Below are 144,179 nucleotides of genomic sequence, written 5' to 3' on the forward strand. Positions count from 1 at the left end.
AAGATGTTACCGTATCTATTTGCAGTCTGCTTGCTGGCGAGTTTAACAGTTTCCTTGGACCACACAGGAAAAGATCTGGTGTGATGCTTCTGTAACCACTTTGTACAGCTTCAAAGCATGCTATATTTAAAAAAAAAAAAAAAATCACTGCTTCAGGACTGGGCTGAAGTGGCTGTGTTTGCCAGGCAGGCTCCAGGGGTGACCGCCAGCCCTGTCTAAGAGCAGTGTGAATCCATGGGCTTTGGGGAGAATGGCTGCTTTCTGCTCAACACTGAGTCTTTTTGGAAGCAGAGAAGTTGAGGTGTAAGGTGGATGCTCTGATCACGGAAGGCTAACCTTAAGAAGGGTGATGGGCTGAGTACTCCTGTGGTAGATGCCTAGTCCCTACACACACAGACACACACAGACACACACACACACACACACAGACACACACACACACACACACACACCAGGGTACAGCAGCAGCTCCATCTGGTATGTTGCAGGCCTGCCATGACATAGAACTGTTTGTTCTAAAGCAACTCATTTTAAAGCTGCAATATGTTAAATGGGCAGCCCTTCATTGAAGGCCCTGGGTATGTTGGCAGTTTATCAGCAGCAGGGTTGTGATCCTGTCACTTCTTGTTAATGAAAGCTTTTATTTAGCTTAGCAAATCATATCTCCTGTTAACATCCACTCTTTCAAATGGTAAACCTGAAAGGGATGTTTGTGACTTTTTATTAATTAGTAGCCATCAGGGTGCTTTGGTCCTCGCTGGTGATAGCCATTTAGCTGTATTTCTTCTACTGAGATGCAGCTTGTCTTATGCTAGGAAAACCCCCAGATGACTAAAGTGATCCTTTCTTTGTTATTTTTGTAATGGGTTTTTATCTTTCCTCTTAGGTGGCCATTTCTTCTACTCTCAATTTCGCTTCCATTTTTAAATTCCTAGCAGGGGTTTTATCAGAGCATTTACTTTCCCAGTGCAGCAGTTTGACTTTCCCAGCATTTGTTTATTTCTGGGCAGCCCAAGAGAATAAGTATTTTGTCTTCAGATTTAATGTGTGTTTCTTATATACACAGCAAATTCAAGGACATCAGAGAATGTCAGAGCTGGAGGGGCCCTTATCCACAGTGTTGACTACCACCTTCATTTTATACAGGTGGATCTGTGGTAAAGGTGGTGCCTAATGTCTTATACATAGGGACGGACATTGGCTGCTGTCATGAGACCCATGGCTGGTTCCTGACTTACTTTTCCTTCTCCCAATACCCGCACCTCTTACTACTGTATTATTTCTATTTCATTTTTTAAAATGCAGGCTATGTCTTGGTGGGATTATAAATAGGTTTTTAGAGGGCTTTTGGCAGCAACTAACATAATTAAAAATGTAAATTGACTATGAATCAAAAATTTCTATCTTTAAATGTCTATTTTTGCTTTCTTGTATAAGGTATTTATTGCAAACATTATTAGAAATAGTAAAACCTTAGATATTTATCACTAGGGGTTCAGTTTTATTAATTTGGGCATATCTCTATTATAGTCAGCCCTCTGTCTGTGAAGGGGTTCTGCATCTGTGCATTCAGCCAACCTCGGACCGAATACCGTGTTTACAATCCGTGGAATCCACCAAACCTGTGGATACCAAGGGCTGATTTAAGGCCTTAAGAATCCTTGGGATTTTGGTATCTGTGGGGTCCCTAGAGCCAGTCCCCCATGGATACCAAGGGACGATGGTGTAGCCATCTATAGAGAAAGAATTCTCTATGTGCTGATATTTAAATGTAAAAAGCAAGGTGCAGAGATCATCACAGAAAGATCTCTGTGTGTATACTGAAGTATTTGCTTTCCTCACCTGTGTTTGTACATGTTTGTACTGCCTTTGAAAATGTTCGCATTGTTTATGAAACTGTTAACCTCTGGTGTGTGCATTGGAAGAATCAGACTTCTCTCTCATTTTACAGTGTTCAGTAGTTATGATCTTTTTGCATCACATGTATTTTTTAATTTGCAAAAACATTAACATATAGTTACTAATTACTTCAAAAGATAATAGAATTCCAGTATTCTCCCCATCTAAACTGTTGAGTAGTGTTCAGTGCCTTTGTAAAGTCCAGCATTGTGCCAGGTCTTTGGGAATTCAGAAGCAGGAGGATCTGGATGCTGTCCTTAAGTTGTTCAAGTCCAGTTGACAGCTGATAGACAGGAAGTGCAGTGAGTTAATGGTGGGACAGGGGTTTTGGTGAGGGCTGCTGCTTAGTTGGGAAAAGGTTCATGGAACTAGGTAGATATGGGTGGCACTTTGGGAGAGGTTTTATAGAGGTAGAAGGAGATTTTTTAAATTACTTCAACTTCCTTTGACATAGAATTTTTATAAAACCACGATGGGCATAAGAAGTAGTTTACACAGTCCCAGGGCTGGAGAACCTTCTCTTTGAAGGTAAGGAAAACCATAGGAAGCCATTCTAAGTTTTATCCCTTTGTGTTAAAGGAATTCATGAAAGAAAAGTTACTTAGCACTGAGTTAGACCAGCATTTCTTAAAATTTTTCTTAAGACCCCTTTTTACACTTAAATTACTGAAGATTCAAAAGACCTTTTGTTTATATGTTTATCAACATTTTATTTAATCAGCGATTAAGATAAGAAAGTTAAAAATATATTTAGCTCAAAAGTAATCCCATAGCATTAACAAAAATAACATTTTAAAAATGAAGGATGAGGGGGAGGGTATAGCTCAAGTGGTAGAGTGCATGCTGAGTGTGTATGAGATCCTGGGTTCAATCCCCAGTACCTCCTCTAAAAAAACAAACCTAATTACTTTGATCCCTCTGCCAAAATAAAATAATTAAATAATACAAAAATAAATAAAATATTAAAAAATGAAGGATATGTATGATTTTCTAAAACAAAAATAATGGTAAGAGTGGCACACTCTTACATTTTTTCGTGTCTTTAATGTACAACTTAAAGTTTGCTGTATTCCCGTATTACACCAGACTGAATGCAGAAGTAGATAGCACACATCATAAAACCTTTGGAAAGCTCTACATTTATGAAAGAAAAAAGAGAAAAAGGTGGTGGTTTGACCTCTGGATCTATGAAAAGGTCTCAGGGACCTACAGCAGTTCCCAGATCACACTTGAGAACTGCTGAATTGGACTAATGGCTTCCTGAAAGAAAGAGAGCGAGGCTCATTTGAACCTTAAAAGAAAATTTAGAATCTGTATTATAAGGAGGAGTGGACAGTCACGTTTCCAGTGAAAGTGCAAATTTAAGAATAAACACATGGAATTAGAATTATTGAAGGTGAGGTTGTGCTGGGAGTTGAAGACTCGAATGTTGTGACGAGGTTGCATCACTGGCAAGTTTTACCTTGGTCCAAATCTTGGTTCTTAAATTTCCTTACCTAAAAATTGAAGCTGTGATTAGCTCTCAGAAGTCCCTTATAGGACTAACTTTCTGTGATTTATTCATTTTTTTTTATAGTGCTCTCAACACTTTCTATAAATACACCCGTGCCCACACATCTACGCACACACACTTGGAGCTCTTTGGAAGGTCACATGAGCTAAAAATGCACCTTGGAGTAGTTCACCTAAGCGCTTTTTTTCCTACATTGGTTTCATTGTCCTAGTTTGTTTCTTAAATAGAAGTTGACTAAATGATACTGTGGGTGTATATAGAATCTTAACCTTTTTTGTCAGCTGTTGAACACACCTGCACTTTTTTTTTTTCAAAGCCTTTCACTGCGTTTATTTACCCCTGCACCCCTCACCCTTCAGTCATAGAATTGGGTGGATAAGGAGGAAGAAAGTGAGATGTTATTCAAACCACTTTGTCGCAGGACTTTGCTTGTCCATTCCAGGGTGCTGAGGTCCTTGGGAGAAGAAAATGGCACAGCAGTCCCTTCCTTTGAAATGCAAAACGAGGTTGTTGGTGGTAAGGGGGTGTCCATTTATTTTTCTTTGTGTGATTCACGTTTCTTTAATATTCTAATAGAATTAATTTCTTTCGAGTTTCAAATTTGCTCATTTAGACAGTTCCTGGATTTTAATTTGGATAACAAATTCCTGAACACTGTGTTGTCCTATATTGAGACCTTCATATGTTCTGGCCTGATCAAAAAATATCCATACCAGCAGTGTCGAGCATTCTTTAAAAAAAAACAAAAAACAAAAAACTTGTGGTCAAGGAGACATTTTTATATTCTGATATATCCATATATACAGAGCTTAATATTTATTGAATGAATGACAGTGAAGCTTTTATTTCCTTTCAAACACAAAATTCAAAGTAAGAAACATTAATCAATTTTTTATTTGGAGATCCCTGTAGCTGTAAAGATACCTCCAACCTGAGAAAATTCCTGCCTAGTTCAAAAGATACAAGGCAGCAGTTTTAAAAAATGTGTATATTAAATATGAGAATGTTTCCAACAGTGCTGCTTTTTGTGTGTCTTCTGGGCTTTTATATTTCGTAACTGGAGGTGTCTTGGGGTAAGAGTGTCTCTAAAGGTAAAGAGCTGTTTTGAGAAAAAGTCTGGAGGTCAACTGTGTCTGTGTTACACAGCTGCAAATGGACATGATGAAAAGTAAAATTGGAAGGAAAAGATTGCCATACTATTCACAATATTTGGGGTTGAAGCTAGGTCCGACTGCAAGGTTTATTGGTATATAATGTGTTCTTGATCTGAAAAGCCTAAGTGAGGTACTCTGTCTTTGGAAGAGCAGGAAGAGGATGTTAAGGCCAGTTTTCCTGTAGTCTCTATTTAATAAATGAGAGTGAGATCCTCTGAGGAGATTTAAAAAGCATGTTCATGGCCCTTGAAAGCATCCATATCGAACGAAGCTAGGTCTGAATTAGTGTTGGAATAAGAATTTCAAACATCATGTGCTTCCCCAAACTAAATTTAAAAAATAGTTTTCAACTTTTACTGTGACATTATTTGAAATAAGTAGCTTTTCATTCTCACACTACATAGATCACAACGAGTTACTGTTAGTGAAGATGGGAACCTCGGTTCTTTGAAAGGTGATTGAAATTTTTTTTTCTTTTTTTTTTTAAGAAAGCAGATGGCGGCTGCAGTCCATTTCAAGTTACCCTTGAATGAGAGGAGCAGGGCCGGGGAGAAGGTGCCCTGCAGGTTGCCGAGGGGCTTTTGGTGTGGAAGCATGCTGCCATTTTTGCTCATGCTGGTTTAGCAGAGATGCTCTCTGTCTGCAACTTATGGGGTGTGAGGTGACCCTGGTATGAGCTGACAACCTGGTTACTTCTGCCAGTGTTAGGTAAACTTGAGAGTAAAGAATAGGAACCCTTCCATTTTAGGGCTTGATTATTAAACCTGAGGTTAAGAATTCAGGGTCCTTACCCAAGTCACCCAGCCTCTCCAAGCCTTATAAAGTTCTTGACCTACAAAAATGGGTACAGTCATCATACCTAGGATGAAAGGTTAATTGGGATGCTGTAGTAAAGCTCTCAAAAACAGTAGCTGTTTTCTTTTCTCATTCTTGAGTTGGAATTCTTTTTAAGACTGAAGGTAATGAGATTGTTGTAGGAGAAATGATTTGACTCTAAGGCTTTATTTCGACAATACTTAGAATCCCTCGAATCCTGCATGAAGATCAGACCTGCCCTCTCCACTACAGAGCTCTTGGACAGCGCTAAATTAAAAGGTGTGGTCTTGGTTTAGATATGCTCTCAGAGCTTTTGAGAAAGGAAGAATCATGGAAAATGGAGACGATTATAGATTTCTCTTTTCAGTGATAAATAAAGCCCTTTCAGGATTTTCTAATTCTTAATAGATTTTTTGCCCAAGTGTGTTTATCTCTTGTATTAGGTTTGTAAAGAAGCTTAGTCTAGCCAGAAGGGACTTGGGTGTGGTAAGGCAATTACAGGCTCTCAATAGATGATGCACTAATTAGTGATCTGCATCCCTTTCAAACTAGGGTGTTGGCTGCTGGGAGTAGCAGGAGTTACTATTAACCATCAGTGACTAAGAATTAATCTTATTTAGCTGGAAATGGGGATAGATATTGTAATTAGATGTGAGAGAGACAGTGATCAGACGTGAAAATGTAGGCCCTCAGAATTATTTCCGTTCTCCCCACTCACATGGTGGAGCAGAGGTGGAGTACAAAATCTTGTGTTTTACTGGAGGAGACCTGGCTTCTAGTCCGGATGTGACTCTGAGTGTCTTAGAAGAGCACGTCACTTCACAGGGTCCCTGTTTCTTATGTCTAAAATGTGGGATGGGAAACAAGCATAGGGTTGCTTTTCTCCTTTAAATATCTGGTTTGCTGATGTCAGAACTAGGGAAGGGTTGGATGCTGATAGCAATGACTGTGTTTTCTTGTTTAGAAGTAGTAGGTCAGACTTAAATAGTACTTTGTGTTTTGGGCTTTCTGTGGGCAGTTGTTTAGAGATGGAAGTGAAAAAATTAAAAAAAAACTGCTATGAGATTGCATTACGTTGTGTTAGACTCTCTACTCTAAGATTATGTCTGTCATAATTGGGTAATAATTAACACTTTAGAAGGCCATTATGATAAGGGTTTTAATAGTTCTTCCGCCCTTCACTTTACATGACCACCACCTGAGAGAAAATTTTGTACACCTATCAAGGAAGAAAATGATCAAATTTTGGATTCAAGAACCTAATTGTTACATCTTGATTAAATGATGCCTATTAGGTTGTAATTATATCTACCCATAAAAAAGGATGATAGCAGATTTGATTGCTGGGTTTCCTAAAGCACTCTTTTAAGATAATGAATTTTAATTACATATGTGTGCCTGGGAACCATTTTAAGCCATTGAGAGAGGGAAAATGGACAAGGCATATTGAAAAAGAGCAGTGTTCACCTAGGTATATAGCTTTGTGTTTGTGGTTTTGGAAGGATAGGAAGAGAAAAACCTGACTCCTCCCTTTGTGCCCACGCACAAACACCTCTACAAAGGCTCCTGAATCAACATTCCTTCTGTAGGAAATGTTGCATAATGTCGATCAGGTATCAGAGGGATGTGACATAGTCGAAGTGGTCATCTCAGCATTACTCGGAATCTTTTTCTCTGTGCCAGGCACTGTTGTAAGTAGTCTGCGTTCTTTCACGCAAGTTCTCAGAACTCTCAGGTGTACATAGTGAAATTTTGCCAGTTTTACGTGTGAGAAACAACAGCACAGAGAGGCTTAAGTTCTTGGCCTGAGGACGCAGTAAGTGGCAGAGCTGGAATTAGAACTCACGCCATCTGGCTCCGGAGTTGCATGATTGAAATCACACTAGAATTCCCGGGGCCCAGGTATTGGACCTACATTGTGGATCAATTGGAGTACTGTTTGTCCTTTGTAACCTTTTTAGCACTGATTTTTATGAACCATTTGCTTGGATAAAAATAGCCTTGTTGGATTTAGACACATTTGAGTTTGAACCTCGTAAAAGACGGGTAGAGAAGAGCTCTGGTCCTGGCACTCCTGCCTGAAACCTTCATTGGCTCCTTATGGCTTTCAGAACAGATTTCAAGTACTTTAAGGCATTCAGAGTTCTCCAGTCTTTCCCAGATGCAATGTTCACTTTATGAACTAGCTGAATATTTTTTCCCCTTGAACATGGTCGATGAATTCTTAGCCCATGCGTCTTATTCATTCACATATCTTATTATGGCAACTCTAAATCCTACACATGATGCCTTTTTTCATCTCTTTTCAGCCCCTTTTATTCTGTCATTATCTATCGCCCCTTCCCTGTCCCCTACCCCCAGCACCTTAACTTTCAGTTTTCAATCCCCCAATGCCTGGCATCCATGTCTCATTTAAGTGTGTATTACATGGAATTTACCTTATAACACGAAGATGACTTACAGATTCCTTCACTCAGCTTATGTTTATATTTACACTGCCCCTGTGATGTATGAGGGACTTACTCAGGGATCACACATTTAGTTTGGGCTGCTTGTATTTTAAAATCCAATTAATGATTTTTAGAAAATAGTTGTCTTTTTGAAATGCTTTTGTTGGTTTGCATTTTGGGAAAACTTTTTTTTTTTTTTTAAGTAGAATGAAGATTCACTTTTGGTTTTAAAGTAGGATTCATTCTGGATTTTGGTTCATTTTTGTCTCAAATCTTAATGCATTTAAATCTTACTGTTAGCAGCTCAGGGCCCAGGTGGGCAGATAGTATCCATTGTATCAATTAGGAAATTGAAGCATAAAAGTCAGGTTAATTCAGCCTGTGTCCACTTACCTAAATGGGCTAACATGTCACACTTATGGGTTGGACTCCACATCAACCAGCTTTGCTTTCCATCATCCCATTCCTCATCCTTTATGGGTTCTTATCCATCAGATGCATCCTTGTTATCGGCCACTAGGGGAATGGGGTTAAAGTGAGTGGATAAGCACACCTAAATTTAGTCTCCTTTGTATTCCATGATCGTGAAACTGAATCAGTAGGGTGATCTGTACAAAGGACATAGGCAAGTGTAGTTGTTCTCAGAATACCTCTTGCATTATTTGGGATATTCCTCTTTGTTTTGAAGAGGCTTAATTATAGACTAAACACCTTTTGTTCAGGGAACCAAATCTGTACATAGATTTGTCAGTGGTAGTGTCAAGGCTCCCTGCAAGGATAGTAAACCCTGAATGCCTTACTTACGGAAAATCATTGCCCCAGTGAGATAAGTCACAGATCTTTGGACCGTGATGACTGTATAGCAGAATTATCATCTAGCAACTTTGTGGGTTTACCGTTAGCGTGTGAAGCTGTTTGCCTTTTGGCAGTATTTTGCTTTCATCAAGATGATCTCAGCTTTCATTAAGTTTTCATCTAATTGAAAAGATTGATTTCTGAGTAGGTGAGAGTCCTTTTATGTGATGTCTCAAAGGACAGAGTATGGGTCAAATCACTCTTCAAATGGATGGTAATTGTGAAGAAGAGGCTTTTAAAATGGAGATAGCAAGTTATCCAGAGTTTATTGGAACTAAGAGCTTTTATGTGTAATAAGCTTCCACATTTGTAAATAACTGGAACCTTAATAACCCACTGAAAACCCTGAGACCAAGGCTTGAACCAGAGTTATGCTTTCCCTTTTACCACCCTTCCAACACTTGCATTTTGTATTAGGTACTCCTGTAGTAGGACCTGGAAAGTTCGTCATTGTTCCTTGGATTGCTGAAGTATTTTACTCTTTGTACTTTTGCTTCTTGTAAAATTAAGACTTCAGTAGAAAAATCCGAGGACCAAAATGAATACACTTCCCTTTGTATGATATGCCACAGCCTTGTGGGATAAAATATTGAGAGCAAGTAAGTCATCTAAGCATCCATTTAAGCCTTTTCCCTGATCTGAAAGGAGGTGGTGGTGCCACAGAGCAGGTTGTGAAGAGGAGTCAGTATTAAAAACTATTGCTTAGCTCTTGGAAATACTTCCCTAGAAATGGTAAATAGCAGTAAATCGGCTTTCAGGGAGGAGACATGTTGCCATTAAATGTCTTGATTTTGTGTCAGCTTTGTAATGAACAAAGGAGCGTTCTTTCTTACACACGTGGAATCTTGTGCTTTTAAATTTCTTCCAAATACTGGCAATTAAAAACTTCCCGGTGTAAGTAAGGTGTTCTGTATTTTATAAGCGCCCCTTTCTCTTTGGGGTAATTTTATATGCTATTAATGACTATGAACATACTATTACTGTTGCATGCTTAAAATTCTATCTTCTCAGGGTCTTAAATAGTCACTGGTAGGATCTTGAACTCTTTGGGGATCTCTATATAAAATGTGAATAAATAAATTACCCACTTAATCATGAGCATATTACTCTTACGGTCTATGAAGGTAGGGGCTTAATTTGATTTTCAAGGTTGTTGGCTTTGGAAATATTGCTTAGAAATGTGTTCTAATGTCTAAAGAGCAATAATGTTATTTTACTCTTGTAGTTTGATAGGTATTGATACATAAGATGTGTATGTGTGTTATATATATATGTTTTATATATAATACACACATACATATATTTATATAAATGTGTGTATATGTGTGTGTGTATAAGACAAGAAGGAAAATTTTACTAAAGAGAAGATTGGACTAAAGATTTGACTAATCTTTTTCGCTTTCTTTAAATGTTATTTTTCTAGGAGTTACCTGCACCTACCAATATGCTCCTAGCTCTCTGCTTACCACTGAGACAATAGAGGGTGGAAATATTAATGCTTACTTTGTGATATTTTATCTGTATGTCATTGGTCAATAAATCTTCCCAGATTTTAGAGAGCAATGCCAAGTGGTTGGTGTACTGGCTGTGAAAAAATTAGGTTGCATTTAACCACATGAATTTTAAAGTGATTCCCTGAACACTAGGGATTGATTGTACAAGCTTTGTGTAATTTTAATAATTCGTCTTGTTTGACTAATGTAACTATTTGATCTAAAAAGGGTTGGTATTTTGGAATTCTCAAATTGTAGGAAGTTTTAAAACTGAAGGGTATCTTATTAAGTCCTGAATTTGAGAAAGGCTGCTGTCTATCCAGTATGGTTTAGAATATATCTTTTCACCTCTTAAAAAAATTGTTGTCCTTGGAAGCTTTTAAGAACTCTGGCAGGACAGCTTGCCTTTTCTCCTTCGAGAGGCCTGCTGTACATGTGTTCAACAGTCAATCTGTCTTAGAAAGTGGGTGGTTCTTTCCCCCTTTTGATGGGAGGCTGATGGCCCAGCCCTGTTGGGCACTCAGTGTTCCAGGAAACAAGAAAACGTGAAATAGTCACTGGAGTCCCTGAATGTTACACTATCAATTTGCTTCTGATTCTGGATGCATTTTGTAGATCTGCTTGGTATCATTTCTCTGTCCTTCGACTCCTAGTTTAGAATGGGAAAGGTTAAGCTCATCAAGCAGTTTGAGTGCACTTGGTGTGCTAATCAGTGATGTTGAGGTATCTCTGGGTGCTACCGACTGCAGGGTACTTTGGTTTGGGTTGGAGCAGTAGAGCTGAGGCTCTTCTAATTTAAGTTTCTACTCTGACCAGAGTTTTACATGAAAATGACCACTTATGAGTGGAGTAATTGGTGGTGTCTTAAAAGCGTGTGATATAGTGCACAGTAAGTTAACAGGAAAAAATCTCTTGGAAGATAATTTTTAAAGGGAAGGAGGGATTTGAAGGTGGGTATGCATGAAGTTTTTATAGTGATGAGTGTGTGTGTGAATTGGAATTAGGGGAGGGAAGATGCCAAGAAGAAAAAGTAACAGTTACGAAAGTATGGAGGTGGAAAGTTCAGTGAGTGGGACAAAGGCTACTTTGGGGCATATCAAATTAAGAGCCAGGCATTCCATTTTTGGAATTCTTGGCGTGTTACTGTTTTTTTTTTTTTTTTTTTCGTCACCCACATGATAAACATCAATAAGGATATAATGTAGGTTATGAAGCTTAGGTATGTCCTCAGGAAAAGGGTTGATGAGGCTTGGGAAGTTCTTTGGAGAATCGATAGGGGAAGGGATCATGGAAAATCGGGAAAACCTGAGAGACTTCGTTAGTTTGAAGTTTTAAGTGCTGGGATATCAGTAGTGGCTTTGAGAATAAAGCAGTGGGTTTGAGAGAGGAACTGGCTGAACTCGGAGATCAAGTTCATGGGTGCTTCCTGCTCTCTCTAGACTTTATTAGATGCTTAGGATGGTAAGATTTAGGAAGAGGTAAGAGTCTCTGGAAACTTTCTAAACTTTATGTATGATCCCCTGCATTTCCTGTTCACACGGAGCTGAAATTTTCTGTATTGGGGAACTTAAACATCATAAGTAGAGCATCTAGTCTGTCTTCAAGTGGTTGTTCTCAGGGACCCTTTGAAACTTCATGAATTTTCTCCTCCCCACTCCCAAAACAGAAATAGTTGGGACATGTTATGGGTTGCATGGATGTGATTTGAGGTTTCAACTCTTGTTTCCCTTTTACTAGATGGTACCATGTTTTATATCTTGTGTAAGACCTTGGCAGACTGCCTTGGTGGGGCTGAAAGCCTCTTCGAATGGAGTAAATTATGTGGCAGAGCAGCATTTTGGAGTAGAAGGTTTTGACATAGACCCTAGTATGTTTTCCAATAATTTCTCTCTTCTAGCCACCATTCAGAAAGAGGAAATAGAGGAGAGAGGACATTCTATGCTGTTGTAACAGTGAGAATAAAAGCAAGGAAATAGGAAAATTTCAGAGAGATACACAGGATGGCTCTAGGTCATTTTGACCTTGTGCAGGGTTTTTGCATGAGAAGTTAGAAGAAAATGTTAGAGCGGGTAGGCGATAGAATGAGATGTTCTGGGGAGGTTGAAACTAGCCACGATGGGGTGAAATGTAGGTGATGGGGGAGAGAGACAGGAAGCAATGTATTTGGTGATAAAGGCTTGCCCTTGTGTCATGGGAATTGGAAGATAGAAGGGTGGATGTTGGTTGTAGTGAGGTGAAAATGAACGGTTGTGGACTTCAAAAGTAAGGAGGTATGGTTTAGTGGATATGTACCCAAGGTTCAGATCCCAGGTCTGAAGGTTGGGTAGCAGCATTAGGAAGAAAAAGATAATGGAGAGGAAGAGTTGGTTTGGGGGTTGTATCAGTCTCCATGGGCTGCCATAGCAGAATACCACAGACTGAGTTACTTAAACTAAAGTGATGTATTTTCTCATAGTTCCGGAGGCTAGAAGGCCAAGATTTAGGGCTGGCAGGGTTGATTTCTGGTATGGCCTTGCTTCTTAACTTGTAGGGAGCCGCCTTCTCACTGTATCCTCCTGTGGTGTTTACACCTGCATGCTCCTGGTGAATCTTCCCCCTCTAGTATGAGCACCAGTCCTGTCGATGACAGCCCACCCTTATGTTCTCATTAACCCAGTGTGCTTAAGGGCTTTGTTTCCATATCCAGTCACACTGGGGGTTGGGACCTCAACGCGTGGATTTTAGGAGAGACATTCAGTCCATGACAGGGGTAAATGTATTTAATTCCTCCAGGGGTGAAGAGAAATTAATCTCTTTTTCCTGGGTTTCTGATCTATAGTTTGCATTTTTTTTTTTCGGTGCAGAAGAGAAATGCTTTCTGATCTTTATAACTAGTCAAAGTCTTCTTTTCTTGTTCCTACCCCAGGGATTGGGCATTTCCAGTGTGGAGAGTTTCTGCCCCCTTTCACCTTGTGCAACACTTTCTGACCAACTCTACCTTTTTAAAGTTTGGTTTTGACAATTGATACACAATTGATTTTCTTGTCTCTTCAGTTTTATAGCCTGACCTCTTGTTACAAACCGCTTTTAAAGGCATGGTGCTCATGCTTTAAAAGCCACTTAAACAGAACACGTATTTAAAAGACATGATGTTTTTGCCACAGGTGTCAAGAGGGTCTTGGCAGTGTTTTTCCCTGAATGTCTGCTGAAGTGTGTGCGCAGCTCGGAGACCCTGGACCCCATTTGCTTGGAGAAAGTCAAGTGCTCATCCTGGAATTCTTGATACTTCTGTTAGAAATGCTAAGAGATGTGAACTTTGGGGTGTTTTCTGTTTCTTTTGCTTTGTGTGCTTAGGCAGAGCACACATCTACAAGTCACCAGGGCCTTCGTGAGGCCCTGGATTTCAAGTTTAAAAAGAAAATTAGCGATGGAATCCTAATATAGAAAAAATAAAATCAAAGCTGTGGGATAAATGGCTAACACCTAGTTATGTTATTAGCTAGTCAGTTTGTAGTTATTGGCCTCGACCCAGCTTAACTATTGCTTTCCTGTCTCTTCAGGGTACCTATCAGAGATGCACACCTTTAACTTTCTTTTCTTGGGGGAAGGCAGCAAGACTATGAGCTCTCTTCAGGCTGAGGTTTATAGATGTTGGTGAGGTTGAGTTGTGAGAAGGGGATGGAGCCTGAAATAGATACTATCCCATTTCCTTCGGTCAGGTTTTTAGTATGGCCTCATTTTATTTGAAAGTGAACTCCCAGGGCAGCTGATATGCTTGTAATTAATCCTAAGTAGAAAATCCTTTCCAGAGCCCAAACTCTATTTTTACTTTACCTGTCCAGGCTCAGAATGGGGAAGGGCATGTGTGGGTCTGAGAATGTGGATTCAAAGGGTTTGGTGAAAATGTCCACTGTCCTTTCATCCAAGCAGGCATTTCAGTGTATTTTTGTGCCCTTTCTCTCCTACCCTTGCCACCAGAAAAAGTTGTCAATTTCAGGATTCCCTCCCTGAACTCTCCCTGGGATTCATTTATAGCTGTTAGATCTATTTAGTTTCCAGTACAAAACAGGAGAACAGCAATAGGACACTTCACTTGTTTGAGAGTGGCTCTCTAGCCAAAGAATGATTTAGGAGAACATTTCTCACTTGCTGAAAGGCTTTTTTTCCCTTCTTACCAGCAGCTACAATTTTATGTATGTCTTAAAGCGTTATCCAGACATTGTAGTATTGCCCTGTGAAAACTAGTTTCAAGAGTTAGAAATTAATGTAATTACTTCACTCTAGGAGCATGAGTTCCTCTGAGTGCCCTACCTCTACACAGTCAAGAGAGGGTTAAAAGAAAAGAGCTTTTTGAAAAACACCTTCAAATATCTTTTTCTCATTTGTAAGCTATACTTGGTAAGGACCTGAATGATAGAAGAAGGTAATAACTTTTTGTATGTTTATACTCTATATTTTTCCCCTGATTGGCGCCCCTCCCCTGTTTTCTTGGGGAAGGAAGCCAAGTCCTTCCTAGTTACCAACTCAGGGTTCCATCATAATGGTGGGACGTGATAACTTGTATAACAGATTATTAAGGAAGCAATTGCTTGCCAGATGGTGGGTTTGAAGATGACTTAGCTAAAGGATTACCTGCTAACGGCAGAAAATCATCTTATGACAAATTAAAGGTATATGAAAAATGAAAGTTAAATGGGAAATCGTTAGGCAGGTGTCAGATTTTAAGTTGTGTAGGTTATTTTGATGAATAATTGAAAATTTAACCAATCTTATTATTAGATTTGTTTCCTAAATAGTACTTGTTCCCAAGAATTCAGTTGAGGCCATAAAGGGTATGTTTTAATATATAATTTTGTGTATAAGTTATAGAAAGTATATTGCTTAATACATAAATTCACTAACCATCTGTAAAATGACAGTTGCAGGAAGGGGGTACATTTCCTCCTAACCATTTAGGGAAAAATTACCTTTTTTGTTTTTAAATGGTTGTGTCTTAGCTCCTTGGGTACTGGCCTGGACTGATGCAGAAGGCAATTGAAAATAGAAACTAAATAGGTAGGCCAAACTTCTCTTCTTCTATACTGAGTCTTTAAAATTACCAAGGCCATTTAAGATGTATTGGTAACAAGGGAAAAATTGGGGTACTTTTTTCTTTTAGAGTATAGAAGCTCTGAGCCTGTTTTCTTTTATTTGATTTATTTTCTCATTTATTCCTTCCAGTAAGCAGGCAAGATAATGTGATCATTTTCTCCAAGTTCTCGATGAGGAAATCAAGGCTTAGAATGGTGCATGCTGGAAAGAATCTCTGCAGAGCTTGCGGTTGTAACCACCACCCTATGTCTGATTGCTCAGCAAGCCCTGCTCAGTATCTATTCCTTCCTGTATTTTGTGTCTCTGCCCATTTACTTTAGGCAACTATCATTTCTTATCTTCCTAACATTCATATCCCCTTTGTCATGCTAGTTATAAAAATCATGTTGTGCCCCCTTCTTACTATAGTCTTGTAAGCACACATTGCCTGGCCTGTACCCTGTGCTGTCAGCAGAAAGATTCCAGTTGAGTTTCGCTGCCTTTTTAGTTACTGCTCTGGTGACACTCTCCCTGGATGTGCTCTGGTCTGTTCCTGCCTCCGAAACTTCACTGATGCTCACAGTCCTGTTTCCCACCAAGAGCTGGATTCCTTTCCCTATCTGTTTACTTGACTGTTGTCTGTTCTGCACGTTCCAGCTGATACCCCACTTGTCTTATGAAGGCCTTTGCAGTGGCTCTCAACCTTGGCTGCACATTAGAATCAAATTGGGATGCTTTTAGAAATCCCAGGGTCTGGGCGCTTATGAGAGATTCTTATTTAATTGGTCTGGAGTGAAGCCAGGCATTGGTTGTTTTAACTGCTTTACTGAAGTGGTACAAAGAGCATGTGCTTTACAGCCTGTCTGATAGACCTGGATTTGCAAGTTTTATAGTTCAGGAAAGTTAATCTTCCCTAAGCCCATTTCCTCATCCAAAAAATAGGAATAAAATGACCTGTTTCCTTAGATGGTTAGGATTGCATGGGGACAGCACCCCTCAAAAGGGTATAGTGCATTTCCCAACACACCCTGAGCAGATAGCAGCTAGTGTCTTTCTCACCCCTTCCAGCCTTCCTTTTCCCAGTGCACATATTCTTTCTTACATTTGCCATTTATATATTGCCTTTTCCCCCATGCTTGAATTTGTCTTTCCACTAAAATTTGTTTACAGGTCCAAGGTCCTCAGGTGATGTTTTATTCCATTGTATGCCTAAGTAAAAGCATACCTTTTACGTCTTAAAATATATTAGACATGAAAAGCTTCCAAAGAAAAATAGATACATAGCATCAAAATTCTTTGAATAGAAAAGTAAACTGGGTCATGTGGGTGTCATCTTAAAATTTCAGCGGCTTAGATTTTTAAAAGGTTTTCTTCTTTTCCCTTGTCACTAAAGAGTGTTATTGAAGCCACTGCAAGTTTCCTGCTAATTTACTTTTTAAACACTTATGTCTTACTTTTTTGTCTTAATAGGTTCCTAGTCCTATCCTTACCCAAAGTCTATAATTTTTTTACCCCCTAAGCTCCTTATAGCTTCAGGGTGACTTTCTGAGTGGTATATTCTATCTCCAGTGATAAAGGGCAGATCAACTCCAGTTGAAAGGGATAACTGGCTTTCTATTTTTAAAAGATGGGTTTTTATTGAACTGCTTTTTTTTTTTTTTTCCCTTTTCTGAGAGTGAAAGAGTCTCCCTTTAAACTCCCATTGTTATTCTCCTGATGTCAGTAATCACCGCTGGGTTGTCACCATTTTAGTAACTAAGGATCCATGTATATTTCTAAATCATTCATGTTTTAGAAATCTTGGAATGAAATAAGCATCCATCTGAGTTCCTTGCCTAGAAAAGTCTTAGCTATATAGTTTGTCTTGATATGAATTAGATCTTTATTGCCTACATTATTTTGATACAATTAGGTATGAAGGCTTGAATTCTTTAAGTTCACCTTGACTTTTCTTATATATAATGGAAGAGTCTGTCTAAACTACCTTTCCTGTTCTATGTTACTTTTTTATTAGTGCGCATGATGTGGGCTTTCACAGCAACTCTCTGGAAGGTGACTTTTTTTTTCAGTAACAGAGAAATGCTCTGGTACAGACACAAATGTTTCTGATGTCCTTGGAAAGATTTAGAAATCTCTCAAGTTCAGCTACCTTGAGATAGTCAGTGTCCAAAATAGAGCACAGCATCAGTGAAGACCAGCCAGGCTGTTCTTCCACTAGGTCATCCACATTCTGGGAGACTTCCTCTTCAGGGTGACCTCATCTGGTGACCTTCAGGGCACAGAGATCTAGAATGCCTACTTAGGTCACTGTTTCTTCTTTGGGACTGTAAATTGAACTGAAAAGGTTGAGACAAACTTTTTTTCAAGTGGGACCTAGTATCTCGCCAGCTCTTTGCAGAGTTCCTTAAACTGATGAACTATTTTTCCAATTTCTTTCCCCTGCAGTTTTAACCTGTTGTTCTGCTCAAGCAGGCTGAACCTGGTCACACGCTTCAGATGTGCCTCTTGGCAGGTTGACCTGGACCTTGAGCAGCTGTTAACTGGCAGAATAGATCCAGGTTTCTAGCTGGCTAGTGTTGTGGTGGGAGTTTTGGGTTAACCAGACGTGACGCAATGAGGGGTGAGTTACACAGTGGTTCCCATTTGAAGGGCATTTTCCCTCTCGCTATTTTTGTTTCCACATTGTCCTTAAAGTATAACGTAAGGGTTGGAAAATATGTGATTAAAAATTTACATTGGAAGACCATCTGACTGAATCTCTATTATCACCATTTCCTGGATGCTTAGGTATCGCAAAGTGTAGGATGCATGTAACTTTAGAAGAGAACGTGAAAACATTTCACTGTACGACAAACTGGTTCCATTTTTCATTTTGTTCTGACTAGGGAAGATTATTCCATGATGTCTAGTGTATTGCTTGGTATTTAGGACTGAGTCTGCTTGTTTTCCCTACAGATATTAGATATTCCTTGTATGTGACTAATTTACTGAGCTCTGATTTTTCCAAATGAGTTTTCTGATTAAAAAACCAGTGGGCATTGTGGAGCAATAAGCTTTTGTAGGCTGGTGGCCTGACCTCTGGCCCTGCCAAGTTGAAGGATCCTGAGCCAATCTCTGGGCTTCCTTTGAAAAAACAAATGGTCGAGCTGGATGGGTTTCAAGATCTCCCTAGGTTCTTAGGGTTCCTTACTGGTAAAAATCCTGCTTACTGGGCTTCCACATTGTGCATGTGACTGCTCCCCTAGGATGAGATTCCTCAGGACACAGGTTGTATCTTACCATTTCCTCTCGTTCTCCTCCTCAATGCCTAGCATGTAGTGACGCCCCTCACTCCCTCCAGAGAGACAAGTATTACATACATCTAAACGTGGTCCTTACCTTTAGGCCTCGGTTTCAGTGTCATTGCTCTAGAGAGGCCTTTCCTGATTACCTTCCCCATTTTGTTCCCATAGATTTTTTTTTTTTTTTTTTTTGGTAGCATGGGTTGCAGTTTAAAACAATAGTTTTTGTCCTTCTGCTTGTTTAATCTCTCTCCCACCAGGTTCCCTGCGTGCCTGTCTTGTGGATTTTCATAGCAGGCATTTATTAAGTGGCTGAATCCGTGCATGTCTCATCCTTTTTGTGAACTAGGACAAAGGATGGCCTGATATATATGTCCTTTCTCTGTCCTCTGAACCTTGTTGTTGTTGTCCCCTCTGTCATCCAGGTGTAATCCCTGCACAGGTTATGTCCTGTGCTGTGGTTCTGTGTGTGTTATGTCCTTTGCTAGACATTGGGTGGGAACTCCGTACGTGAGCCATCTTGAGTGTCCAGCACAGTGTCCTGCGTGTTGCAGGATTTGCATATTAGAATGAATGTGAATGTCTTTGTGTGTTAAATAGTTGAGGCACTTCTGGTTTTTTTTCTGTGTCATTTTATTTTATTTTATTTTTATATGTATGTATGTATGTATTTATATTAAAGTACAGTCAATTATAATGTGTCAATTTCTGGTGTACAGCAAAATGTCCCAGTCATGCATACACATACATATATTCATTTTCTTTTTTTTTTACATTTTTTATAGAGTTATAGTCATTTTACAATGTGTCAGTTTCCAGTGTAGAGCACAATTTTTCAGTTATACATGAACATACATATATTCATTGTTGTATTCTTTTCCCCTGTAAGCTACCACAAGATCTTGTATATATTTCCCTGTGCTATACAGTATAATCTTGTTTATTCTACATATACCTGTCAGTGTCTACAAACTTTGAACTCCCAGTCTGTCCCTTCTCACCGCCTCCCCCTTAGCAACCACAAGTTTGTATTCTATGTCTATGAGTCTGTTTCTGTTTTGTATTTATGTTTTCTGTGTCCTTTTAGTTGTGACTTGAGCCTTATTCGAAAGCTCCATCTCAAAGGATCCCTGATGCTTTTCTTCCTAACAAAGCTCCTTATTTTCCGGCTGATGCATGGCCACTTTGTTCAGGTTTGTCATGCTACCTGAAGTGATGTGTTATTCTTCAGTTTAACATCTTTGGTTTTGCTTGCAGTCGCTCCATGTAAGTGGCTCCTGGAGTGTAAGCTGGGATCTTGCCGTCTTCCATCCATGGCCCTTTGAGCATTTCCTTTGATGTTCACTTTGGCTGTTTCCATTTGAGTAGTAAAGGTTAACAGATGAGGTAAGGGCAGTTCTGCCCAGCAAACCATCTGGGAGTGGGATGTCTCCTCTAGAGAGTAGAGGTTTGGCTGCCTTGCACAAGTATTGGAATGCTTTTCCAGGTATTTCCTGCCCTTTTGCGGTCTGAGTTTGTTGGATGCCAGAAAATGAGATGGACTCCCTCTCTCACGTCAAACATTTACCAGATAGTATGTTGGGCATCCAGCTGAGCTCTCAAATGGGAGAAGGGTTGAGGGCCCATTGAGCAGCTGAGATGGAAGCTAGGAGGGAAGTAAAGGGCTGGTAAGATACGTACCAGAGTGTCAAAGAAATTTGGCCTCCTTCCTGCTTTTCTTCCTATTACCCCCACCCCCTCTGCCTTCAGCACTCTGGGGTTTTCCTCTTCAGGTATTCTGTCCCCTTGTACCCAAGTCTGTTTGGTAGGCTTGAAAGTAGTTTCTTTACCAGCATGTTAAGGTAGGATTGCCTCATCAGCAGACTATACCAGAAAGTGTTTCTGTAAAGTGGCTTTCTTGGTGTGGTGTGGTACATACTAACCATCTTCAGGCTTAATTTTAGTTCATAACTCTAGCTCTCTAAAATGGCCTAATCTCTTGTATGTTTTTAAGAGTGCAGAGCGTTTAACATTAATTACAGGTAACTGTCAATTTGTTGACCAAAGACCCCGTATTAAGCACTATGCTAGGATCCGAGCAAATGCACACCATGTACTTTAATTATTATGTATCACAGAATATCTATAGCGCATGGTTCTTAAATCGACATCTGAACATCACCATCAGCTTTTTAGCAAGAAAGTGTTCTGACTTGGTATCTGCTTAAACATTTTCATGTTACATATTACTCAAATAATCTTGTTTTGTCTGTTGTGGTAGTTTAAATATTTGGTACTTGGAACTTAGTATATGAGAGTTCTTGATCTGCTTGCTTGTAAATTTAAGGCAGAAGCTGGCTCATTTTCTTTCTTTCTTTCTTTCCTGCACAGCCTTGTCCATATGCAGGATCTTTGTGTGTATATCTCTGTTAATTTGAATATTCTGAGTTACAGTGATTGTGACAGCTTGACCTTAGTACAAATTAGAAAAGTGCTGTTAGAAAGAACAAGAGGCTAGAAAACAATTAGAAGGTTAGTGTTTTAAGAGCAATATTCTACTTTGCATAGTGTCTTACCACAATTTTTATAAGCCATTGTTTTATCCATTAACTTACTTCTTAGGAAAGCCCTGTCTGCTAGGCAGACTGGCAAAAATCTATACTTTATAAATGAGGAAAGTCACAGAGGTTAAAAGTGTGTCGAAGATCACAAACTACCAAGAAATACAATTAAGACTCAGCAGCTGCCAACTTCTTTTCTTCATGTGGGCTTTTACTTTTATTCTCCTCTGTTTCAACATCCTCATTAGTTGTCTGTTAGACTTGGACCTGGAAGCGAGATATTTGCCTCCCAAGGTCAATTCCCAGCCCTAACTTTGGTTGATGGCGGAAGCTTAAACTCCAGATTCCCCCCTTTCCCCCCCATGCGATGTAGAACTGAAGCTTGTCTTCTCTTGACCTTGATTGACCCGGCTATCTCTTAAATAGTGAAGAACTAAATTGAAGCCTTCATTTTAATACAAATGGATGCAGTTCATTCTGATACTTTAGATAAGGAAAACAGTAGCTTTTACCTGGGAGTTGCTATGTATTATAATGATAATTTTGATTTGAATACCGACTGATCCAATGCGCTCATTTCTGTAACCTTAGCCCTTAATGAAGAATATAATAAGAATCTTGGTGTGGCCCAACATAAGGAATGTGAGCTAAGAGGTGTACTTCTTGTCTGAAAGTCATGTATTCTAGAGTTTTTTTTATAAGGTCATAGTAAATTGACCAAAAATATAATGAGAAACTGATAATACAAAGATCCATAAGGACTCAATACTGAATACTTTGTCCAATTGTGGAGGTGTTTTAGTCCTTGGAAAGCCATTCATCCAAGTTTATTAGGCTGAAAGCGTATCTTAAGAGATAGTAACAATCAGGTGTCAAGGGGAGAACACAAATACTTGTCAGCGTTTAAATAAAGTGTGAGCATTTCTGTTTAGTAAGTTATCTGTTGTTTGACTACTTTCTTGTTTTGGAATCTCATCCTAGATTAGTAAACAAATAGAAAATACTTAATGTCAAATGTTGGTCTGTTCCCAGTTCATGTTTTATAGTACAGCCCTGGAAGAGAAGAGATTGACATTGACCCAGGTTACATCTGAGGGTTACCAGAATGGGCAGTATGCTTTGTGCTTTGAGGAACTCATACCTCCCTACCTTATTATAGAGATTGGACTGGAAGTTCATGGGGATTTTTTTTTTTTTTTAAGGAAAATTACTGTGGATTCTGGGGGAAAAAAATCAATAGCATTAAAGTAATACTTTGCAACCATAAAGATTCGCAGTTGATAGAGGAAATTTAACATGTCCTATAAAGCCCTGAATTCTTAAGTTCTTCTGGCTTTTTATTTTTAGCTGTGGCTTTTAGTTAACAAGAAGAGGTGGAAAGTGTATTTTCTCTTGTCTCTGTCTTTCAGTGCTCTGCTACTGCTTTCAGTGCTGAGAGACCTCTCATCTCAGTTATGGAGATCCTTGGGAGACCATGCATTGGAAGGTGGTATCCCTTGCTCTTTTTAGACCTCTTTTTCCAGAGAATTCTTTATTTCTAGGGCATTGGAAAGAATGGTGAGTCAGTTACCTTAGGATTTTAACCAAATTCTGCTTGCTCTGATATTGCCAAATGGACCTAGGAACAGTTCTGCAGTTCTTTGAAAACTTACACCAGAAACAAAATAGCACTTTTGGGGTCATGGAAGAATGCATTCAGCCTACCCTGTAGTGGTTCCTCCCATCAGCCACCTCCCAACTGGGGCGTTTACTGCACTGGTAAAGCAGCCAGTCTTCAGGCCCAGGGGTCGCCTTGTCCTACTGCCTGCCCAGCTCTGCAGGTTTGAAACACATTTTCACGGGAATCTATTTGGATGAAGCTGAAGGCGGCAGGAAAAGTGTGAAGTAAGACCTCTTTACGCTTGTATTCTGTCCCTATTTACCCTCTGTTCTAACTCCAAAATGTAATTGGTGGTATGTCATGAGACAGTGTTAAGAGAAGACGACCTTGACAATTTTTAACACTAACTCAAGGACTTGTGGTACAATGCAAGGTAATTTTTATCTTTTTGTGTGTAGATCACCCTCTCCCCCACCCTCACCTCCCCCAAATCCTGCAGATAAAGCACTTATGTTCCCCTCCCCTTTTCTCTGGTATCAGAATATTTTCGTTAGGTCTGAATTAACTTTCTCCTCAGTCCCTAGGAGGGACAGGATGCACTTAATTCTGTATGGACAGGATGGCTTTCTAGTTAGTCCCAGTCCAGAGTAGTATAACCTTCCAAAATAGATCTCCTTTTAAGAGTGCTTTGAAGATATATGATGTCATATTAGGATGTATAGCAACACAGAATTGATGCTTTTTTGTTTTTTTTTTGGTACGCTTATTTCTTGGAATATTTCATAGACAGTTAGGTCTAACATTAAAGATCTAGAGTTTAAATGAAGATGATATGTCAAAATGAGTTAAGATTAATTCACCCCACTCCAGCCCATCCTTAGTATATCTCTGTGCTGCGTCTGCTGTGACATTTTCAAGCATTTTACACCCGGGATGCTTGTCATTTCTATCCTCCCACCCACTTGCCAATATTTTGGTCTTCTGAACCTCTCTGTCATCATGGTAGAAAAGCTGTACACCCGTCAGCGTGTTTGACCTTTATGCTGTGATGTTTTACTTGAGATCCTGCCCTTGCAGGGACCAGTACATTCAGGCCAAAGAGTAGTGCCGGTGGTGGGAGAACCGCAGAGAACACGGTCCATTTGAAGGGCAGCCTGCTGGCTAATAGCTCTGTGGGAATGTGTCCTCTGTTGCCAATCTCTGTGTTTGTTTTTTAAAAGGGAAGTCAGGAGTTTTTTTTTCATAAGTGTGAACTTGCTAAATTGGTAAGTTTTAAATGTAGAATACTACTAATTGAAAAAAAAAAAAAAAGATACCGGGTCGACCAAATAACACACATTTGCAGATTAAACCCACCCCCTGGTGTCCAGTTGTGATTCTGGCCTGGAGATCTTGAGGAGCGTTCATTGCCTGACTGCTTGTTTCCATCTATCTCTTGGCTTTCCTCCAAGAGGCATGTGCATGATCGTATGTGGTAACTAAGGACTAGTTTTTGGCACCTTTCTTTATTCCTTCTTTTAGACGTGATCCTGTAACGTCTTTTTGACTTGGTGTATGAATTAATCAAGTCTGTTGCTGTCTTTTACTTTTGGTTTTATTAACTCTGATGATCTGACTTGGCCATTTATTTGAATGCATAATACTTTAATTAGGAAGACTTTTTCACTCCCTCCCCCCAGATTTTCTTCCTGCTGCTCAGAGCCACTGTTGGGTCTTGTTCACAATGCCATTTGGTGTATGATGAACTCTATACCACAAAGTATTTCAGAAGTGGCCACCTGGCTGTTGTCACTTATGTTGGCCACATTGAGTAGGTCTTCGTTAACATGTAGCCAACCTTGACAGATAAGTTAGAGGATTCATTTGTTTGCATTTTGGTCAGTTCTTAATATAGGAAGCCAGTCGTCTTTGATCTCAGCAAGTCAAGATATGGGTCATTTTCAATTAGAAGAAGAAGTTACTTTGGCAAAATACTGCTGTCTTGGCCAGTGATGCATAGTAATTGTTCTTTCTTCATCTGATGGCAGTGAAATTTACTCCAGTAAGTGTTCTCACGCAGTGGAAGTTTTCTCCTTCCACTTAATTTGCTACTCCTGCTTCTGTCACCATGATTGCCTTCCCCCTCGTGCTTGCTCTTCTTGAAATACAGAATGAAGAATAGTATCCTGATTCCTCAACTCAGTTCCAAGGCCCGCATTCCCGCGATCTTCGTTGTGACTCCTGGGCTTAAGCCTGACACAAGATGGCTTGAAGAAGCTTGCTCCAGTGGGGCTGAGGGTATAGAAAATCACATTTTGAAGCTGTTCTACTTACAGTGATGATCTCGACCAGAGATTGGCAATCAAAATCAAGACAAGGAACTCTTTAAAATATGTCTGAGGGTATCCTTGAGTAGATCTCCACTCTCTTTACAGAAAAAGAGGGGAACATTTGGGTTTGGGGCCTTAGCTTCAAAGAATGATTTGATTCTTTTTGTTTGAATCCATCTGAGATTAAAGTAGTAGATGATGGTAAAAATTTCTTACCTTTTAGACTGATCTGAAAGAGATCGCAGTCATAAGTGCTCTGGGCTAGAATATTGCTTATTACATAGTAGGTACTTTCTGAAAGTCTTGTCAGTGGTAAAATACTGTGTATTTACTACCAAGAAAAGTACATAATAAATCTACTTTACTGGGAGGGTTCTTTAAAGAAACTTACTCTTTATGTGGGATAAAAGTAGAGCAGAAAATAGGTACCAATAAACTCTTAGCAGCCCTAAATCAGAAAAACTTTACAACTTGTGCTGCTTCTTTGTAATTTCAAATTTTCATAATCGGGCAGGAATCTATTTTAATGTTTAAACGGGAAAGCTGTGTGCAATCTCCTATTATCCTCTAGTGTTTTAAGCATTGGGAAGCAAAATGCTTCATTTCTGCTCAAATAAATATCCAAGCTCACATGTTTAAGTTAGCGGTGGTAGTTTCCATGGCAGCAGTGACTTTGCCCTTTTATCTTTATCTTAGATAGCACAATATTTAGCATAGGTCATCCGGAGAGATTATTATTCCTGGCTGTGGGTTCTTAAAGACTGCATTACGGGCCTTTGACTTCTCTGGGTGCAGGTGTGTTCCAGAGATGCTCCAAGGGGTCCGGGGTGGGAGGTGTAAGTCTTTGTGTACTCTTATGTTCCTAGCATCTAGCGCAGTGTGCCTGTCACATCCAGTGAATTATGGATGTTGCTTTTCTGGCCCTGGGAGGTTTCTTCTGGACTCCAGCTTCCTGAGACCTGGGCTGGGCTTGAAGAGAAGTATTAACTCCTGATGTGGTCTTGGTTTTTCACATTGGTGGTAAGGTTTGCTTATTTTAAACTCTGATGTGATGACAATGGACCACTCTTATCTTTGTCTCTCTTTCCCTTCCTGAGGATTGTGTTGTTCTAACAAAGGCTTACAGCTAGAAATTTTTTTTTCTGAAAAGCTGATTCAACTTGATGCTTGGGCTTGTATTATAATACATGAATTAGTAGGTGTATCTGGAAGGGGGTGGGTGGGTGTGTGGGTGTGTGTGTGTGTGTGTGGTGGGGAATGACAGCTAATATAAGTATATACCGTCCTTCCCCTTTATTAACAACCTGAGGTCACTTCGGCTCCCCTGGGTATATAGATTTGCAATGGAAGGTTTCCAACTTGGCAGGGAATGTAAAACCACATGATAAATCCCATATATATATATATATATATATATATATTTTTTTTTTTTTACTCGCCACCTTGAATTGCACTTCACGGCATTGATGCTCTTTCTTTTATGGCTTTCTGCGCATTTATTGCTGAAGAGACAAAGGTGAGTGTGGGCTAATAGAAGCTCAAAGGAGGAGTATCTGGCTCAACTCAGCGGTTCACAGAAGGCTTCCTGGAGGCGTTGTGCCTCCTTTTCATGTGCTGAGGATGTTTCCATTACCAGAAGAAAGGTAGTGAGGCTTTTTCAGGCAGAAAAGAGAGCGTGAGTAACAGTGGGAAGCAGCCTGGGTGTGGGAGGAACCGCTGGGAGATTGTTAGAGCCTCGTGCGTGTGGTGAGCAGTGGTGGGCATGCCCGTGGCAGGCAATTGGGAGCCAGGTCAAGTCCGATGATGCCTCGCTGTGGAGCTGAGATGTTACTTTGTAGGCAGTGTGGGGTCAGCAAAGGCCTGAAAAAGAGAAATGGTTGTTTTTAGGTAGATCACTATAGCAGTGGGATGGAGGCTGGATTGGACAAGGGACAAGCCTGGAAGCAGAGATCATGTGGGAGGCTTCAGATGGAGTCTCAGCACTGGTTTCAAATCCCAGTGTCTCTATTTAATAGCTGTATAGACTCCTTGAGGTTTTGAAATCCTCATTGGTAGATGGAGGATAACGTATACAAGTCATAGTGCATGAGAGGGTTAAATGTGATTTTTGTTTGTAAAATATGTAGCTTCAGGCCTTGCCCAGAATAAGGAATCCATAAGTGCTATTTTTCTTTCTCTTTTCCTTACCCTCTTGGCAGTCATAGTATTCACTGAATTCTACTCCAAGAGGCAGTCAGGTCATCCAAACCACTTTCTTGTAGCAAAAGATACCCAAGTTGTGTAGAGAATTCAGGAAGATACCGTACTTATTTTTATTTTCTTTTTATTAAATATGGTCTTAAAAGTTAGTGCAGGCTTAGAACATGCTTAAATTCAGGTCATTTTGAAAATCATAATAGGAGAAAGACAGTGGGAGTCTGTACAGTTGTGTATGGATGTATATGGATGATTTCCCTGGTCTCTGAGTTGCAGAGACTGACAGCGTGTGATACAGCTCAGTGTGCAGATTATCAGTCTAGATTGCCTTGCACAATCACAGATGAGACTTCTGCCTTCCCTTTCTGCCTTGAATTGTAAATAATAAATCTGTATGTAAGTAGAAGATGCTTGTGTTATCCTTGGAGTTCCTAGCAAAAGGAACAGTGAGGTAGCAGTTTCTTAAGAATTAAAATTCCAAGAGGCTGAGCAGGAGATCAGGAGAAGACGGAGCTGGGGAAAATGGAAGTCATGTGTGCTCTCGGGGTGGGGAGCAAGGTTCCTGTCCATGTTAAAGTAAGGTAAAGTGAAATAGACAGGGCTGCAATGCTGATATGAAACATTTAGGCTCTTGGTACCATATGTACTTAAATATGGAATATATGGAGGTCAGGGTTTGAAAATTGCAGCTTTGTAAGTAAAAATTCTAATTCTCCTTGGTCACTATTTGTGACCACGTGCTACATGTTTAATGCAGCATGTGCTTCAGAGGCCCTGCACACAATTCAGTCATGATTGGGCAGTCTGCATACTTGTCTTCCTGTCCACAGTGTTCCTTCTTCATGTTAAGAGGCTCCCAACACAGCTCTGCATCCTTGTTGCTCATTTAAATATGAAAAACAAAAACAAAAGCAACTGTGCCTTAACCTGAAAGACAGGTAAGCAAATTCTCTGTGCTAACACTTTAAGATGCATCTTCCTTTGTCCAACAGTAATGATAATAGCTCCTAATATTCACTTAGCACTTCAGATTTTGTAAAGTGCATTGAAACATTATTTGTCTAAATTATATGTATATAATTGAAGCTTTTAAAGAAAACAGACCCCACCCTCTACCCTCTCTCCTTCTTACTAGAGTGGAAATAATTCAATGGCTGGACGTGTGTATGTGTGCGTGTTCCTGTTTAAAATCTAGTCTGTGATTACACGTGTCCCCTTTCCCCACTTCAACCCATGGGAGGTGGATATTGCTTCTCTTTAACTTTTGGAGATACCTATGTACATACATAAATAGGTTCTATATACACGTAAATGCTCATGCACTTGCTTCATTGTTTACTTATTCTGTGTGTGTGGCGGGGTGGGAGTGGAGGTGGTTAGCCCCAGTGTACTTCTAGAAATCCTGAAGCATTTATTTAAAATATACTTTACTTAGTGGTAACTTGCGAAGTGGGACGTCTGAGAGAAGTTGAAGTGACAGCCCTTGGCAGGGAACACAATCACCTTGACTCCTTTTCCTTTTAGATAGGTATTCCACTGGGGGTGTGTGTCCACAGTGGATACAATAAGCAGGTTCTTAGTCGGCGGGTTAACCAGAAGTTTCCTTGCCATTCTCTTCTTTGGGTTCCCTCCCCCAAGTAGAATCACTAGAAGTAAAAATAACACTTTAATTGAATGCCAATTCTTGTTCCCTCTTGAAATGTAGTAAATAACCAGGAGCTTAATTACCATAAGAAGTCACAATTGTAGGAAGCTTGTTTTTCTAACTTTTAGAGAAAGCTGCCTTCTGGGGAGGGAGGGGAAGAGGGTGAACCAAAGGAAATAGTGTCTTTCTTAGTGTGAATCTTGTTTTTTAAGATGCTCCAACTGTCCATACTAAATAATTCACAGTCGAGTTTCTAAATCAAAAGTACATCTCTCTTGGGAGTCTTAGGACTTTAAACATCAGCTGAAAAGAAGAACACATTTTGTAGGCGAATACCAGTGAGATGTTCCACTTTTCAGAGAAGGCAGGAGCTGGCCATCTGTGTTGATCAAGGTTCACACTCTCAGCCCTACAGTGAGTGGACAGTAGGAGAGCCTCTTGTTCCAGTCTCCACACGCATTAATGAACTATAAGATTTCAAATGTCTGAGGGTAGCTTCTCTTTATTTTCAGTTTCTTTGAAGTTCAATAAAAATATCCGTAGTCTCCCAGCACTATGAAGGAAATATACCTTGCCCTATTTTTTTTTTTTTATTGAAGTACCATCAGTTACAATGTGTCAATTTCTGGTGTACAGCACAATGTCCCAGTCATGCATATACATATGTATTCATTTTCATATTTTACCTTGTTCTATTGACATTTTATTTTGTTATAACCAACTGTAGTTTTTGGTTTTCTGTATGTAGTAAATCTTGCTAGATGACAGTGAAGAGTAAAATAACCTTAGTGGTCAGATGGAGTATTGTGGCCCTTTATAACACTTGAGCATTAAAAAACAGTGTTTGTGACTCTAAACTTCCTGTGTCTTTTATATTCCCTTTAAGACAGTCACACTTTTCTGTTTTGGAGTTCGAATATGACAGTATTTTACTGTCTGTATCCTACAGAGGAGCTATGTTTTTAACCTACCTAATGAAAACGCTCAACTACTGGGATTAATTTGAGAATTTCTAATCAGCCTTTCACAATTTGTGCTACCCGGAGGGGGTTCCCGTTAGCTGTGACTTTTGTTGAAGAATGCAAAGTTAATCCAATTTCTTTGTTGATGACTATGTTAACTGTCTTAGTTTAGCAATTCAAATTTATCTGCCAATACCAAACAAGAACTCTGCTACAAAACCGTGGGGGTAGGTGATTTTATTCTTATTATATTCATATCCTTCTTTAGGTTCTGTAGCCAAATAATGGCCTGGAAATTAATAATGGTTATTATTCCTAAGGTTGGAATGATTCATCACTAGAAGGTAGTGTATTCCAGCCTGTCACCAAGATAGTTAACCCCTGATTTAACCTTCATTATTGTGGAGGTGCATAAATGTCCCCTTTGAAGAACATAGGTTTTAATGTTTAATTTTATTTAACAAAATTAATTTATTCTCATTACCTTCATCTACTTTGTTTTTCAACTTTGGCAGAGGTGGGGGGAACTTTTGAGATTTTATTTTGAATTCTGACAGCTTTAAGGGAGCTCTCATATGTTACAAATCAATTTCTGATGTACTTGTACTCTTAATAGTTGCATCTTTCCAGTTACTGATTTTTAAAAATTTTGAATTTGCTGTGAAATGAATAACTTGCTGAATTCTCTAAAGAATCCATACATAAAGTGAATAACTCTTCATTTAATATTTATAAACTCAGATTTTCATATGTGGGGTTTTCTTAAGGAGATCTTCCCTGCCCCCATAAGACAAAACTTCTCTATAGAAGCTAATCCTTCATCATCTTGTATTAGTGTCCAGAAGTTAATAATGAGTTAGTGGTTTGTTTGAATGTGAGCAGTTAGAATCTAAACCAGTTTCTTGATAATGGATTTAAATAGTTTACTGATGTAATTAAAGTTGCACATTAGTAACATGTTTACGTGGGTGTGTCGGTGTGTCTACTTTTTCCCTGATGTCACCGTGATTGGAGTCACCTGTTATCCTATACCTTGGTCGCTGCAGTTGTTTTGTGACTGATCCTCTGGTTTCCAAAGTTGCTGAGTCTTCCCACACAAATGTATCCAATTTATTTTCACAATAGCCATGTACTGTTTTCCTCAAAACCTTTCTATGGTTTCTTTTATTCTTATGGTGGCCTCTGGTGGGGTTTAGGACACACTACCCAAAATATGGCACCTTGGCATATTGAATGTCACAAGCCAAAGGAGTTTGAGAAAACAGCAGAAGCAGAATGGTCATTCTGACCTTCTCCCTCTCCCTTCTTCCCTGAAGCAGGTAGTAAAAAATCCCTTGTGAACAGTGCCTCCTCCTTATGGCCAGTACAGGGATTTGGGGCCGAGAAATCTGTACAAGCAAGCCTTGTTTAATCCTTACCTTCCTAGTTTACTTCCTCATCCCTTAATCACTTAGTACCCCCAGCCCAAACCCCTTTGTCTTGTCAATTCTTCACAATTTTATTGTTTCTTTATCTAAAAGGTATGAAAACTTACTGTTCTGGTCACTTCTTTGGGTCTTCGTTCTCTGGCGAAGGCTCCCATGTACATGTACAAATTCAATAAAATTTGAACACTTTTCTCCTGTTGATTTGTCTTTGACAGTTCAGTTTATGAACCCAGCCAGGACCCTCAAGAGGGCTGAAGAAAAAGTTTTCTCCCCTGCACCTCCCAGTTTCTGTGTGGTCTGGCCTTACTCTGCTTAGACTCATCTCCCTCTAGCTCCTCCTCGATTGACCCCGGCTGGTCTCTGCCTGGAATGCTGCTCTTCCTGATGTCCCTGTGGGGACGTATTTGTTTACTTTTAAATCTGTAACAAATAATCATAAACTTGGTGCTTATTTCATATCTTATAGTTCTGAAGGTCAGAGTCCCCTGCCGTGGCTCTCCTTGGGCTACCATCAGAGTTTTGGCAGGGCTGCATTCCTTCTGGAGGTGCTACGTGAGAATCTTGTTTCTTGCCTTCTCCAGCTCCTGGAGGCTTCTCACATTCCATGGTTGATGTCTCCCTTCCATCTTCCAAGCTGGTGACTCTGGGTCTTTCTCAGGTTGCATCATGAGGACGCTGACTCTCTAGCCTCCCCCTCTTCCATTTATATGGACTACCCTGATTACATTGGGCCCACCTGGGTAATCCAGGGTACTCTCCCCATCTCAAGGTCATCTGATGAGCAACCTTAATTCCATCTGTATCTTACTTCACTTGTCATGTAACATAACATAGTCACAGAGTTCAGGGATTAGGATGTGGACATCTCAGGTGAGCCATTATTCTACCTCCTGCAGGGATTGGCTCACATCTGCTTCAGACCTTGGCTCAGAGCCCACCTTCTTAGTAAGGCCTGCTGTTTGATACACTGGAAAGTGTCCATCCTCCATGTCCACACTCTCAACCCCCTTACTCTGCTCCACATGCTCTTTTATTTCAAGCACACTTATTTTTAGATAATACAGTGTTTTCCTGTATGTGTTCATTCTTGGTCTGCTATGCACCCCTCCCATTGCAGATGTACACTTCAGGATACTTCTTCACTGCTGTCTCTCAAGTACCTAGGACAGTCCTTCGTTGATGGGAGTTGCAGACAAATGTCTGTTGGATGACTAGATGAATGAACAATGTGTGAAACTTAAGCACATCTTTTTCACTAGATCTTTACTTTCCTGTTTCCCAGCATGGATGCCTAAAATGGACCTGTGAGGAAGGAAAGGACCCCTAGACTCAACTTGCTTTATTGTCTAACCTCAAAGCTTTTTTTCTGCCAGCTCTAGAACTACAAAACTTCAAAAAGATTGGCGTCAGGAAGACTCTGTAGTTTGTAGGAGTTGTAAAGGACCAAGAGACAGAGAAATGTTTGCATTCACTGCCAAAGAACATTCCCTGTGACTTCTGCAGCTGTTGGGCGCGTTGTCTCTGGCAGCTCTTGGACCCTTATTAGCCCCAAGGCCAAAAATCTGAGCTTCACATGGCTGAGGAGTTCATGGAGCCAGTGAGGCAGCTAAAATTGTGTAAGGGTGGTGCAGGGAGTTGACAGGAATTCCAGGAGGAGGAGATCCCTGAAGTTTAAAGCCACAAACGTTTATTACTTGAGGAACCACAAAGCAAAGTGAAGAGGTTTAAAGAAAACAGACCAATGGCTCATTCCTGTAGCCCCATGATTTTAGTTCTTGGTTGACCCTTCTGTTGCTTTCATTCAGTAAAGCCGAAGTGTATCCTGAAAATGCCATTTTAGTGACTTGAATGGGAAAGAGAAAACATTTTGTAGGAATGGTGTCTGCTAGAGAGATGACCCCATCGGCTGCTTACCCAGCTCTCATCTGTAAACTCTCATTACTCACGTCACTGATTATTTTGAGAGCTTTAGCTCCTCACCTTGAGTTCCTCAAAGGAAGGTAGATTTTAGCCAAGACTGCTGTCTTTGTCTTAGTGGGTTCTGCTCTTAAACTTAGGACAGATTACTTCAGTTCACCTCATGACTTGGCCTTCAGAGAGATCTGTTGTCATCCAAGGAAAGGCTTTGTACCAAACCATTTCTGCCCTGGTACTGTGTTACCCTAGGTATTGAGAACCCTGGAGCTGCACGTAAGTATCCAGACCAAGGTCACTTTATCCAAGCCAGGCCTTTTGAGAGGGAGAGATGCTTGCCCTTGGCCCTAGCTGTGATTTTTTTTTTTTTTTTTTAGAGATACTACCTTTTATGTTTGCTTATACTTTCTAACCTCTATCAAATTAAAACCATTTGAGATCCATAGCTTAATCATGATATGTAAACACCTTCGAGTTAAAATTTAATTTTTTCACATTTACCTATGCTTCTGCCATTTTCCTGGAGTTGGACCTTAATTCTAGATGCCACATCTCCATAACGCTGCTGGCCAGAGGCGTGGAGCATATTTGTACCATGTGTTTGGATTTATCTTGGTTTCTAGCTTTTTTATGGTTGGCAAATTGTTGTAATGGGCGCTTGAAATAAGAGTACACAACTGATCATTCAAAAGATAATTTCCTTTTTTTGTGCCATTTAACAAGAATTTGGATTTCACTGGTGAGGGTGGCTGATGGAAACTGATGGAGTGTGCCAAAAATGGAAAATATGCTTTCATAATTATTTATGGTTTGAAATAACTTGAAGTGGGAAAGGAAAACAAGCTACCAAGTTTCCATGTATTTAGAGAGGTGATTGCCCTTTCATGCACCAGGGGGTTGGTTTTTGTTTGTTTTTTGTTTTTAAAGGAACTGTTCTTGCCCTTAACTGTGTTTTTTGAATGATTAGTCTGTGCAAACCCCTGAAATGGATGTGAGGTAAAGTATGGCTGGGGGCTTTCCAGGCAGATGGAACTGCAGGAGCAAAGCCAGAACAGTGTACAACTTTGAATGTACTATGACTGAAGGGCAAGGAGCAGTTCAGATTTTTAGATGCTGAATGAGTGGGCTGGTACCAGTAGTTGTAGAGGATCTCAAATGTTTATACTCTTAATGCAAGTAGTTTGTAGTTCATTTGATAGGTAGGAGAGAGCCACTGAGAGTTTAGGACAATTTGGGCATAGTGTTAGCGTGGATTCAGATGAAGGAGCGACCTTTTGGGAGGCTGTAATTCGGTGGTCCACACGAGAGGTGAGGGCCAAAATCAGGATGGCATCTGTCACAATGGAGAGGCTGGTACAGATGGACAGGCCTCACCAAGGAATGTACAGTGGTCCTTTAGGCAGTCCTGCTGTGACTTTAAACTGCAGCAATCTGGTCCCCAGATCAGGTGTGTTCTAGGTCTTGGAAACCTGTTTTTTCCCTCTTGCAGACACTGTCCTTAATGAGAATTCTCACACTATATTTAGTATGTTTTTGGTTAGCAATGTGTCTTGTTTGGTGGCTGTCTGAAGGAGGTTTGAAAATAGGCGAGAAGCTGATTACTTTAGTTCTCAGGTTTTTTTTTTTGTTAGGAAGTTTGGAAAATAGGGACTTTTCTTTTTCCTTCATGTGACCAGAAAACCCTTAGTCCCAGGAAGGAGCAGTCAGGCAGTAGCATTAGTTTCCTAAAATCCACTATCGTAAGATACTTAAGATATTAAAGTACATAGAGGACTGTTTAACTAAAAGGGGGAAAATTTAAGTCTTCATAGAAATTTAGAAGTAAGAGTATAAAGGCCACGCCCCACTCACCTTCAAAGTTCATGCTCCCACCAAACTAACACCTCATTATTATCTTTGGAGCCCAGGGAAAGCTTAGAATATTCTAGATTGATCTATGGTAAAGTGTCTTTTTACAGATTATTTCATGGAGAACAACAGGATAAAAAGTAGTCTCAGTTGGCACAATTGATGTCTAAATTAAGAGGCAAACATATATTGAAGGATTTTTTTTAAGCCTTAAAATTAATGGTTCTATGTTGCTGGAAGATGGCCTTTTTTTTTTTTTTTTTTTTTCCCCTTCCAAAGAGTTTCAGAGCCAGTCAAATCTATAAATAGTGCACAGCCTGGTTGTCTGTGGTAGATTGAGTAGAGCAGAATCGCCTGTCCTTAAGTGAAGGGGAAGTAGCTTTACATTTTTAGTAACAATTTTTGGCCCGCATACAGGTAAGGGCCATGTGAGCAACTTATTTATAACTTCCCATAAAGGTATGTGTCTGCCTCAAGCAGAGAAACTGTCTGGGGTGCTTGAAATGTAAAAGTGCAGGAGAATCATTTTCCATACACAGCCTTCCTAGCTAGTTGGTGCCATACAGTGACTGTTCGCCTCCCTGGGGCTTTCAGAAGGAGGGGTGTCAATAGATTAGCTCATTAGTGTCCGCCTCCTATGGAATAGGAGGGATGAGGCCATTACATTTGAATCTGTGGTTTTAGGTCGCGAAGAATGTTTAGATATGAACTCCTGAGGGTGTTGAGGACATAAGTTTATCCTTGGTTTAACCTGTTGGGTGTGGTCCTCCTAACCGTAGTCTAACTGCAATTAGTTTCTTGTCAAGATACTTCATGGCTATAAAAGGACTTCATTTCTTCACAGGTTCAGTTCAACTATAAGTCGGGGTTTTTGTTTTTGTTTTTGTTTCTTGCTTTTTAAAATAAGGAACATAGAATCAGACTGAATTCTCTGGTAACAGTGGGAGAAGGGAAGAAGAGTAGAACATTTTCATGGCATCCCATAAAGAGTATGTTAAACCCTTCTGGTAGATGCCAGAAAATGGAATCCATTGTCACATGTTATAAATGTCATCACACTTGCATCAAGAGTAAATCATGTACAGCCAGGTTTAACTCTAAGCATGAAATTTTTATAATCATAAATATGCAAGTAAAAGACATTTTTAGCCCTCCTTTGCTACTCATTTATTTTCATAGACTCAAGTTTTTCCTGAATATTATATTGACCATTTAAAGCATCTGCATATATGGCTAAAATGTAAACTTTGGCTTTTGTGCCAGTATTGTGGTTCTGTTTCGTATTCGGGCAAGTTGTAATAAGTGGTAAATGGCCCATTAACTATATTGGAGGCCTCATAGCAGCACTAATTTCGAATCGTGCTGGGTTTACAATTTACATATTAAAAAATGTTCACTTGATTTCGTTCAGGGACAAAGCTGACATCCTGTATAAGCATTATTCCAAACAATCCTATTTATTGGTCCAATTATTTCAATTGAAAGATGCTGGTTTACTGCCTCTTAGTATATGCGAACAATTCTCAGTGTAACTGTTAGAGATCAGTTTGACTATAGTGGCAGAATAACCTCACAGGGTTTTGATTCACTTTTAATTTTAAGCCCCAGGATTAAGGATCATTTATAGTATAATGTAACTGTGGGCAAATACAGCATCTCTTAATGCCCTTCTGATATTTTAGGGAAAGAGTGCTTTTATGTAAAGCATTCACTTATGAATTACATGACTGCCTTTTTTCACTGTAAATATAATTTCATTCACATTTCCTCCCTTCTCCCACCTCAAGAGACAGGACAGCATGCAGTGTTTTGTTTCACTTTATTGTTTTTTTAAAAAATTCTGAGATGTGGTTAAGGTAGTCCTTTAGGATAGATGCCAAGGTAACTAGTTAATACTGTCTTAAAATCAGGCTCTTAATTAAAAATGCTTAATTTGTGCAAGAAAACTACATGTTAAAATGAATTTGGAAAGATTAGATTGGAATTGCCTCAAATTCAATTAAGCCACACTGCATGGACGTGCTGGGAATATCAATACAATCACTGTAAATTTTGTACAAACTGATTTGTTGCATTATCTTGCTCATCTAACATACGGTACTTTTTGTGTCCATATTGCAGACGGCAACTCCAAACTAACATGGCAGTCAGACTGTGTGATGTGGCTTCTCTGCTTAGAAGTGGTTCGTGGGCAGCAGAGCCTTGGACCGGGGTCTGTGGGATTTTTCTTAAATTCTGTAGGCTACTTTTTTTTAGCATGTTGCAGGAGTGCTGAGGCCATACCAAACACTTGAACTTTTCATTTGGCATACTGATTATTCTTACATTTAACCTACTGTGGTATGGCCATCATTAGGACGTAAAGCACATGGCAATTATAGTGGTATATGTAGCACCAGAACCATGCTTTTGGATGTAACTTTTTATTATCTAAATTAGGATTTAGTGCAGACTCAAAAGAGTGACAAGCTTTTTTTAAAAAAACAAAAACAAAAACAAAAACAAAAGTTTTGGTATGGTCTGAATACTAAGTTACCATAATCCTTTACATTTCTGTTTACTATGTATTTTTTTGGTTACTAAATTTTGAAGTTATTTATAATTCCTGATGCTCAAGAAAAAATGTTGAAATTGTAAATCTGGCTGAAAATTATTTGCCCAGTAACTGTTGAAAGAGTTTGCATTCTGTGAACAGTTGTGTTGAGCCTATCAATGGAATATGCATTATTTGTAAAATATAGCACATTAGTATCATTTTATTCTGAGCAGATGGTCCTATAGCTGAGAGATGCTGTAATTTTCAGCGCACACAGCCTACTGCAGCTGTTCACTTGAATGTTGGCTTAGGAGCTCATTCTTGCCACCTGAACATGGAAATAAATGTGCAATTAAGTGAGGAGTGTTTGTTGTCCTTGCTAAATCCTGCTAATTTCAGTCAGTGAACACTTTATATTTCAAATACCATCCCAATGAGCTTTAGTCCAAATCTCCTTGGGCCTCATAGTCTCTATGTATACGCCCTAACTTTTTGAATAGCGATTTGTTTTAATTGGCCTTGGCCACTCTCATCTTGTAGCTCATTGTTGTCATAACTGCTGGGCAAAAGGTTAATCCTACAAGAATTTTGCTGTGGAAAGAGTGACCCACAGCTAATACTCTGCAAACTGGAACAGTTATGCTTTATTAGGAAATCTGAAACCTCCTTTCTCCATTTAAGATAAATTGGTTAATTATAATAAAATGCATAGCTTGAATTGTTTCAGGCTTTTTTTTTATAAAGATTTCCAAAGGTTTCCTTATTTCCCTTTACCTCTTAAAGTATTCTCTGAAAACACCCAAGAGAGGTAGCTTGCAGCTTAGAGTAAATAACCCATTTCTTTGAAACGGAAATGAAGTTATGGAAGGGTTTTAGGTGATTTGATATGTCATAGGTAGCCTGGATTTTTTGTCTCCTATTGTTGATCCTGATAGCACTGATTCTCGTCCAACCTGACCAGTCTCAGTCTATCATATGCTGCCTTCTTTTATAAACATTTCTTGGCAGTAGAGATTTCTTCCTGTTTGCTTATTCACTATTGTGCCCTTTTATTTTTCTTAGGCAATGTGCTTTTTAAAAGACTTTTTTTTCTCTTTTCTTGTAACATTCTTTGCCTCTACTTTGCTTTTTTGTTTTAAATTTTACCTCAGAGTCTTTGACTTTTATATGTTAAAACCTGCCTAAAACTAGCATCCTGTCAATTCAGAATTGTCAATTTTGAGATGTAGTTCTTTGTGGAGCTGAGCGATGGATGAAATATGAAGGATAATCCTCTCAGTGTTGCTTTGATTTTTGGATTCCCCCACGGTCTTGGCTGTCCAAAGTAGATAACTATTGGAAGATGGTTTTAGAAAATTTGGGGCTGTGGTTTTGTAATTCTTTTGCTCAAAGAGTATAGGATTGATTTTTAGGAAACTAGGTCCAAATTTGTGGAATAAGTGATTTTTAGAGTAGCCTGAACAGGTTGAGGCGATTTCCCCCAAGTCAGTGACTGGACTTGACAGATACCTTATTACTTGCATTTTCAACAGGCTTATGTGCTCAGATGCAGATTTCTTGGGCTGGTCTGTTTGCAGAAGTTTATATATTTACATTGTTGTTTTGGTGGACTGGATAGGGTTTTGTTTTGTGTTGTTTTTTTCTTCAGAGTCAGAGTCAAGGCAAAAGTACCATATTGAGTTTGAGGATTTTATTTTGATGCTGTGGATCAGCTACCTTGTTGGTGATCTTTAGCTGCCAAGGTTGACAAGAATGGCTTGTTAGATGCTACACGGTACACTAAGTACTTACTCAGCTTATTTCCCAAGTTATCTTAGAAATGCTTTTCATGCCCTAACAAAACATCTGCTGTTTTCTTATTTCTTACCAATGGTAGAGGTATAAGATATTGTCAATTAAAAACATTTTCAATATGTAACCAAAACAGTACATGTTGACAAATTTACATTTTTTAAAGTACTCTTGCTCCTTGATTTTAAGTTAATGGATGGATGTCAGTTTCAGAATACTGAAACTCCTAGGCTAACTGAATATCTTTGCAAAGTTGGGTAGACCATTTTTTTTTGGTTTGTTTTTGGTAGCATGTTAAGCATTTTTATTTTCTAGTATGATTTTTAGTCAGGGTTCGATTCTGTACCCTTTTTGGTACTAAATTTCCTCATATCTGTGGACATGGCAGGTGAGTAAGGGTATGTGAGTAGATCCCAAATGCGGTTCTAGAGAATGTTAAAGATTTAAATTGTGCTTATGTGCATGTATGGAATATGTATGTGAAAGTATAATTGTAATCTTAAATTGAATAGCTTAATATGAATAAAAATTAGCATAGGTGTTGTACTTTTTGAAGCTTTGTTGTTATTTCAGCAGAACGCCTTGTGTTTAGGGACAAGTGTTGAAATTCTTGGATGGAATCTCTAATACTTTGTGAAATATGAATTCTGACATTTCTTATTTTCTCTTTTTTTAGCAGGTAATTGCTGCCATGGAAACACAACTGTCTAATGGGCCAACTTGCAATAACACAGCCAACGGTCCAACCACCATAAACAACAACTGCTCATCACCAGTTGACTCTGGGAACACAGAGGACAGCAAGACCAACTTAATAGTCAACTACCTTCCTCAGAACATGACACAGGAGGAACTAAAGAGTCTTTTTGGGAGCATTGGTGAGATAGAGTCCTGTAAGCTTGTACGAGACAAAATAACAGGTATGCAATTTTATATAAAGTTTCTCAGATGTAAAGGATTGTGTTTCAAGGTGTGAGAAGATAAATTTACTGCTTGTAAATCATTCAGTGCTGAAATTTTACACATGTAGATTTTCTATTTCTGGCTATATCAGCAATATAAAACTTAGAGAGTTTTAAGTTTTCCTTTTAAAGTATGAAATTTTTTTATGGGTGGTATATATTACAGCTACACTTCTATGTATTCTGAACTATATGATAACATTAAAAAAATGTTCTAAAAGTGTGCGTGTGCCTGAAGTAGCATGTGTCATATTAACCTGTAGTTTTCATTTCTCTAAGCTCACATGATTTAGCATTTCTACCGTGAGATACAAGGAGAATATTTCTTTAGGAAAGGAAAAAGCCTTAAAATGTCTTTTTCCTTAAGTCTCAATATCTGCTTATATATGACCAAGTTAACGGTACTGTTCACATTGTCAATGTGTAAATATTTGCACTGATATAATTTGAGTGTAGCAATGCAAGATCTTAGGTTCTGATTCTTAACAAGGAAAGAAAAATGTGATGTGTGAGTATTCCTCTTATTATATGAAAGGATGAGTAATTTGGCCTTTAATGATGGTACATTTTGAGTATTAAGTAGTGGGATACTTTGTTGATATTTTGTAAGATTTGACTAAATTTTTAGAATAAGGCAAAACCTAATAAAAGGGGCATGTTCTTGGCATAGAAGGGTTAGTGTTTCCTGAAGAAGTTGTTTTCGAACACTGAAAATGTATGAATTATAGACAGACTCTGTAGCTTTTTCATGTGATGGCTAAATTTGAGTGATGGTGTGAATCAAAAGGCCTAGAACCAAGAATATAAAACTAAGTATTTGAAATGAGTGGAGGATACCTTAAGGCAGTTTGAGGAGTCAGACCAGGAGTCTGAACTTGGATCATCTGACTTTGGACCAGTCAGCCCTTGGCTTCAGCTTCAGGTTTCCCTTGGTGTAAAATGAGGTAGAAGACGGAGGTGGGGGCGGGGGGCTGTCCCTAGCTCATTTCTGAGGCCAATTTTTACTTTTTCTGAGATAGTACCTTTAGCTATTCTTTTATCAAGACAGCAGCAGGGCTTGTCTCCAAGGGGACTTCGAGCTGTCACCTGGGCTTGGTGGTCTTACAGTCATATTTCCTTGAGGTACAGATTGAGGTTCATAGAGAGAGACTATTCATTAAAATCAAATAAATCAAGTAAAAACACCAAGTAAAACCTGGCTGTCATCAATCCATACATAATTATACTTCAGCTAATTATGTTACTTAGATGTTCAACATGATATCATCAGGAGTGTTTTTGTCTTTTGTTTTTGAATACTGATAATCAGATGGGTGAGGTTTTCCCATTTCTTTTTCCAAAATCAGTGTGAGCCGTATACGTGAAATTTATACATGACATTTATTAAAGAAACAGTTTTTGAAAATTGGGAAAAGGGAGAGAACAAAAGGCTTTTATTACATGTCTGTCCTGATACTGATAATTTTATTTTACTTTTTTAGCTAAACAGTATCCTTTTATATGTGAATTTTACAGTTTCTTTGACATAAATGTGATAAATGGAATGAAGGGTTTGACATAAATGATGTGATTTCAGGTTTGATTGCTTAGTAGTTATCTCTACCACATTAAAAAAAGAAAGGTTCTTGAACAAGGCATAAAAGTCCCATTTTTTTTGTTGGGATACTGGGAGTAGATGAAAATATCAAACAAATTATATATCCTTTGTGTTAGGCATTTTCCTGAGGAAACATCTCATAGATTTTGATCTCTCATCGCTGGTCAGTTTATTATCTTACTGTTCTGTAAACCTTTTTTATTTTTTTAACTGGACCTATTATGTGGCAAAACTGAATAAATTTGACTTCTTTATTTTTATATCCTTTGCCTCTCTGGCTTTATGTGGTAGATGGTGGTAGCAGAACCGTAGTGCATAGGTAATCTAAATGAGTACATGGCTGGGTACTTAGATACTGGCAAACTGCATTATTATTTGTTGTGTATTTCTTGACTCTCCCACTGCCACCTTTGCAGTGAGAGGGGGATAATGGAGGTTTCCACCACAGTAAAATTTCTGCTAAAACCTCTTGTAAGTAAGCAGAGTACCCAAGAAAATGCATAGTGGGCACAAGGGTTGAAAGATGTTTTCTAAAAAGCTCTGTTCCATGAGATACAGTCATGAGTATTCCTCGAAATAAGTGTTTCACTGATGGACAAGTTTAAGAATTGTTGCACTCCATAGTTTCATACTTAAGAATCATATTGCAGACCATTAACACATTAAAAACTATTAAAATCCTGCAGTAAAGAAACCAGTTTGACTTACAGTTCCTCAGTCTTATTTGATCACATAACTCACTGTGAGGGGATATCTCCCTGATGCCAGATTTCCAGTAAACGTGTTGGTATAAAAGCTCTTGTAGTCATTTGTTAACTGGTTATCAGATGGTCTGAAGTTCTTGTGTAGAACCTGTTCACATCAGTAAAATATGAGCATGTTTCATAAAATGAACGTCCATGTTAACTATAAATTAAAAAGTTGAATAGCCACATCTGAATGCTAAAGACCTCTTCTAGTTTTGATTTGGCCTACTAACATTTTATTCTTAGTATTTGGGTTAATAAGGTGTTCTGTAGTGTCTGACTCCTTTAGCTTCAAGCATAAAGTTGAGTTTTTTTTTTTTTAAATTCTGAGTTTCTTAGTAAATAAATTATATTGAACCAAGTGGTTCAATAAATAGTAGATTCCTAAAATTGGGTTTTGATTGGTTGCACTTTGCAATGTAGGCATATCTTCTGAAGAAGCTACTGCTGAAAAGGTTTTGGAAGAATTTTGGGGATTCGGACGCTGTCCTGTGGTGTTCAGCATTAGTCATCTTGAGCAGTTTCCCAGTATAGATTTTTAGGGTTGGGTCGGAGTTGCTCAGACCCTCTCTAATTACCCAACTTACTCTACCTCCTGGGGAGTTATTGGACCAGCTCTTTGTGTTCTGATTTTGTAAGAGTGTGAGCATTAATTGAGTGGGTTGTAAGAAAATTTAAACCTCTCATTTTCATTTTTCTTTAATCTTTATCTTTCTTAAATAGCGCTAAAGTTAGGAAACTAAATCTCAGGTGCAAGATAATCTACTGAGGAAAGTGTGTGCCTCTTAAAGAAAAAAAAAAAAAAAGGAAAACAACAGTCCTAAAAGAGAGTATATAATCTTTAGATCCTGTCAGTGTTAGCAAATTAATGTTACTATTTTGATAGAAGGAGGATTGGGGAAATACAGTAGGAAACATCTTTAGTTTCAAATCTTCTCTCTAGTCAAAATTAAATTTATTATGTTGTTTGTCGGACCCTCGCTTTGGGCTCGTGCCAGCTTTATGCTTCACCCTGTTCCTGTCCATAGGCATTCATCACATTCATCAGGAGAAGCTACTGCTGCTTGTACTGCTTAGCTGACGTTGGTCCATCCCTTTGAGTGCTCAGATGCACTTCAGAGTCCTTGACACCTGCTGATGCTGCATTCTGGAGGAGTGAAATGGATTTCATGATACAAGGAATGAGCAATAGAGTGTTAGAGTCAGAAAAACTCTTGAGGTGACCTTAGCCAGCTCTCTTGCTTACAGGTGATGAGAGGCCTGGATTTGTTGAAATGACTAGTCCAAGACCACGCGTCTATAAAATGGTAGAGCATGGACCCTAATTTCTGGTTTTCTGATTCTTTCCTAGCGTTTTTCCTCCTCGCCTTTCATTGGAAGGCCAGAACTCACTCTTTAAAAACTAGGCGCAGGCGAGGAGGGTGTAGCTCAGTGGTAGAGCACATGCTTAGCATGCATGAGGTCCTGGGTTCAATCCCCATTACCTCCTCTAAAAATAAATAAACCTAATTACCCCCCCCCCAAAAAAAACCCACAAAGACCAAACAAAAAAACCTAGGCCCAGGATGAGTTGATGAATTTCTAGTGAGACATACAATTTGTACAGGGTCACTAAGAGGCATCTTCTGGTGAATGTGTTTTCTACAGGAGGAGAGGGGAAGATTTCTGAGGGTCAGAGACTGAGGGATACATGAGACACCCGAGAGCATCTGTGCTTCTCTGGAAAGTTTATAATCTACGGCTGTCAATTCAGGTAGTCTGGCCCAGTGGTTCCCAAATCTGGCTACACATCCTCACCTGAGGGAGTTTTAAAAATAGATAAATTTCAGAGGCCTTGGGAATCTGTTGTCAAGAAAACTCCTCATGTGATTTGATGGGCAGGCAAGCAGTTTTGGGAATCACAATCTTTCAAGTGTGGTCAGTGGAGTCCTGCATTGGAATCACTTGGGATGACTGCCGGAAGTGCTGGTTCCTGGGCCCTGCCCAGACCTGAATCAGAGCTTCTGTAGGTAGGGTCCACAATGTACCAATTGCCTGGGAGTTCCCACTTCTTTTCCGGAACATGTTGCAGAGGGTTAGAACCAGAGATTTCCAGGTTGATCTGCATTCTGGCCGGAAGTGGGTGGAGAGGTGAATATAACTGCAGTCCCTAATTCTATGGCAAACTAAGTTTCAAGTGCTGTTCCCTCCCAGCTTTTGATTTCCTGGAGTTACGGACTAGAAATGTTGAATTTAAGAGTCACTGGGCAGTGTCTTTACTGAATGCCTGACCTGTCTGTGAAAGAGTGTGTATATGTGTGTGTGCATGTGTATCTGTAAATGTGCAATTAGCTTTTTGAATTACAGGAGAGCTTGTGCTGTAGCTGTTACTTTTCCTTCTAAAAGAGGAGATAAGAGAATTACAGTGAGTTGGAGACCTCAGATAATGAGTGTTGCTCTTTTTTATCTTGATGTGATAGCTTCAGTCTTACTTTAAGACTTATTTGAGACAGGTCCTGTGCTGACCCTATCGGCTGCGAAGCTTTCAGGCAAGAGGGAAAAACAAAGATCAAAAAGAACGTTAAAAAATACAAACTACAGGGGCCCAGAGGAGGGGCTTTGCAGTTTTAGATGATGTCCAAGCAAGCAGTGACTTGGATGGTAACACAGACCTCCCCCGCCCCCTTTTTAAGGGTCTGTGTGGTTAAATCTCATGAAATATGAGGGTTCTTGACTAGATTTAATTTATGTCTATGTTGCTTCCTGAGAACTGCTAAGTTAGTTTTGATGCTGGTTTATTTTATCAGAATAATACGATTTTAAAACTATTTTAATGGTATGGTATTCCCCCCTCTTTTTAAAAGCAGGTGCAGTCTTAGCTCTTTAGGAGTGAAGCAGTTAAGTAGTATTTTATTAGTTTAATGCATACATTCAAATTTAATAGCATTTATTTACTGTGATGAAGTCAGTCAGCCACAGTGAGCACAAGGCTGTTTTGATGAACATTAATTTGAAAATGTGATAGTGTGCATCAGTAAGGTTAGCCGTTAGATGTACCTAAACACGACATCAAGAGATTAGGAATTGTGATTCTTGCAGACAAGTAGTTGGAAAGAACAGGATGGTTGGGTGGATGAGTGAAGGTAGCTTACTTTAATAAATGCCTCATTTTGCTGACTCAGTGCTGATTAATTACAATTTGGCAGGAAAGTTGGGTGTGTATGCCCAGGTCTTGATAGAACAAGATAACTTGGTAGCATAGGGTAAATGCATTGATACCTCGTGTATTAACTGGAATATAATACATTTGAATATAGCTATCTTTAGATTTTAGTTTCTAAATTTTTATGAAATGAGATGAAACTTTTGGTGGTATTGAAGAACACTATTTGCATATTTATCAGTATATCTTTAAACCTAGTTATTTTTCCACGAACCTTTGTTTTTTCCAAAGGTCATGGCTAACCAGTCATTTCAAAAATTTGATGTTACCACTTTAGAAGCTTTTTATAAAGTTCAAGAGAAAACTTTAAAATTTATCCTTTTGGGTTTTTTTTCTCTTTATAATACTCTAACTTGAGTGTTTCATAGAACAATTTTCAAAGTGTCGGTGTTGATTAGTTTAGATGAAGGATTTTGGGCTGATGAAATTAGAAATTTATGATTGAAAAAGCCAAATAGAGTTTTGGAGTTAAAATTATATGTGTTAGTTTTAGAATTATATGAATTAATTTTATAATTACACAGTTTTACTGAACTTAACAGGACAGATTATACATTATATGGCCATTATATCTCAGTAAAACCGGGATGGGGTAGGATTTAATAGGAGAAAAGGCCCACAGTTTTTAATTAATATTTCACATGCACTGGAGTTCTCAGAAAAGAAGTGGGTAGATGCTGGGGCTTATGTACCATTTTAATGAAGCAAAGGGAGTTTGGGTTCTGAGAGTAGATAAATTGTAGGAAAGTGACCAAGAAAATGTATGGAGGCTCACAGCGAGAAAAAAAAAATGTGGCAATGAATATTTGTATGTTCATGTATAACTGAAAAATTGTACTCTACACTGGAATTTGACACAACACTGTAAAATGACTATAGCTCAATAAAAAAATTCTTAAAGAAAAATAAATGTATGGAGGAAACTAATGGAAGATGAGAGCTATTTTAGCAAGGTGTGTTTATGCAGATTCATCTTGGTGCTGACACTCCACCTCCAGTGGTAAGAGTTACTCTCCTCTCCCTGGTACACAAGAGGGGCACAGCTTTGCAAGGGAAATTTATAACCTGCTTCTAAGCAGAAGTGGGTAGGGCAGAGAACTCTTCATCTGTTGATTCCAAATTGCCTTTAACTCAAGATAATCGTTATGCCTGTAAGTGACATACTTGGAAGGAGGACGTATTCTGACCTTTTCACCATGAAGTAAGTTAACTTTCAGTTAGCAGACTTTAGACAGAAAAATTCCTCCTTCTGATGGCCTGTGGCAAAGAAAACTTGAATGGCTAGTTTTGGGGAAGAAAAACATCTATTGTGAGGATATGGAAAAGTCTGAGGCAGAACCATTCCTAATAAATCTGTAAATCACCTGGAATTTTGTTTCTCTGATTTCTTGATGTTGATCTTTGTATTACTTTACGTTTTACTTGATTAGAAGGAAATGAAGAGGAGTATTGCAACTCCCAAGATCTGGTTACACAGTTTTCCGAGAACTTTTGAAGAATATTGACTGTGAAGATGAGGTTGAATCTGTTGGTTTAAATGAGGTTTAGCAGTTTTGATTCTGTGCTTTCTTGGCCCTTGACACTGGGACCTCTAGAATGACCGTGTGTGTCATGCCGGTAGATGAGGAGCATAGTGTTTTCAGTGCCCTTGATTTTATTTCTCTATTAGTTTGATACAAAACACAAACTTAATTAATATATTCAAATTCATAGGAAATAAAATACGGTTGAACAACTTCTGTAAGGATATCCCCCCTTAAAATTTAGCAAGGTAGGAGTGCTTGTGTCCCTTCTCCTTTTCCAGACCTTTTCAGTGTTTCTGACCGAACTCGGGTCTGGCTGTTTGCCACTCAGAACTCAGTACCGAGAAGTAGTTGTTGGTAGAAAGGAAAGTTGCTTTCAATCAGAATGCCTGCTGTCTGGGGGAGAAGATGGACTCGTGTCCCCCCAAAACCAACTCCAAAGATTCTGCCTAGCCATGAAAGTTTTAAAGGAAAAAGGGAAGGAAGGAATCTCAGTTAGTAATTGAGATAGGGAATCAGATGAATAGCCTTCTCCCACCACGTGCAGGCTTGTTGTCTCCTTGTGGTCTTTCTTTAGATTCTGTCTGGTTCACACAGTCTGTTTGTGAGATTACTGATGAGGAAACTAGGGAAGAGATCTGGTCATCTGCTAATTACTTACTGTTTTTTTTTTTTTTAATTGAAGTATAGTTGAATTACAGTATTGTGTTAGTTTCTAGTGTACAGCATAGTAATTGTTATACATTAATATATTTTTCATAATCTTTCTTAATAGGTTATTACAACATATTGAATATAGTTCCCCGTGCTATACAGTAAGACCTTGTCGTTCATAATTAGTTACCCTTCTTTTCTCCTTGTTTGATTTATGGAGAGAACCAACAGGTTAGGCAAGGTATTGTGTGATTAGACATTTTGAAAGGTGTGGTAGGACCAGAGATGAGTGGAGCATGGGAGCGCCTGATTTAAAAGTTAGTTACATCTATTTGAGTTAGACTTCCCTCCGGATATATACCCAAGAGTGGGATTGCTGGATCATATGGTAAGTCTATTTTTAGTCTTTTGAGGAATCTCTGTACTGTTTTCCGTAACAGCTGCACCAAAATGCACTCACACCAGCAGTGTAGGAGGGTTCCCTTTTCTCCACACCCTCTCCAGCATTTATCGTTTGTGAACTTTTGAATGATGGCCATTCTGACTGGTGTGAGGTGATACCTCATTGTAGTTTAGATTTGCATTTCTCTGATAATTAGCGATATTGAGGATTTTGTCATGTGCCTATTGGCCATTTGTATGTCTTCGTTGGGAGAATGTTTGTTTTAGGTCTTCTGTCAATTTTTTTGATTGAGTTATTTGTTTTCATGTTACTGAGTTGTATAAGCAGTTCACCCCAATGTTCGTCGCAGCACTATTTATAATAGTCAAGACATGGAAGCAACCTAAATGTCCATCAACAGCTGATTGGATAAAGAAGTTGTGATGTATATATACACAATAGAATACAACTCAGCCATAGGAAATAATTAATGCCTTTTGCAGCAACATGGATGGACCTGGAGATTGTCATACTGAGTGAAGTAAGCCAGAAAAAGAAGGAAAAATACCATATAATATCACTTACATGTGGAATCTAGAAAAAGGACACAAATGAACTTACAAAATGGAAACAGATAGACATAGAAAACAAACTTATGGCTACCATGGGGTAAACGGGAGGGTGGAGAGATAAATTGGGAGTTTGGGACTTTCAGATGCTAACTACCATATATAAAATAGGTAAACAACTACCAACCATATATTACATGGATAAACAACAAGGTCCAGCTGTATAGCACAGGGAACTATATTCAACATCTTGTAATAGCCAATAATAAAGAGTGAAAAGGAATATGTGTGTGTGTGTGTGTATATACATGCATAACAGAATCACCATGCTGTGCACAAGAAATTAACACAACATTGTAAATAGAATGTACTTCAGTAAAGAAAAAAAATTTTTTAAAGTTAGTTACACTAGCTTTGCTAAAGTGACAAGGCCAAAGGGGTTTCCTGCTGAGGGTGGTTTCCTGCAAAGAGCTGCTTACATTTCTTCTAGTGTTGATTTATTTTTGCATCAGATTGATGGTATAAAATTGAACCATTTTTAATTTATTACTTAGTGGCTCTCATCCTAATGGTGGGAAAACATAGATGAAGAAGAAGATGGTCAATTAAATGGAAGAGCATAAAGAACAATTAAATTCTGTTCCAGGAAACCTTCCTCCTCTTGTAATCCATAGAATGTTAAAATCTGATTTCTCCTCGGGAATTCGATTAACTTACCAACCTGCTTTTCTTTTGATGGTTTTTATTCTATTTTACTACCATATCTTATAACACTACTTTAGCACCAGCTTTTTTTTTTTTTTTTTTTTTTTTTTTTTTAACTTTCTGAACTGTGAAGAGAGCAAAAGCATTTCATTTTGTACTTACAAGAGTATTTCCTTTCGAATGTTTCTTCAGCGGAATAGTTGATCATTGAAACAAAAGCTGTGCTTGAGAATTGGGCACCCTCTTTTGAGCTTGTTTTAAGTTATTTGACTTGCACTGGAGTCCACTGGTGCTACTGAATTTTGAGAGCTAGAGAAACCCTCAGTGTGCCTTTCCAGCCAAAAAGGCCAACTTTAAAAAACAGTTTCTGTCATTTTACTTGTGTCTTTTGATCTTTCAGGCCTGTGGCAGTGGCTTATTTAACATGTTTTACTTAATGTATTTGCTTTTGTTTCTTAAAGTTTCAGAATGTCAATATTTTCACACCACTGGATATCCCTATTTTTGGTGATGGTATCTGTCATTTTTTTTAAGGGCCTTTAAGCTGTAAAGCAGCATTGATGGCTCTTTAAGAATTGTGAAGAAATGGAGCCTCAGTTAAAACTATCTTTTTTGTGATCTCACTACTCAGTAATCTCTGGTGTCATACATGACTGTAGCTTATTCAGAGGTGATGGCAGAGGCCACAGTCCAGGACCTGCTGTCTTCCCTGCTGAAGGATCCCCGCTCTTCCCAGCGGCTCTTAGACACAGCCCCCTGTCCCAGCCCTGCCAGATGGCTCGGCCTAAACCAGCCCTGCGCTGCAGCACAGGGCGAGTCTGATCAACCAGAAGAACCAGGAGGACTTTCCTGTCTTCACATCAGGCCTGTGATCCACTTCTAACCTGCAGTGCCTGTGTTGTGCAGATCTTTGGAATCCAAACAGCAAAAGTTGCAGAGGGTCCCTAAAGCCTAGCGCCTTGAGGTAGGCTGAATGGCAGGAAGGGAGACACCATCTCCACCTCTTCCAGAGCCTGGGAGACTCCTGGCCATTTAAAAAGAAGAAGAAGGAAACAACAACAACAACAAAAGCAGTACTCAGTGTAGTTGATGAGGGTTCCGTCCCATCTTTCCATGTGAAATGGACTTTGAATGCAGCACTAATAGGATTTACCAAACCCCTGTGTACACTAGGGTTGTTATTAGCTTAGCTTGGAATAAGGTTCTTGGGATTAACATTGAAACGAAATGCCTGCTATCTTCTATTCCCCTGCTAGGGGGGTGGCCTAATGAGCCCTATATTTGAAGGTTTTAGCCCAGAAAGAACATGTTACACTTAAGTTCAAACCCCATCCTAGCCACTTACTTGTAATGTGGCCTTGTATGAACTGTTTGACTCTGAACTTGAGCTTCTTCCATGAAGTGCCTGGCACACAGGGAAGTCTCCCCTGGCCCCTTCTTAGCAGTTAATATTCATTCAGTTAGAAGATGGTTGCAGACATTTTTTTCCCCTTGAGTAAACTGATTTTTGAAAAACGTTTCCAAATAAATACATTGTCTTAGAATTCTTAAGGTTTCTCATATACGGGAAGTATGCAAAGCTCATTTCCTGTTTGCTTTCTCAGTGATTTGAGCCACAAAATGGATTTTCTAGGGGTGGCACAAAGTGGGAATAGGAGCTACAAGGCAGGACTTGGGAGCCGAGAAAGCTGATTGATGGTATTACGCCAGCCTCTGTAATCTAGAGCCCTGGAGTCTGGGCTTGCTGCTCTGTGTGGTATTGTGTGAATGTTACTCAGAATGAATTAGCTGGACTTAAAATATGAAGGTACTCTCAGCCCGGCTTCCCTGAAGGACTGTTACTGGCCTGGAAGGTTAGCAAGTTGTTCAATTGAGCCGTTAGTTAGGTATCAGTTAGATAAAAACTGAGTCTTGTTTTCACTGTTACTGACAACTTCTTCCTTAAGATTAATACCCCTTTAATATAAATTGTAAATGCCGTTACTAAATATTATTTCATAAAGTAAGGTTTTCAAGTAGAGAAATACAGAGATCTGTGTGTTGGGTTGTTAAGAAGCACAGTGTTCCTGTAGTGTTAGCAGATCAGAGGACTTAGGAAAGCAATTGCTGTCCCTTTGTTTTCTTTCTGTTGAAATATTCATTGAAAACATTTAAAGCGTTGCTTTATTCAGTCATCACAGGCTTCACAGATTCCAGTTTGTGTAAACGGGGGGGTGGCGATTTCCATGAGGGCATGGTTAACTTAGCAGATGCAATTTTACATCTTGTTTTCCTTTTTTTGTTAAATCCTTATGCATATTGTGAATTAGAGTTTATTTTTAGCTCTTAATGAGTTCTTTTCTCATCATTGTACTTTTTGTTGGAACTCTGTTTCCTGCATATGCTTGGATTTTGAAGGGGGATTGAAAATGGCTCACAAGTCCTGTGTCTACCCCTAGTCCCCCTCCAGCTCAACTAAACTTTGCATAACCATAATAGATCTGGTTATCTGTTACCTTGGGATGTAGATGTGGTGATGCCCTTGACTCTTTACCACCTGTTGGAGCTTCAGGCTTTAATCCTGAGGAAGTCAGATTCTCGTTTTAAAGTAAGGTTTAAAGAAGGCATAGCTGCATGAACACAGGTAAACCAGAATCATTTCATTGTACTGAAGGTCACTGGAGCCTGAGGGAACAACTTCTTTCCTCACATTTTGATGCTTTAAATTCAGTCTTAAGGAGTCACTGGGTCATTAACAAAGTGGCCTCCAAAATACTGTATTCAGAATCCTTCTTCCTAAGCCTGGTGCTAGTCCCTGAGAGCTTTTCATACCACTGAAATGAATTGCAGTTTGCTTTTAGTCCATTTTAAAATGTGTCTGAATAGCCTGGTTGTGGTGTGTCAAATCAATTGACATCTTTCCTCCTCTAAAATAAAGGAGCTTTCTTAAATGATCTGAAGTCTTACCTAGCTCTAGAATTCTACGACTTTTCTCTTTTGTGAACAAGCTCTTCCTTAAGCATGGTGCCAAGGGATTCTAATCTGTGTGGTGCAGACAGCATATTAGCTTCTCAAGCAAAATGATTTGGGTTCTAACATTTAATCTCAAGGTACTAAACCTGGCTTGTTTTTAGATCCTTATATTCTTAGTATTTCTGGGGCTTTATTTCAGGGGTAAGTTGCTTCATTCATGTTACAATCATATTAAAATACAGAACTGGCAATACTGATTTGATACTGTGTTTTTTAAGTAATGTTTTTCTTTTTGTAAGCTCTGGATATCAGAAGCTTTTGCAAAATAGCATGATAATGTTCAGTGTATTATATAGCCCAATTCCATATTCAGGGACATTAAAAACAGGCCTAATGAGCTGTTTAAAAGCAGAATGTGGAATCTTACTAGCGCTCATTACGCTAACAAATAACTAGCTTAAGGAGCAAAAACCAGTTTTGACATTGATTATACTAATTAGCGGAGAATTGGTTGTTTATATAGATGTGGATAGTAGAGAATCTTATAACTAGTGACTTTTGGAGGTTGGCCCTTGTATGATGCTAGTTTTTTACTCCTGGACTTTGTGTACATTCATGATAGTGTCCTTAGGTGACCACTCCTAGAATTAAAGCTTATCCAAGCTTCTACTGTTTGCTGCAGGGGAGAAAAAAAAAGCTTAAACAACTGGCATCACACGGATTCATAGCAATTAGAATTTTTTAAATCGTGGTAAAATATACATAACAAAGTTTACCGTTTTAACCATTTTAAGTGTGTATCTCCATGGCATTAAGTATATTCACAATGCCATGCAGCTGTCACCACTGTCCATGCCTAGAATCATTTCATCATTTCCAAACAGAAACTCTGTACCCAGTAAACAGTAACTCCCCACCCTAATAGCCACCATCTACATTCTATCTCTCAGTGCCTATCCTGGGTACTTCCGTGTAAATAAAAAGTAAAATCAGGTAATATTCATTACACCAACGTATTTTAGAAGTGAATTATTGGCAGTTGTTTCCAGAGATGGTGGGTTTCTTTCTTGCGCTGTGGGCTTTTCTGTGTATTTTACTTCTTTTTATTTCAAACTGACTTTAGGAACCATACCTCCACCCCTCCAACTGAAATAATTTGCTTGCCTTTAAACTTAGCAAGAATACTTTCCCCATAAAAGGAATATCCAAGTAAAGTAGTGAATTTGTGCAGTATTTCACAAGATTGCTGACTGCTTGCAGGGCTCCATCTCACCCCTTTGCAGTAGGTCAGCCTGCTTCTGCCTTGTTTTCTTCTTTGGGAAGTTGCCTGCAGTCTTGCACGCACAGTAGGTTCAGAAGGAACCAAAGCAGTTTAGCTCCCAGCGGTCTTCTCTGCCTCCTCTTCTCCCAGGGAGTCACGGCAACCAGAGAAGACCATCTGTGTGGGGTCCTGGGACACAGGGCAATAGCCCCAGACTTCTGCACCTCGCTTCATCCTCTCTGCTGCTGAGAACCTGATGGAAATCTTGGCAGAAAGCTGTTTGTCAATAGAAGGAGCCAAAGAGAGAGAAGTAGAAATTCTGCCCTGTAGTTCTAGCTTTTCCTTTCATTGTTTTCCTCCTTCCTCAATACTTCTTCCACCCACTCCATCCCATCCCACCTCCCTCTGCCCAGAAAACACCAAAAAATCGTTTAACCAACCAAACAAAAAACCCCCACAGGGCAGAACCTTTTTTTTTTTTTTTTTTTTAAAAAAAAAGACCACAGGAATAACTATCCTAGTAAAGGAAGACTTAAGCATCTTCCTGCAGCAACTCTAGGAGACAGATGCTGATGCAGGCTGAGTTTAGAAGCAGGTGGTTTGTGGCCTATTTCTGCCTTTCCATTTTTTTCAGTCTGTGTTACTGAGCAGAGCAGTCTCGCTTTAAGATTTTAGGTCTCATCTTGGCCTCCTGCCTTCTCTGTCAGCATCAGCCAAATGCCTGCTGGCTGCAGGAACATCATTCTACCCTTGGTGACTGTATTTGTTCTCAAACTCTGGCTGTTGACGACTGAAGGGCAGTTCCATGAGTGGACACTTAGCAGAAAGCCTCTCCTAGGTGGTCGAGACTTTAATAAAATAATAAAAAAGATAAAACGACCTGTGGTTTAAAGTCGTAGTTCAAGCTTCATACCGACTTCTCCTGCTGCCTGCTGTGCATCTGTCTTTGTGGGGAGCTTCCGAAGCCCTCTTACCGGGATAAGGAAGATCTACTTCTGGATCTTGTAAGGTCTTGTCCAGTAATAGTGGTGACGGTGACTGGGGTTGGCCAGTTGTTCAGCGGCCTTTGTCTAAGCACCTTGGCATGCTGGAGAACGTCAGCCAGTGTTGGGTACGTGATTTGAAGGTGGTGACTAGTTGTTAAAGAATCCCGGGTCCCAGCTTACTCTGATAATGTAACTTCTTACAGTGGCACCTTACTAAGGTGAAGTGGGGGTGGAGGAAACTGGTGTAGTTTGGAGAGAGGTATGCAGAATGTTCTAAACTGGCAACTTTGTTTTGTTTCTAAGCTAAAATTTAGAAGCAGTGCTTCTTGCGTGCAGGGGACGGTCTGGTCCACTGGAATTTGCTGGTTATTTTTTGATGCAGTCTTTAATTTGAACAGAAATGAGAGCTGTTTCTTTTGAGCTTGGAGAAATTCATAAGGTCCTTCATGGATCCAAGAGAAAATTGTCTCAATCTTTCATTTCATTAGGACCATTCAATATTGGGGGTTTCTTTTTCCTAGCGTGTACCTGGTGGGAGGAAATGACAGAAGCCAAAGAGGCAGGTTCTCTCTGTCCCTGCCTTAATATAGACGAGAGGCCAGTACGGGACCTAAGTAAAATCAACTAGGCATTTTCTCCCAGAACCTGGACTCGCAGGGAAGTGATGGAAGGAGATGGTGATACTGACTGACCTCATCAGACCCGCCTCTTCTAGCTCTGAGATGATGGTTGTTCTTTCCCCTGCTTTGCTCATCGGAGTCTGGTTCCCAGCCCTTCTTGATTCTGAACACTTCTGTGCCCCTTGCAGTAAATTCCTGTGTGCTAGTTAGCTATAGTCAGTTTATATTATTTATAAATTAGAACTCCAGTGAAGCATTTTTGTGTAATTCGTTTTTCTGTCTCTTTATGTCAGAGTTTACTTTTCAACATACCCAAAAGTAAGCTTATTGATTTTTTTTTCTTTTGGTTGATACCACTTTAACCCACAATAAACTAACTTCTGTAATGGCTGGAAATCCCTGTTATGAACTTGCCATCTTTCCACACAGGGCTTTCAAAGAAGGTGCAGGTTCCAGGCATGACCTTCTAGAAAACTTTTGGAAGTCATTGCTGGAGTTGCCAACATCTTGTTCATACCAGAAAGTTTTCCACTGGGAAGTTACTTGAATCAAAATGGAGACTGAGCCCTTTTCTGGTTCAGGTCATAAGACATTTCCAGTTGTATACTTTTCACACCTCTCTCATTCTAACCTGAACTCTTAATCCTTGAATGTACCATGTGTGTTCAGCTAGAGTTTCTAAACCATCTGTGGTGTGGAAGAAGTTAAGCTGCAACCTAGAGTCATCAAATACTCAGATATACTGCTGCTGAACAGGGACAGTGTTGTGATTTTTTTTATCTTTTTGGTTTGTTTGGAACAGCTTTTACCTCTGCTGATGAAGTCTGAGGGTTGTTGTTTCTTTAAGGACTATCTTTCACATCTAACAAAACAGTTACCCCCTTTTGTAGAGTACTCTGCGTTGCCTGTAGCCCTCCAGGGTTGGCATCCTGACCACTTCCCCAGTGTCTGTAAGGTCACAGTTTTCCTTCCTTTAAACCTGTTGCATTTGTCATAACTATAATGGATGAACTGCCCAAATGGATTGCTAATTTAACTTGGGACTTTTAGCTCTGAGAAAGACAAAAGCTGTTGGTAAAGACGTTTGTGTTTTGAGAGGTGTGTACATTGTGTATTTTATTAAGTCACTTGCTTCTGTATTCCAGATAGTTGACTCATACTTGATTCATATTGTGATTGTTGGGGGAAACCCAGGTCCTGATAGAATTATGCAAAAATTGTACGTGTGATGAAGATACTGATATTCCCACCCAAGTAGCATCTTGTGACTTCTTCTCCATTTCATTATGTTTCATGGTCACTGTTCTCCTCCTTGAGTGTGACCAAGAACAACCTGAAGAATGACTGAGATGACCATTAGTTTGGGCCATCTCTGATCACTCAGCAGGTCTTTCTGGCTGTTTCATCTCTAGCTTGTAATCTTCAGAGGTCAGTAATGTTTGGTGGTTTCTGCTTATAGCAGCTAATGAGAGGCATATACCTTGGAGAAAAACTAGCTTGCTTGTGAATGAGCTTCATTTATTTATTCCCTCTGCTTACTTAGTCGTCATTTAATTAAAAGCCTTTGGTGTCTACCCATGTGGGGACATAGGTGTGCTTACAGGCATTAAATTTCAGTGTCCCATGGAGTCAAAGATACATCGTCAGCATCAATATATGTTTTTTGGTCAGTCTTCAGTTCTCTTTGAAAAGATTTAAATTCTAGGTGTATCTTTACAATATTTTTTTATTTCTAACTAATCGTTGCTGCAGAATCATAACTGTAATTGTTTGAAACAACATGCAGTCAATTTTATGTTCTTACCTTGCAACCTGTTAAGATATTTATGTAAGCTTTAGGTTTATGTAAGGTTTAGAATGGGATATCTGTTCAAGTAACTTTAAGTAAAAACACAGCATGGGGGTGGGGAGAAGGATGGCCTGGCCAGCATATCACCAGGTTTTAGGAAATGATACAGAAAATCTTCAAATAACACCTTAATTAGGCTGTTGGTTCTGCATTCAGAAAATAAAATTCCTGTGGAGATTGTAAAAATCTCCCTTGGCTCTTGGTCACTTGATATGAATTTCCTTAGAACTTTTCTTGCCTTTTTTTTTCCTAGATGAAATGAGAGGAAATTAAAATGAAGGAACAGCTTAGCTTTGTAAGGAATGATGAAATCAGAGTTATTGGGGGTACCAGTCAAGATTGGGAAGTAATTGTATCTTATGGTAAGATTTAAAATTTGACCAAGGATAATCATGTGATGAAATTTGATAACTAATATAGTCATCACTATGATTAACCTTTAGTTTTTTGTTTCTGGATATTCAACCAGAAGTCATGAATTGCTAGGAAAGAAATTCTGGGTTAATTTCCATGTTTTAAGATGGAGAGGACTATACGATGACCAAGCAGCATAGAACAAATACAAATTAATTAAGTATTTAATGAATTTTTCATATTCTGGAAGCATAAAAAAAAAATTTGCCCCTCTTCCTTGCTTCAAAACAATGCTGTTTAGAGCCAGTCAACCTTTAGCTGAATCTTAACTAAATCTCAGAGATAACTGAGGTTTTTACACTTATGCAAGTCACAACTGTAAGATGATAAAGCTTTTAAACCATAGTGCCAGCTTTTTTTTTTTTTTTTTTTAAAGCGAGGAGGGGAGGATCAAGGACCCAAATAAAGTATGGAAGGCTTTGGATTACGGAGATGGATTTCAGAGTATATGTGTGTTTTCTTGCTAGGAAATATTCTTGCTTGAGGAGAATAAGAGTGGTGATTTATGTATAAATGGAATACCTTAATAATGTTAGTGTTCATTAAGAGAACTGAAATAAGCATTATATTTGGAAATAGGGCTTGACTAGTAAGTGATCTGGCAGCATACGTAAGATTTTTCAAGTTTTTCCCAAAATAATGGAGATCAGTTTGTAATATATAACTATTTATCGTGCCATGCTCCTTTGTTAACAGCAAGGAGGAAATTGTCAGCAACAAAATAGGAAAACTCCTCAAGGCTATTGAGTTACTGGAATGAGCTAAAGACTAGTGTTTACTAAAATCTTCACTCGAGTGGCGTACTTGTAGATGAATACCTAGCATTTTTATAGAACATTCTGCAGCGTAGGAAGCTCTTTAACATGACTGATTGTAATGCACAGGTTGGAATTTATTTGTGAAATAACACTACATTATTTGACAAGGGCAAGGTAGATGGTGGAATCACAGGGGTGAGTATTAGCGCTTTTAGTCCAGCTTTTCTCATTGATGAGGTATCATTTAATGGATCTAGGTCTTCGGTTTAGAAGGATAATTATCAGGAGGCCATAAACCCCTTGCCCCCATTTCTTTGGGAGACACTTGGTGGCCAAAAGATGGATTCTTCTGAATGAGAGCTCTTTTGCCACATGTCTTGAAGTGTGTTTGTAGAGTTGCAATGTGTTAGGTAATACAGTCCCAATACCCTGGAAGCTCTGTCTGTAGACATTACTTCCCATATCACATGGTGCATAATTCTCATCTGGTGCTGTGGAAACACGCAGCACTGTCGCCAAGAGTGAGCCTCAGATACGGGAACAAACAAGTAATCATGTAAGTTCAGCAAATGAAAGACAGCATCATTTTAAAAGTTGCTAAGATGAATTAAAGTTGAGAAGCTCTTCTTGATTAAAATTCTTTTTACGTGCTCCTGCTGTTAGATTCATGGGTTCTTGAGACAATAAAATGGTAGGAAGTTAAAAAGATTATTTTTGTGTTTAGTTTTTCTTTTCCCCCCCTTTTGTCTCAAGGGGAGAAGGTATCCAAAAGTTAGCAGCAGTGGTCAGATGTACTAAGTTGTGGAGTATATGATTAGAATATTGCATTTTTAATGTATTTTTTAGTCAATGAGGAAAGACAAGCCCCTGCTTCTCCAGTTCAGCATGACGGTGCAGTTACTGTGGTGCTGATGTGGACAGTGCCACGTCAGCTTTGTGGGCTCAGCGAGTCCTGGTCTAGGCCAAATCTTTAAAGCCTTTGCTTTTTTTGTCTTTGTGTTTCTGTGGATTTTTCAATTTGGAGGATTATAAGACTTAATCTTCTCAACTTCAAAACTAGGTGGTGGTGGAAGAAATGCTTCTGTGTGATGTGAACGTGCGGTTGTAGAAGCTAGGTCCTTTTGTGTTTCTGTGTAGAAGCCATCCGTTAGTTGGTGGAGACATTGTGCAGGAGTCTCAAGAGTGGTTTGCTGTAACATTAGCTGTCCCTTAGCAGGAAACAAAACGGACATGTGTTTCTGTCAGGGCACCTCTTTGACTTAATTATGGCCATGGCTCCTGTCTGACCTGCAGCCCTTACAACTTCACCCAGTCCTGCTTGGCTTCCTCTAGTGATGGTGTTCCATTGGGATTCTTTCCTCTTTACTGCTTCAGAAAGAGTTTTTTTAAGGTCCTTGAAGCTGTATCTGCACTATCTAAATAGTTTCCTTTATAGTCAGCATTTATACCCCTCTCCTGCACAAACACAATTGTCTGTTTGTACAATTGTCCTAAGTACAAAACTCAGTGCTTTTGTGTGACTAATTTAAACTGAGGGGGAGGAAAAAACCATGCTCTTCATACCATCTTGGAAATGTAACTGCCTTTCTTTATTAAATGTAGACTAAACAAAATGTCCTGTACACACAGAAGGAAAATCTAATATTATTTATACCTAAATCTCTGTCGACTGGGGACAGTGGGTGTCCTCTGGAATTTTACTTCCTTTGCTGTTAAGAAAAATAGCACTAATTTCATTCTGGTCTTTGTTTTTGAAATAAAATGAACTGAACTGGAGAGTTGTCCCTAGACGGAAGCCTAGTTCTTTGTGTGGAGGATACTTTATCGATGATGCAGAAAAGAGGATGAAATAAATGATAAGTGGTTTTACTTTATTTGAAACTTTTTTCTTGATGATGTGATGCTGGCCACCGTCTGCTTCTTAAATGACCCAGCTTCCCTGCCTCCCGCTCTTTTTTGACTTGGTATCACCATATTTTATGTGAAGGACGTAGGTATGTGGGTGCATTCAGAAGTCACGTATAACCTTGTGATTGCTGTACAAAATGTCAGAGTAAGGTTTGTCGATGCTTTGTGCCCACTTCCGGTAGTTATTAACACTTTCTGTTCACTCATAATAGCAGCTTAACTTGGAGGATTCAGGTACCCATGTTCTTACAGCTTCGTAAAAAGGGTCTCAGAAAATCATAAGCCTTCCCTGGGGCAGTCATTTGAGTTTTGCTCTTTGGTGGGTGGAGGTAACCCAAACCTGTTAGATCCATAGTGAATAAATATTTGAGAGGCTGTTAGGTGGGGGTGTTCTGTATTAATCTCTGGGTATTAACCTAAGGTTCAAAAGGTTTCTTAAGTCTTTTTACTCTTATGAGGGTGAGAAGTTATCATGCCAAGCAAACAGATCTTCCTGGGGCTTGAGGGGTTGCCTTCGATCCCACCCTGGCCCTTATTGTGGAAGGCCTTCTGAATGGAAAGAGTGCTTGTTCCAAAAGTTCAGTTTTGTAGAAAAGGGGACTTGGGTCGAGTTAACTGTGCTCACTCTAAGCTAAGAATGTACTTGGCAGAGACTCAGCGTAGTGGTAGCATGAGCAAAAGTTTTTTTGTGGAGTAGGTGAAGAAAGAATAGAAGATTTGGGCTGGGATGTGTCCAGATGAGAGGTTGGCCATTTAGGATTGGGAAAACTTGGAGGGACATGTGAAAGAGATAATGGGTTTTTATCCACTAATTTTTGTTGTTGTTAGAGATGTCTGCGGACTTTATTGAAAGGGATTTGGGTCAGATGTCCTTCCTGGGTTGTCAAAACTTCTTCCTCTGTGGTGTCCTTGATCCTGGATCTGCATCTCCTCAGTGATTGTTCCAAGCAGTCAGAGTTAACCTCCCTAGGTTTCCCTGTTTCGATGCCCCTCCCTGCTCAGTGCATCCTGCAGTATGACGGACTTAAGCCTTCCTCATGGGGCACTCCTCTTCTCAGGGTGGAGGGTCTGCCTCTGACCTGTGCACAGACCACTTGTTGCTCCGTGTGCCTTTGGTCTGACCAGCTCTTCTGTACTTCTCTACACATTAGCTCTTCTCCATATGCCTGTTTCCATAATTTCTCTGCCAAGAAACTCCTAAATTTCGTCTGCTCTGTTTCAACCAGCTAAAAACTTCTCTTCAAGTTCATTCTGGTTAAGCATGAAATCACACCAGTGATTAATTGTAGGTATCTCGTGTTCATTAGGTGCCTGCATCTCTCTTGTTTATTATCCTGCTTAAAATTTTTGAGCTTAGACCTTAGAGGGGCAGAGACCATGTGGTATTGATCCCACCTGCTTTTCTAGAGCTAGGAAACCACGCTGTGCGTATGAAAGCATTTTAATGCAATCTGCTGACGAGGAAAGTGTCTTGTGTGGGAGACAATTTTGGCAGTAGCAAACATGTTTGGCTTTAGCCATAAGAATTGCTTTCTGAGTTTCTGTAAAAAGAGTATGTAAATCAAGTCCTGTTTTAAATGAATATTTTTATAGTACGGAGATCTCTAATCTATCTGTATTGTAATGTTGGAATTTGTTTTGAGGGTTTAAGTGGTTTGTGCACCTGGGATGCTGAATCTTTTTTTTTTTTTCCTCCTTCTTTTATACATTGTGTCTTAATGGATTGAGAAAAAATAGTGAAGTTCCAGCCAATCAGTTACATGATGAAGAACAAGAAAAACAATGCAGGTGTATTTGGAGATTATTAATATCCTGATTGTTTACACTTTTTATAGAAAAGGTGTTTACTTTGGATTCACAGGACTCTGCCTCAATATAATTCCCAAACTGGCCAACGGCAGTGAAATGTATGCTGGAAAGATTGGGTTTGGAAAGGTTAATTCTGATTTCAAAACCTAGCTACCATTTACCAGCTACCTTTGTGGCTTTGAGCAAGTTAGTTAATATCTACGGACTTCCATGTTTATATCTGTAAAATGGGTACATGTGTACTTATTCAGAGCTTTATTGTGAGAATTAAATGTGATGACTGTATGTAACATAAGGCTCCTAAGTTGCTTGATGGAAGTGTGTAATTAGCTAGTGGTACTGTGTGTTCTCAGAAAGCCAGATAAAAACATTAATGGGCAGTGGGAATAGACTTTTTCCCCAGGCCTACCAAGCTTTTCATATTAGAGGGTTTTGGCTGATAAACCTTTAACTTCTGGGTGAGAGTTGTTTTTTTTTTTTAAATAACCATTATGTGTTCAAGGAGAAAACTGATCATCTGTAACAATTCTTCATCATGTGGACCTGGTGGGGTTTGCATAGTCTGACTAATGTTTCCTCTTCTTCTGGACAAAACACAGAGCCCTCCACAGTGGTTTGCAAGACTTTTTGATACAGTTTTTTAAAGGGCACTGGGCTAATTATAGTGCTCAGGGCCTTAAAATTGTTTTTCTTGGAATATCTGAATAAAAATGATCTCTTACAAAGAGAGAAGCACATTAAGAAGCTGTACTGCTTTTTGATGGACTGCTTACTGGTTTCCGTGTGCGTGTGGATTACCACCAGCTGGTAGTGCAAGCAGCAGCAGATGCCCCTTTCACTACTACAGTTGTTAACTGGTTTCCTTCTTTACAACAATAATATTTTGAGGAATATGGTTCCTTGGCCTTCATCTCAAATGATATTTTCTTGAACAACTCCATTGCTTTTTAAGTAAGCAACAGATAAAGCAGATAACACAAGCTCCTGTGTGTGTGTGTGTGGTGGGGAAATCTATATAGAGTTGATTATATTGGAGCAGACTCAGATCTTTAACTGAAAGATGATTTTGCCTTAGCTCGGAGTATGTTAATGTCCTAAGGTTTTCTGAACTCAGGGTCTGACTTTCAGGCCAGCTAACAGTTTTTTGGCTTTTGTTCTCGTCATGGGGGCAGCAGCTCCAGTGTTTGCAGGTAGGCCTGCTGATTTTTCTTTTAGAGCAACTACCTGGATTAATAAGTAATGAGACTCGCTTTTGTTTTAACAATGGTCTTGAGACAGTATCTCATTTTTCTCAAGCTTGAGAACCTAGTCCAAGTTAAAGTCTTATTCTAAGGTATATGTCCTAGAGGAATTGGTTTATTTTCCCACTTTAGATAAAGATCCTTTTTCCTAATCTTCCTAGTCTTAGATGCAAGACATCTTAGTACCCCTGTGTACTGCTCGAGAATTTAGAGGATTTAATATGCTGTTGCAGTTCTTGGTAGCCTAAAACTGAATTGTGTGGGAGTTCTTAATGTTGTCTGAAACTGTGATGTATTAAGAACCCACAGTTTCGCCAACTTAAGCAAGGTCACGCTGCATTGCCAGCAGATTCACAATTACTGGGACTGGAACTGTAGGAAAAATGGAGCCTTACCAGTTGCATAATTGGGGAACAAATATGACCATTAAAAGTAACTTGAAAGGAGAATGCTCTGGTACCAAGGACAGTAACTGCTCCCTCTTGAATTAGGCTACTTAGATAGTATAGCCCAGATGATCATGATTTACAGCTTTGGTTGCAGCAGAAAAGTTGCAATTTAAACTCTTCTATATTATCTCAATGTATCTGTGAAGTCCTGAAAACTATTTTAAAATACTGGGGCATTTTAGTCTCAGGCCACCTTTATTAGCATTTGGGTGGAAGAAGAGTCTTCGAGTGAGCCATCTGTTTTCTGTATTATGTGAGTGTCTAGGTTGAATTCTCCATTCCTGGTTGATCATCCCTGGTAATGTTCTTTGGGAAGCTGATAGAAATGCTCCAAGCTTTGAGGGAGGCTGGCTTGGTCTATAGTAAAGTAATAGAATCTCACTAGTACAGTAATAGGATCTCACCAGTTCTCTGCCTCCCAGTTTGCCTCATTAAAGGGTGGTAAGGAGGACCCTTTTAATTTGATCTGAGGTAGTTGAGTGTTCAAATGGAAGAACCTGCTGCATCTGGCATGCCGCATCTGAGGAGACTTAGGCTATATCAGGAATTAAAATTTGGAGAGAATCGTGACTGGAGAAGATGGCAACCCTCTGTTCTAAGATTCTCTCTGATGTGTGGTACCCACATGGTTTTGTTACATATCAGATCTAAGGAAGCTCCTTTGCAAAGTCTGGTGCACGTTGCTTTGTTGCCAGAGTTGCAGTGCACAGCCTGTCTGAACAGACACACAAAACAAGTGCCCAGGAACAGAAAGTCCATCTGAAGAAATACAACACGTCAACACATTTGCAACTTCATTGTGTGTTTGGGGGAGGAGGAAAAAAGGGGGTTATAATGAGGGAAGGGGTGGGTCTGTCTTTATAAACAAAACTTGTCCCCTTCCTCTTGGAGGAGTGAAAATTTGTTTTCCTAAGTCAAATTATTTGCTTTTGTTTTCGTTAAGGGATGCAGTTTTATATAGGGACTATGTTTTAGAGGCATGTATCTTTTAAGTTTGCTTTTTTCCTCCCCCAAGTGTTACATTATTAGACCTCAGCTTGCAAATAATCTTGCTTGTCAGAGAGGCCCATAGTAACCTGTTTCTGCTCACTCGGGCACTTAGTAAAGAGTCATGCTGCTTTTGTCGTTTTTTATTTCATAAAATGTTACTACTGCTCTAAATAAAATAATAGATACACATCAATCAGCATAGTCACCTTTTATTGTTGATTCAACTACCAGGTTTTTACAGAACTCACTCTGCATTTTATTTGACTTGTACATGAATAGTCTTGGCAGACTTAATTATATTAGTGAAAAAGCACTTTCAACAAAATTATATGCTGACATCCCATAATTCATACTTACAGATTTGTGAAACATTTATGTAAATCTATCAAATTACTCTAAATGACATTATTTTTTAAAATTGAGATTTCATTTAAATGGCATTTGTAGAAAATTTTCATATGAAAAATTTTACGTGAAATGTGTATAAAAAATTGTATCTCACATCACACCCTTATAAAGACGGAATACTGTAACATTTGAGCATCTTGTCTCCTTTTGTTCTGTAACCATCTGGTGCAATGTAGGGACATGGGGAGCATGTTTATAAGGGCATCTCTCTTCTAAACCATAAGTTCCTGGAAGGCAGACGGCTGTTTGTTCGTTTGTTCGTTCTTTTTTCATTAGCTTGTTTGTTCATTCATTCTTTGAATGAACATGTTAATAGTCTGTGTAGGGTCTTCTGTGTCAGGGACTATGCTCAGCTTGTCCTCGCTCAGCAGTCTAAGGAGGGGACATCCAAATTGACTGAATACCCTGAGCACTAAGATAAAGGTATAATGTAAGGGATGTGGAAGGACAGGGGAGGGGCGTTGAACAGTGAGCATTGGGAATGGGACAAGTTGTGGGACAGGAAAGGGTCTCAGAGACCCTGTGACGTGTTGAACAAATGAATGCTAAATGTTGGTGAGAAATATGTAGGATGACTTTTTTATTTTTAAATACAGAATTTTATTTTCTACAATTCCATGTTGAGAGGAATCTCACTTAATATTGGCTGGATAAAATTAAATTAATGTACCAGGTTTATAGTCAGGAATTAACGGTGATCTATTGCCTTTACCTCTAAACCTGAGGGGGTAATTTGATATTTGGAACATTGGTAGTAATTTGAAATAGAAAAGACTAAATAAAGTGACCTTTGAATTAAAATGGGTCCAGAAGATTGTGTATTTTTAATTAAAATATACAATTAAAATTTTAATTATAGTATGCTATTAAAAGCCATGTAGGTGGCAAGGGAACGGCTGCTGCTTTGAATTAATGCACGGTTTGGGATAAATTGGAGTTTACTGTGTGTTTCCCATGAGCACTTTGTCACTAAACAGATTCTATTCTTGTTTTCTTCTCCCAGCTCTGACCCCAACACGGCTCTCGATGGGCCTCAGTCCCATTCAGAGGGCCCTTGGAGTGTTTCAGCTCTGTGCTTTAGATCACTTGACCATGGTGCTAAGCAGCTTGTTTATAACTGTTCTCCTTATGCCAGGAGCAGTTTATAAGTGATTTTTCTGTCTCTTGTGGAGAAGCTATCCTCTTCTGCAGCAGATAGTTAGATTTAAAATAGGAGGGTGCAAAACAAAAGGCATTCATACACATGCTGTACAGAATACTGCGTGCTGAAGTGTGGTGTTGACCTGGAGTTTTCAGTACCTGCGTGAAGGTGTTAGGCCGTGTGACTGTTCAGATAGCTTCCTCCATAGTGAAGTTCTGGAATCCCTGCTATGGCTGTGAGGACCAAGGCTGTGATTAATGGTTCCGAAATCCCTAAGAGCATGGCCCCACAGATAGCTTGTGAGGATAGCTGGGGACGAGTGGTCTTGACCTTATTCTTGATGTTGAGTTACCAGAGGAATTTTTTGACTTGAAAAGACAGAATTTATTTGTCTTGAAGGCTTTTTTGGGTGAGCCTTAGCTTTGTCACTTTCTTCAGAATTTTCTTTTGATCATGATGCTTTCCATAATTGTTACACTTGGAATTTAAATGTAGAGCTTTATAAGCTTTTTAAAGATGGGATTCTTGGTTTTGGGATTGTCAGTATGCACATGCTAAATTCAGAATAGCTTAAAAAATAGATTTGGAGGATATGGATCAATGATGCTTGGTTTCCAAGCCTTTCCTGGTGGTTTATGACTGTTACTAGCTGATGAATACAAAAGCAGGAAAAAGCAGGCTAAATCAAGGCTAAATATTTTTTCTTGATGTTTGATTTGCTACTACTTTAAAAAAAATCTGCACTCACTTATCAGAACCTGAAATAGACAGTATATAAATAAGGTGCCTTTACGTTGTCATAGGAATGAATAGTAGCATAGAAATTCATGTATAGTGAAACTGACATTTGCACAAGAATTCCATTTGTCTCAAAACAACTTTTTGTGGTAGAGCCCTGTTAGAAAATACCTGGTTTACATTCTCAGGCGTCCTGAGAATGGTCTGGGTTTAGATATAAACTAGTTGTCAATTGAATGGGGAAGAGCATAGCATTCAAGATTCCTGGATTCACGTGTGACCTCTACTTCCTGCCTGCTTTTTTGATTTGAGGAAGCTAATTGACCTTGCCCAGCTTTTAGGGAACATTTCATTTTCAAGGGAGAAGAATGTGAGTATGTCCCATGATCAGTGTGAGGCTGAAATTAAATAGTAAAACACTACACAGCTGAAAGGTGAGAATGAGGAGAGTCTTGTCCATCTTGGTATCAACCGTGATGCCTTTATATATTCTAAGCTTCTGATACTTTTGCTGACTTGACTAACTCTCTTTAAAATGGAAACCTGTGAAGTTCTGAACTCCCTTGTAGTTCAAAATGCCAACACGTGAATGCATCTACTACGGTGGATTTAGGAATGCATCAAATACCTCCTTTCATATTACTTTGCTTGGGATAGTAGTAACAGTTTGCTTACCTTAAACACTAATTGATGGGTGTTGCTCTTCCTAATAATTCCACTAAGCAAATTAGTACCTTTGTGGCAGAGAGTTCATTTGGGGATAAATATTGTTTGAGTGTTCTCAATTTCCAGTAGTTGACATCAGGCTGATTCATCGTCACAGCTAGCTGTATTTGCCTGAGGGGGTCAGGTCAGAGACCCATTCAGTGGATGGACCATCTGATGGTGACATGGTTGATTACAACTTTGGTTAAATGGATAACACTGCTGCTTCTCTCATTCGTTCATTTAGGAAACTTTTGAGAACCGACAGTGTGCTAGGAATGAGAGCTCAGAGGCCAGCGCAGGAGATGTCTAAGCAGGGACTCGGCAGGACAGGCTCTTCACTTTACCTGGTAACCCAACTTCAGCGGGCTCTGCTGTGCTGGAGAGTGACCTCAAGAGGCAATAGACTGTTTCTGTGTAGAAGAAAGACATCCACTTACACGTTAAAAATACATCTGTAAAAAGGCAGTCTTCCTTGCAGAGTCACTTCGTATGCATTTGGTCGCTCTCAGGGTTCCTGGAAGCCTTATTTGTAGCCTCACTTTATCTCTCACCATTAAAACTGTGATTCTCAACCTTGGCTCCATGTTAGAGTAACCAGGGTTTAAAAAACCTGTTATCAGTGCTTCTAAATAGACTGAAAAAAGAAAAATCTTTGGGAAAGGAATTCAGACATCCGTTCTTGTTTTTGTTTTTTCCTAAGCCCTGTAGATGATTCCATGGTGTACCAGGGTTGAGAAAGGACTTTGATTAGAAGCTGCTAGAATACAGGTGTGAGGGTAGTGCGACTAGATAGGAGAAATGGACCAGAGCTAGTACAACTGATAATTGGATTTATTTTGTTATAGAATAGCAGCGTGACAGAACTACTCAATGTCCGGTTTACCATTCCTCCTCCCCTTATATTGTCGTGTTTCTGGTTTAATTTTAAACGAACACATGTAAACTTTTTAGCATGGAGTAGATGTATGTTACTTTCCCTCACTTTATTTTTTGCGTAGAATGATCTACCTCCATCAATAGTGAGTGTTCTCGTCACTGCCTCAGCAACCTCATTGGGTAGGAGTTATCCACATTTTAGAAGTAAGGAAGTTAACATCTCAGAGAGGTTACGTAGCTTCTTCCAAGTCACGTAACTGGTAAACAGCAGAGCCAGGATTAGAACTCTTGTGTCTATCTCCACAGCCTGAATTTTTTTTGCATCATTAACTGCTTCCTTGAGCAGATTTTTTTTTAATGGTCATCCAATTTGAATCCTGCTCAGTGACAGTGGAACTGCAGCACATTTCATAAGAGGGCCCTATTCATGCAGAAGACACATGATAAATGTCGAATTAGGAAAAAGCTGAATGCTTAAAAATACAGTGGTTTCACATATAACTTTTTAAAAATAGAACTGTGAGTAAAACAAAATCTCTGAATAGTGTGAGAAAAAATAATGAACTGAGTTAGTTTTAGCTCTCCCCTCACCCTCCTTAAAAAAAAAAACAAAGCAAAACAGGAAAAGAAATGCAATGTGATAAAAGGTATAAGTTAGCAATGATTATCCTGAATAATGACAGTGGTGTTTCCATAACAAAATAACAAGTTTTCATGGTTATGGGTATTGTGTTTAACCTTCTCTCGTTCTTTTTTCTTTTTGTTTGTTTTGATAGTTACAAGGAACCACATCAGGGTAACCAGAGTGGCCATTCTAAGTACCTGTATTCAAAAGCACTTGGATCCTAGGTGCCCCTTAAAAGGAAAAAATCCTTCCCTTGGCTATGAACTTGATGCATAAGTGGTATTTAATAAAAAGAATTTGGAGCTTTAATGGGAATCTTCCAGGAGACCCTCAGTTGGTTTGGTTTGACTTTTGGTTAGGGACGGAACATTTTTAATGTCCATTTTTATCACCATCTCTGTAGTGTATCTCGCCTTTTCAAACTGAGAAACTTTCCCTTAGTTGGAAAACTGAGACCTTTAGGATTACCTTTACTTATGTGTGCATTCCATTGATTCCCATCTCTTGTGACTTCCTGTTTCTTGAGAGTCGGGACATCAGTGAGCCAACTCCACATTTTTTCAGTTTTGTTGTTTTTGTTTATGCTCTTTTTCTTTCCTTCCCATGTGTTCTCATGGGCTTGGGCATCCTCAGTGTAAATCTTAGTGTTTATATTTCCCTGTATTCCTTATCTAGGTTATTAGACCCCTTTTAGAAAATTGGATTCCGTTTATAAGAAGCTCTCCTCTAAAATGAATATACATGTATGCCTGCACACATGTAATTTACACGTACACACAGACACAACACCCAGGATTCTTCACCATTTTAAACTCTGAAATAATTACTTGGGTAAAGGCTGTACATTTGTCAGGGTACTATGTACAGAACACTGACAGATTTTTGGTTGATGCTTTTTGCCTTCCAATTTTATGGGTAAGGAAGCTGAAGCTGAAAAAGTCGTGCCCGTGAAGCCCACACAGCAGCTTGGCGGAGACTTGCACCCACAGATTCTGAAGCTGAATGTTGTATTGCTGTTGGGTGCACTGACTCAGGCAGGACATGCACGATGAACACTCTTGGGAGGTGTGTTTTTTAAAACGGCACAGCTTTGCTGAGTTCTAACTGATGTTTAAACTTGCAGATGTGGTAGACAGGAGATGAAATGGGGCACATGCATATTTCTAGGAGAATTAATGTCGACTTCTTTTTACTCTTGAGAAAGTGTGCTGGTGTTAATGACAAGACCATATGCCAGAATGAAAGTGGATGTCTGTCATCAGTGGTGTAGAACTAATGTATGCCTTTTTCCCCTTCCCTTTCATTAGGGCAGAGCTTGGGATATGGCTTTGTGAACTACATTGACCCTAAGGATGCAGAGAAAGCTATCAACACCCTGAATGGATTGAGACTTCAAACCAAAACAATAAAAGTATGTTAAAATTTTTTTTCTATCTACTTCCAGAACAGAGGTTAAAAAAATTAAGGTCTGCTTGTAGTTCTTTCCTTCATTCATTTTATGCCCGTGTAGACATTTCCACTGGGAGGCATAGCAGAATTCTTTTGTTTGTTGCATGGTGGAAGAAACTTGATTCATGAATACTACATGTGATCACTTGTGTATAAAAAAGGGACAGAGCAGCAACGTTCTTAGATAAGTACTTTATGAAGCCTGCTGAATTAAATCTCCTACCTTTATAGAGAGTTAACTTGCCCTATAACTTGAGGAAATCTTACACCATTTCTTCTTGTGCAAGGATCGACACTCTTTTTCTGTAAAGGACCAGGTAGTAAATGTGTTAGGCTTTGCAGGTCATATGGTCTCTGTCACAGCTTCTCAGCTCTGCCCTTAGAGCATGAAAGCAGACAGCCACCACATGAAGCAATAGATGTGGCTGTGATCCTATAAAACTTTATTAATGGACACTGAAATTTGAATTTCGTGTAATCTTCATGTGTCACAAAAATAAAAATTTTGTCTCAATTACTTAAAAATGTAAAAATCATCATTAGCTCTCAGGTCATAGAAAAACAGGTCCTTGGGCTATAATTTGACTATTCTAGCAGATTCAGCTTACTGATGTAACTTACTTGTAAGAGCATACACGCCACACAGGTTATTTTTCCTGTTACGTTTTTCTTTTTCAAGACAAATGGTAAATAATTTGGGGGATGTTTTTCCACTCGTGTGTTTTCAAAATTTTGATATAGATTCTCTGGGACAATTGGATTAATCCAGTCTGCAGTGTAGGTTTCTTTACCTTTAGAAAATAAAAGGGATATAGCTTCTGGCAAACTCTTAGTACACATGCCATCAATTTCCGCTCTGTTGCCCAGTGCAGACACTGCCTATGAATCATGGCAGTCTTTCTCACCGAGCTTGGATGTGGCTTCCAAATATTTTTCAAAATAGTGTTGCAGACAACCTCTATCAATTGACTCAAGTTGCAACCTATTTTCCACCCTTGATTTAAGAAGTCAGCTCAGACTATAGCCTGAAGTGGTGAGAGGAAGTTAGTCAAGGCTGACTGTGGCATCCATCTTGCTTAGAGACTTGTCGAGAAGATTTCTGCTCATTTTTCCAGTTATCTGGAAATGCAGTGTCATCTGTGTGTTTAGAAGTTACTTCTTTCAGATTTGTCAGTTAAGGTAATTCATTAGCCCTGGGTAGTTTTGACATCTCATTCTTTATGTTTATTGGCCCGGAGGAAAAATGCTTCCCACCTCTGTCTTATCTGAAGGAAGCTGTACACAGAGGCCCCCAAATGTACTTCGATGTGAGATGTCCAAGATTCTACATGTTTCTTGGTCAAGAAAATGCCGTACGAAATGTCTGATTCACCCTCTAATCAGAAAATTAACTGGTTACTAGGCTGTCAAAGTTTGAAGAAAAGATTTCTAACACATTCTAAGATCACAAAGACTTAAGTTTGTTTTGCCCTTGGTTTTTCAACCTGAGCTATTTACTCTGTCTGTACTTCTCTGCATACTCTGCACCACATAGATAAACCTTTTTATAATACTGTTAAAGTGTAATAATCAAGTGTTCTTAAAAAGAAGACATCTCATGTCCAGTTACCTTCAGATTGTTTTTTTTGGGGGTGCTCTTTCCTCCTGCAGATTTTCATGAGCCTCCCCAACTTAAACTGATTTCAGGATTGCTACTTATCTTATTTTTGAGGTCCTGCATTATGGTTGAGGAGAAAATGGAATAGATGGTTGGACTGACGGACCCTTTTCTACATTCCAGAAATAACCACCCTCATTTCATTCTAGTGAGTCAGTTCTTTTCAGTAAGGTCCACAAGGAGGGAAGAAGTGCAGGGAAAGCAGGTCACCATAGAGGAAAGGTCCAAGGCCCACAGAGAGACCATTGGTGACAGCTGCTCCTCACTGTCCCTCACCCCACCTTCTCTTCAGGGCCCAGCTGCTCGGGCAGAGTACATGGAAGAAAGGACAGTAACGCCTCGTGGCTTTTACACTGTGACATCTGCTACTTCTTTTTGGATTTTCTAAGATAGGGGTGAGGACAGTGGGTAAGCAGCAGGCTACTTCTTTCCCTGCCCCCATTCGGTTCCTGTAAAAATACCGGATAACAGCTGGTATCCTCAATTTGGCCCAGTTTCTCTGAGGCAAAGCAGACCATTTTCCAAAACTACGCAGCACCGTTTTTGTCTGTCAGTTCTTTGTGTGTGTGTGTGTGTGTGTTTTCTTATTTTCAATCAGACTTGTGTTCTTATGCCACATCTTGAGCTAGGTTATTCCTAGTGTTCACTGCGTTACAGTACCTTTGGGAAGCTGTATCTAAGCCTTTCCATTCCCTGTTCTGTTGATTAGTCTCTTTTTTCCTTCCTCGAGTCCATCCAAGCTAATCTTACAAAAGCACCACTTTCCTCATATTCCTTCTCCCTCAAAATTCTCTCATAGTGCCCTACAGTTTGACATCATTTGGCTCAACTTCTGGGTGACCCAGTGTTACTACCGTTCTCCACAGCAGTCAGACTGGCTCTTCACTTGCAAGCTGATCTTATTCCCGGCCTCTGCACGTATGCTCACGTGGTTTCTACTTCCCGGCGTATTCTTTCCCACTCAGTTTAATAGCGGCCATCCCATGTCTTCTGGAACCCATGTGTAGTTCTTCCTTCAGCTGCTGCCTTCCTGGGTTGTTCTAACTCGGGTTGGGTTCCCCTCTTCTTTGAAATACATTCTCCTTTACCCATGAGGAACTATGGAAGTTTCAGGGTTGAAGAGACCCGTATATGATTCAGATTTAAGCACTGCTGTCTGCTCCCAGTGGAAGACTGAGACCCGGGTGGTGATCATAGAGTTTAGCTTAGGCCAGGCAGTTGAGGACAGAGCTGTGACTCAGATCCTTGCCTTTTTACACCTGCCCTAAAACTCTTGCTGTGACACCTTGCTTTCCTTCAGAAAGCTGCAGTAGGTGAATTCACATGTATGTCATAAACCAGTGTACAGGTGTTTGTGCACTCCTCAAGTTCAGGTTTCTGTTATGTCTTTAGAGCCACCTAGCATTTAATAGGCATTTGGTAGAATTGCTAGTCAGTGGCATATTGAAACAGTGAATCAAGTGCTGTGAAAGGTGGTTTATTTAGCAATTTCTCCTGGGGCTTCCTAATAGCATTACCCCAGTAGAGTTTTGTGCAGTAGATGGATGGTATGTTGAATAAATGACGAATACTCAGTATTTCTGCAGTGAGTGAGGCGGAGCCCCTCAGGCACTGTGAAATCTTAAAGCAGGTATTCCCAAACTTGGTGGCATCAAAATCACAAGATGAGTGGGTTAGAAATACAGGTTCTAGGTCCCACTTCATACCTACTCGATCAGGGTTTAGAGGTGAGGCACAGGAGTCTCTTTTTCAATGTGCTTCCCAGATAATTTTGACAGCGAGTCTAAGACTTAGCACTTAGGAACCACCAAAATGTATGCTTTTTGAACAGGTGGGTTTTCTAAATACTTGATATTTTTGCATCATTGCATTTTGGTTTGTTTTCATCTTTTACCTTTGGTAATCTTCTGATGGGTAATTCTCTGAGCTGGAATATATCATGGTTTTTTGTTTTGTGTTGTTTGTGTTTTTGAGCATGAAAAATGACAGTTTAGCATTTGGAGTAAAAAGTAGTTCATCCAGGCTTCACTTTTTAAAAGGTGTGTCTTAGAAATTAGAAAAACTTAGTATGTTCACTTCATGTTATAAAGGGATTTATTGATTATTAGTACTAGCATTCACAGGTTAAAGTTTCATGGTGATTATTCTTTTCTTTCAAGGATCACTTCTTTTCCTGGTTGGGCCAATGTCCCAGCAGCTCACGTTGCTGATGGTGATGTCATACCAGCCTTGAACTGCACGGGAGGCAGTCCTAATGGGAAAAGCCTGCCTGTGTTGTCCTGAGTAATCAGCTGGTGAATAAACTGAATATTACAAGATGTTTGTAACTTCTGATATTAGAGAGGGTAGTAAAATGATAGTATATGCACAGTTCTTTCCACTCCTTAAGGAAGATGTATTTTGTTGCTTAGGTTAATGGTATCAGACTTAAATTCATGATTAGCAGAGTAAAATCATTTATTTCCAAAAGTACTTACAGACTCCCCTGCCCCACCCCACATCAAGTACTGTGAGTTGGTGATTATCACATACACAGTAAAAGGGAAATCTCTCAACTTCTCCCCCTCCTACAGTGGACCTAGAAAGCTTTATTATTCCAGAAAGTGGGCTTGCTTTATCTGAAAGTAGTAGGAGTTGTTATCTCGAGGAATGGAACTTTTCATTACTATTGATAGGTACTATCCCTAGAAATCCGTGTCTTCTCTCCCCTGCAAAAGAAAAAAACTGCCTGGAAATACTGCCACCATAGAAAAACTGCCTAAATTTGGTTTAGATTAAGTAATTTTTTTCTTAATCATTCAGACATAGGAGGAAATCTTACCTTTGCTTAAAAATTATTGATATACATTAATGTGAAATGTCTCATATTAAAATAAACTACCATTTAAGCCCGTATGGAGAAACTTGTAAAAAATTGGAATATTAATTATAAATAGTAGTATCTATCCCTGAAAGTGTTGACTTTGTTAGAGAGCAGTTAAATAAAGCTTCATAAATCTTTATTCTAAGCTACCGTATTGCTTTTAATTTTTTGTTAAATTTATACGTTTTCCTAACTAGCTTATCCTTTTCTCAGTAAATGTCACATTTGCAGACTTTTTTCAGTGTGGCTTGATTTATATCCTTAATATAGGAGGAGTATAGAACCACAGTTCTGAAATCTTACCGTCCCCAATGTTGTATAGGTGATTTAACTGGCTCTGTAATCTTGGACTTGTTTTTTAACCCTTTAAGTTTCTATTTACATCTGTAAAATCTTTGAAATTAATTAACTTACTCATCACTGAGTGTTTATTACCTTACTCTTTTTTTTTTTTTTTTTTACCTTTCTGTAGTTTGCCCAATTGCTTACTAAGGAAAGGTGTAATTGTTTTCTTTTTTTTTTTTTAATGGGCTCATGGTTATCATATGGAAGGGTTTCATTTAGAATGCATTTACAACAAACGCAGCATGCTGTCCAGAGGAGATAACACTTTGAACCATTTCCCTTTCCCACTGTTGAACATGTGGCAGCCACAGCCAAATTTGTACTGGGAAACACTTTTCTTGATCACCCTTCCTTTTGTTTGGTTCAGGATTATCTGGGATGGGCCTGGTTTTTATTTCTCATTGTAAGCTGTTCTTTCATACAACCTTGTTCTGATCGTTCACAAACAGCCTTTGAGTGCTGCATAAATCGGCTCCCCACTGTAGAAAAGGAAAGGGCATGGAAGCAGGGATGCAGTGAGGCTTGATGGCAGGTTGCCCCTTGGTGGGTGCCCCATTGAGAGTATCCGCAGCACCATTCTGGGGCGTAGGTTTTATAATTGCAGGAATGCCGAGAGTTCATGGGTATGTTCGGGGAGTTTGAAAGCAGATGTTAGGGAGATCGTGTAGAGTTAGCTGGAACAGAAAGCAGGTTGGGGGAGTAACGTGGAAATGAGCCTGAGAGCAGATAGGGATCCTGAAAGGGATGTGTACCCTGCGGAGGAGTCCTGGCTTCATATTGGAGGTGAGGGAGAGCCACCAAAGAGATTTGAGCAGAGCAGTGACAGAATTGGCCCTGAGTGTTTATAAGGAGAGGAAGGTCTGCTTTGCATTTAAAGGCCATGTCTCTCATCTCAAGTCACCCTGGTGTTCTTTTGGCTTATGTAGCTGATGTTGTTCATTAAAGTGCAAAGTGTAGATGGATATAGAAGTGTGGGCTTCACAAATTTATAAAGCGTCTCCTATGAAGATGCTTCCGTCATTTCAACACTGGAGTATAGATCCTCATTTATCATTTACCTTTTATCTTGTGATCAGACGTGGAAAATTTGGAAGTAACAGTCTGAAGGACAGACCTCAAATTAACTGGCAGCTTGTGAGATGTTAGCCTAAATTGTTATTTAGCTGGTCAGATCTCTGTATGGGGATAAGAAAGTTGATAATGTACTAAATAGGAGTGGAGGCAAAAATGGAAACTTGACATAAATGGTTTCTGTATCTTTTAAAAAATACAGACTGAGTGTGTGTTTTGCTAACCTCATTTTTACCCCATGGTCTGGAACTTTCTAGAACCACGTGCCAGATGTTAACGGCACATTGCTACATCTGATTATCAGAAACTCTTCCATGTATTTAAACAAAATTTTTCTATCTATATTCAGTCCAGTTTCACAGTCCTTACATGCAATGAGGAATGACAGATTTTTTTTTTTGAGCAGTGTGGTATTTGTGTCATGCCCATCATGTGTTTTGTGGAATGCTTTATTGTCAGCTTTGAATTTTTTTATGAACACAAAACGCCCCAGAGGTGGTTTCTTTTTGGAGTGTCCTAGAGTGTGTGGGTAGGCAGCCTAACAGGGTCCAGAACTTGATTGTCTCGACTTCAGGCCTGCTGTGTTCTGTGCCTTCCAGGCTCCTTCCAGACTGGGACTCAGACGTCGGAAGTTTGCAGAGGGAGATAACTTGACATTCTCTGAACAGCTATTCAGTAGATATTTTTCCACAGTCGTTGGAGCAGAGACTGAGTCTGAACAGAGGGAAGGGTGAGGAGGAGGCTTCCTGGTGGCAGCGTCCTTGCTCGCTTCTTTTCTGTCCCTGCTTGTGAGCCACGGAGGGTGCTGATGGGAGAGCGTCTTAGCTGTTGGCCTAACCTATCTTCCTTAGGAGGGACTTGACAGATCATGTGATTACCCAAGCCTGCCCCTACCTTTCCTGTTTCATAAAGGTGCATCAGTAAAGGTGTTTCTGTGAGGCAGTGTTAGCATTTGTCTGCTTACCTTTCCTGGTGCTCTTTTGGGGAAGGATCGGGAGAAATAGTACTTGGTTGGTTTGGTGACCTTTGTCTGTTATACCAAGCTAGCTTGAGAGGTTAAGATAGATACGCTACCTTCTGAAAAAGAGTCCCTTAATACCTCTCTGTGTCTGCTTTGTGGAGTATTTTCACAGGACTCTTAACCTTGCACTTGTCTGGATTCATGCAAAAACAGTAGTCTCTTGCAGCCAAGTACTCCCTTTGACTGATGAAATGAAGCTCAGGTTAAGGCATTTATTCAAAAACAATATATCTAACAGTACTACTAGGACCAGAAATAGGTCATGTTGGCTGGTGCTGGCAGCTTTCTACAGTTTTCTTTCCATGTCACATTATTGATATTTAAGTGTTTTGCTTGGAACCAGGTTGTAGATACCACTATAGACAAACTGAGTATTGGCTTGGGTGCCTTCTTCTGGGGCTTTAAGCACCATGAGACATTCCAGACCAGATCTATGCCTGGTGGTGGGAAAACTGCTGTCTTTCAGACTGGCCAGACCTCCAACTTGAGAAGAAAACTGGTATCTGGAGGTCCTATTTAGCAGATAGGCGAGTTAACATCGGTTTAAGCATGGCTTTGGTAATTGGACAGTAAAAGAATCATTATGGTAACTTTCTGAATCTCTGTTTTATAGGAGACCACTCATTCTTCAAGAATATTTTTCCTGGCGGGTTCCCCTGAGTACTAGATGCTAGTTTAAAAATGATAGGGAAGTGTGTTTGTCTCTCTCTAAATTTATGTGGGCTCTAGAAAAGCATGTGTGATACCTTTTCTTTTATTTCCACCTGTGCAAGATTCTCCTTTAGCAGCAGCCACAAGTACTACATCAGAATTCCTTGCGGAGATTTTGCTTTGGGAAGTTTCTTGGCATGCTATTTATGGGCAAGTAAGAGAGGCAGCTATATTTTGAAAACAATACAAGAATTCTGTTACTTAACCCCACACCCACCCCCATGAAGAACTTGAAATGTACATTAGGACTTGGAGTCACAAGTCCTGGATTTGTGTTTTGGGTCTGTTATGGTCTAGTTTTCTCATTTATAAGTAAAGATGATACCAGGCTACATAGTTGCTCTGAGACATTTTGCTTGACATCTGGAGGTAGAACCTGCTTGTGCTGGCCTGTTGTTTTTGGAGACAGAAGATCAAGAATGTTCTATTGTTCAGCCTTTGTTTTTTTATATTTAAATGGTATTCTGGAAGTCTAGTTGGGGACAAATTTAAAAATCTACTTTTACTCTGAAGAAAGTAGTCACATTTATTAATTCTTTGGTTTAATTTTGTTGGATATTTTAAAAACGACTATAGTTACCGTGTGTTACAGAAAAGTGGACTTTGAAAAAAATAAATCATGCTAATACGCTCTTTTTTGGGTCATTAGTACCAGGTTACCTCCTCCTAGGGGAATGAGAAATTTAATCCTTCCTGCAGAGGTTCTGGCGTTGCTAATGAGTCTTGAAATGACCCTTAGGTGAGCCACGGGAAGGATGAGCAGGGCACCTGCCTGGCCCTGGAAACTGGTACTAATTCAGAAAAAACTTTAGTTTCTACATGTTTTGTTAATTGACTCTAGAAATTTGACCATTTCTGCTTGCTTTACCCAAACAACCCTGTTCATACTCCTGGAAAGATTCCAGAGTCACAGAGAGTGGCTCCAACCCCGGAGATAGAAGCGCAGCAGCGCAGAGACTGGCCAGGCTGACGGCCTCCCTAACCCAGCTGAGCCAGATCCAGCCAGTTCCATTCTTGGAAGTACCTTTGGTTAATGGGTTTTATGGGCTTGGTTATACTTTTACGTTTTTGTATTTGTTGGTGATTTATAGTCACATGTACTTTACTTTCATGCTACCTGAGAATGTGTACTTACCATCTGGAAACCAACCCGGGTGGGTGGCAAGGAGGGGGGCTTGACAGGTGTGATTTTTGTGAGCTTTCCGGGAAACCTGAACATGCCCCAGAGTTTGAGGATTACCTCCTTAAAATCCCTCTCCATAAGGGACTGCTAAAACTTTTTAATGTTCATCAGAATCACTAGGGTGGGCTGGTTCGTAAAGTGGGCATTTCTAGACCTCAGTCAAGACTTTGTGAATATGATTATCTGCAGAGTGAGGCCCAGAAAATTGTAGTTTAACAGCCACCAGAGGAGATTCTTAACAGGTTATGTACTGACCTGAGAACCATTGTTTAGTGGACCTTGATGGATTACAGATCTACCGTGTAAATTAGATTTCCATTTGTGCGTTCCATCGTAACCTATCTGGAGTGCTTCTGATTAACAGATGTAATTTTAATGACTTTTATGCCATTCTTAAACCCCGACCCCCTTTGTCTCTCTTTCTCTCTTTCACACACACACACACACACGCTCATTTTCAGAGCATTTGAATGTCATCAAATGCTACTGTCATTGCAAGCACATAAACATCTTTTAATATTTGATTCTGAGAGTGGGGAATTTACAGGATGGTTCTTCTGGGGGCCATTCATTTAAAAGGGTTATTTCATAGTATCGAGATGGGGAGTTGAATTATGTGATCCAAGACGGTTGAGAATCCTTAGATTATGAAAGTTGCTTTCACAGTACAATTAAAGTTTGTCTCATGTTTATAAGCTTCTAACCATACCCCTCACCCACCCTACCCAGTATCTGGACACTTGAACTTTCTAGTCAGGATCTGAACAGATGGGAATTTGCTCTGTTTTCACAAGGACTCCCCTACATAGCATGTTACAGGTATTTAAAAAAAAATTTACTGTATCTCGCCTTAATTTATAAACCTTTTGACCTATAAGCTGAATTTTGTCCCAAAGCTATGTGGAAGCAGCATGTGCATACTGTTGCCAAGAGGCTTAGCATGTCTCTTTTCTGCTCAGATTTGCAAAAATGGGTTTAAAAGTACTTGTCACCAACTTGCGGAATTTTCCTTAGTGTTCTTCATTAAGCAGTGTCTTGGGGGAATTGTGAAATATGCATTATCTGCAAACTGCTCTGGAGTACAAAGTCAAATGAACTGTGAAGGTGAGGGCTAAAAACACCCCTCTCACCTTTGTACTTTGTTCTCTGAGTATTAAAGAACATTGATCTGCCAAGTGGCAAAGGGGATACTGTTTGGCGGTTTAATTACAGCCAGTGAATGTTACTGATGCTATCAATCAGCGAGACCCAAGGAAAGGGCATGGTGCCAGACCATTCTGTGCTCCCGACAGTGTAATTAAATACCGCAGGACTGGATTCTCAAGGTAGAGTGAGGTGCTTCCGCACATCTGAAGTAGCAGAGCACTTTGTCTTGCAGCAAAGGTAAAAAAGGTGCTTATCCCCTCCTTCCTGCCACTCTGCATTTCTGGAGGAGTTCAGTGAATGGCAGTGATAGTCTCTTCTTTGTGTACAGTTAAGGTTGTCAATGTTTTCCTTGAGAAGCCTTTCTCTTGCAACATCTTCACAACTGTCATACAAAAGGCTTTAGGAATACAGTAATTACTTTCTGTTAAAGGTGTTTGGGGGAATATACAGCCCCGGTGTCTAATAGATGGAGAATGAGAGATTGTCTTCGAATGAGACTATTAGGCCTGCAAATCAGCTCATTTAAAAAAGCTTTCCCCGTGATTATTCTCTAATGTCTGATCATGTTGAAAGAAAAATATCTTGGTAGTTTTAAAGTTATAAAACATTCAGTAATATTTCAGAGGTTATTCCTTTTGAATTACCTACCGAGCAGCACATTTTTCATAGTTGTATAACTTATGTCAGGTCCACAAAATATATGTAGGTAAAACTATCTTTGGCTCTGGGGAAGGCTTGTAATAGCATTTCTATTATCCTTTTCCCCTTTTATCATATGTTTGTATGTACACATACACACACACACATATATGTATCTCACACACAAATCTCCATCTAGGCCTGTTTGAGAGAGAAATGCCATAGGCAGTCCAAAATGTTTCCTGTTACTACCCCCCCCCTTTTTTTTTTTAATTACTGTGTGGTTTGTACTGATTGAGGCTTACCAAAGACAATCTACCCTTGAAAGAAAGTGGATTGATTTCCTAACTTCCTAAAGAGTACACATGTGTACACATACGCAGACACTAGATCCTGACAGATGGGTCACGTTGGGCCTGAAAACAATAAATCTTGGCTATTGAGGGAAACGTGCGGTACAGGTATGGGCTGCAGACTGTTAGCATTTACAACAGATGTTTGAAGTGGGATTACTGAAATAAACTGTCTTATCCTTTGTTTAAAAGAAGGTTGTTAGAAATTTTCCTTCAGAAGTTTGAGGAATAATTAACAGTTTAATTTTTAAACCATGTAAAAGTTTTAGTAAAAGTGATTATTTCATCTTCAGGAGTCCCATCCCCACAGGTTCTTTTTACATTCTGTGGAGCCCTAACAAGACCAGCGGTCAATCTCCAAGTTTATAGGGGAGGTCATGTGCTTGGAGAGTTTTTAATGTCCATTGTATTTTTCCCCTCCCAGGGCAAAGATATCAATCATAGTATTAAAAATATTTTATTGCAGCTTGTTTTAAGACTGTACAATGGTAGTTACGCAGTCCTGGATAGGAAATATCTGTAATTAAATAATTCTGTAAGCATTTTGAGTGCCTAGTATGTACCAGTCAGCTTTGCTAAATGTTGGAGCAGTGCTAAAATACAACAAGATATGGTCTTGTCTTTGCTGTCATTGTGTAGCAGAGGAGCATTGGAAATGGGTGTGTCCCTGACTGTCCAGAGAGAGGTCTCTGCAGTCATTTCAGAGGTGGTAGGGTTTACAGAACAGGGTTTATCAGACAGAGAGGGAAGAAAGGTGCCACATAGGAAGGAATGTCTCATCCAAAGGCTCAGAGACCTTTATATGTGACATGGACTTTTTGGAGGAAACTTACATCTGAGAAATATAGAGTGTGCTTATTCTTTTAGTAATAAGCTACAAAAATGGTTGGAAAATTTGATCCAACCTGGCCCCACATTTTTACATTTATCCTTGTTTAGTGAACACCTAATTTATTAGAGGAACTATAGGATTACATTTGGGGCAGGTTAATTCATTTGTTCATAGCCTGTCTCCCTTCTTCCAAAAAGATCCGTTGTGACCTGTGAGACTCATTTAAGATATTTACACATGGCACCAAGATGACATTTCTCTGTGGAATATTTAATCTACACACAGAGATGAGATCATTATATTTTCATTACTGTATGTATAAGTAGATCAGAGAAGACTTAGATATCTGAACTAATATTATAGTGAAGAAGTTTTTCTTTTAGCTATAGAATAAAAGGAAACTTACTGTAGATGGTATTCAAATTAACTTTTTTTTATTGACGCAGATTTTTGACTATTCTCCTCACCTAGCTTATGATGGGAAAGCCATCTCCATATTGTATGTGTGTACGACGTACACATGTGCATTTTCGTAGACTGTTACTCTCCTGCTTATAAAAGCTTCACTTTGACATTTAAGGGCTCTAGAATGACTATTCTAGTGTTGTCATTGTCCTATAGAATGAACCCAGGCTCGGCTGGGTTCTTCATCCTTGAAGATGGAAAGAAGTCTGGTTCTTAACCTCCTGCCTTGGATTGTCCCTGCCTATATTGCCGTATACCACTGTCATTGCTTTCCAAGTTATATTTGACCATAAAAGCATTTATTTTTCACTGCACACTACCTTTCTCTCCTATTTGATGGTCTCCTCTCTGAGGGCAGGCACCTTCGTCTTCAGGGCACCTCATAGAATATTTAAGTTTTTATGTATAATTTCTGAATGATGCAACTTCTAACTGTTGCTCACAAGAAAGAGGGAAGACCTGCTCTATGTACTCAAAGATGGGAAAATTCACAATTTAGGTGAAATTAAATGTGAAACTCTCATTTCCTGGTAGGTATTACAATTCAGTGAAGATGCTGTCAGATGAAGGGTGTGTATAGGATTTACCAGTTTTTTTTCTTTTCTACAGTAAATGAAAATGTAACTGTTAGTATTCCTTTATGTGCAATATTCTGCACAGTATCCATCAGCCTGTGTCTTTGCCTGTCATCTGTCCCTCTTACTATCTATTCTCTTTCGTTCTCAAACCTTGGAATAAAGTATGTGAAAGTCCTAGGAAGTGTAGCCCACCACAGTTGGCTTGCTGCAAACCTTTTTCTTTTTCCACATGTTACCAACTAGTACAAGTCAGTTTTTATTCTTAAACAGCTCCAGGTTATTTATATCAGGTGGTATGTAGTCCTTCTACAGATTTAACTTTCTAACTTAGCTCTTTACTATGTTGACAGTTCCTTAGATACACTAGATGCTCAGATAGTACATCAGTTGTATTTTAAGTTTATTTTTGGAGGTAAAATTTTAATGTATATCTTGATAAGTATGGTTTTTGTTGGAGATTGCGTCTGATCAAGTTCCAGAATCTTAAAAGATCCTTTAACAAGCTATTACTGCAGAATAGCTTTCTAAGCTTTAGATGAACACATCTATTTTTCTTTGAGCCAATTTAACTTGTGTTCTTTCCAGTGAAGCACAAAAAGCCAGATTGTTTGGACAGGCATCACACCTTCCAGTCATCTTGTCTGAGAGGTCCTTCATAAATAGCCCGTGCAGGAGGCCGCGGAGTAGGTTGGCTCAGCACGCACTCCTTGGTGGGTGGGGCTGTTCACACGGATGTACACACGGTCAGCCCTCGTGTTCGCATCTGTGAACATGGAAAGCTGACTGGATTCGCTGTACTGCACCATTTCACATAAAGGCCTTGAGCATCTGCAGACTCTGGTATCCATGACGGCTCTGTGGATACTGAGGCACAGCTGTTCACACAAGAGTATACGTTTCACCCCTCTGGGAGCTTTAAGCCTAGTACTGTCAAAGCTCTGTAAGTGAATTGCAGTGCTCCCAGTTACCCGGAAGGGGCTCTGAGGCAGTCTGCTGCTTTGGCAGGGCTGAAGAAGCCCAAGCATATCTGAGGATCGAGTCCTAAGTACTGAGGTTCCCCTTCTCTAAGTCTAACATCCTCATGGTATATTTAGTGCAAGTGTCTGAAGTAAAAAATTTGCATGGCTGCCTGCTAGTGTAGCATTCTTAGTGTTTTTTTTTTATACTGTGAGTTCACAATGAATGATTAGGCACCGGTTGTATGGTGACTGGTAACCCATCCCACGCTCTGAGACATACACGGACCCTAATCTTACCTGAAGTTAGGCTTTGTTTCATGAAGTCTGTTTATCATGTCTGTCACTGTCTCCCCCCAAAAACCTCCTATTTCTCATTTTGCATTTCACGTTAAGCTCTGCAGATCTCTGTAAGAGGGAATGCAAAAAGGGGAGGTTTTAACATGTACTTCGCTTGGAGAAATTAAGTTGGCCTATCTTATCGGCCCATTTAACGATGCTGGATGTTCATCCTTGGAGTGACAGTGGGGTGGTCCTTTCATCATGCTTGGCTTCAGCCAGACTTCCGGCTTTCCAATCCACTCATCTGCCACTGTCTTTAAAAGAATACTTATGTTCTATAAAAATGTAGTTACAAATTTGTAATTACAAATTTTAACACTGTAAGAATTAATTTAATAAATAACTGCCATTAATTTGGAAGAAGCCTTACTTACTTACTCTTTGAACTGTTTTTCTGTTTAAGTACATCTTCCTTGGGCCATATCTCCCTCTCTGTGTCATCTTGTCTGATCTCAGAGACAATGGAAGTATGAGGTTTTTTTCTTCCATGAACTCGGGATGCTGATATTAATATACCCAATTCACTCCCTTGTTAGGATCATTTAAGTCAATACATGTCATGTACTCAGAACTACCTGGCATGTGATAAGCACTGAATAAATGTTAGGGCCTATTATCTGTGTTGTTACATGGTTTTATATATATGAAATCATTATATTATGATGGAAACATTACTGTTGTCCAGCTCTATGCTAATAGTTTTATTATTCCATTTAATCCTTGTAAGGTCACTGTGAGGTGAGGACTAACATTAATATCAAATTACAAATAAAGAAATAGAGGCTTCAAAGGACCTAAGGAAATTATTCCCAGGTTATGTAACTGGTAAGCAACAGAGCCATGACCTGAACTTAGCTCTGTGCAGGTCCATGCCTGTGTTTTTACTCCTTCACTTTGGACAGCTCTGGTACAAGCATCAATTTCAGGCCATTAGTTCATAGCATGCTCTCTTGTGGCCTGAATTTCACCAGTAATAACTGCATTCTGTTTTGCCTTTGTAAGTTTTTTGACCTAGTACTAAACTAACTCATGTTTGCCTTGATTCCATCTTGTTCATGTTACTTGATATTCCTAAAGATTATGTGGCCAAATAAACACAGGCTCATTTCTCATTTTTAACATTAAATATAAAGGAGTCTGCTCTCTTAACCACTGTTGAAAACACCCTAAAGCAGAGAGGGTAGGAATGGACTCTCGTGGTTACAATTGAAACTCTTTTTATTTACTTCCGTGCCACTTCAGTGTAATCACTTTCTACATGGAATATGGAACATTTTGATTGACAGATTCCTGCTTAGACCTGGGAATGACTGATCCACCACCACTGCAGTAGTGGGTATGATTTAACCACCCCACCCACTTCAGATGCCGTATCCACTGTCATTGCTGTACTTGTGTTTTATTTTTTGTTCAATTCTTTGCATGCTGACATCTTTAGGAGTTGGGAAGGCATTTGTGGCCTCTCCTGGTTGCATTTCAGGAGTATCTTCATGGACTTCTGTTTGCCTTTACCAGCTATGAGAGTCCTTTCTGAACCAACTGAGAACTACAGCTGAGCAGAAGCAACCTTAATAAATGGACAGATATCTGCCAACCAGTATACTCTAATTAATAAAGATGTCTGTCAGGACAGCCTATTTGGGCCCTCATTTAATTGATACACATGGATGAAACTGTTTTGGGTAACTTAATAAACTCTGCTCAGTGTAGTTTTTCAGAGGCTGTTTATGGTGTGTGAAAAAAGAAATTAATTTGTCAAGTCCTTTGTTCATGATTAGTTGCTAATACAAATTTTGCAACCAACATACTTTTGTTTCTCTGTGGCTATTCAGTAATTTTAGTATTGTTTTTAATGCCATTTGTGATCACTCATTCTTATGGCATTACTTATTCTTAGCTTCATCTTTAAGTTGGATATCAGAATCGCCTGCTTTGATTTTTATTTAATGATGTTACACTAAAACTTGGAAATGACATGAAGCTGGGAAAGTCTCTTCAGTGTAAAACAACCAATTGCTGTTTCCCTTTCTGTTAAAGGGTATGTAATTAAACAACACAGAATGAAAAGGGGGAAAGCATTGGTCTCAGGATTCTTAGTTTGATTTTTCTCTTTTCAACTCACCTCACCCCTGATAGATTTTTTTCTCAAACATCTCCTAAATAATTCTGAGGTACTGCTTCTACTACTAGTGGAAAAAATATAGTAACTGTCCTAAGAGAAAGACTCATTTGATGTATTTCAGATTTTCTTATGTACATATAAGAAAAAATTTAGCAAAGCAGTTAAGATTCTTTCCTTTGTGCATATCTTGTCTCCTTGTAAATGTCTGGTCATCTTCCCAGGAACTGTCATTTCACTAGAAACTTGGATGATTTCAGACTCTGTGTTTCAGCCAATGGTATAATGAAAAACCTCTTGACAAAAAGTCAGGACTCCAGAATTCTACACCCACCTCTTTTTAGCTCTTTGTCTTTGGACAAGTCACTTCACTTTTATGAAGTCTCTTTTTTTCCCCCCCTAAATATAAAGAGATTGAACTTAAATGATCTCTGTGTTTTTGCTCCAAAATTAAGATACCTTCATCCCTGCAACATATTACTCTGCTTAAGATTTTATTGCCTCTAGGGATTCGAATCTCCAGTTTGTGAAATGAAACTTGATTTATTAAACTGTTTAATGGAATCTACAGTCTAGTCTATGCACAAAGTACCATCACACAGGATTTTTGGTATAGTATTAGATTATGGCCTCTCAACTTTTTGGACAGTATTTCAAAAATAAAGTATCCCCAATTAGCATGTGATGATAAATCATCTTCATTACAATAAATGTGTGGTACAAAGTAGGGTAAAGACGAAGTTTCATATTTCAAGGAGTTTAGCCAGTCACAAGCTAGGGTAACAGATGAAGTACATCTTGGTTTCCTCAGTATGTAAGAGAACAAGGCAGGTAATGCAATGTGGGCACAGGTGAGGGGTACCCGACTCAGACTAGAGTGGAGAGGATGGGTGAGAATTAACTTTAGAGACTAGGTGATCCCCATGCAGAGTTTGAAGTGATGAGAATTTAGATATTTGGAAAGAGTAGCTTATAACACGGGGAAGTGACAGAGCAGGAAGCTTTGGGAAACTTCTGCGGATTGTGTGTGTTTACCCAGAAAAGGTAGTCAGTGCCCTGAGCATAAATGACTAAGAAACTTGAAATTAATCTTTCAGCATTAGGGAGTCCCTGAGAGATTTTAAACAGAGAATAACACGATCAAATGTGTTTTGTAGTATCTCTAAACTTCTTGTTTGAATCAAAACAATCTTTACACAGACTGAAAGCATTCACCCAACCCAGTCTCAGTAAGACTTGAGGTTCTGTGTGTGTTTTCCACTGATGTAGTATTCTACATTCTATGTCGTGGATTATCTCTTAAAGGCAACTGCTCTAATCTGTAATACCTTTTCTAAGCCTTCCTGTTAGCTGTGATTATTCCTTTTAGCTCTAACGCCTTTGCTAGAGCTAATCTTTAATTTCTTACAGACTTATTTCTTATGCTTTGTTCTCTCGAGTTTACTCATTTGCAACCCTCTGTGAAACATGGTCTTCCCTATGTAAAACCTAATCTTGGACTGACATGTATATGTCTTGGTGTGTGTTTGAGACCTGTTCCTGATAAGGTTTTGCATTTAGAAGTAGATCAAAGGACATTGTTTCCTTTTCGGTAGGTTTTGAGGTCCGTGGCCTGAATTGTGGTTAGACGTCATGTCTTTCTGTGTGTTTCTGAACTCTCTTGGAGGGTTGGATGTAGCCCCCTGCCTACAAAGCCTTGATACTGTCACAAGACCTTTGCTCCTACCTGCCAGAGCTAATTGTTATTTAGCCATAGTATCATTTTTCTCAGTCTCATCAAGACTCCAAGTTTTTTTTTTGATATGAACAGCAATTAACTCAGATTAAATACTCATAACTATGACCTTGTCCACTCCTTTCAGCTGAAGAGATTGAATGGAGCTTTTAAAAAAAAAAATAGTCTGAAGGGGCAAGTATCTAATTTTCAAGTTTAATGTTTGTAGTCCTAGGTCAGTAATTGACAAGTGATAGAAGTTGTTCAGTTGTTCAGTGGTGATCTTGCCAATGGGAGATTTTTCAGAGGTCCTTAGTTTAATAAAGAAGGGATTTCTTTGTTCATTTATAGTCCTTATCACTTTAATCTGTTGGTATTAATGTCCACTGTCCCTGATCTTTCCATTGATGAAGCAGAGAGAATTGAGAGCAGTTGTATTTTTGGACAAAAGCATTTGGATGGACTTCTGTTAAAGTGATATACAGGGATGTTAAACTTCACTATGTACATGTAATAAAGTGCCAGTTCTTCTCCTTAAGAGAATTTCATTCCTTTTCATTCTGTGTATTTTGATTAACTTGTGTTTTGATAGCCCATTCTTAGTATATGTGTTACTTGTCCTTGAATGTTTAATGTATAATTAGTTTTAGTTGCTAATGAAGAAATTAGTTTTTAATTACAAGGAATATACTGTGTCTCAAACTATTCCATTTTCAAGACCTAGTTCCTTTGATAAATGTATTTTTATCTCTATTTTGTCCAGTCTGATCTCATTTGTGAAGAACAGTTTAAGAAGTCACTGGTTAGAGCATTTATTTGCCTGGTTCTCTGGACTGCCTCCCTTCTTTTTTCTTTAAATAATCTCACTATTGCTTGTCTTTGTTTATTATGTCACTTGTACGGTTGTGAGGAATTTCAGAATAAACCTGAGTTTTAGATTGCTATCTTTGGAGTAGATTGGTGTTGAGTGTTGTACTCTCTGTTTCATCTTTAAATATTTAAATTGCAGGCTCTCTGGCTCCCTCTTAAATTAGATCCTTCACTTAGTAGTTTTGACATTTCATAACCTTGCTCCTCAGGCATTAAATATTCACCTGTTTAAATGACTGAAAATGTAAAACACAAGCCTACCTATTAATCCAGTAAATGTAGATTGGAGAGCAGCTTGCATTTGGTGAACGAAGAAGCTATTTTGACTCTACTGAAACTTATGCTGGGGGTTCCTTGTTTTGAAGTATTTGTAACACAGAATTTGCTGTAAAACAAAACCATCCCTTGGCTCTTCTCCAAGGAATTGTATTTTAGTCTTGAAGAACCTCAGAAATAGACTTAATACTTTGAAGTTTCCAATAACCCAAGAGTGGTTTCTCTAGGTAAGTATTAAAGCAGGGCACCAGTGTGAGCTCCAAATCCACAGAAAAAACATGGTCAAGAATTGCTGATAATCGCCAGATACAGCATTTGGTCTGGAAACTGATTGAATCTCTAAGGTACAAGTCCTTATTCCACTGTGAGTCTTCTTCCCACTTTGGTCTAAGTACATTTTCTGTTTATAATCCTTTGAGGTAGAAGAGGAAGAAATATTTTCTTTTTCCTGGAAGGGAGGATGTTCCTGACAGTGCTCTCCTTGATTGAGCAGGGGAAGGGGGTGCTTTAATCCAAAGAAACAATAAAGGCACAGGGGCAGACATAGCACATGGGTCTGAGGCGGGAGGGCGGTGGCCCTTCCTTCATCTCTTTTTCCTGGAAGTGGGCAGAGGGAGGTGGTGGCGCCTTCCTCATTTAATGACATTCTAAGAATTGGAAAGTAATAAAGCTAATTTCGGAATCCTAATTATGATGCATACTTTCTCCAGTTAATCACAATTAGTGGCCACTCATCCTTTCTTGGGAAAAAGTTACTTTAAAAAAAATACTAATGGGAAAATGAAATAAAATAAGTTTAACTGATTTGTAGCGCCATCCTGTTTGGCTGTCTCTGCTCAGTTTTACTGTGTGTGTTTAAGAAACAAGATTCGTTTGATTTTTCCAAACTCTCAAGACAAGTGCACTGATAAGCTCGCTGCTGTGGTGTGGTATCCTGACAGGAAAACTGGACAAGTAGACAAGGACATGGGTTCAGAAGCTCAGAATTTGGATTCAGACTTCAACACTTGTGCATGACCTTAGGGATGTTATTTATCTTGTCTGTACATGTTTCCCCAGCTGTAAAACACTAATGTGTGCCCTACCTACCTCATGGGGTTGTTGCATGGCATAAACAAAATAATGTGTTTGAAAGCGTTTTGGCAATGATGGAGTCCTATACACCCCTAAATGTAGGTTAAGTGGAAATACTGTTACCATCTTGCATTTCTGTGCAGTTTAGTCCCCTCTGTCCTGCCTATGATGATAAGAATGAGTTCTTTGACAAAGCTACTGAAAAAACAATGTTTTGAGAAGGTTTTGTTATTGGTTCTTAGAACTCTTTTAATGTAACTGGATTCTAAAAATGTACCCAGGATTTGTTATAAGTAGGTATGGTAAGACATGCAGACACATAAATGATTGTTATGAAGGAGGAAGTTTATATTTATAGATCTGTAGAAACAGGAGACGCGGCATACCACGCAGGGCCACGTGAGGAAGCACCAGGATGGTCAGGAGGCAGAGGGGAGAGGGCAGAGCATGGCTCAGAGCCTTTATTGGGGTCCTAGTGGAAAGGAAAGGGCAAGGTAGGGTAGGTACACTAGGTCATTTTAACATTGGATAGTGTGAATAATGTTGGAGGGATCTGGGCTGTAGGGTGGTCAGTGATTGTCTGGTACCTGGCCTTAAGCTGATTTAGAGCAGGAGGAATATTGGTTTGGTGTGAGAGTTTGATAAAGGAGACAAGGGGTGGCCTCTGGATTGGCTGGTGTGTATTTCAAAGGTATGTTCACTGGGGAGTCATTTACTGCCCTGGGAGGGGCAGTCTCTCCAGGATCAAGGCTCTAAATGCCAGAGCATTGAGAATACAGAAAATAAGATGTAGTCCATACTGGTTGGAAATTAAAGCAGCCGTGTGAACTGAAGACTGGACATGGAAGGGGGAGAAAAATGCAGATAACATAACTGACCCAAGTATGTTTTCAAAGCTTTTACATAAGCACTAAGTATAAAACCGGTTTCCTAAATATATTTTAGGATAACTTTTAAAACACTCCACCCACACTCCTCTGAAATGCACAAAGCAGTGAATGTCACTGCATGAGTAAATTATTCTGGAAAACAGTAATGGACTCAGGTTACTCTCAACTTTAATCGTCTGGGTCTTTGTCTACACTCTCAGGTGCGTGTAGAGCTGAGTATTTATAGTGTAGTCACCTCTGACTTTTTAGGCTCTGTGCTAATAGCATTTTATGTGGATTAGAGATTATTTTATTACTCCTATTAACCATACAAAGAAGGCACAATTACGTAGTAATAGAAGAAAGAATTTGCCTTAAGTTCGAGTCCTTAATGAATGAAACCTAGTTGTGAGCCCAAGCACATTGGTTAGAGAAGTGTCACCTTTCACTCCTGTTACCCTGCCTCATGCCATGCTTGAGCGCGTGTTGAGGATGCCTGCTTCATCGGTCTTGGAAGTTATCGATGCTTCCCCTGTTGGGCACGGGAAGGGGCTCTTCACAAAGGGAACACTTCAGTCACATGGTCTGGAGCAGACTACCAGCTGACTTGCTGAGAGATCCCTGCCACTGAAATAAAGCCTTGAAGTCCTAGATTCTAACAGAGTCTGAGTGGTCAGATTTTTAGCTTACCCAGATAATTGAGGATTGTACTTGAGAAAATAAATCGGTTATTTGTGTATTCACATCACTGAATGTATGTGTAATTCATTTGCTTTGTTTTTATTATTTTATAGCGGTCCCGAGACTAGATTCTATTTGAATTATTTTGATCGCTTGGAATTTTCCTTAATTTCTTAATTTTCACTTGCATTTAAGTTCCCCAATCTTCATTGCTTTTGAGTATTTAAGCATAAAGAAAAAAAGAGTAGTATGTGATTAGTGAACTATCTTCTCTTCACCACTATTCCCAATTCCTTGAATCTGTAGTGCAGGATGGTGCTAGTGTGACTTCCAAATAGAGCTTTTGGAACAAATGTATTTACACTTGTTAATGAGCAAACTTGTGGAATAAATGATAAAGAGTATTAAATGTTAACACCATGGGGTAAGGGTGAAAGACAGCAAGACCTTTATAAAAACCTGTCTTCTTTTTTTTTTTTTTCCTTTCTGGAAAGCAAAAATAAAAATAAAAAATAAAAAGTGGTAACACAGAGAACTATGGACAAAATTGAAAATATGGAGAAAATATTTGGTGTTTCTACCAAATACCAAAAACTGTTTAAATTCAGCAGGCATTTTTTCATTTGTGTTTGCAGTAAGCAGTGGGCCAGGATTGGGGGGGATACTGATGGATACAGCGAACAGGCAGAAGTTACTCCGTGCTGATATCCCAGCAAATTAGGCTCACTGGCCAGAGCTAGACCCTCTGGCCATTTTTTTTGAGTGATCCTGTAGATGGAATATATTGTGAAGTTTCTGTCCTTGTAGTCGGTTCTTCCAGAAGAGCTTACCACTAAACCAAAGGGAATGTAGTGAGGAATAGTGCATGAGACTCAGGGCTGTCTAAAAATTGTCAGAGATGGGTTGTTAAAGGCAAAGAGCTGTCCATTAACAATTTGGGCAAGACTGAGATGACTTGATGAACCATCCCTTGAATGCCATGCCCCTTGTAAGCTGTTGTGGACCCACGGGATCAGTGGGTTACCAGAGTGGCTTTACTCAGCAAATGTTCTAGCATGCAGGATATACAAGGTACTGACTGTATGGTGGTGAGAGTGACAGATACAGCTCCTTCCCTCCTGGAGTGTCTGTAAAGAATGTTGATGATAAATACAAGCAGACTTACTTTATCTTTACGTCCTTGTACAGTTTTGGACACGCTATCTCAAAGATGGGAAGCTTTTTTAAAGGGTACGAAAAACAACAGGGAAAGTCAATAAAGGAGCCTAAGACCTTTTGAAAATGAAGATTAAAGAGATTTGTGGACAACAAGACAGTAGGCAGGGGATAATGGGAGATGTAGTTCATTCATACTTAAACTTCTGGGAATTTAAGGATGATAGATAGCTATTTTGGAATAAATCAAAAGAGTATGCTTAAAATGATTTCTTTTAGTAACTTTGTACCACCACCCCCACAGATGGGAGAGGCGCAAAAACAGGTCACACAAACATGTCAGATGAATTTAGAATCCTTAAGCTTCGTCGTTCGGTTGAGCTTAAATCCCTAGTTTAGGGGGGGTCGGCCTCCTTGAGGGCGGTTTATTACTGTGAGTAGTACTCTGCTGTGGGCACCAGTGGTTTCTTTTGAATACTTTAACAAACCTGGGAGTAAATACTCTCTTCTCTCTGCCCAAGGGAATGGCATTTCCCGTTTGTTGAGAATTTCTCCAGAAATGAGTAAAACAGTTAAAATTAATGCTGGGCTTGGTTCAGCTTCAGTGTTTGTTGTATGCTCCTTAGGGAAAAGCTCCTACCCAGCTTAAGCTTTCTTGAGTTTCTGAAGGGAGGTGACTGAGTACGCACGTATGTTTCATTTCCCTTTTCCAGGTTTCCTATGCCCGCCCAAGCTCCGCTTCTATCAGAGATGCAAATTTGTATGTCAGTGGACTTCCGAAAACAATGACCCAGAAGGAGTTGGAACAACTTTTTTCACAATATGGACGCATAATTACTTCTCGTATTCTTGTTGACCAGGTCACTGGTAAGTAGGCAGCTGCTCTGGACAATCTTTTACCCTTTCTGATTGGCGGATTGTGAAATATTCTGCCTCCCCATACCGCAGTCTTGCCTCTAGAACACATCACAGGCATACGTGGGCCAAAAAATGCAGTTTTCTGCTGGAATCGTTCATAAATATGCATGAATGAGAATAGATTGTGGAGTGCAGTGAGTGAGCCTGAGTCACTTTCTCCTTGAAGGTGCAGGCTCAGAACCTGTTTCATGGCTTATAATAAATCTACCAATACTACTATATACAAGTTATTATACGTAATTATTACAAATTAATGATCGTCGTTTCAAAGCTGCTGCATAAAAAAGATCTCCAGCCTCCTTATAAACTACTAATAAACAATCTTATATTTGTAAAAGGTGTAGTTCAGTGCAGCTAGTTCTCCAGGGGAGAGTTATACCACATTTACACTAGTAATTGCTGTTAAGGCTGTTTTCCAGGTCCATGCTGTGTTATATAGGCATGTGTAAGAGTTTGAAATTTTGAATGTTAAAAATGTATTTTATGCTTAATGTAACTTTTAACCAAACTAATAAGTTTATTAAAAATTTTGTTTATAAGAGAGCTGTTCTGCTAAAGCTTTTAGTTAATCACATCTGTATTGCTAGTTTTTCTTTACAGATTTAAAAAATAAACTACAAGCATATTTTTCTATTATAAAAACAATATTTACTCTTTTTAAGACTTACTGGAAATAGGGAAAACCGGTAAGGAGGTGGAAAAAAAAATCACCTGCTGTGTCATATACTCAAGCAGTCACATGAAGATTTTGTGGGACTTAAAAAAATTTTTTTTTAAAAGGAAATAGGTTTTCCTCTTTTCTGTGTGTTTCTCTCTCCCCTGTTTCCAGAGTAAAAGAGAACTCACCCTGTTCTCTTCCTCTGTCTTTTTCCTTCTTTCTCTCTCTTACATAATGATAGTACTAATGAAGATACATTGTGCATTGCTGTATATGATTTTTTTAAGAAAGCAATGGACCACAGAATAAAATCAGGCCAAGTTACTAATTCTTCAAGTGAAAATCAGTTTAGTTGATCTGAATTTGATCAGAAGCAGCCTATGTTCTCTGCCTCTGTGCTGTTAATTAGTCTCTTATAGGATCTAAACACTGTACTTCTGAGGTCTGAGTAAAGAAAAATGTCTACCATCATTCACATGCTTAGAACGGCCTATGGGTCTCACTGTGTGGAGAAAGCTTAGTCCAGTGAGGGTATATAAAAATGTGATCTCTTCTTCCTAGCTGCATTTCATAATTCTCATTCATTCTATCACAATGTGTTGCATCACACAGACTGCTAATGGGGTCAAATAGAAATCCAGGCCTAGCAATCCAGATATATTTGTGTAGAGCAACCAAAAAGACCTTTTATTTTGTTATTATTTGTGCTTTTTAATTCTTCTACTCTCAGTGAGGACTTGAATCAAAAGTAAATTTCACCTGTGATGCAGAAAGCCCCTCTCCTATCTGCAGGTCCATCCTGAGTACGTAGGCTGACAGGTGGACTTGTCTCGCCACCTCCTGGTTTAGTCAGAGGTTCTCAAGTGAGGTTCTGCGCCCGCAGCATCAGCATCCTCCTGGACCCTTGTTAGAAATGCACATTTTGCCCCCCCCCCCAAACCTAATGAATAACCTCTCAGTGTGCATTTTACCATCTGTTTGGATCTGCTCAGTTTTGAGTACCATAACTTTAGACAACTTATCCTTTATAGAGACCATTCCCTTTCCTGTCTAATGCTTTCCTTGTGCATGAAAAAGTGAAGTCCTAGGGGTTGTTAAATCTCAGCAGGAGCTAATAGATAATTAAAAGGATAGATTGGCTGTCATTTCACTGTTTCATCTTTATACTTATTGCTTTCAACATGAAATTACCCATTTTACCTTAAATGAAAAATCCTACAATTTTGTTATTCAGCCATCAGGTGGTAATAATGTGCAGCAGATAGAATTTAAATAGGAAAGGTAAAGTGATAGGGGCTGTCTGAGATAAGTGTTTATGGGAAAAAAATGCCCAATCTACCTTGGAATAAAATTCTAAGCCATTCAACTTACATGGTACTAATTGTAAAGCCAGTAGACCTTCATTCTTTAATTTTAAAGTTCCTGTAAATCATGATGGTCTGTTGCATTTTCTCAGCCTATCTTTCTTAATGACCTCTCATTCTTTTCTACTTCAGTGACATACTCTGAATCATCTGGGCTTTTCTAGCTAGTGGTCCCAAGCTGGGAGTGCTAGTACCAGTTTGCTTGCCAAGAAAAATCTCCCTGCAACTGCTTATCTCATGATGGCCAGCTATGGCCACCCCAAATAGCCTGTTAAACTAATTAAATGGAATGAGTTGGGTTTCCCGCTACTGTTTCTCAAAAGCTGGACAGGTATTTGGCCATCCTTCTACTTTCCCGTTCTTGTCTCTCAAAGTAGGGAGAGCGTGAGCCAGAGAATGGCATTCCGCTGTCAGAAGCAATGCTGCCAAGGAAAGAAAGCTTTGTAGCTTTACTTCTGTCTTATTTATTTTTAAACTCCAGGTCCTCTTTTACCTCTTCTTTTTTCTGCATATATCATTTCTCTAATAAAGAGCAGCCAGTTAAAAGCAGTAGGGGAGCTTCAGGGAACCAGAAAAGGCCTTTTCAGGCATTTTTCTTAAAAGATCGGTATCCTATACAATGTTATTAAGTAGAATTTTATTATTTAAAAATTTAGCTGAAATTTATCTCTGCTGCTGTGCTGCATGTATTTTTAGCATAGCTTTAGCATTTTTAGCAAATGCCTAGGTCTGTTTTTGTTGCAAGAAAAGGAGCTGCTGTGCTCTTTGTTCTGAACTGCTTGTCCAGTAGCATAATTGGAAGAACACAAGGCAGGTGTACTGTTGACATGAAAGAGTGTAAGTGTATGAGAGGGAGAGAAGAAGGTGGGGAAAGGAAACGTGCATATGCTTGTGTGCTTTCTTTTCTCCTTGGCTTATTGGTAGGCATGTGATAATGGACTTAATGCATTAATTTAATAAATTGAATGCATTTCATGCATTAAAAAAATGCAAAATTGTGTTGCTAGACTGAATTGCTACTAAGTTAAAGGTAAAACTTTCCTCCTCCTGTAATTTTGTGGCAGATGTTATATGTGGGTGAAAATATGTTCTTGAGAAGGAAAAATTAATGTATCCTTTCTTCTCTCCTGTCTCCTTCCACTCCCTCCTTCCCAAATCCTTACCCACATCTACCATAGGCATATCAAGGGGTGTAGGGTTTATTCGATTTGACAAGCGGATTGAGGCAGAAGAAGCTATCAAAGGCCTAAATGGCCAGAAACCTCCTGGTGCCACAGAGCCAATCACTGTAAAGTTTGCTAATAATCCAAGCCAAAAAACCAATCAGGCCATCCTTTCCCAGCTGTACCAGTCTCCAAACAGAAGGTATCCAGGACCACTAGCTCAGCAGGCACAGCGTTTTAGGTAAGTCTGGTCTGGTTCTTATGCCCAGCTACTCAACTCAGAACTGTCAGGTTCGCTGTCCAGTCCTTTTATTGACAGAATCTCTGGTTTTCTATAGTTGTTGTTGTTGTTTTTCTTTTTTTCTTATGGGCACAGAGAAAACCTACTTGGGAAATAGTGTCTTTTGCTATTATCCAAGGTGGGGTCAAAACAGTGATGACCTACAGGTGTGGTTTCAGCCGGGCGTAATCTGGCCCCTCTGGGGACATGGACAGTGTCTGGAGACATTTATGCTGGCATAACCGGGGTGTGGGTGCTGCTAGCGTCTAGTGGGTAGAGGCCAGGGATGCTGCTGATCATTCTGCAGCGCACAGTACAGCCTCCGACAACAGGCCCTCCGGCCCCAGCATCACTGGTGCCCAGGTTGGGAAACCCTGACCTGCAGAATGCTGGGGGCCTTCTTAGCTGTTTGCAGTGCTTCCAGTGTCCCCTTTTTGTTTTTTAGCTTGATGAGATTTTATTCTTGTGTTTCAATTTTCAGGTCAAGCTCTTTCAGTTACTTAGTTTTAGAATACGCGTACCACTAAGGATATGTAACTTACATGAATACATTAAGTATAAGTAAGTCTGTCTGCTCTTTTTCAGTTTTTATTTTTTATAGTTTAGGGATTGGAAGACCCCTGGAATGGCCCAGATAGTAAATATTTAAGGCTTTGTAGGCCATGGTCTCTGATGTACTTTTTTTTTCTTTTTAAACAACTCTTTAAAAATGTAAAAACCATTCTTAGCTCCAGGGCTGTAGAGGAACAGATGGCATTCTGGATTTGGCCTGTGGGTGGTAGTTCTCTAACCTCTGTGTAGTCCATAGAATGACCATGCATTTTTCGCCCAAAGAAAATGTATCTTACAGACAGGGATAAATAGTTCAATTTTTAAAGTTTGATTCTAATACTGGGGCAACATCCAGATCGAGTCATTTAGAAAAATCCCTAATCCGCATGTGAAGAGAACAGTGACTTCTACATGTTAAACAACAAAGAGACATAAACAGTTTTTATTTTCTGGAACATTTTTGATACCCTTTTTGGCCATATGTTACACTGTAGCATAATGCCTTGTAACCTCCAGGCTAGTATTTTTGTTGTTGTTGTTCTGTGTATTTTTTTTTTTTTTAATCACAAGTTATATCAGTTTTATTTTCTTGCTGGGACAGAATAGTTAATTACTTAAAATTTAGCTTAATAAAGGGATATGTGTTCTCTAGCTTAAATCACAAGCTTTTTTCTTTTCAATTTGGATGTTTAGAGTGCTGGCAAGAGTGAAGATAAAATCAGTCTAGTATCTCCTTTTAACAAACTCAGTTATGTCACCTGAGGTATGAGAGAGAACTTTTCCATAAATACCATGTTCATTTCCTACTTGGGATGGCTTTTGCCTTGGCAGAAGAGGCTGTACTGTCAAAAGGCTCCATTTGGAACTGGATGACTCGGTACCCAGTTGACTGAGCCTTGTGTTCACTTTCTGCTTTAACTTTGCAAGGTTTAAAAGAAGTGTTCGCAGGAAGGAGACCCGGCCACCTTTGACTCTGGTGGCTAGTAGTGGTGACCGGGCTGGGGAAAGGGATGTGTCGGGCTGCTGCTGCTGGCTCTTGTGGAGAAAGAAATTTCACAAAGCCGTTTCTTGGCTCTGCCTGTAGGTTTCCTCTGTGGCATCTTAAGTGAGTAATGTTTTTTTGCAAATTTAGCACAGACATGCTTGAAGGAATTTTAGAGGTGTTTCCTAGGCAGCCTGTCTCGTTAACTTCAGAGCTCTTTGCGGCCCAGACAGTAATTTTTGAGCTTAGGTAGAGAATAGTTCTTTGAAATGTACCTATTGATTTTTAACACTGTGGAAGTACGAGATGTTTGATGTTAGTGGAAAGCTGTGTTAATTTGTTATTTTTGGTGTTTCCCAGTTTAAGCTCTGGTTTTTGTCTTATGGTAGTTATTAAGGAAAACGGCGCTCTTAGGATCAAGATTGGCTTCTGAGAAAGACTGGGCAGCAGGACTGAAATGACAGGGTCTTCAGGGGAATGCTCGTTTATTAAAATAGCATGTAAGTGACGCGGATATCAGGTTGCCAGTAGATACTGTATCTGCTGTCAACTTCATCCACTCCCCCTCTTCACATGCTGTGTGCTTTTTTTGAGGGGGATTGGGTAAAGCTGTACCGGGTATTCTTATGGTCAAGTCTGATATTTTTAAAAAATATCTTCTGCCCAGTCTATGCTTTTATCTTTCAGTTCTGTAGGTAATTAACTTTAGCAGTTCTTCCCTTCCTTGCCTCCTATAATAAGAAATTTTGGATAAAAGGAGTAAAAGTCATTTGTTGTGAGGGAAACTTGGTTTCAGAAAATGAAGATATTCATTGTCCTTTTCAGAGTCTTCACTCTTGTTTCTGTCACCCCACTTTCCATTCCTCTCATAATCCAGCTTTAGATAATAAATGTTGAACAGTCTTTGAGCTCAGTGAGGGTGTTTGGTCTACACTGAGTGTTAGAAGAAATGGAGAGCCTTTATTCCTGGAGTTCAGGTTTAACCTGATGGGTGTTTGGTTGCTTTTCTTTAATGTTTTTGAAACTGAGCTGTCATTACGTTGATTTTTTTTTGTTTTCCATTCTTCTGTTGAATTAAGGTTGAATCTTTCCTTTCATAAAAATACTTGAGTTAAGGACTGACTTGCTTTGTTGGTATTTTGCTCTTCCGTGAGTTCAGATCTAGATCATTACCTTGGTCTTTTGTCCCTAATATCTGTCCTAATGCTTTTAGCCTTGAGTTTTTCACCTTTCAGCAGGCACTTAGAATATTTCACACTGTGTGTTTTTTATGTTGTCATAGGACCTTGGGAGTGGAGAGAGATTGGTGAATACAAGTTATAAATATTAATAGTCAAGGATGCTTTTAATGTTTATGAAATGCACCATATCTTTTAAGGTAAAAGAAAATTAAAATCCATGTAATAAAGGTTAAGTTTAAAAGTGGGCTTGTGAGGTTTATGACTCAGTCAACCCATATGAATAATTGGAAAGAGAATTATTTTAACATGAGCACTGCTAATCTAATATGCTCATCTAATTGACTACAGTTTTCAGAATCAGACTAGCCTTATTTATTTGGATGGATAGTGTAATTCAAGCCCCTTAAGTATATTCTTGGGACGTGGTATGTGAATTAAGCTTAAAGCCAAATTTTTTTTAATCTCTCTTCTTGAGGAGCAGCCTTAATTTTATTAAAGATGATCTAGTCTAATGGCCTGTGTGCCTGCGTCCATAAGCCTTTATGCATTTTTAAAGGAGCCTTTTAGATCAGCACTTGAATTTCACTTAAGACACGTGCTGGTTGCACTATCACAGTTTCCTTTTAGAAGAAACTGGTATCAATCCTTCTGAATAATTTTTTTCTCTCTTAGAGGACAGATGATACCATCGAATTGGATAAGGGCATGAGTGGATGATCTTGGTCAAAGCAGATCTTGGTTGGTGCTTTGGAGAAGTTTTGAGAACCATTATTTGTAGAGTTCAGAGTTTTTATTTTCTTATCCACTAATAATCTCTCTTTATATTTTTATTTCTGACTTTGACTTTAGGTTTCCCCCTTTACCCATCCGTGGGCCTTCATTGTCTGTCAGCCAAATTTCTTGGAAACTAAGCATATACCTTCTTTTTATTCTTTATTGATAAACATCTAGCTTTGAAGTGGGAATATGTTTCTATTCAAAATACTGTCTAGTTATAATCTGAAACTAGGCATACAGTCATAAATTATATGCACATAGGCTTGTGCTATTATGTTCATTAATTCGTAAGCCCTAATCAAACATAGAAAATAAAAATAAGAAATAAACGGCTTATCAGTGTCTCCCTAATTACCATGCTAACTAGATTCATATTTTATTTACATAATATAGTAGTAAGTGATACGCCTTTAAAACAAGATTTATAAAATTACGATCTTGATAATTTGGAATTTCTTATGTGACGTCATGTGAGACATGTTCCATGATTTCGTGTCTAAGCTCAAGTGTAGCTTGTACTAGGAGTAGGAGAAATAATCAGCTCTCCCTTTTCTTACATGCTTGGGCTTCCCTGACTGGTACCATCCTCACTCTGATGATGGTAATTTCTTACTTGTTTGCAGGAATCTTGTAAACTATTTCTTCTTTGAGGGTTATTTTAATTAAAGCTAGGTTTCTCAGTCTAATCCTTGAAATCCAGTTAACATGTTGTTTGTAAAGTGGATCACGTCCACACTGAAGAACAGGTGAGAATGTCACTGTCCCTTTGAGGATTTCTCAGTCTTCCCTCAGGAAAATATGTGGGACCGAGTATAAGGGTATTGGGTGCGGTGTATTTGATTCAGTATGAGTAAAGAATACTTTATTTTTAAATTGAAGAATATTTTTAATGGGCACTTCAATATTTATTTGCCACACTGTTATACATCATTATCCCCCACCCCCCCGCCACGCACGCGCTCCCCTCAGGTCATTCTGGAGGCTACTAACTTGGTCTCCATTAAAAATTTGCTTCCATCTTTAAATGACCACATATAAAATAAGGCTGTCCTTGAGCTCTGGACAGACCTAGAGAAGATGGATAGTTCTAGAGAGTAGATGTGGTCCTTGTGTCTGAGCTAACTGCCCAGTTTACAGTTTTCCAGCTTCTATGAGACTTGGGGTGCATGGTTCCCCACGCGGAGTGCACTCTCTTCTCCCAGCTCCTGTGTGTGTGTGGCACGGAGAGCAGGAAAAGTGCTAGGCCCTGCTGTGTGCAGGCAGGGTTGTTCGGCATTGCCTATGTTCTGTTTCTTAGGAGCCATGTTCCTCCCAGCTCTCTTATTGATGGGGGAGAAGAAGGAAGGGGAAGAGGGAGAGGCAGAGGCAGATAATTTGGATTAAATTCCAAAGAACTGGGTGTTTTTCTCAGATGGGTATTGAGTGAAGAAATCAGTGGTCAGGATCATGGTACCATGCAGGATTTTACATGTAGGGCAAACATGAGGCCCATTGAGAGGGTCTTCAGAGATCCTAGTATAAAAGTCCTAGGCCTCCTTCCTGAAGCATCCTGGGATGGGGAGTGACAAATGAGATGTATTTTCCTTCACACATGTAATTCCCACTTCTGGGGCAGTTTGTTTCCACCCTGCCTTGAAAAAGCTGAAAACGTGCTTAGGAGATTGTATCTCTGGACTTCAGGTTGGTATCCTAAGCTGGTAGTGACAGAGTACGTCTAGTTAATGGGCAGAGATGTTGCAGCTGTATTTTAAGTGAATGTATATGGTGTCTCTGCATCTGGGCCTTTCAGTATTTTGGAAGGAGACCTCAGTATGCTCTTCTGTTCTATGGGTGTCATACTCCAAATGCATTCTGTATTGACCATTCCAGCAATTTCATCTGTATCAGATTACTTTGTGGTTGGTGATACCCACTTGTTTGCATCCTTACTTCTGTTATCTGGGGCCTTTATTTTGGAGTATAAAGGCATGGCATCTTTGACCATACTCATCACTTCTGCACAAAACAAAACCCTCCCACCCATGTGCTTTTCCCACACGTGTGCCTTCACTTCTGTGTGCAAACAGGCTCCCCAACCAGCCCGCCTGATAGTTCTTACTCTCGATTAACTAGTTATGGATAATGCTAGTAACCTCATTGCTTTTATTCAGTCAGCAGATAGTTACTGTAAACCTTCAGTGATCCAGGCCGTGCTCCATGCTTAAGTGTTTCAATGAGTAATGAACTTGTCCCTGCTTCCCAGAGGCTAGAGGGACATGACGGACAGATGCAGATGAAGATCCTTTGTCATTGTGATTCGTTCTTTTCTTTATTTTTTTGAATACTTAGTATTACATCAGCTCAGTTCTCTTCTTCCATTTTTACTAAACACACAAAATACCCAGAGGTGATTGGGAATTGGAATGTGTGAAGATTCTTTTTCCATTTCTGAAAGACCAGAAGCAGATTATTTTTTCTTTTTTCTTTTTCTTTTTTTAAATAAAACTAAAAGGAGTTGCTTTCTCGTGTTGTGCTCTGGCCTCACTTGAGGCCGCAGGTTAGAAAATAAAGTTGAAACATTCTTCAAACTTAACCTTTCTTAGGTGTTGAAAGAAAGAAAAAATGGTTCCTCCCTGACCCAGGATCCTGGGTGGAGACTGTTGAACATTGTTGCAGTTGAGGTTATAGGGCAATGAACTAAGTTGTGCCTACCTCCTCTGTACACATGTAGTAAATTGGTACGCATCGCGGAAATTTGGAACATCAGAATGGTCTCTGAAATTGATAAAATGAAAAGAATCAAGCACTATAGAATTAGTTTAACTTTTGAAATAGGGAAGGGGTAGAGTTTTAAAGACTGCTCACCCACCCCCATCTACTTTCTTTTAAGAATTTTAAGAGAAGCTCAGGTTGTTTGCTTTGTTTCTATCTAGCTGGCTTCTTACACCTCGAGGAAGGCGACATCTCTTGTAGCACAGGCACAGTAGGCATCAGGCTCTGGGTCAGAACTCCTGGCTTTGTCGCTCGGCGAGTCTGCCGTCTTAACTTTCTACGGACCTTCGCTGAGTACATTAAGAAATGGGAGGTTCAGCTGTGAAGTTCAGTTTAACTGTAATAACACCACTTTGATTCTAAGAAATGAAAGTCCTTCATATTTGGGAGGTTGAAGGGAAATTTACGGAATTCTTTGTAAGAGTTTGAATATTGGTGCCATCATTTAATAACCTCTTGGTTTTGAACAAGTCCCTTAATCTGTGTGCCTTCGTATACCCAGGAACCATTAGTTACAGAAATTAAAAGCAGTGTAAAGAACATGTAGGTGTATGTGGAGTGCTTAGAACTTAACTTGTTGGCAAAAGGTGAGAACCCAAATGTCAAGCTATTCCAGAGCCTCCGCATTGCCTCTCTGAGTGGTTTCCTCAGATGACCACCAGCATTTTCCCTGCACGCACTGACCCCTGTAGTGATAAACTGTATCCATTGGAAGAGCTAGTGTCTTATGGAAGTGGGTGCTCATTCACTCAGGAATGTAAAAAGACTCTCTGTTTTGAGACTTCACATACAATTAATATCTAAAAATCCCCTTGGAAGATGGCAGTAATGAGCCCAGCTTTCTTGAACATCAAGGGGAAAAATTAAAAACTGAAGTTTGCTAAATGTGTGTTTTGCAGGTTGGACAATCTGCTCAATATGGCTTATGGAGTAAAGAGGTAATGATAGAGGTTCATGATACGCGTAATCCCTTCCCATAATTAAGTTTCTTTGATTTGGGGAGTGACACCCTTCATAAGTTTGTGTTGGGTTTTCTTTTGCATGTACAACTGAATGAAAAGCTGCTTTTTGAAGCACGGTTGACTTCAAGGAACATTTTTATACCACTGGATGCCACCTGGTCTTTAGAAACCCCATTGTTTGTTTTATATTGCATTGCGACGTTACAGCATGTTTCCGTATGTGTTGGTCCCTCTTGCCCCTGGTCCTGCTCAATTCATGAAGCCTGTTCTAAATATATTTCTTTGGTATTGTGGATAGTATTATTTCAGTACAGCATTTAATGGCCATTTCATAACGTGTTAATACCTTGATAATACAGCATGCCACTGCCAGCCACACAGACTTTGGTTGAAACCTCAAATAGTTGTACGTATCTGTTGTGGGGAAGGGATTTACTGAAACTCTGGGGATGGGAAAGGGGAAAAGAATAAATCCATTGCTGTAACCAACCTCTGTTTCTATTGTGTGGTGTGTGTGTGTGTGTGTGTATGTGTGTGTGTGTGTGTGTGTTTCCTATTTTGTTTAGTAGGTTTTCTCCAATGACCATTGATGGAATGACCAGTTTGGCTGGAATTAATATCCCTGGGCACCCAGGAACAGGGTGGTGTATTTTTGTGTACAACCTGGCTCCTGACGCAGATGAGAGTATCCTGTGGCAAATGTTTGGGCCTTTTGGAGCTGTCACCAACGTGAAGGTCATCCGTGACTTTAACACCAATAAATGCAAAGGTTTTGGATTTGTGACTATGACAAACTATGATGAGGCCGCCATGGCGATAGCTAGCCTCAATGGATACCGTCTGGGGGACAGAGTACTGCAGGTCTCCTTTAAGACAAACAAAACGCACAAAGCCTAATGAGCTCTTGTCCTCAGTCCATTTATATATGAAAACTATACAACAAAGGCAAGTTAAGAGAAACTTTATACATTAGTAAATGTCTTTGTAAGTCAGTGTTGAGATGGGGATAAAACGACTACTTAGCATCCTAAGAAATATGTGAGATTTTTTATTGCTAGTATTTGAATTAAAACTTCTTAAATATCTTTTATGTTTGAATATGGACAAGAGGTACAGGGTTTTTACCTGTCACATTGCATTCTATTGCCTTCTTTGAAGAAGGTGGACCTTTTAAAGTGTTTCAGCTAAGGGAAGACATTTCTTTTCTTTTTACATAACTGCCTTGAACCTGTGAGTAAATATTGAGGCTTTGTGTTGTATTTCTTCAGTTGGTTGTGTCTTTTTTTTTTTCCCCCTTTTTTTCTTTTTCTGATTAGCTTTGTGTTTGGTTTACATTTAAAGCATTGCTGTTATGTCTAAGAAAAGTATTTTGAAGTTTACATTTTTATTTATGAAGTTAAAAACAGTATTTATTTTGTAATTATGATTTGGGTTGGGGAAGGGGGGGGCTACATTATAAACGCTTATTGTAAGAATACTGGAGAACTTTTCGTAAAGCAGTACCTTGCCAAAGAGATAAGAGCCTCTTTGATGTGGGTTTAAAAAAAGCATCTATTTTTATAAAAAAGAAAATTTGGAGAAACTTTTTACTGGTCCTGGAACAAATATTTTGACTTGAATACTTTGAGAAATCTCTTCATATGACACCTAGTGAGCTTTTAAAATTTACCAGGAAATTTGCAGCGGTTGGAAAATTTAGAAAGATTTATGATGTAGAAAATACTTTCGAGATCTTTGTATGAAAGGAGTAGAATCATTGGGGGAAACTGCTGGTTTCGTTTTTGTAATCACCAGTGGAGCGTCTGATCATCCTGGTTATTATGTGATAGGTGGCTCACATTGATTTGTGATTTTGAAACAAATAAAAAAAATTTACAAAAGAATATATAAGAGCAGGCAAGAAATTTAAATTACCAAGAGATGGGGGAAAAAAAAATCTGTTCTTCCTAAAGAAATCCCTTCAGATAGAGCTCATGGTGTTTAGTGATGTACTTGCAGTATTGTTTAAAGAATTGTTTTGTCTTAAGGAAAAAAGATGTTGCACATGATTTGTACTGCAGCAAATCAGCAAAAGTGATCTGAGTTGGATATATTTGAAGGTATTTTGAAAGTTATGTTCAAGGCTAACACCTGAGCTTTGTGTAATGTAAATAAGACCTTGTGTTTATGAACCTTTCAGCTAATTTGATTTTTTTTTTCCCTTACATGCCAAGTGATGTTCAGGTTTTGAATGTTTTTGTATCAGTTTTTTCCTTTGTAAATGGCATTAACATTGTTACTTGAGGTCTTGCTTAATCACTTTTGTTGTCCTGAGGACTTGAATTTACAGTGCATCAGATTTGTTGCTAATTTTGTCTGTAGATAGTCTAGCTTCAGCTGTTTATGGTGATGCTACATTTTCGTTTATAAATATGTTTGTGGTAAAAAAAAAATGAGTATAACCATAGGTTTTGAACAAATTTCCTTACATTTTTCATACAAAAATCATAAATATCTGTATGCTATTGAAATTTAACTTTGTATGATGCTTAAACCACTATTTGGGGAAATAATAAAATAAGTCTTTACCATGTATGAAAGAAATTTTAAAAAATACAAAATATTTTCTGATTAGCATCTAGCTTATAATAAATTTTCAAAAAAGCTGAAGGCAAAAATGCCTTCATCAGGATGCACTGAGAACTATATAGTTACGTCCTGCTTTTTGTATAAACTGAGATGCTCACATGCTTCCCCTTAGAACAGGCAATGTGCTATGCATAACATAGTTGTACATTATCTTTGCGGTTGCGTTGAGTTTTATTTTTTATTATTTAAAATTGTAGTTATAAAATCTTTCAGTATAGTACAGTACATATACTGTGAGGCGCGTGCTAAAGTGAATAAGCGAGTTTTCATGCTGACCCACTCAATGCTATTCAGAAATCAATTGGCTTAGCACTTTCTCATATCCTTAGGTGCATTTAGATGGTCAGAGTTAACCTGCGTTAAAAAAAAAAAAAAACTAAAAAACTAAATACATGTATATACTTTAAAAAAAAAAATAAGATTTCCCTCACGGGAAAACAGCAGCTACATGCTTCTTTCCTATACTATTGTAGCAAACCAAGGCATTGATGAGAGGGCATGCAAATTGTGCTTCACTTTACAGTGTTTATCAGAGCACTTAATAAAATGTAAGGCTGGTATTTATTTGAAGTTGTACAGTATGACTTAATTCACATCTGTTGGAATAGAAAATATATTCTGTTGAGTATTTAAGAGGCTGTACATGTTTTCTTTTGTGTTTGGATTCTTTGTACTTTTTCATGTTCAGTACATCAATAAACAAAGTTGAAGGGAAAGAACAGTGTGGTGAGTAGGTCTTTATACACACCTTGGGGGGCTCCTGTGTTCAGACTCATAAACTTGCTTTCTCGAGTTGAAAGAGGTTCCCTCAGAGCTTTAGTTGAAAGCGGTGTTACCTAAATAAGATTTCCAAAAGGCATGTTAATTGAAGTAGAATGTGCCAAAAAAAATGTTTTTTGAGTGACACCTGATTAGTTAGCTTTCCAATATTACTTGATGAGTAATTTTTATAGGAATATGTGGTTTCCTCAGCTAGTTGTAAAGATGCTGACATCATTCTATATCTCTGATTTAATAACCATCAACTTTTTTTTTTTTTCTTTTTAACAAATGGAAACTGTCCTCACACATTCACTGAGGCTAAAGAAAAACCAAATGGAAGGAAGGTAACTTACTCTGCTGCCACTGGCAAGATTGAATTAACCTATGGGATTAACTGTTGTTGAATGAAATTTAACTTTTGTTGCCCAAATGCCAAATTGTCAAGAGACTCTTCTCTAAAATCCGAAACTCAGTTTGCATTAGGTTAGGGTTGATGTGTGTCATACACACGTACAAATCGTGAAGGCTGCCAACTCTGTGTTCCACATGGATGTTTAACACTTGTAACACATCCTTAACAAATCTGTGGAGGGAGAAAAATATTTCTTGATGATCTTTTATGCAAAGATTCTACTTCTATAGAACTTAAGAAAATTTGATAAGATAATGAAGTACTTTTTTTCTTTTCTTTTCCCAAAGTATACTAAATGACTTCTTTTAGTTTGATTGTATCTGTCAGCCTTTTTTTGGTGAAAAGCCATTCTAAAAGTAATTGTCCTGAATTCACAACTTAGTAGTCAAGAGCTTAGCTGAGTGACAAGACAATTCCTTTTCTTCCAACATGCAATTAATCTCAAATCTCCATGCTCCCTTTTTATTATATGAATTTAATACTCTAATTTTGTGATGTTGGAACAGCCTCCCCTCACCTCTCTCTTCTTGCATGCTTATCAGTATTTTGACTGGTTTGCATATAAGCAGTTCTTTTATATTTGAGCAGATAGTGAAAAATTTCTCAGTAAAGGTCTGTGAAACTACTGGTGTGCTTGAGGAAAAAAGTTTTCATTCTTAGAATCCCTTCTCACTTTATGCTTCCAAATCATCTCGGGTATCACAATTTATAGTGTTAGAGTAGCCAATATAAATTTTTAATCTAAACATCAGTTTATGTTATTTGAGGAGATGTGTTAGCAATTTAACTTTCCTGTTTTTTTGTTTTTGTTTTTAAATAAACAGATTGAAAGTTCTAGCGTTAACATTATAAAATGACTAGAAATGTAGTGGATATTTGTAACTTCCCACTCAAAGGGTTACCTGGAAATAAGAAGATGCATATACCTTAATAATAAGTATGTTGAAATTTTAATATGCTTTCAGAACAGTATGTGTATACCTTGTATTGGGTAGAAGAAACAAAAGAAGAGATAGTGGCTTTGATTATGCCTCTGTTACCGTATTGGAACCTGCAACACTGGAAGCAAGCAAAAAAACCTGGTAAAATCATAACAATTTATTAATGTTTGACGAGCACTGATAGCCTCAGTTATTGCAGCATATGGTTCATTTTTATTTTCCTACTCTTGTTGGTACTCTTTCTCTGAAAAAATTTCAAAAGTGGGCTCAGTTCGCTTCACGTTGGAGGGAGTAAAACATCTACACCATTAGTACAGGCAGCCTGGGCAGCAAGTTCAGTACTGTGTTACTGAACCTTTCCAGAATTCTGGTTCATAGAAGTAAACAGAAGTATTTTTTGGTTGTTCAGCACAGGTTTATTAGTTACCTGTGTACTGTTCTGTGTCCCGGGTCTATAAAAGTAAGCGAGAGATGGCTTTTACCTTCTTTGAAACTACCACCTAGAAGGGAGAACAGACACGCCACTCTGCCGTGGCTGCAATGTCTTAAGTGCCTTGAAAGCCCAGAAGCAGGCATCTGGCCAGCTTGCTGTAGTTGTTACAAACCTCGTTACAGCTCACAAAAGTGGACCTGCTCTGCCCTACTTATAGATTCTGCTTTTCCTTTCGTGACTATTAGCTCTTTTTTTTTTTTTTTGTAATTTTCGACCTGCCATCGGTATCATTTAGTGTTAGTGAATCATAAGATGCTCTCTTACTCATTAAGTTATCCATATCCTTTGTGAAGCAGAAGTCTTTATATGCAGTCAAGACACTGCCTATCTGAACAGTTGGGTTGATGGAGGAATTGACTGGGTGGTCTTGCTCTCTTCAAACACGTTAACATATGAAGTGACAATTTGCAAAGCACTCATATGGTAAAATACCCTGAATATTAAAAGTGCTGACTAGCTTTACTCTGCTTGGAATTGACGTGTCACAATTTTAGGATCTCAAACCCCTTATTAATACTACTTTTAGTTTAACCTAAAGATGTAGATGACGATATAGTAGTTGATACTAATCCCCAGAAATACTCATGGATGTTACATTTTCAGATACCTCCTAGCACTCAAGCATGAATTCCTGCTTGGGAGACGTGTGCCTCTGTCCTGACACAGCTTGGCTTGTTCTCCAGAAGCTTTGTCCACACCCACAAGTAACTGTACAGTACAAACAAAGTGAAGAGTGCTGTGCACACAGGACGAGAGTGGTGTGTGTGTGTGTTGGGGAGGGTAGTTCGTGGGGTGGGGATGGGCAGCCGCACAGAAGGGGCAGCAGTTGAGCTACATCATTAAGAGTAGATGGGATTTAAAAGAGATTGGGACAGGGAACTCAAGAGAGCACTGATCTAAGAGTGTAGGTAAGCTTCTGTCTACTTGAAAAATAGACAACTATTTTCTGGACAATTAAGTCTTATTCAGTACAGACCTATGAGCTCATTAAACATTTTTGTGTGCATGACTAGATAATCTCAGATTAGTCAGAAATTTTAGTCCATAATGAGATACAGAGTATCTAAACATCGAGAGTTTGTTCTTATTACCTTGCCTGTTTCTACTGTAACACTAAAAATATTTAGAATGCATGTGATTTTTTTTGGAGTTGAATAGAACTTGCTAGGTAGGCCATTGCCGCCTTTTCAAAGACAGCATTTATATTTGTAGCATGTTGTTCAGTATATACAAAAAGACCGAATAAAACTCAGTCTCCCCAGTAATAGACTATTGGACCAATCTATTTCTCACAGTGTATATCTTTCAGACTCAATGATTTAAGATGATAAAGTGGTCGTTCCTTAGTATTTATACTATTTCTAGTTCATACGACTTGGTTCACTCTGAAACACTGGATTTGTGTGTCAGTTTTCTTACCCGCATCACTCAGGTATCACCTGCATAGAAGCTGAGGGGAAGGTGATAAAATCGCAGATATTTCCAAGATGAAGCTTTAGTTGGACAGCTTTTTACCTCTCCATTGTTGTTTTAGAAGCTTAGTTGATAGCAACACCTTGCATTTTAATGAAGAACCACCGGCAAGAAAGGCAATCCATTTAAATAGCCCTTCAGGGGGAAAGGTTTGTCAGTTTGTTCTGAAGGGCCTTTTGAGCTAGATTGTGTGTAGTCCCCATGCCATCTCTAACTCTGATTTTTATTGTGCACTCCTTCCGAGAATCTTCCCTGTCCAGTTTGAGAAGCAGCCAGCCCCACTGTGGACCTCTGAGCAGATGTGAAGAACTGGCCACCCCCTTCAGGGTGAGACACCCTGTGGAATGAAGCACAGCTGACAAGGTAGCTTTGTTCTCTGGATTGTGACAAAGGTGTGGCAGCTATGGTGAGGATGGGTAGGGGGAGGCTGTGGCCCTCAAATGCAGGTGGTCAGACACCCAGAAAACGCACAGCTTTTATTTCTCAGACCTGAAAGTACCATTAAGCACCATATGTCTACAGGCATGTTCTAGGTTTTTACCTTTCGCAAAACATAGGTTTTGTGAAGTTGCAGGTAGTAACAATTACAAAAAATAATGCAAATTTTCACTCCCCAAAATCCTTGAGTTACTATCAAAAAAGGTAAGCAGCTATTGCTTTAAATGTCAAAGTAAAATCCCAGTTGTTACTGTATTACTTAAATATTCTTTAGCAGAATTTCGTCTCTTGAGGGTGGTTGCTGCTCTGTGTTCACCATATGTACCCAAGTGTATGTTGAAAGTATTCTGGTTTTCAGGAATTATTCTTGGAGAAAGTACCTGTTTTACACCCGTCCGTTGTGTCAGGAAAGCCTCTTTACTTCTTCAAGTACATTGCTGCTCACATTCTTGCCTTAAGATTAAATAGCCTGAGTGCCAGGTTATCGATAAGGCAGACATTCTGGCTTTCCTAAAGGAAGGGTGATGAGAACTTCTTAAAAGTGTATCTGACACTTACCGTGTTAAAAGTGATTTGTTTTTTTTGGTGCGATGGTAGTGTAAGTTGTGCTTCTCAAACTTTTTCACATCCTGGGCTGCAGTCCTGGGGAGATCACTATCTCTACACACCCATAACCCTCTTGTGATGTGGCATCACACCGTGCCGCACAGGTTGGGAAACTATTTTAAGTACATTACTTACTAAAAATTTCCCTTCTGCGTGCTTGCTTCGGCAGCACATATACTAAAAAATTCCTTTCTGGTAGTTCTTTCACCAAATGTGCATTGAGCACCGGCTCTATACCAGCTGCTGTGCTGAGATTTAATTTATGTCTGATGTTTACTCTGCTCATACTGGTTTTGAGCTGGAGGACACCTCAGGGGCCCTGATCAACACCTTATTTGCAGAGGTGAGTCAGGCCCAGAGAAGCTAAGGTTCTCCATTCTCGAAGTTTCTTTTGCTAACATGAGACTTGGCAGTTGAACCCATTTCTAATTGTTGGAACTCTGCCCTCTGCTATCGTTCAAGTCCTAAAACACACACTGAATTAACTTTTGTGAACTCTATCCTTTGGTGGGATCAGATTTCTTGATTCCTGCTGGATATGTCAGGTATCTAGAAGTTGGATGTAGGTAAGAGCATGTAGTATTTTATTAGGGTGCACTCAGTATAGTTTACATGTTGGTGGATAATTTTAATCAGTAAAACTATAGTCACTGTAGAAAATTTGTAAATTACAAGAAGTAACACGTCAAAATTTGCTCAATCCTCTCCTGAAAAAGATGACCCTTTTCCCCCTGGTCCTTTTTTGTTTGAAGTTATGATTATATATGTCATCTTCTTCATAAAGATTTTCAACATTCAAATTTTTTTCCTCGATAAAGATGTTTTCCCTCTTTTTGATTTTGTTCATGAATGTATAGAAAAAATTTTAAGAGCTATAATGCATTTTTTAATTTTGGTTTAAGATATGGTACATGAAAGCTGTTTTCTGGTTTTGATTGTATTGATTGCTGCTGGCATGTCAGGGAGGCATAAAACTCGGGAATTCAACATGGTTTCCCATTACAACTCCATTCCTCTAGACTTTTGTAAAGACTGAAGACAAATTAAAGTCCAGAAACTGGGCCGATATCGCCAAGTCTCAGTTTGGAGAGATGCCTAAGTGCCTCATTGCCACTGTCTAAGGTGGGTAGTTTGGTTGCAGGCTTCAACTAAGCATCAGGGGCCCAAATAGGGAGGGAGAAGGGTGAAGCTGGTTTTTCTCCTTCTGGGCAGAGGACACACAGATATCCCAGCATACTGGTAAGTGAATGGCTTCTATCCTTTCTTTCTTTAGAAAAAGGAAATGCTCCCTTCCTGAATAGAGACTAGGAAGAAAGGAGGACGACGGACCCAATTGCGGGTGAGTAATTTTTCCTTCTCCTTCCATGGGTCTCTGATTGCAGTGATGCTCTGTCGCGCTAGGGTCTGGGTAAATACTGACTCCTTACTGCATGTGCTCAGAGAAATAGCTGATGGTAGAAGAGCACTTTTAAAAGGATTGAGGAGGCTGAAAGACGCTCGTTAGAGTGCACCTGGATACTGCTGTGACATCACAGGCGGACCATAAATGGCTCTCCAGAAAGTATGACAGCCTTTTTTCACCCCTTCCTTAACAATGAGACGTAGATTGGGCTTGTTCTCTATTCAAGCATCCTTATGAGTAAATGTCTATTTTTATGGTAGAGCTGCACTTTAAAAATAGCTCCAATCAGTGCGACTCTTTTCCCCCATATGTTAAAAAGCTATACATGAGTTAAAATATCTCAGATTGCTTAAATTCTTCCAGACACACGGCACTTTCCTTTTTTCTTTTCTTTCTTTCTTTCTTTTTTTTTTTTTTCTTGTGGGGGAGGAGAGGAACAGGGAAGGATTAAATAGAAAATAAGGACTTTGATTCTGGGCCTCCTCAGCCCTATGTTTGTTCTTTGAAACTTTTTAAACCAGTAGCAAGGCCTTTAAACCAAGATTTGAGATTTCTGACTGTTAAAAAATTCATTAATATTTGGCCGGTACAGTCTTCTTCCTGGAGCGATTGTTTATTTTTGTTGCTGAGAGCAATTAGCTAGAACAGTCACAGTTGCAGCTGTTAGATACTCTGAGCTCCAGCGGAGATCACAAAAGGCTTTATGCACATTTAGAGTCTGTATTTGGATTGTTTCTAATGGGTGATCCTTCTGGAGTCTACTGTGTTAGCAAATTCGATTGGGTGATCCCGAGCCAAGTCAGATGTAACGATGGGATCACGAGCCTGCTTGTTGATCTGAGTCACCTAAACACCTTCCTTTGTAGAGGCCTGGGCGGCTGTGGCTGCTGTGTGCAGGAGGAGCCTGGGCCGTTCCTTTCTCTCTGCATCCTTCCCGTGCAAACCTGAGTCTGGCACATCCCCAAACCCTGTGTTTTCATAGGAGTTTGTCCTTTTGTAGTTACTCCTTGTTTGTTGCTTTTTACTTGTTGGGGCTTTTGTGGGATAATCTGCATGTACACACAAATGTGTTAGAAGGAGATTCACAGATACAATCTGGTGCCCATTGACTTATCTCTTTAGGAAAGACTGGCTTCTTAGAATATCTTGGCTCCAGCTGAATGCCTGACACTTCAGAAACAGCAACTCAGATGAAGGGATTGTTTCACTATTTTTATAGTGTCTGTACTTTCGCCTTTGAATATAGTTTTGCTAGAGAAGTATTTAATAATCATACTGCTTCAGGGTTCACAATATGCTTTTTTTTAATTGAAGTCTAGTTGATTTACACTGTTGTGTTAGTTTCTGGTGTACAGCAGAGTGATTCAGTTATATATGTGTGTATATATATATTCCTTTTCATATTCTTTTTCATTATAGGCTATTACAAGATATAGTTCCCTGTGCTATACAGTAGCACCTTGTTGTTTATCTATTTTATATATAGTAGTTAGTATCTGCAAATCCCAAACTCCCAATTTGCCTCTCCATCCCCCCCTTCCCCCTCGAAAACTGTGAGTTTGTTTTCTATGTCTGTGAGTCTGTCTCTGTTTTGTATGTAAGTTCATTTGTGTCATTTTTTAAAGATTTCACATATAAGTGATACAGTATTTTTCTCTCTTTCTGGCTTAACTCCATTTAGTATGGAGATCTTAAGGTCTCTCCGTGTTGCTGCGAATGGCATTATTTTTTCAATAGCTGAGTAGTAGTCCATTGTATATGTATACCACAACTTCAGAATACTTTTAAATACATGTTCTCATGTGAATATCACTGTAACCTGTGAGGCAGGGAATTCTGCGTTGTCCCTATTTTACAGAAGACTAGATAGTTTCAGAATTGGTAGGTAGCCAGCCACCTGCTTGCTTTTCTGCACTGTGGCCATTTACTATGTATACATTTTAAAAATATATATCTTGTGTGTTTTATTGCTGGTGTACTGAGCTGAGGCAGGTTTGATGGATTCAGCATTATTTTAAAGGCTGCTGGAGATTGCTCTCATGCCCAAAGCTAGTTAGACTGGCTGCCCAGTATAGTGATGTAGAATCAGGATATGTTACTTCGTCTTTATTTGGGGGAATTTGGGAATATTGGAAGTTTTTGGTAGTCATATTACAAGTAGGAATCTAAAATGTACAGTGCAAGTTTGTTTCCTGCTAGCTAGCATAAATTAAATTACAAGTCATTACATTTTGATGAGATTTAGATACTTATATGAAGATATTTTTAGAACATCCTTCCAAATGGCAGTTGATTGACCAGATGGCAATTTGTTTGATCAGCCAGCTTGTATCTATTACTAAGTCAGGTGGAGTAGTTCTTCTTTATTCAACCCCCCCATAAAATTTTTCATATAATTAGAGAGGTATGAACACTGGTGAATTCAAAATTAATCTAGTAATTAAAAATTTTTTTTGAATAAAAATTTTATGTGAATATTTTATATCTCCTTGGATTAATCTAGTAATTTTAATGAAATTTTCATACATATTTCATCTCCTTCATATTTTAAATGACACTGAAGTGCCATGATTTGAACACACAAAAACTACAAGCAAAACATGAGACTTCTTTCCCTCTTCCCTTCTGAAGATTAGATGATGGTGGCAATATGAATTGTCGATGGTTTTCTTGTTTCTTCAAACTTGTAAAAATAATTTATGTTTTTAAATCTTTTGGAATCCTAATCAGTAGCTACTAGGGCACCACAAACATTAAAGTTGACGTGTGTTTATTAGACAAGTTTTTTTTCTTTTAATACTCAGAGTCAACTATAGGTATGTTTGAAAACTAGAGACATAGATGTGGCAACATCATCCTGGATAAGTTAGTTAAGGACTCAGCGGTGATGGGAATGAGTGAGATGAGGAGGATGTGGAAACATGAGGATGGATGGGTTGTCCAGAACACCTTAGTGGAGGAGTGAGGGCATCTCTCCTTTCCATCCTGTGAATGGAAGCCTGGGGTCAGGTGCTGATAAATCACTGAGAATCCTGGGAGTCTTCTGTATAGAATTTTGGACAGTGATCCTGAGATTTTTGAAGACTGGGCAGCTCTGTTAGCCTCCAAGTAAAGCATCAGATCTTAGCTGCAGTGTGCCTAAAACAAATACTGAAACAGTTACAAAATATTTTGTCATCCACAGCCCTTCTCATACTTGGGTATGCGTGATCCTCACCTGTGACGCTTATTCATATAGGTGCTTGAAGCTCACCCCAGGTTCTGATTCCGTGGCTCTAGGGCGAGTCCCAGATAGGCTCCAGAATAGTTGGGGGGGGGTGGTTTCGTCCAGGGTGAAGACATATTGGTCTGGTGTATATTGGAATGAGCTACTGAGAGTATAGGAATTCAGAGTGTTCCTCTTCTGCCTGCCTCCTCTTCGTTCTCTGTTGGAGTCTCTTCAGTTTCCAGGAAGCTGGCAAGTTACCTGTTCCAACCCCAGTCTTCACTTTGAAAACTTATATTTGACTGTATATTTTGGGGTCAAGCAACATGATAAACACTCTCTCTGCAGCATCTCAATCTTAACATTGCAAGAGAGGTACTGTAATAATGCCTATTTTACAGAGGGATAAAACGAGACCTAAAAAGGTGAAGAAACTTGTCCAGGGACTACATGTAGTCCGTTGCTGAGCTGGAGCTGCAGCTCGCTGTCTGACTTCAGAGCTGTGGTCCTAACTAACATACAGTCCATTGTAGCGGTTAACAGTGGGCAGACGTAGTGGTAAGACTCGATTTTACTCTAAAATGAGGTAGTTTGGTTTTATTGCTGCAAATATATCTCAGATTGGAAGAGTCCAGCTGTTGGTCATGTGTAAAGTTTATAATATAAAGAGACGTATGTTTGTGTTTCAGCTCACTTTCTAGACTGGGAAGTTCCTTAGGGTAGGATCTTCCTGTGATTCATCTCAGTGTTTCTTTTCCCTGTGTGTCCACCATGGTGCCTTGTACATGCACTGCCAGTGCTCAGAGGTTGTAGAATACATGAAGGGGAGGGATGAAGCTGAAATTAGGGTTGGTGTGAGCCCTAGTTTATTCTTACCTTTATTTTCTCCATCAGGAAATCAGTGCTGGCACTATCCATGCTGCCTAAACATTCCGGGTGTGCTTGCTTGTTTTGAGGATGAGTCAGGTTGAAAATAGACCAGATTATAAACTGACGCCAGGAAAAGTGTGGAAAAGGAATTACTGTGCTCCGGGAGAAAGTGCAGGCCTATTCACCCAGGAACTGTTGCCGTACATTCTGCTTTCTAGTCTCCATAGGTAAAAATGTCTTCTAAGTGTGAATGTTAGGGATATGAACAGTTTCTTTTGTCTTGGACGATGTTTAAGCTGGTCCTGTGACTGAATAGCGTATAAGAAGACATGTAAAGAAAAGTTGAAATGTCTTCGGTTTCATTTCTCAGGGGTCCCAGGTAACCCAGTATTTGGGGGTGCATTTATAGATAAAAGATGTCACAGCTCTTTCCTTTTTTTATGGCGATGTTATGGTGTTAATAGCCAGAAAGTAGCTGTTCTTTTTGGGTTTACTCTGAGTGATAAAACATCCTCTGCTTAGAGTTTGTAGCTTGACTAATGCCATTTCTAGACCAAATCCAAGTACTTAGAGTCATAGAAGAATGTCAGGATGTTAAGTACAGTGTATTACTCAATTCAGGCTGCTGAAACGAATCCCATAGACTGGTAGGCTTTTAAACAACAGAAATTTATTTCCATAGTTGTAGAGAACTGAGGACGTCTGAGATTAGGGGGCCAGTGTGATTGGATTCCGCTGAGCATCCTCTTCCGGGTCACAAACTGCCCACTTCTCACCATCAGCTCACAGGGTAGAAAGAGAACACATCAGCTCTCTGGCCTCTTCCTATAAGAACACTCATCCCATTCGTGAGTCTTCCTTCATGACCCAGTTACCTCCCGGAGATTCCACTCCAGATAACGTCACATTGGGGATTAGATTTTAACTTATGAATTCTGGGGACACCAACGTTGTCTGTTAACATACAGTGTGGAGTTCGAGGGTATATTTGGGCAGACATCTCTCTGACTCACTCTGAGACCCTCATCATATAAAACTGTTCTCGTCATAATGGCTTTCTTCTGTTGACCCAGTCATAAGGTTGGGCATTTCACATGGGTTGTTGCTAATTTTCATGATGATTCTGAAAGGTACATAATATTATTCCCATTTTACAGATAGGAGAACCTGAGGCTTGGAGAGACTGCTGATGAAATAAAAAGTGACTTAGCTTCATTCATCATTGCTAAGTAAAATGGGAAAGACAGATCTCCGTTTCCAGTTAGGTTGATGATAAACAGTGTATTTGGTCACTGAAGCATGGTCAGGGGAATGTATTTTGGGACTGGAATTCAAACGACTCCCTTTGTGTCTTATGGTACATGCGTCTCTTAAGAGATCAGAAAGCTTGCAGGTTTTAATGGAACCTAGTTCAGATGAAGTAGTTTCTGACTTTAGAGACAAGAGGGCATTTGTTCTTTTGGTGGTAAGGTACTCAGTTATCTTACTGCTTTCTTACCTCAGGAACAGTTGTGGCTGTTCCTGTTTTTACTGTTTCCTGTTGGTCATGCATGTTACTGTACCCGTAAGGAGCACATATGTCTTGAATTAATTGTCGTAAGTGCCTTCATGAGGCAGGTGAAAAACTCGAGTAAAGGAAAAGCAGTTGACTTGACTAATGTTGAGCACTCTTTGTGTGATTAGAACTGCAGACCTCCAGGTAACAGGCTGTGATTTAGAAACTGAGCTTTATCCTGTGAAATGATACCTGGAGACACATTTGGTAGGAACACTCACGGTCTAGACTGAAGTGCATACAGGTGGAAGCTGTGGGCTTTTCTAAAATGCACACTGTTTCAGGGAGTGGACCTCTTACCTACCATGACCACCTCTCCGCATTCAACATCACATAATCCTGGTTCCCAAATTAGGTTGCCAATACACAGACTAAGAGCATTGGACTCTGTTCTCTAAGGTCTTGCTCTTGGAAGTGGGGTCCATGGATCAGCAGCATTGACAGCACCTGGGATCTGGTTAGAAATGCAAACTCACTATGTCTTCAACCCCCAACCTACTCAACTATAATCTGCGTTTTAGCAGATTTCCTGGATTGATCCATATGCACGTGAAAGTTTAAAAAGAAGTGCTCCGAGGCAGTGTTTGTCAAACTTGAGCATGCTTAAGATTGACCCAGGGGAGCTCATTAAAACACAGATTCCTGAGCCCACAGATTAACTTGGTAGGTCTGAGGTGTGTGCACTGGGAGTCCAATCCCTGGACACCTTGCAGCATTGATTGGATGGCCCCTGGTGTCTAGGATCTTCTACCAAATTTGGGTGGTTGAATTCAATGACATTCAGATTCTGTGCTGCCAGTTCTGGGAACTTTTTCCCAGGGCTGAAGATGGAGTCCATGCTAGTTCCACGTTTATTTATTGAAAAGTTACCCTGCAGAGGACTAAGGTTGATGGAGAACTGTTCTGTGGTCACTAAGGAAGGGAAAACCTATATATATAAATAAAGATAAATACAACAGGAGAATGATGTCTGAACAATTTCCAGTAAACCATTTAATGGGTTGACCAGAAGCATTGCCCTCTTGATCCATCAAAAAGGAAAAATTGCACATCTCAGCTTTTCTAAGATTCCACTTCCTTCTAAGAACTCTGGCCCCCTTGCCAAGTACAGCAAACACAGATCAGAACTCAGCAGCTGACATGGCCATCCTGTCTGCCCTTTTAAAATTGATTTAGGGCAGTTCTTGTGCAGCTGAGGGTTGGCTGCCTACTGCTTTGCCTCAGGGCATTTTTATGTTTATATATTGAGAGAATAGGCACCTTTGAGGACTGCAGACAATTCTATTTCTCCAAGTGGTCAGAAAGTACTGAATTCCACCCTTGGAAGACTGCTCAGTCTGCAGGGTGGTAGATATTGGATGGTTTTTAGTAGATGTTTGTGTTCATGTCAAAATGAAAACTCTTGAAGTTTTAGGTATGTTCTTATTTGTATCAGGAAATTTTGAAACAGCAGTAGCACTGGGAAATTCACACATACCCCAAAAGTACATTTTTTTAAGAGGGTTTTTTTCCTACCACGTTTAAAACTGTTCTGTATCTTCTGTGATTGACATTAAATAATTGACATCTTAATGAACGACAAAAAAAGTTGCTTCACTACTTGTGGTGGGTGTGAAACTCAGCAAACTCTGCTTTTGTAAGTTTGCAGGTGAAACTTAGGGTATGTGAGGTTTTACTCATTTGCTGTTTTTTCAACTCACTCCTTTAATTATACTAAGTAACTTATTCACAGATGTATAAAGTAACTTAAAATGGAAAATTCCTATATGACGGATGTCAGAATTTTAAAAGTAAATTTTTTTGTTTCAACTTTTTTTTTTTTTTTTTTTTGGCATTTGGAACAATCTACGTTGAAAAAAATTGGAAGAATATTTTCTGGAAAATATGCCCCAGGAAAAAAAGTTTAGTGTTCAGTGTGGGCATGGCATGTGTATATATTTACTCTATTGAATAGATGAGATATGTATATCATATATATTAAGATCACCAAGCTGATAGATAAGTTTGGAAGTTTTATTTGGAAGAGACGATGGGATTAGGGATTAGAAGGGAAAAATCAGTGTTTCACGCAGTAGCCACTGTTAGCCTAGCACTCACTGTGAGGCACCTCCCAATTCTGTAAAGTGAGTTGTATGTTCCATTCTTGTAGCTGATGAGACAGGCTTAAATCCATTCCCAATGTTTATTTTTAGGGCTGAAATTTAAATTTGGTTTTGAACATGAACTCTGGAGTCTGTTCTCAACGTGTGCCTTATTTTGTTGAAAGCCAGGTAGAAGAGACTTGAGTCCATGCAGTACAAAAAAACCCAAAAAAACAAAACAAAAAAATAACGCCTGCCTCAGGATTTCTAAGTTTTAAATAAGTATTTCAGTTTGATCCTCAAAATCTTGTGGAATAGACAGGACAGGTGCTAATGTGCTCATTTGCAGGTGAGAGCAGTGGGGGTGGGTGGGGATCTGAAACTCAAAGATTGAAGGACTTGCTGAATTGAGCAAGGCTGGTAAACGACACAGCCTCTGGTCCGACACTCAGGTTGACTCCACACCTCGTGTACCTGCTCACGCCTGCCCTCCCAGTTTGCTAACAGTGTAGAAAAGAGGCTGGAGGAGTTGTTAGGTAGATTATCTCAGGATTGTAACATTTCATATAAAGGCTTGTAAAGCACACCTTTCCTTCTGTGGCACCCCCCCACCCCCCGCCGCCACCTGGCATCCTTTGTAGAAGCTGGGTGCTGCCAAGGGCCCCCTGGACGAACTGTGTTCATAGTTGGGGTCTAATCTAATCATATTTAATACCCATATCTTCAAAGCTTAACTTTCTTAGGAAAAAGTTTTTCAATGCCCTGCTGCCTTTTAAAAATATTCTCTCCAGTGGATCGATCATGCTTGCTATAAAAGTCTGTTGATCTTTTGGCTTCTGTTGCAACTTAATGGTCACGTCATGAATGTTCATTTGCATGAAAAGGAGGTTTTACTTACCATAGGAAGATTTTTAACATCTGCATCCCCAGAGACATGTGGAGTTTGAAGGTAGTGTCCAGTGTGAACACGTGGGGTTTTGGTCAGGAATGTGGCAGGGGTGGGCTTTTAATTCCTGCAGAGTTACTTTGCCTTTTACTGACCCATCAGACCCACATGTCTGGCTCTATCTAGTCGTTTGTGTGGGTCTGTTCTTTCTGTCTGGTCAGCCCAGGCTTGGGAAGTGACTTGCCGACCCTGCCCTGGGAGCCTGCTTGAGAGGGTTGGCAGACTCTCCTGGTCCTGCTGTGAATCCCTCAGGCTTGTGAGGGACGACAGATGGTCGAGCTAAACTCGGAGCCACCCCTCTACATAATGATGAAAAATGACCAGCCTCCTGGTAAGTGGAAATCAGAACCCATGCACCTTTTAATTCTGATAAACAGGACATTGAAACAAACACAAAGGGAAGAAAGAGGGGGAAAGACCTTTTGTGAGCTACCAGTCTGTCTTTGTTGGTACTTCTTACATTTATAAGTAGGTAACTCTTCACATACGTACCTTTTTTTATCTGTATAGTCACTATGCATAGATGACTGGAACTGAGAAATTATCCTTTGTGCCCTTTTGGGTATAAATAGTCTCTGTAAATGCCAAAAAATGTGAGGCAGGATCCAAATAAGGATGCAGAGTTGCTTTCCGAACTGGGTGAGCAGTGGGGAGCCTGCCGAGCTTAGAGCCCCTTCTCCCTTGCCTGCCTCTCCTGTAATTTGTGCTGAAGACGTGGCCTGACTCAAGGACAGCCGGTCTGTAGGCTAGCTGGTGAGTGACTGGGGCCAGTTACAGAGTGGAGGCGGGCTAGTGGAAGGCAGAGAAGCAGATGGGCAGAGTGGCTGAGTCCCAGTAATCCCAGCACACTGGAGGGAGGATTGTTGAACTTGTGCTGCCTGGAGTCCCTCTGGTTACTTTGGCTCCACAGAGCATGTTGGTGGACTCTTGTAAGGCCCCTGTCTTCCTCATTGCCGCTCACATCCTTCTGGTGAGACTCCTTTACTGAAACTGGTCTCTGGGAGGCCTGTCCTTGTAGCACAGTGGCTACAAGTACAGTTGGACAGCTTGGCTTCAGTACCAGCTCTGCCTGTCCCTAGCTGGTGAGTTCCTGGATGCTTGTTCTCTATAAGCATCAGTTTTTTCCCCTCTGTAAAATGAAATAAAACAGTACCTGCCTCAGAGTGTTGGGAGAATGAGTATGTCATAGATGAGCCCTGTAACATACAGTGCCTGATACAGGGTGTGTGCTCACAAGACGTTAGCTGCTGCCATTACTATTACTGTTGTTGTTGTTGTTGTTGGAGGCTGCATAGATACGCTTCTGTTTTCTGAGAGTATACAGAGTCCCAAGGTTACGGTCCAGAATTGACCACTGGTGTTGGGGCCCTGTGACAGTGGTGTTAAATCACACGAGGCTTTCCTTTCCTTTCTCTAAGCCCCTTGGAAATCCATTGGCCTGACCTTTGTCCACCAACTTTGAGGCTGTTTTGGACTGCTCCTGTTTGGGAGAGAAACATCTAGCGTACAAAGGGAGCCCCGAATCTCCCAAGTCTCAGGCTACTGAAGGATCATCATACTAGAGTAAAATCGCATGGTGTCTTCCTTAAGTATATATGCACTTTAAATGTCTCTGCCAACCGGTTATAAAAAAGGGCTTTTAATGACACTTCTGTATACTTTCTCAAATAACTGTTGTTCACTGGAAAACACAGAGTGTATCTCTCCTCCTTCGATGATCAGGTGCCTGGACCAGGAGAAGAAGGTAAGTGGAGATAGTCTTTTATCCCTGGACCGTTCACCTTTGGCTCAGTGCCCCGCTGCTTGTGTACAGGAAAGAGAAGTAAAAAGTAATTATTAAAGAGAACTTCCCCCTGCCAGTGCTGTGACCTCCTCTGGCAGCCAACTTTTTAAACAAGCATCTTAATATTTCAGCAGATGGTGCTGAGGTTTGTGAAAGCAGCCTGCGGTATTCCCAGTTCATGCCCACATTCTGGATGCTTTGTAATTAGCTTGCAGCATGGGCGAAAGTGAGCTCAGATGTAACCCAAACCCGTGGAGCTTGGAAAGAGAGAAGCATCTGATGTGAGGACTGGATCACCTCGCTTTGCGTCCAGGGAGCTGCCCCAGAGGCAAGCTCTGTGAGATTAAAGGCAGCCAGAGGTCATTGCAGCTGTGTGCCGTAGTCTGTCCCAACTGCCCATTTCCTTCCAGATCCGATTCAAGTATTGATTTTCATTTATCAAGCCCTTTGTCATTTTCATCCCCAGTCTGGTTTTCTTGAAAATTGACCCTTGCTCTGCGGTTTATTACTTGTTCATTGTCTGTATCCTTGAAGTTTTGTACCTGTGTCTGGGGATCTCCTGCAGAAGGTGTTACAATTGTAGAAAAACACTGAGTTACATACTGTAAGCAAGTAAATAACCTGTTCTTAGGACAATCTCATAAGACTGAATTTAAGAGAAGTGCTTCACTGCATCAGGCTCAGTGATAGCATTTTCCTCATGTTACAGCTACTTACACTTTGTCAAAGGAGCTCTTTTCTTTAGAACCCACTCTGCCTAAATAATGCTGGGCACGTAACTATTTCTGGATGAATTTACGTGCTGTAGCATCGTCTGCAGAGACCGCCAGTAATTTCCCCTTGTCCTTGCACCCAGGGGAGGTCGTGTCGGACAGCCGTGTCAGGCTCTCAAGTAACCCCATGGAGGGTTTTGGGACCAAAAGCCCTTTAAAGGTGGGAGTTGTTTTAGTGTCACTATTGATAGGAGTAATGGAGGTAGAATGTAAGAATATCCTTTCTACTGAGTATTTGCCTTTGTCTCCAAGTATATCACTTAGAAGAAGGTCAAGAAAGGTACCTTCCCCTTTTAATTTCTTTCCTAGGCCACCTGTGTTTCTGTTTCTAACACCCACTGTGCTCTTAGTAGGAACTTGGCTCAGTAAGAGTTTCTAAGTATATATTAAGGGCTTACCATGACCGAGGCACTGTTTTATGACTTATATGCATTTTTGTTCATTTCTTCTAGAGATAGCTCCACAGGCAACTAGGTTATTATTTTGTTTTTATAGAAGAGGACCCTGAGATTATCCAAATAGTAACTGGTAGGACTAGGACTTGAACCCAAGTCCATCAGACTTCAAAAGCCTGCCACCTAAGACTGAATGGCAGTAATTTGTTTGCAGTTTTTTTCTTAATGCTTCTGTTTCTTTGTCAGTTCTTAATTTTGTCTCCTCCTCTCATAGGAGCAAAACAGACCCAACGTATACTCCACGCTGTGGAATAGAATTAGGAACAAAATGGGGAGAAAAGTTCAGTTAATCAACTTTGTGTTAATTAACTTTGCAAATGGTTTGTTACTCAGGGAGAAAAACTCTTTAGAACAACAAGGCCAGTAACAAAGGTGAGTTAGAGCGGCAGTGAGAGGCAAATCATTGTTGTGTCCAGGGGAGAGCAGCTGTTAGCGGATCAGATGGTAAATAGTGTTCTTCCTACTTTCTGCATGTGGCACAAATATCTGGGAGTCATTTTCCCTCCCCCAGGGGATTATTTACTGCCACAGGAGTGACCACATTCTTTGAAATGGGGTCCCTAAATGAGTTTTTGCTGCTCTTGCCTTCATCGTTGTCTTCCACCCTTATAACTTTTTTGAGATATCCTTTGCCTAGGGCAGAGTTGGGATGCGTGACTGACGTTTTGACAGAGAGCAAAAGTACCTGCAGTTTGAGCCTTGGTACCTAGGGCTTCCCTCCTGAATGTTAAGCAAATTCAAATAGCAAAGGTACTCCTAAGGAATCCTTTCTGGCCAGATGGATCAGAGATACATTTCCAAAATTAGTGCTGCACAGAGAATTCTCTCTCGTGGGCTAATTCTTCTCCCCTCTGAGAACCATCTGTCTCATGGGCAGAGGAAAATAGGCATCTGTTCAGATCTGCAGGGTTGCCACCTGGACCCGTTCCTGCAGTGCTTCCAAGTGGAGGGTTGGGCTGTCTTGGGGCCAACCCAAAGCCTTAAGTACTGGTTCTTCAGTGAGGAATTAGAGAATCAAGACAAAAGAGTTTTGATCCAGGACCTAGTTTTGCAGAGCAGGGGTTGGTGTGTGGTCCATCACTTTAGACCAAGGATGGGCAAACTTTTTCTGTAAGGGCCCAGGTAATACAACTTTGCAGGCCATATGATCTCTGTCACAACTATTCGGCCTCTCCGTTGTAACACAAAAGCAGCCATAGATAATTCATTAAAGAGTGATCAGGGCCATGTCCCAGTAAAACTTTATTCACAAAAAGAAGCGGCTAGGAAGATTTGCCCGCAGTAGTTTGTTGACCCTATTCTAGACCACAAGAATCCAGTATATATGGGAGGTTTTTCCATCAAAGGGTTTGGATCCATGATGTTTACTGGTCAAGGCCGATGTGAAATCTGTTCCCTTGGATTTGTAGATTTTTTTTTCCAGGCAGTTTTTGCCCTCCACTTCCACGGTGTTCACTGTTTAGTCAGTTCTATTCATTTAGAAGTAATTTCATCCGCAACACAAGATGACACCAAGGAGGTTCTGTGTTGTTGTTGGACTCCTGGAAGAACACTAGATGCTTTTGAATGTCTGTCTGAACACATCCACGTAGATACGCTGCTTCTAAACAGAGTTGTGACCAGCTCAGTCCTAGACATCGTTGGGTATAGTGAATAAAGTCCGTCATGTTGAATAGACTGTTCTTTTTTCTAGATTTAGCCTCCATGTGGGTTGGAGTTCTTCGTCATGAAACTAATAACTTCCTTCTAAAGATGCTGTGGGTGGTGCAGCTTATCACAATTACAGCGATGGATTTAGGCCCAGTCACTCTGTTCCCTGCCCCATTTTGGTTCTGAAAGGATACATTGAAGGGGGAAAAGCTGCAGATGTGAGCCACCAAAATAAACACACTTGTGACAAAACTGATGCTTCCTGTTTCTTGCTTGGGTTTAAATTCTTTACATGCAGACTGATGGCTAACTATCTAGGCAAGTGAATTAGAAATTGTTTACAAGCTAGAATGTGAATGCCAGTCAAATATTTCCACATTATTTTGTATCATTTCCTCTCTCTTCATTCTCCAAAGGGAAGGGTGGTAATTGTGCCCATCTGAAAGTTCTGCTTATACTGCCTGATTTAAAGAGACAATGCCTTATTAGACACGTGCAATGTTAGCTTTTTTATTTGTGATCAAGAAATATGTAGTAGGGAGAGTTAGCGCCCTCTTTGCTAGGTGACTGAAAGGCAATATTTATGTTTAGGCGTTGGTTTTAAGACTTGGTTTTCTTTGATTGGGTGAGTCAAACAATTGGGCAACAACTTGTATCTCACTTAAACTTTGCATTCTTGGAGGTACATGGAAACTTCAAATGAGCATACTGTCTCATGCACTCAAGAGCTCGTTTTCCCTTGGAAACTTCACTGTGAAACAACAAAAAGAGTGAATGAGAAAAGAGGAAAGTAAGGGGCTGTAGTGAGACAAAGTGCTGAAGACTGGTCTGTATTCTCCCATCTCACTCCTTGTCCAGTGAACTATAAGCTTCCAGACACCACTAACTGATGTTAGTAGAGTTGATATCATAGTGTCATGAAAAATAGCCCTTGAGTCATCACTTGTGAGACTCTCGTTTTTGTATTATGTTAATTCACTTAGTGTATCTTGTATGGACAGATGTTTGTGACATTCTTTAAGAGACCAGTACCTAAGGTTGCTGTCTAAAAACAGGAAGGAAGAGGAAGAGAATGGAGAATATATGTGAATAGTTTTTTTTTCCTTTAGTATTTTATTCAACATTGGAGAAAGAGTTGTGAAAATGAGTAATGAGTAATTAATACACAAATATGAGTAAATACAGTAGTATTGGCTTCTTGTGGAAAATCGTTGACTTTTTCATGTGTGAGATTGCAGGGATTTAATGAGATCTTCCACTGCTTCTTAAGATAATGAGTGAGAAAGACAAAAAGACAATTGCAATACAAAATATGATGAGTGTATCAGGATGTTGTCGAGGAAGAGAAGAGACAGATCTGTCTTCTGGACAGAAGCAACATACAAGCTGAGACACTGGAAGGTGAGGGAAGTTAGCTGGGGGCAAGTGGAAAGCAGGAAGAGGCATGCTGTGTGCAGAGCCTGGCCTGTTCAGAGATGAGAAAGGATGTATGTGAGTTTAGGAACTTTCCAGTAGTTGATTTTAACTAGCATGTAGGCACAAGGGTCAGAAGAAGAGTGTGTGAGAGGCAAGGCCTACAGATAAGAACAGGGGCCAGATCTTGATAGGTCTTACACGGTGTGTTAAAAAGATGAAGGTTCCATCCCCCCCAGGGCCAGTGGGATACCCTGAAGAGTTTTTTAGCAGGGGAGTAATTTGATGAAATTTGATCATTATGGAAAACGTGGATGATGGGTTGGGAAGAGGATAAGACTGGAAGCAAGAACGTTGATTAAATCATTGCTATAAAGCAAATGAGATGATGGTATTGATTTCTGAAATCTGTCCAGCTGGGGATTAGTGGCTGTAGACTCCTGAAGAAAATTATGTACAAAATCAAAGCAAGGGGAAGGTAGGAGTTTGGGTTGATGGTGAGATTCTAACTTGGTCTGCCCATACATTCATTTGCTCATTTATTGAGATGGGGAGCAGTGGGAGAGAAACGGGGTTGGGAGGGAGGAGACAAGTTAAGGGTGTATTACCAAAGCCTTTGGGGAAGAGGCCTAAGCTGAATAGGTTTAAAGGGAGAGGGAGCAAAAGAGCAGGCTTGGGACCAAGTCAGGAGGAGCCATGAATGCTCTACTTGAAGCCAGGTTTGGAGATGAGGAATGGTGGCACAATTTGAAGTGTATTTGTAGAACTGAAGAGGGATAGAAAAGGCCTTGGCTTTAGGCCAAGTAAGAGGAAATGGAAGAAGAGGCTTGCAACAAAGTTCAGGGATGGATGTCGATGGAATTTGGCAGTGGTATGGGAGCGCTCGACACAGTTCCAAAGCATGTCTGATTTGTACAACTGGCCTCATCCTACCCCCCTTATACTTCCTTTCTTGGACTTGGATAGTTTGCAATTTCATGAACACGTGAGCTTCATTTTTTGTGTTTTCTCCCTACATTTTTCCTTCACCTTAAATGCTCTTGTCCCACTTATCAAACTCGGATAAGCCTGGAAGGAAGAGTAGGATTTCAGTAAGAAAAGGGAACTTTTCCCTCTTCCCCAGCTTCACTGCAAAAGCCACCTGCTGCATCCTCCCGCCTTGTCCTGAAATCTGTTGTGGTGCATCATGGTCCCTCGTCCTCACATCTGGCCCCACTACACTTTAAGCTCATTGACGACATGTCTTGATTCACTCTTGTCTGTTTTCCTTCCACTGTACCTGGTAGTCTCTCAGTACACAAGCTGGGATTGAATCTGTACCTGGAGCAGTTTATTTCACCCCTTGAACCTCAACTTTCTCCTTTGTAAAATAAGCATTAAAAAACCTACCTTATAGATTTACCATTAAGGGTAGGTTCCGTCACGCATACCACAGTTGCCATTACTGAGCGCTGCTATTATTACCATGTGAATATTGGGTTATGAGGGGCACGTCACATGATGAGTTCTTGTAACGATGAGAGGACGCCTATACTAAGGGATGTCCCCAGGTGTATGAATGAGGCTGTGTCCAAGTGATGGATTCTAATCATTTTCGTGTACTTCTAGAAGAACTAACAGATACCTGAAACTTACCAGCAGGAGTCTTACGGAAAAGAAATCTTCAACCATCATAAACCTGTCATGTCTTAACTTGGGACTAAAGCATTTAAAAAATTCCCCCACCCCGTGCTGTCCACCTTTTAACCTACTAACTTCCAGATGGAATTCTATTCCCCTAGATCTGGAAAAATCTGGTTCCATATCAAAAAGGGCCTTGATTCCTCCATCTCATTTTGGAATGTCAGGATTGCTCAGGAAACCTCTTAGAGGTGCCCTCTTAAGTAATATGCCATAAAATGTAGTAAATCTGATGATGAATGGTCTCATCTGAATTTGTCTCATTTAAAGATTAACAGCTTATTTCTCATATTTATACACAGCAATGCTGATTCTTAAAAGGTTTTTACTTTACTTTCTATTTTCTTCCTTAGAAGAGGTTGATTGCATGACTTCTATAGACTTTTTTTTTTCCTTTCATGTTCCACTTGTGTGTTTTGTTAGAAAAGGTGGACTTTGCTGTACTTGAGTAACTGTTAAACTGGCCATTTTAGGGTCTGGGTTACAAAACCCTGTTTTCCTCAGTTCATGCAATAGGCAGGGCGGTTTCGTGGATGTAGTGAGTCTATGGTCTGTCTCTTCCTCCCTGTGGATTTTTTGTGTGGCTCACAGTCTGTAGATATTCTCCCTATCCTGAAAGTTTGGCATCTCACACAATTATCTTGACATGAAATCCATTTGTGTTTTTAATCCACACAGGCCGTTTCCCATTATAATACAGCTTTCACAGTTGAGTACTACTGATCCCTTGTGTTCTTGAAAATGATTGGTGATTAAAATCACCCTTTTTGCAAGCAGTTACCCACTGCTGCTCTCCACAGAGAGTAATAAGCTACCATATACAGAAATATTAAGATACCAGTTAGCCTATTAGAGTTCTAACCACTTCATGTGGCTGAGGCACAGGGCCCTTTTCCGCCTCAGTGCTAGTGATCTCAAAACGGGTGACGGGCCTCGCTTAACTCGGTGCTCCCCTGGGGCCCGGGCCGCCTCCTGCGGTGCAGTGTGCAACTTAACTGTAATTTGTTGTGACTGATCCCCAGTGCAAGTGTTAACAGTGGCCACTTGCCATGAGGAGCAAAGGGAGAGTAAGTGTTGTTGATCCAGACAAGAAGTGATACCACAGTGAGACTGGAGGTGTGATTCTAATTTGCACCTCCCTTTCATTTGCCCGGAGGAACTACATTTCTTTGTCATTATTTCTGAATATATATATAGTGATGGGGAAGGCTTACCAAATGCACTGCTAACAGATGTGGCAGTCACACTTCTGAGCAGCCCCTCACTTCATTCATCCATGCTTTCTTCAAAACGCCGTGTGCTTTGGAGAAAAGGCCCCTAGCAGAATTACCCCAAGTCTCAGCCAAGTAGGAAGTATGCCAGGGGGCATTTTGGAACATACTCCTTGTCCTCCATCTTTTCTGTATTGTGATACTGTATTTTAGATGGCTCTCTGCAGAATATCCTGTTACAAAAGTTAGAAATAGTAAAGAGTGTATGCACAGTAGAAAAGGTAGTAGAGTATTCCTGACACTTTTGAGTGACCAATTCCAGAGAGTCCAAGAGTTCGTTCCAGGGAATGCTCACTCTACAAAATGTGACACTTTTGAAAGACAATTCAGTTGTGAAAACTTTAAGGAGATTCAGAATACATCTCAAAATATTAAAGGCTCAGAGAAATTCTGCAGAAGAGTATCCCAGTTAACTTTTATTTAACTCTGAACTTTGTGTACTTATTCTGGTACTTTATTTGCCCAGAGAAAACTTATTTCCTCTTTAATGAAGTACAGTTTTGGAAATGTCATCCTGTTCTGATTGTCAGGATATGCATTTCTTGTTACATTAACTGGTTTTTGTAGCTCTGTGTTCTTGGACAGACCACTAGTAGTATATTCAGCGTCTACGCAAAGTACAGTAGTTTTTCAATAAGAATATTCATGACATTGCTGCTGTTTTGTTTTTTTTTTTTAACTGTTGCAATCAACTTTTAAACAGCTGTGTGCTAAAGAAAACCAAAGTGTAAGTTCAGGGAATAAAGTATAGTTGGAATCAAGCTGTGAGACCATTGTGTTTCTCACTCATGCAATTGCGGCGAGAGGGAAGAGTCCTTCTAGAAACCTAATCTTAGCAGCGGTGGGAGGCCTCACGAGTCAAACACTGAGGAATGCTTTTACCCTGCAGTCGTACTTATTAGAAAGCCATGTTGAAAGTTTTCAGGCAAATTGAGACATTCCTTCATTTCTAGCACTTACCGTGTATTGTGGAAATAAAGCTTTAGGAGATGTACGATCGATTAATGCCCTCCTTCCTTTTGTGACTTTCAGCAGTAGCTTACAAATACGTACTTTGAGTCAAATAAAGAAGTATTGTATAAAAAGAGCTGCAGTACAAACTGAACTGCATCGCCTTGTGAAAATGCAGGGCTGGAAGATGTATTTCTGGTGAATCAAAAGCAGCTCTGGCTTCTCCGGCCAGCACTTAATCACTTCAGAGTGTGACCCACATAATTGGTTTTCTTACTGTCATATGACAGACCTATCACCCCAACATTATATCAGAGAGCTGGAAAATAAACAGCCTGCATAGTAACGTCAGCAGCTCGGAAAGAATAACGCCTGCAGTTTCGCTCTGGTTGCTGTTTTGAAGTTTGCACCTCAAGGATCTGCTTTGTGACGGGATTTAAATTCAAAGGGGAAGTGCCCAGATGTAAGTCACCATTAAATCAAGGATCTTTTTCAAGAGATCTTGGGCAGGCATCACCGCTGATACTCCCGTTTGCCTATGTGAATGGAAAGTTGGGCAGGTATAAAAATAACTGCCTTATCTTTCTCAAACTTAGCCCCTTTGCAGCATGAAATTCACACTGGAAAAGTGAAAGGATTAAGCGTGTCTCAGTAGAGCAAGAACAAGGGTCTTCTTGGAAGGAAAATTGTTGCACAGGAAATGAACACATTTCACAGTCCAATCTCATGCATGTCCTACATTAAAGAATTAGGTGAGCAGGCTGCTGTCCCAGGCACACAAGCCCAAAGATCTTTTAGGGTCTGATTTTCCCCATGATAGAGCAGTTCTGGGGACAGAAGATTTCCCAGGGCCCTGTTCACAGAGTGGCCGGCAGGTTTCAGATAATCGTGTCTGGCCTTACTTGGGGACTCTGAGATGCAGGGAGGCAAGGTTGCATGACTAGTGCCAACAGGTTATTTTATCTTCAGGTAAGTTGTCGCAAGCCGTGAGATAACACTGTTCTACTTAAGTTAAAGATGATCTTTCTGTTGCAGTTTGTGAAGCAGGAGAGAGGCTCAGAGAGTGAGTCGGACCACAGCAGTTAGAGCACACCAGCTTCACCCCTCACCAACCACACACAAATCAGTGCATCGTTCGTCCCACTTTCGCTTTGCTTTCCGTGCTCTCCTCGCAGGCCCGCGTGAGGAATAGGAAGCAGGCACTGGCGGCTGGGACCTGCCAGAAGTAGCTTAAGTCATACGGAAAAAAGAATGTTTAGTTCAGTAAAAGATGGTAGTAAGCCAATGGGCGCTCAAATTCTGCTTTTCAAAGCAAAGACTTTCCTACTCTTAGGCGGTATGCACTGCTCAGGGTCCTGGGTACCTCCAGTTCCCAGCATGTGGCAGGTAATTAGAGGTTTGCTAAATGAGTTGACTTATATAGTTAGTTTCCTCATTCACTTGGTAGCTTCTCCTGAACTAGCAAGACCCCGAGTAACAGTGTTGAGTCAGACTGGCTGGGGAGAAGATGATAGGGTATGAGCTGGGACACCAGTCTCCTGCCCTTGGATGGGACTTAGGTGTTGGGATTCCCCAGTCTTCATAATCCACGAGCCCATCTCCTATAGATTCTGCTTCCCTGCAGAACCCTGCCTAATACAGAGGGCAGTCTGCTTTACTCAGGCAGCTGATTCAAATGTGAATCTTACCCAAAAACACCATCATCATAGACTTACCCAGAATAATATTTGTCCCAATGTCTGGACCCTATGGCCCAGTCAAATTCACGTGTAAAATTTAAACGTCACACAGGGTCAAAGGCGAAGAGCAGAGTACAAATGAGATTGGAGAGAAAGGTAAGAAGTTTGGACTTTATTCTGAAAGTACTGGGGGGTTATTGAAGGTGCTGACACAGGGAATGGCTTGGATACACCTCCTTCAAGTGTGGTGGACACTTCTTCAAAGGGGTGGGAGAGTTGTGAAGGTGAGATGGGAGCAGGGACAAGGGAGGTGGAGACAGGTGGACCCACTGGAGGAATGGTTTGAAGGTATGGGTTTGGGGAAGGAAAGGGGTAAATCGGGTACCACAAAGCCTAAGAAGCAAGGTCCTGCTTGTTGCATCCTTGGGGGTAGGATGCTGAATATGACAGTTGTCTCATTCTCTGAGTCAGGTATCCACAGACTACAGCCCACCTGTTTCTATATGGCCGGCAAGTTAGGAAAGCAATTCACGTTTTTATATTGTTGGAAAAAAAATCAAAGGAAGAATACAGTTGACCCTTGAATAAAGTATGGGTGAGGGGTGCTAACCCTCCATGCAGTCAAAAATCTGCATGTAACTTTACGTATTTTGTGAACTGTAAAAATTAGTGAAATTCACATTTCAGTGCCCGTAAATAGTTTTATGGGAACGTTTGCATAGTGTCTGTAGATGCCTTGCCCTACATCAGCAGAGTTGAGTAGCTGCAGTGCACACCTGTGGCCTGCAAAACCTAAACTCTTTGTTATCTGGACTCTTACAGAAAGTTTACTGGCCCCGTGCTAACAGTCTCTGGAAAAACATGTTGGTGTTCACCCGTCCATCTTATCTAACCCTGAGATACCCCTTGGCAGGGGCATTGTCAGAGCATGAATGTTTCTGTCTTTGACGTCTGTAAACTGAAGAAAGCCAACATTAAAGAGGCATTTTGTTCGCCAGCATTAGGACCTTGACCTGTTCGAACAACCAATTAAGGCAGCTTTGGAAATGGAAGAGACTTCAGAGGTGGTGAGCAAGGAGCAGGGATCAGGAACACAGCCCCTTCTGTCCTGGAAGGGACCCGCTGAGCAGTGTCCCAGGGAAAGCAAACCAGAGGGCACTGGCTGCCCTGCAGGTGTGGAGGGACCAGCTGTCAGAGACAAGACAGGAAAGGTGCCTGACAGTGGCTCACACCTAACCCTTTACTTTTTGAAATTGAAATTCTGCAGTTGGCCTTCTAGCTTGATTCAGCTATCCTGGCCTCTGAGAGGTGAAATTCTGTGTTAGGCATCCAGCTCTGGCTTCCATACATGGCTGGAGGTTGTTCTGCAGATCTTGATGGGGCTGAGTTTTTAAACAGATACAGGCTCCTTAGCAGGGATCCTCCGGGGTCTGATGGCAAGTTAAAATCAAAGGCCACCCAGCCTGCTTTTCAGATACAGATGGCAGTACTCTGAGTTCTTTGGAAACTATGCCTGTGTGGTAAATAAGCTCTCATAGGTATGAATTTGATACATCTGAGGGTTTTTCATTTGCAGAAAAATAGATGAACGTCTATGGTTGGGACACAGTTTCCTAAAACTGACACTGTTCAAAATTCACATCGTTGGAGTGTATTTATATCAGTGTGAATGTGACCTCATAATTTAAGATCACAGAAGCATAGAATGGCTCTTTGGTGGCGGTAGGGGAGGGATCTTTCCCTAACTTGTTCCTTCTACTAAGGCTCAGAGGATGAGGGAGTTGACAAGGCTGTGGCCCCGTCAGCCCAGGGCCAAAGGGCGCTCCCGAGTCCATGGGCATGCTCCATCTACACGGCCTTCACTCTCTGCACGATCATCTCAGAGACACTTCTCCAGGCTCCGTGTGTGCAAGCTAAGCTGATTCACTTTCAGTGAAGTGAGAGGAAGAGTCCTGCTGTCAGAGAAATGGCATTATTGATGGCTGAGGTCGTCTAAGCAGGACTCAGGCTTAACACTGAAGCTGGAGATGGGAGGCTTCCCTGTACAGCTCTCGACCCTGATCCATGGAGATGAAGATTCTCGGACTTGGCAAAATTTCTAGCTCGGCGCCACAGCTTCAGTAAGGAAGTGCTCCTTTCTCATCTTTGTGTGCTTCCTATTTCTATCTTGTTGACCTGATGTTCCATCTCGCCATTGCTTATACCTCCTGGAGAAGTCTGAAAAGAATATTGAACAGGAAACATCCTTTAAAAAGAGAAAAAAAAAATTCTGCTGTTCCAGCATTATTTTTTCATACTATGCTAATCATTTTTCAATACGTTGTGCAGATGGTAGGTTGTATTTTTGCGGAGGGTTTTTTCAAGCCAAGTTCATAGACGTGATCTTGAATTCGTAATGCTGTATTCCTAAGTGTCTTTTTTTGGCTGTCAAAATAGTGCTGTCTTTAAAAAGTACAATGTGGATACTCTGGGTGAGGCTGATTATATCTGCTTTCTTTCTTTATAGAAAATGAAGAATTTTTCCCTTATTACAAAAGTAGCATTTATTATAGAAAATGGGAAAAGGAGAAAAGTCAACAGAGGGACAGTAATTTGGTTTAAGGATCACCCTCAAAAACAACCGTGTCCTCTTTCTTATCCCTTCACCCTTTTTTTGATGATACAGTGAGCAACGTGATACACATTCATTCAGTTGCATGCTGTCTATATGTGTCAGAAATGCGGAGAACAGGATACCTAGCTTGGAGAACAGATTAATTGTATGGAGTTTGCATGACAGACAGGAAGACCATAGGTTTTAGGGACATAGCGATCTGGATTTTGATTCAAGAATTAGTGTTAAGGTCTGTGTTCCTGGGAAGTGGCTTTGCCTGCATTTCAATTGTAAATTAGGCAAGTGGTTCTTTGGGGAGGTATTGCATGAAGAGCCTGAGGCATGTCCAGCTGGAGACCCCCCTCTTCCACGTGATGATAGAGGGCAGCCATGGCTCTCACCCCCCGAGCATCTGCTGTGTGTAGACCTGCTTCAGTGACGAACTTTCCTTATAAAGGGTCATGTGGTAAATACTTGAGGCTTTGCGGACTAAGGGCAAAATCAAGGATATAATGCAGGTACTTAGATGACCGTTAAAGTGTAACCATTTAAGAACGTAGAAAGGAAACACTCCTAGGTCCCACACCACATGAGAACAGGCAGTGGGCCTGTTACGGTGTCTTCACGTGTTGTAATCTTCGTCACCCTGTGAGGTGGTCAGACTTCCAAGGAGTGGTGGTGCCCAGATTCTCATTGAGGCAGCCAGAGCCCAGGGTCCAGTCTGCACCACTGCCACTCCTGCCTGACAGGTGGTCACTGTCATTGTGTAACCACCAGGACCACATTTCCCTCATTCTGTCCCCTCAGCTTTGTCCCTTCCTCTGCTGCCAGTACCTTCTTCCTCTCCCTCAGCCCTGCTCTCATCCTTGAACCCGCCAAGCTCTATTCCTCCTCGGGCCCTTTTCGTTGCACCTCTCTCTTTATGGGATGCCCTGCACCTGGGTGCTTGGCAGACTCCTTATCCTTCAGGTCTCAGGTCAGATGTTCTCTTATTTGGAGAATCCTGCTTAACAGACTTGTCTGGGTGCCCCGGGCCTTCGGTCAACATGATCCTTCACTTCTCAGAGTCTTGGCTTCCTTTCCTCCACTCCTGAGCATTCATTACACGCTGTAACCGGGTAGTGTGATCTCTGTTCACAGGTTTGTCTGCCTCTGCCCAGTGGGACATGAGCCTGTCCTGAAGGACAGGGTCAGGGCAGTGTCCTTTTCATTGATACGTTCCCAGGGCCAGGAGAGCATGGAGCATAATAGGTGCTTAGGAACTGTTGGACATATGCCTTTATTTCTTTAGCTGATTGTCCCCCATTTTTCAGAAATGAGCTTAAATTTTTAGTGTGGGCTTTCCTGATTCCACGTGCAGGTAGTAGGTCTCCTGTTACTTTCCTCTGTGGCTGGAAGAGACAGCTATTATTTGGTAGGCCCAGCACCTGAGGAAGAGAGTCAGTGCCTTTCCTGTGGAAAGTGGTGTGAGGTGCGAGCCTCAGGAACCCACGGCAGGCCGGGTCCCTGCGTGAAGCAGAGCGTCGTCCGCCGCGGGAGAAGGGGAATCACACAGGGCTTGCCTGGCAAAGGCATCACCGGACTCCAGTTGTGGCTGGAGCTGTGGGTTGTGCTTCGCAGACCATGATGTGCTTAGGAGACACCCAGGATCTTGTGCAGGTTCTGATTTCTGTAATCTGGGCTTGGGACCACGGTTATGAATTTCTGACCTGCCTTTAGGTGCTGCTGAGACCTGCTGGTCAACAGACTGCACGTATAGTAACAAAGGCCCCAGGTCAGGGTTTCTCAGCCTTGGCACTATTGACATCTTGGACCAAATTATTCTTTGTTGTGAGAGGCTGTCATGTACACTGTAGAATATCTAGCACCATCCCTGGCTTCTGTCGACTGTGCCACTAGCATTCTCCCAATTGTGACAACCAAAAATGTTATCATGTTACCAGATGCCCCCGGGGTGGAGGTGGGGCAGGAATCCGCTCCCATGAGAACTCTGGCCTAGATGCTTCTCTGCTCTTAATCTGCTTGTCAGTGCCTCGTTTTAGTCTCTGAGTTGCCTTTTGCTTAAGCTAGTTTGGTTGATTATTTTTGAACTTGTAGATTTTGCCACTTATATACATGTTAGTACGTTCTTGTGTGATTTTATATGTAGTGCCTGCGTACGCCACAAAGCTCTGTAAATGTTCGTTCTGTGTCTCCTTAATTTTAATACCTAGCGTGGAGTCCAGTCTGTGGGAGGTAGTTGATTAATGCCAACTGAATGAATGACATTCTATAAGGGATGGTGTGTTCATGCTTTTTTCTTCCCTTTTGGGGGTGCTATAATCTTTTTTTAAAAATGTCTTATTGAAGTATAATATATATATATACACTCATAAGTGTATATACAGTTTGATAAGTTTTCACGTATGAAGTATTTGTGTGTTAAAGGCCCCCAGGTCAGGAGCAGAACATGACCAGCATCCCAGAAGCCTCCTCTCATGCTCCCTTCTACTCACTCTGTATCCTTAAAATATTTCTTCCTTTTCAGTAACAAAGGGCATTCATGTTCCACGTTGAAAATTTTAAAAGTACAGAGAAGCAAAAAGAAAGAAACATTATACTCTTTTAATATGTAAATTTTAACAGTCTGATATATATCCTTCCATTTTTTTTCAGTGCCTATGTATGCACAGAAATGTACTTTTAAACTAAAATGGGATCATGGGATTTATCTTGTTCTGGGACTGGCTTTTCTCACTCAATAGCACATCGTGTCCACATGAGTAAGTGCACATCTAATCCTTGTTGTAATGGCAGTGTGGGATTCCATTGAATGGATATATTGCAGTTTGTATAATCTATCCCCTTTTCTTGGTCATTTCTTGGAAAACTGGTCATTTCAGTGGTGTCCACTTTTCACTCTGAGAAATAGTCTTATTTTAATACTCAATAATTCTCTTAAGATGACATTCTTACCATTACAAGCGCAGAGTTGAATAAAATAAATCTCATTAAGACCTCAAATTCACATAAATTTGGTTGCCAAAATATTTTTAATGAGCTAATTAAAAAATATGTGTGTATGCATACATATATAGAGAGAAATTGAGTTTAACACATGATCTTGCTAAAATAGTCAAAATGAACAAAGGCTATAGTAAAGAGTAGCTGTTCCTTTCCCAGCCCTCCAGTCCTTCTCAAAGCAAGTGCCATTATCAGTTTCTTGAGCATACAAGACTGTTGGTATTAGCAGTCAAACAGGGTCTTGTAAAAGAAAGTGAGTGTTTTTTAAAACTTGAAATTTCCCAAAGACAACAAAAAGAGTTACTGGATAACTAAATGTATACTCTGCATCAGGAGTCAGCAAGCGTTTCCTTTGTAAAGGGCCAGATAATAAATGCCTTGTAGACTTTACAGGCAGTGTGGTCTGTGTTCACGGCTCCTCCGCTCTGCTGTTGTAGCACTGAAACAGCCACAGGCAGTACGTAAACAAAGAAGCGTGACAATAAAACTTTATTTACAATAATAGCTGGATGTGGACTGCTCACATTGCCGTTTGTTATAAGTATTAATATGTGAATATTCATGATGAATATGCAGTTTAGAGGATGGGGTGTGGTGTGAACTTTGAGGCCTTGCTTCCACAGGGCCTGACAGGGACCGTAGCGCACGGCTAAGAGTCATCTCCCTTTGGGCCAGTCTGGTTACCCCTTCTGTCCTCTGCTAGTTGTTCCTGGCCTGTTCTCGTCCCTCCCAAAGAGTCTGTTCTGGAATCGGTTGTCTTCATTGCAGGGGTTTCTCAGTCTCATGATAAAATCAATCAAGACTTCGTTCAGGTACAAAATCTTGCCAGTTGCTTTGAGTCTGCTTTCCTCCACAGAGTACATGCAGCGAGTCAGTGGCTGTCAAGGGACTGCTGTCGCTGTGCTGTGGGGTGGTGGCTCTGCCTGTTTTCTGCTCCGATTTCCTGCCTGTGCTTTCAGCCTCTGTGCTGCGGTGGGAAAAATCACATTGGGTGGTAAGGTTTTCCTGCCTAATTGAGCTTCAACTAAAAATGATTTCTTTACTGGCTACAGACACCCTGAAAGCTCTGAAATACTACTCTTAAGAGCCTTATCTTTGTCAAAGCTGAGGAGTTCACTTCCTCCTTGAAAGGGCCATCTTTAATGTTATGTGACTACACTTGGAGGAGTGTTAGTTTTAATACTGGTTTGTTTGGTTCTTGATGCAGGATTCGGAGATCAAAAATGGTTCCCTTCATTACAGTTGTGAAAAGTTTTCCCAGTCCCAGGTTCTGTGCCTTTGTGAGGGCTCTGCCCAGTAGTCCCCACTCTGGGATCCAAGCTGACTGACCATCTGGGCTTCTCCTAGGTGCTCTAGTCTCCGGGTTAGTGAGTGTGTGTAGTGAGTTGCCCATGAACCTTTGGATGGTGGGTCTTGTTTTCCCCTTTTAAAAGTTAACAGTCGAAAAGTCACCACCTAACCTCGACTTACTGTAAAGCTACAGTAATCAAGACAGTGTTGTATTGGTGAAAGAATAAACAAGCAGATCAGTGGCTCAGAACAGAGAGCCTAGAAATCGAGCCACACAAACACAGTCAGCTGATTTTGACTCTAGGAACAAGGGCAACACAAGGGTAGTCTCTTCCACAAATGGACACAGCTGGATGTCCTCATGTAAAAAAATGAATCTAGACACAAACCTTGCACCCGTCACAAAAATTATCTCAAAACAGATCACAGACCTAAATGTAAACTGTAAAAATCCTAAAAGACAACTTAGGAGAAAATCTAGTGACCTTGGGTTTGGTGATGATTTTAGATACAGCACCAAAAGCATGAGCCATGAAAGAAAATAATGGACAAGCCATTTATTTTCCATTAAAATTAAAAACTTCTGCTCTACAACAGACAGTGGTAGAGAATGAAAAGACAAGCCATGGACTGGTAGAAAAATCTTTGCAGAACTTCATATCTGATAATGGTTGTGTGTTCAAAAAATACCAAAAAACCCCACAGCTCAACAATAAGGAAACAACCCAATTAAACAATGTGTACTGTGGAGAACGGCACCACGTCTTTGGTCAGTGGGCAGCGTGAGGTCTCTCTTCATCTTCGAGGACTTTTCACTTTGGAACGGTTCTCAGGAGTGTGGTTGCTTGACAGTCGAACTCTGTATAAATGGGATGTTACTTTGTTCTTACTGTCCCTTCTGATGGAAGTTCTCTGTGATAGGTGCATGTGAAAACTGGTAAAACTTCCATTTAGGAAGGAGGCATTTGCCTAACTGAATGTATGCATTTTGGGAAATGTAATCTTGGTAAGTTTTAGAAAGTGGATTAAAAGTCATACATGCAGAACCTTTGACTTGTGATCTAAGAATTTAGTAGCTTGTAAACATTAACTCCCTAATGCCAGTTCCTGTCCTTCATTAACTGTCCCATCCCTTAAAGGAAAAAAACACCCTCTCCTCTACTTAGTACATGGGTGCTTTTCCCCCAAACCGCGTTTTTAACTCTCTGTGCCTACCACAGAAACCTTCAATGACTGCATTGCCTTGAGGATGAAGTCCACTCGCCGTAGCAGAGTGTCACCAGTATTTAGTCAGTGGTACTAATGTTGAGGGTTTTGCCAAGAACACCAGGCCTCTGGTTTTCACTTCCCTGCCTGTATGTGAAGCCTCATCTTTACTACATTCCTCTGTTTCATTATCCACGGAACCCACAATCTGGCCCCTTACTGCTTTTGCACATGGGTTTTCCTGGGATGGGAAAAGCTCTTGCCATTCGTGTGCTTCAGGACTCAACTTGGAAATCATGGCCCATATTCCCCCAGCACCACTCTCCAGTTTGCACGCACACTTCCAGAACTCTGCATGTATTTCATTCATAGAACTTTGGACCGTGCATCACTGGATCTCTGTCTACTTGCGTTCTTTCTTTGATCAGTGAGTTTTCTGGGTTGAGTCATTTGTTTCCTTATTTTCTGGCATGTGTGGAGTAGCCAGTGTATTGTTGTTTTAACTGAGTCAACATAGAAGTCAAAAGATCAAGCAAAACCATTGAATGAAGCTCATGTTAGCTGCTTTAAGAAATAATGGCAGTAGTTTATTCCTCCAGGCTCCTTTCATGGTGCTGCTCTGCTAGCCTTGATTGACACGTGGCTCCAAAGAAGGATAAGGAATGCTCACCTCCTTGGGGGTTTTTGAGCCAAACAAAAACACATCACTGTACCTGAACCCCGTCCTGTATTCAACCCTAACTGCTCTAGAGGCTGGGAAACTTCATCCAGCTAGACTTCCACGAGGAAGATGGAGATGGTCTGAATAGCCAGCAAGTCTCTGCCATAAACAAAGCTTATGGAGAATTGATACACATTCAGATCTGACATCCCATTACTTTCTGTTGAGATACTCAGCCACTTGTATGTAGAGTGTGGTGTGGAGTGAGTAGTAGGAAAGGGGGTTTAAATTCCTCTTGAAGAAAAAAGTGAGTTGATTAGGTAGTTATCTCTGTGTTCTAGGAGTCCTATATCATTGTTTCCATGTTTAAGATACGTTAATAACGCTGTCAATACTTCGCCATTTTGCAAAACCGGATTTTCTAGAGGACCTTGTGAAAAAAATACACCATGTCTCATACTCCTTGGATGTGGTACCACTACTTTCATCTCTGTGTGGCAGTATCTCTGTCTCGTTCAGTTAGATGTTGTATAAATTCCATTATTTTTGGAGGATGAAGGAGTTCCTGTAAGTGTGGTATGTGTCTCAGTGGTACTAATGTTTCAAGGAAATGGCTTTCTGGAATCCAACCTAGTCAGAGAATTAGAATTC

The 144,179-nt window shown here is 39.9% G+C and overlaps 1 protein-coding gene across 2 annotated transcripts; it reads left to right on the forward strand.

The window, feature by feature from the left end:
- Positions 1–37,091: 37,091 nt before the first annotated feature.
- On the forward strand, positions 37,092–109,866 carry ELAVL2 (ELAV like RNA binding protein 2). 2 transcript variants are annotated; one of them, XM_045518765.2, is made up of 7 exons: positions 37,092–37,163; positions 39,955–40,198; positions 70,659–70,762; positions 94,434–94,587; positions 97,839–98,064; positions 105,246–105,284; positions 105,878–109,866. In XM_045518765.2, exons 1-7 carry the CDS (start codon positions 37,092–37,094, stop codon positions 106,203–106,205), a joined length of 1,167 nt encoding a protein of 388 aa, XP_045374721.1. In that variant the 3' UTR covers positions 106,206–109,866. The 2 variants fall into 2 exon arrangements, with proteins under 2 accessions (XP_045374721.1, XP_045374722.1); XM_045518766.2 differs by lacking the exon at positions 105,246–105,284.
- Positions 109,867–144,179: the final 34,313 nt, after the last annotated feature.

Source organism: Camelus bactrianus, chromosome 4 (genome assembly GCF_048773025.1).
Source record: "Camelus bactrianus isolate YW-2024 breed Bactrian camel chromosome 4, ASM4877302v1, whole genome shotgun sequence".
In the NCBI taxonomy this organism is placed as follows: domain Eukaryota; kingdom Metazoa; phylum Chordata; class Mammalia; order Artiodactyla; family Camelidae; genus Camelus; species Camelus bactrianus.

What these genes read in the sequence shown, in the direction of transcription:
- ELAVL2 (XM_045518765.2), top strand. Translation starts at nt 37,092, where the DNA reads ATGGCAGTCAGACTGTGTGATGTGGCTTCTCTGCTTAGAAGTGGTTCG. An exon ending in CAGCAGAGCCTTGGACCGGG is followed by an intron (nt 37,164 to 39,954) that starts GTCTGTGGGATT and finishes CTCTTTTTTTAG; the next exon opens with CAGGTAATTGCTGCCATGGA. An exon ending in TTCAAACCAAAACAATAAAA is followed by an intron (nt 70,763 to 94,433) that starts GTATGTTAAAAT and finishes TCCCTTTTCCAG; the next exon opens with GTTTCCTATGCCCGCCCAAG.